Below are 141,640 nucleotides of genomic sequence, written 5' to 3'. Positions count from 1 at the left end.
TTAGAATATTAAAATATTAAAACATAAAAATGGGATTAAATATAAAAATAGGAAATTAGAAAATAGAAATCAATATGAAATTAGGAAATGAGAAAATAGGAATAAATATAAAAATAGAAAAATGCAAAGGAAAATATTTTAAAAAATCAAAATAAAAATACAAAAATATAACATTAAAAATTAAAATTAAAATATAAAAAGTATAAAATTAAAGCTATGAAAGCATAAAAATTAAAAATATAAAAATATAAAATTTTAAAAATAGAATGGAATATAAAAATATAAAATTAAAAAATAAAATTGAATATGAGAGTAGGAAATCTAAAAATGAAAATAAATAGAAAAATGGAAAAATAGAAAATTAAAAGAGAGAATTAAAGGTAGAAATATAAAATCAACAATAGAATTGGATATGAAAGTAGGAAATTTAAAAATTGAAATTAATATGAAAACAGAAAATTAAAAATCGAATTAAATATAAAACAGGAAATTAAAGGGTCGAGGTAAATATAAAAAAATTGGAATTGGAACAAAATAGAAAATAAAAAATAGAAAACAGAAAATAGAAGGAAATGGAAAATTTAAACCAAGAATCGAATATAAAAAGTCAAATTTAAAAATAGAATTCAATAGAGAAATGTCAAATAGAAAACAGAAATAAATATAAAACCAGAAAATTTAGAAGTAGAATGAAATGTAAAAATAGGAAATTAAAAATGGCAATGAAGATAAAATTAGGAAATTAAAAATTAAAATGAAATATAAGAATAAGAAATATAAAAATAGAAATAAAAATTAAAGGAGAAAATTCAAACTAGAAATAGATGTAAAAATAGGAAATTAAAAATTCAGTTAAATGTAAACACAGGAAATTCAAAATCGAATGAAATATAAAATAGGAAATGCAAAGGTCGAGGGAAATACAAAAAATAAAATTTAAAATCGGAACAAAATAGAAAAACAGAAAATTGGAAATGGAAATATATAAAAAAACTAGAAAATTAAAATCTGGAATGCAATGGAAACAGGAAATGAAGAACAGAACTAAAATTAAAAATGTCAAATTTAAAAAGAGAATGAAATATAAAAATATCAAATTGGAAAATGACGAGAAAAAGAGGAAATTTAAAAATAGAATTGAGTGTAAGAAAAAGGAAATTTAAAATTCGGCCAAAAGATAAGAATAGGAAATTAGAAATGGAATGAAATAGAAAAATAGAAAATTAAAAATAGAATGAAATAGAAAATAGAAAATTAAAAATTGAAATAGAAAAATAGAAAATTAAAAATGGAATGAAATAGAAAAATAGAAAATGAAAAATAGAATGAAATATAAAAATAGGAAATTGAAATAGAAAAATAGAAAATGAAAAATTGAAATATAAAAATAGGAAATTAAAAAATGGAATGAAATAGAAAAATAGAAAATGAAAAATTGAAATATAAAAATAGGAAATTAAAAAATGGAATGAAATAGAAAAATAGAAAATTAAAACTTGAAATAGAAAAATAGAAAATTAAAAAATAGAATGAAATAGAAAAATAGGAAATTAAAAATTGAAATAGAAAAATAGAAAATTAAAAAATAGAATGAAATAGAAAAATAGGAAATTAAAAAATAAAGCTAGAAATATCACATTGATTAATTAATTAGAATCAAGTATAAAAATAGGAAATTAAAACGAGAACTAAATATTAAAACATGACCTTTAAAACCAGAACGAAGTGTAAAAACTGAAATTAAAAATAGAACGAAAGAAGAAATTAAAAACCGGAACCAAAGGTGAAAATGGGAAATTTAAAAAAGGAATAAATACAAAAATAGGAAATTAAAAAAAGGAATAAATATCAAAATAGGAAATTTAAAAAAAGGAATAAATATCAAAATAGGAAATTAAAAAAAGGAATAAATATCAAAATAGGAAATTTAAAAAAGGAATAAATATCAAAATAGGAAATTAAAAAAAGGAATAAATATCAAAATAGGAAATTAGAACCCGAACAAATCATAAAAATAGGAAATAAAAGTAGAAATAAATCGCCAAATAAAACAATTAAAAGCGGAATTAAATATTCGAAAATAGAAATAAACATAAAACCAAAACGAAAGCGGAATATAAAAATGAAATTAAATACCTCGATTATGCGTGAAAAATAATTGGTTGGTTAATTAGAAGGAATATTACCGTGTTGATTAATTAATTACATCACGATTCACCAATATTAATTGCTATTATTAGAAAGGATTCTAACGAATTAATTCTATTTCTAGTCAAATTTACATAATGATGTATTTCTGTTTACAGCATTTTTCTGGAAGGACATCGTTAATGCTAACGATAATTAGAAGGCTGTCAAATATTAATTAATAATTAATAATATTGGTATTGATATTAATATTAATATTGGTGTTGATATTGGTATTTTGGTATTGATATTGATATTGGTATTTATATTGATATTAATATTGATATTAATATTGGTATTGATATTGATATTTATAGTAATATTGATATTGATATCGATATTTATATTTATATTAATATTGGTATTGATATTGATATTAATATTGATACTGATATTGATATTAATATTGGTATTGATATTGATATTTATAGTAATATTGATATTGATATCGATATTGATATTTATATTAATATTGGTATTGGTATTGATATTGACATCGATATGATATTTATATTAATATTGGCATTGATATTGATATTAATATTGATATTTATATTAATATTGGTATTATTGATATTTATATTAATATTGGTATTGATATTGATATTGACATTGATACTTATATTAATATTGGTATTGATATTTATATTAATATTGGTATTGATATTGATATTTATATTAATATTGGTATTGATATTGACATTGATATTGATAATGATATTGATATTGATATTCATCTTGATATTGATATTGATATTAATATTGGTATTGATATTGATATGTCTATTAATGGTATTGATATTGATATTAATATTAGTTAATGCTGATATTAGTATTCATCTCGATATTAATATTAATATTAATGTTAATTAAACAGGTTTCATTATCACCCACATTAATTCTATTCCTATTATTCGACGTAAGGAAATAAAAACGAATCAAAATTAAATGGATCCAGGGATCCGATCCGAGCGTCCTTCCCATCCCTGCTCCCAGCCCATCCCACGAGATGGCACCATCCCCTAAAAAAGGGCGGAAAATCCCTCCCCATCCCTAATTCTCTTCCCTCTCCTTATTTCCCGGGAAAAACAATGTCAATCCCTCCATGAGGGGATTTTTGGGAATGTTTCAACCGGGGAAATTTTGTTCCCGTCGTTGTCAGCCAGAAGGTTTCGCAGCACCTGGAGGCAAATTCCTTGGAAAAGAATTCCTTGTCCAATCCGTCCGTGTCTTTTTCCTTAATTCCCGCTCTGGGATTGGATTCTTGGATTGTCCAGCCCGGCCTTGGACAATTCCAGGGATCCAGGGGAGCCACAGCTGCTCTGGGAATTCCAGCCCAGCTGCCAGGGAAATCCCACTCCCATTCCCAGCAAGTGCCCTGGAATTCCTGATTTCCCACTCCCATTCCCAGTTAAATCCGTGTTTGCATTCCCAGTAACTCACCCAGATTCCCTCATTTCCCATTCCCAGTATCTCCCCCAGAATTCCATGTTTCCCACTCCCATTCCCAGTGATCACCCAGATTCCCACGTTTCCCATTCCCAGTTACATCCTTGTTTCCCGCTCCCATTCCCAGTGATCACCCACATTCCCACGTTTCCCATTCCCAGTTACATCCTTGTTTCCCACTCCCATTCCCAGTGATCACCCACATTCCCACGTTTCCCACTCCCATTCCCAGCTAAATCCTTGTTTCCCTCTCCATTCCCAGTGACCAACCCAAATCCTTGCTTCCCTCTCTCCCGTTCCCACTAACTCGCCCAGATTCCCATGTTTCTCTCTCCCATTCCCAGTTAAATCCGTGTTTTTCTCTCTCCATTCCCAGTAACTCACCCAAATCCTCATCTCCCACTCCTGTTCCCAGTAACTCACCCAGATTCCCTTTTTTCCTGCTCCCATTCCCAGTTATCACCCAGATTCCCTCATTTCCCATTCCCTTTCCCGGTTATCACCCAGAATTCCTTATTTCCCACTCTCATTCCCAATGACCAACCCAAATCCTTGTTTCCCGCTCCCATTCCCAGTTATCACCCAGATTCCCACGTTTCCATTCCCATTCCCAGTATCTCCCCCAGAATTCCTTGTTTCCCATTCCCAGTTATCACACAGATTCCCACGTTTCCCACTCCCCTTCCCATTCCCAGTTACATCCTTGTTTCCCACTCCCATTCCCAGTTATCACCCAGATTCCTTCATTCCCCATTCCCAGTATCTCCCCCAGAGTTCCATGTTTCCCATTCCCAGTTATCACCCAGATTCCCTCATTCCCCATTCCCAGTATCCCCCCAGAATTCCATGTTTCCCATTCCCAGTTACCACCCACATTCCCTCATTTCCCATTCCCAGTATCTCCCCCAGAATTCCATGTTTCCCATTCCCAGTTACCACCCTCATTCCCCACTCCCATTCCCAGTTATCACCCACATTCCCTCATTCCCCATTCCCAGTATCCACCCAGAATTCCATGTTTCCCATTCCCAGTTACCACCCAGATTCCCTCATTTCCCATTCCCAGTATCTCCCCCAGAATTCCATGTTTCCCATTCCCAGTTACATCCTTGTTTCCCATTCCCATTCCCAGTTACCACCCAGATTCCCTCATTTCCCATTCCCAGTATCTCCCCCAGAATTCCATGTTTCCCATTCCCAGTTATCACCCAGATTCCCTCATTTCCCATTCCCAGTATCCCCCCCAGAATTCCATGTTTCCCATTCCCAGTTACCACCCACATTCCCTCATTCCCCATTCCCATTCCCAGTTACCACCCACATTCCCTCATTCCCCATTCCCAGTATCCCCCCCAGAATTCCATGTTTCCCATTCCCAGTTATCACCCTCTGCTGCATCTTCAAGTGCCGCATTCCGCGCACCCGGAAGGAGATCGAGGCTCGCTACGCCCAGCGCCAGGCGGCCAAAAACTACGCCGACAAACTGGACACGGTGCCGCCCCTCAACGAGCTCACCGACATTCCTGGAGGTAATTCCCACTTTTTTTTTTTTGGGAATGTGCCAGCGCAAAGTTCCTCCCGTGGTGCCACCGCCGAGATCCGCCCTCCCAGTGAGGAACGCGGGCAGCGCACGAGGATACTGGGATAAGATCCTTCGGCTAAGAGGGAAATTTTCTGTCGGTTTGAGTCGGAGTCGTTCCTTCGTTCCCAAATTCAGGTTGGAAAAGCCCCTCAAATTCATCAAATCCTATTTCCGGCCAAATCCCACTAAAAAATGCTGGGAAATTCCACATCTCCTGGGGTTTGGAGCCTTCCGGGGAGGGCGATTCCAGCACTTCCCTGGGATCCCTGGATTCCCGATCCTTAATCACTCTTCCAATTCGGAATCCTTTTTTCCCCTGACATCCAATCTGAACCTTTCCTGGGAAAACTTGAGGCCATATCCCATATTCCCATCCATTTCCGACCTTCAGCCTCCTGTCAGGGAGTTGGAGAGTGAAAATTCCGTATTTCGAATTCCCAGAGGGAATTAAGATTCATTTAAGGGCCAGCCCTTGGGTTGGGGGATACCAAGGACGCAAAGAGGAGTGGTTGGAATTCCACATTCCCGCTTTTTCCCGCTGGGATGGCCAGGAGGGTTTCTATCCGGCTCTCCGCTGCTCTCACTCTCCTTTCCTGATTCCATAGGCTCTCCCGAAAATCTCCTCACTCTCTCTGGCCATGTCCAGTCCAGAGCTCTCCACTCCCTGCCTGTCCTGAAGGAAGAGGATGAGATGGTTCTCCAAGGAAATTAGGGATTGATTCCCGGCTGCCTGTGGCTTCTCTTTCCCAAGGGGATCCATCGACCCTTGGAGTTTCTGCTTCTCCATCCCTGGATTTTTCTCCTGTTTCCTCAACACCTTTTTATGGCTTTTTTTTCCCCCCTCTTTCCTGTGTCTCTCCAAGCTGTAATTCCATAAAAACGGTGTTTCCTTAATTCGGGATGTGCTGCTTCAATCCATGGGGGAAGAGGCAGATCCTAACCTTGTAGGAATTTAGGAATTCCTTGGAGAAATGTCGTCCTACACCAGCCAAAGGCAGAATTAGGAACTGAACAACGGGAATTAGCACAAATCCCGGGATTTCGGGGGTGTCCTGATACCTGGCCCTAAACTGGGGATTCCCAGGCCTCCCTCTGGAGCTGAACCCAAATTCCAGGAATGAATCCTTGTCCTTCCACTTCATCCTAATCCTTACATCCTTCACATCCAACTACTTTAAATTCCAAGGTCATCCAAAGGTTTGGAGAATCCAATCCCACCTCTCGGAGCAATCCCACGTGGAAAACGCCCACATTCCGGCAGGAAATCCAAGGATTCTTTGATTTGCTTCCCAAAAAACCCCAAATTCTGACTCCTAAGGATCAGTCGATCCCAGAGGATTTGAAGGATCACAGCTGTGGATAACAGAATTCCCAATCCATTCATTTGCTGTTGGATCCTCATCCCTCTGGAAAACCAAGAAATTAAGGATAAGAATATCCCGAAAAGACAGAAAGGGAATTCGGTTTCACCCCAGAATAAATTTGGATCTCCTGGAAAAATCCTTTCCATCCCACACATATCCATGGGCTCCATCCAAAGGTGGGATATTGGTGCGGATTTAATCATCCCACTGGAAATCAGGGATGAATTTCCACAATTTATCCCTAAGAAATGCGTTTCTTTGGAAGCGCTTTCACCCCGAGGAATATCCCGACTTCCTTTTGTCCAGTTAAATTTGGATCACCCACGGAGAATTCCGGAATTCTGCTGCTGCTCTTTGGTGGTGGCTCAGGAAAAGCTGTTCCTGGGAATTCCCGACCCTCTGGGATTTGGAAAATCCCCAAATCTGCCCAAATTTCCTGGAAGGAATTGATATTGGGATGGGAATCATCTCTTCCCAAGCCTGTTTTCCATATTTATGGATACGAATGTGGCAGCACGGATTTTCCAGACTTTATCCCTTTATCCATGGCGGGGAACAAAAAGATTCCAGTTTTTTCCATGGGAGGGGAGGTGCTGAAGCGGAAAAGGTAAATTGGGCCTTAAAAATTCCTGGGAATCTCCACGCTGGGAATTCCAAAGGATTCGCTCAGCTGAGGGCACCTGGAGCTGACAAAGCTTTGTGTGACAGAATTCCCAGGTTTTCCCTCTGGAGATGCCTCCAGATCCCAAAAAATCTTCCCAGTGCGATTTAGGCATTCCAAAGGGAAGTGTGGAAACCTTTGGGATCCATCTCCGTGCTGGAATTTTTGTTGGTACACCTGGAAATTTCAATGTGACCAAAATTCCTGGATTTCCCCTCTGGAGATCCATCCCAATCCCAAAAAACCGTCCCAGTTTGATTTAGGCATTCCAGTGGGAAGTGTGGAAACCTTTGGGATCCATCTCCGTGCTGGAATTTTTGTCTGGGCTCCTGGAGTTGACAAAAGCTCCACGTGACCAAATTCCTGGATTTTCCCTCTGGAAATGCATCCAGATCCCAAAAAATCTTCCCAGTGCGATTTAGGCATTCCAAAGGGAAGTGTGGAAACCTTTGGGATCCATCTCCGTGCTGGAATTTTTGTTGGTACACCTGGAAATTTCAATGTGACCAAAATTCCTGGATTTCCCCTCTGAAGATCCATCCCAATCCCAAAAAATCTTCCCAGTGTGATTTAGGCATTCCGAAGGGAATTGTGGAAACCTTTGGGATCCATCTCCGTGCTGGAATTTTTGTTGGTACACCTGGAAATTTCAATGTGACCAAAATTCCTGGATTTCCCCTCTGGAGATCCATCCCAATCCCAAAAAACCGTCCCAGTTTGATTTAGGCATTCCAGTGGGAAGTGTCGAAACCTTTGGGATCCATCTCCGTGCTGGAATTTTTGTCTGGGCTCCTGGAAAGCTCCATGTGACCAAAATTCCAGGTTTCCCCTCTGGAGATCCATCCCAATCCCAAAAAGTCTTCCCAGTGCGATTTAGGCATTCCAGTGGGAAGTGTGGAAACCTTTGGGATCCGTCTCCATGCTGGAATTTTTGTCTGGACACCTGGAGTTGACAAAAGCTCCACGTGACCAAATTCCTGGATTTTCCCTCTGGAGATGCCTCCAGATCCCAAAAAATCTTCCCAGTGCGATTGAGGCATTCCGAAGGGAAGTGTGGAAACCTTTGGGATCCATCTCCGTGTTGGAATTTTTGTTGGTACACCTGGAAATTTCAATGTGACCAAAATTCCTGGATTTCCCCTCTGAAGATCCATCCCAATCCCAAAAAATCTTCCCAGTGTGATTTAGGCATTCCGAAGGGAATTGTGGAAACCTTTGGGATCCATCTCCCTGCTGGAATTTTTGTCTGGACACCTGGAGTTGACAAAAGATCCATGTGACCAAATTCCCAGGTTTTCCCTCTGGAAATGCATCCAGATCCCAAAAAATCTTCCTAGAGTGATTGAGGCATTCCAAAGGGAATTGTGGAAACCTTTGGGATCCGTCTCCATGCTGGAATTTTTGTTGGTACACCTGGAAAGTTTCAACGTGACCAAAATTCCTGGATTTCCCCTCTGGAGATCCATCCCAATCCCAAAAAGTCTTCCCAGTGTGATTTAGGCATTCCAGTGGGAAGTGTGGAAACCTTTGGGATCCATCTCCGTGCTGGAATTTTTGTCTGGAGTCCTGGAGTTGACAGAAGCTCAGTGGGAACAAATTCCTGGATTTTCCCTCTGGAGATGCCTCCAGATCCCAAAAAACCGTCCCAGTGCGATTGAGGCATTCCGAAGGGAATTGTGGAAACCTTCGGGATCCACCTCCGTGCTGGAATTTTTGTCTGGATGCCTGGAGCTGACAAAATCACGGCTCATGGACTTATTCCAATGTTGGAATTCTCCCAGTTCTTGGCATTATTTTTCCCAGTTTCACCTTGGCTTTGAGGGAATATTTCCATTCCTAAAAGCTCTCCATGGAATTCTTGGAATGTCACAAGGGACAAATCCCCCTGGGAATAAATAAAGGGATTTTAGGGCTCGGGGATTCAAATGGGATTTAAAAACGGATCCCTTCCTGTTCCGTTCCCAGTTTGTGGGAGAAGGAAAAGTGGGATTTGGGCTGGAGATGTCCTGGCTGGATCCAGGGCCTTGGAGATCTCCAAGCATTCCACACTGAGGCTGCTCCAGCTGATTTTTTGGGAATTCACCTGCTTCCCGCCATATTTTTCCAGGGAGCATCAAAGGGGTGGGTTTGGGGTTTTTTTAACTCTTCCCTCTTTTTTTTTTTTGTTTTTTGGAATGGGATGTCAAGGATTCCCCCGGGATTCTAAGGAATGCTCGGTCTCGTTCTATTCCCGTTTTTAGGGAGAAATAAAAGGCCATTCCCAAAGAAAAAGGATGGAATTTTATTGGAATGTCCACACCGAAGGCATCTTTTAGGGAAATGTAAAAAATTCGAGTTTCATGGAATTGTGGGGTCATGGAATGGGTTGGGATGGAAGGATCTGAAGGATCATCCCATTCCATGGGCAGGGATCTCCCGCTATCCCAGGCCTTGGGCACTCCCAGGGATCCAGGGGTGGCCCCAGCTGCTCTGGGAATTCCAGCCCAGCCGGGAATTCCTTCCCAAGATCCCATCCAGCCCTACTCCCCTTCAGTTTAAATCCATTCCCTGTTTTCCTGGCACTCCAGGCCTTTGCCCAAATCCCTCTCCCTTTCCAGAAAAGGCAAAAAGATGGAAAACTTCCCCCTTTTTCCCTGGATTCTGGAAATCTTTCTCCTCTGCTGCTCTGGAGCAAAGGGAAAACTTTCCATGGAATGGGATCCGTGTGGGAGTGTCCAGTTCTGCTCGGGATGAGAGTTCAGGGCATCGATCCCTGATTTCGGGAGCACTCGGGAGAAACGGAACCGCTTCCGGTGGGAGAGAAATCGGGAAAACGAGGAAAAGTTTTGTGCTGCGGAATTTCCTTCTCAATTAATGGATCGGGAGGGAATTTAGGGATCAGCCCATTCCATGGGCAGGGGGAAATTCCATATCCTGGGCTGCTCCAAGCCCCAATGTCCAACCTGGCCTTGGGCACTGCCAGGGATCCAGGGGAATCCACAGTTTCTTTGGGAATCGGTGCCAGGGCTTTCCCACCTTTCGAATAAAGATTATCCCAAAACCCTCTCCAAAAAAAAACCTTCCTTGGGATGGGAAAATCTCCAGTAGGAATATTTCCCCTTTGTCCCAGCTTTCCAGCAGGGAGCAGGAATTCTGACAATTCCTGGGTAATTTCAATCCACATTAATCCCTTTTCCTGGTTTTTTTTTTGGTTTTCCATCCTTGGAAGCAGCTCAGGTTGCGGAAGAGAAAAAAGAGGAAGAAGTTCCCACGGTATCCGGAAAAGTGGACAAAGCTCAGGGAAAGAAGGATGGATCCAAAGATTCCAAGAAGAAGGATGGGGAGAAGGAGCAGAAGGAAGGGAAGGAGGGAGCCAAAAAAAAAGACGGAGAAAAGGCGGAAAAAGGAGAAAAAGGAGGGAAAGAGGGAAAAGGAGGAAAAGGAGAAAAAGGGGAAAAGGGAAAGGACACAAGCGACAAGAAACAAGGGAAAAAGGGGGAAAAAGAAGGAGAAGCTGGAAAATCTGGAGGCGCCAAAACCAATGGAAAAGCTGCTGGGAATTCCAAAGCTCCGGCGAAAAAGAAGTGACCGCCCGAAAGGACAGCACTGGAATATTTTTTGGGAATGCTCCGGCAAATCGCTGTGGGAGGAGCACTTGGAGCAGGAAGTGCTTTTCCAAATATTCCATGGAATGCTGCTGGACGCATGGATTTCTTCCCATTGGGAGATGGAGCCCCTGGGATTCGGCTCTCCAAAGAAAAAGCGGGATATTCGGTCGGATAAGGAATAAATATCCGGTGGGAATGGGATAGAACCGAACGGGAAGCTGGAGTGGGAATGGGGACTTTGGATAAATGTGGGAATGCACAGGGACGAGGATCCAAAGTAACAGGAGAACGGGATTCATCCCAAATTTCTTCTTCCTGAGGACCTGGAGAAGTTGGATAAAGATTCCCTGGCACTCAGCACCGTCTCTTTGGGAATTTTAGGGATTATAAGGATTATAGGGATTTTAGGGATTATATAAATCCTGGGAAAATCCCAATGGACGGAGTTCTCCAAGGCCTGGCTCCTGTGGATTCCAAGAGATTGGAGTTTTCCCTCCTTCTCCCGTGCCTCTTTCCCTGGATTGCTGCAGGAAATTCCGTCTTTTCCGGGAGATTTATCCACATTTTCCCTATTTTTTGCTGAGGAAAGCCAGGTCTGAGAGGCGGAATTCCGCTCCGCTTCCATGGGGCTGTTATTCCCTCACTTCCCGGGAATTCCTGACGAGTGGTTTTATCGGGAGCAGCGTTTTTCCGGGTGTTTTGGAAATATTCCAGCAATTTATTCCTTAACATTTCCAGCCGGGGGAGATTTAACTCCAAAGCTTTTTGGGGATAGCGTGAAAAATCTTGGGATAATTAAAACTCGGGATATCCATCGGTATGGAATTGTCTGCTCCATAGGGGGAATTCCCTCCAATCCTTTATCCCCAGGAATGGGATTTATTTGGGATTGAATGGATTTTATTCCGACTGGTTTTCCTGCTGTTTTTCCAACCCAGATTTATCACTGCCAAGACATTTCCCACTTTTCCCACTTTTCCCACTTTTCCTTCTCCCAGTTTTCCTTTCCCTTCTCTCCCACCCAAATTATCCTGGTGGGAAATGAGCCTGGAAAAACGAAGGGAATTTTCTGTCCGAATGACATCACTCAGCTCCAAAAAGTCCTAAAATTCCAGAGCTCCCGAAAAGGTGGAAAACTTAAGGAGAGAGGTTGGGAATGATGTCCAGCACCACGGGAATGTTTGGGAAGAGCACGATCCAGGGAAATCAGGGCTGGGAATTCTGCCCTTGGACACAGAGGAGCCCTAAATCTCCATCCTTGGAATGGCACCGATGGATAAGTGGGAATACGGACCCAGACATCGGATTCATTTGGAATTTCAATCCCAATCCCAATTTTTCCAGGCCCTGTTTAATCAGGAATCACAACAATAAAGGATTTTGCCGTTGGATTCGGGCCTTGCTCCCTGGGATCTGCCGGATCCATGGGAATTTTGGGAAGAGATATTTATGCCCTAAAAAACTCCAGGATGGAATCCAGCTGGGATTTGGGCAGGAAAACTGGGATTGCCTGTCCTGCAGCTGGAATCCTGATGGAGAGCCATCAATCCCGCTGGAAATTTGGGATGTTGGCTCCGTTCGGAGAGGGAAGAGGAGCAGATTCATTCCCGATCCAAAGGTTTCCAGGAGGAAAATCCGCTCCTTTTCTTTGCCCTGAAATTCCAACCTCCATCCCTATCCCATTAAAAACAATCCCAATCCCAAATAAAATATCCATAGGGATTGGGACAGCCTTTGGAATGCGCCTCAATCCCTTTTTTCCAAGCAAACATTCCAAATCCTACGGATCAGATCCCAGGGATTTATGGGAATGTTTTCCTGATTAAGAAAAAAAAAAAAAGGGGGGGATATTCCATAAAAAAGAAATCCATTTATCCTTTGGGAATAAAGCGTGGATCAGGTTGGGTTTGGAATTATCAGGGTGGGGGTGGAAAGCCGGGAATGCATCCCTTGGATTCCAGAATGCATCCCTGGGATCTGGGAATGCATCCCTGGCATCAGGGAATTCATTCCTGGAGATTCCAGGGAACATCCTGCCCCAAAAATTTATCCCAATTCCTGAAGTGGGAACAGAGGGAATAATTCCCAGCCCCAATCCGGTGTTTTCCCTGTTCCAGTGGGATCTGGAAGTCAGGAAGTGTCAGAAAGGTGGAAAATTCCATCCCGGAGCAATTCCAGAACTTCCAGAGCTGCTTTTCCACCAGCAGATGGAGAAATTGCCTTGGGAAATCCACAGCTGGAGCATGGCAGAAGGAATTTTTCATGGAGAATCGGATTTATTTCCACGGATTTAGGTGGAAGTGGAATTCCAGAGGCCAAAAGCAGGATTTGATTCCCAGATCTCCAGGGAATAATGACAGGATCTCCCATTTCCTTGGATTGAGGTGATGCTGTTCCCTGGAGAGGTGGGAGGAGGAAAAACCACCAGGACCAGGAATAAATTCCGGGATCTCCGCATATTCCATAAATTCCCACTAGAGGGGGTCTTTTCTGGGATATGAGATCCAGTTTGACGGAATTTGGGCTGGGAATTAAGGCTGGATTTGGGAAATCTTCCAGCTAAAGCTGTTCCCGGTGTTGGTTTGTCCAGATCTTCTCCCAGGATTGTTTTTCCATGGAGAATAGAAGGAAATTTGGGATTAATTCATCACTGATGGAAGAGATTCCGAAAGATCCTTTCTTTTTTTTTTTTTTTTTTTGGAGAAATCAGCCTAAAAAGTTGATCCCAAGGGATTTCCAGGAATCTGGAAGAGCAGAGGAGGTGGAAAACTGGAGATTGGAATTCCATCCCCGCTTTCTTTGGGAAAGGATCCCGTGCAAAAGTTGCCTGTGGAATTTTCCTCATGGATTTTTAGGATTCGGGAAAAGCCGGGAAGAACTCACCAGGAGACACCAAGGTGCATCCATGGCTGGGAAATCCCAGGATATCTCCAAAGGGTCAAACCCTCTGGAGGAATTCCGGCTGCTCCAGAGGCTCTCAAGGAAAAACGTGGAATTTTTTTCCCTCTCTTCCTTCCAAGTTGTGTTCCGCTTGGAATTTCATAACACGGATCCAAAGGTTGGAAAAGTTTCGGCTCTCATTTTGGAGACAGAGCCAAGAAAAATTGGGATCAGCTACTTAAATCCATGGAAAACCAACCCTGGGATCTGGGAGATTCCCGCTTCCTCCAGGGGAGTGGAATTCTGGGAAGCAGAGCTGTTAAAACTTTGGGATTTTCCCTTTTCCAGCGGCCAAAAAAATGAAAGGATAAACTTCCCAACGTTTTCCTGGATTGGAGATGGAGCTTCTGATCCGTAGGTCAGGCTGGGATTTCTATTCCTGACGTTTTCCAGAGGTTGGGATTTGCAGCCTTAAAAAAGGGGGAATTTTGGCAAATAAAAAGCTGGAAAATTCGCCTTTCCCGATTTTTTTCCTTCTTTTTTTGGGCAGGGCGATGGGGATGGAGGGAGGGGGTGGTGCCTTCTGCAGAAAGCCTGGAAATCCTCCTGGAGATGAATTCCAAGAATCCCCGAGGTGCCTTAGAGATGCCTGGGACAATAACAGGGAGATAAGGGGAGCTCTCCATGATCCCGGATTTCTCCTGGCGTTTCTCCTGGCATTTTCCATGGCATTTTCCATGGCCTTCCCCTCCTTTCCAGGATTTTATGATCCTAAACTTTTCCGACTGGAAAAAATCCAGCTTTTCCTGCAGATCAGGAAGTGTCTGCCAAGGGGACAAAGCCACTCTGCGGAATGTCACAAGCCAGGCGAGAGCCGCATTCCCTTCCAAGGGTTCTCTAGGGATTTGATCCCAAATAATAGCGGGAAGACCTCCCCGAATGTCCTGATCTTCTCGTCCCATAAAACTGCCTGTCAGGCAGCCGGGATATTCCCGGGAGGTCACGGACACAATGGGAATTCTCGGATTTAAAGCCCAATAAAAATTCAGATTCGCATTCCGAATGCGCCGGGGAGGAAACCGGGACGTGCCGGAGGAGCTCGGGAAGGGAATAAGGAAAACGAGGCGGGAAAAATTGGGAAGCTGCTTTTTATGGAATGGTTTGGGATGGGAAGGAACTTAAGGATCATCCCATTCCAGGGGCAGGGACGCCTCCCACGATCCCAAGTGGATCCAAGCTCCATCCAGCCTGGCCTTGGGCACTGCCAGGGATCCAGGGGCAGCCCCAGCTGCTCTGGCAATTCCAGCCCAGCCCCTCCCCACCCTCCCAGCCAGCAATTCCCAATTCCCAATCTCCCATCCAGCCCTGCCCTCTGGCACTGGGAAGCCATTCCCTGTGTCCTGTCCCTCCAGGCCTTGTCCCCAGTCCCTCTGCAGCTCTCCTGGAGCCCCTTTAGGCCCTGCAAGGGGCTCGGAGCTCTCCCTGTGTCCTTCCCTTCTCCAGGGGAACATTCCCAGCTGTCCCAGCCTGTCGATATTCCCAACATTCCCAGCTGGATCAGCCATTTATCCAAAACAACCCTTTGGGAAACGGGAACTTGTCAGGAGCAGGTGTTGAACTCTTTGTTCGAAGCCCGAGATTGCAGCTCTGCTTTTCCTGATCCCACTGCGGAGAAACAGCTGGATAAGGAAGCCGAGGTGGAGCTGAGCAGGCGAACGGAAACATTCCCAAATCCGATGGAAAATTCTTCCTGGGATTGCTATTCCTGATGATCTGTGTTTCCCAGGAAAGAGTTTTCCCAGCAGTTATGGGCAGGAATTACGGAATTCTGGACCCGCTTGGGTTGGAAGGACCTTAAAGCTCATCCAGTTCCAACCCCGTGCCATGGCCGGGGATGTTTTCCACCAATCCCGGATGCTCAGAAAACCGGGATGCACCTCCCTGGAATCTCTCCTTCTCCAGCTCATCCCAGATTTTCCCAGCTCTTCCAAAGGAGAAAATAAGAAGGGGGAAAGTGCCTTAAACCCTTCCATTAAAACCCCAAACCCACAACCCATTCCCCCCCACCTTCCTTCATCTCCCATCCCAAAAAATTCCCGTTCCAGCCAGGCCGGGATTTGTACCCTCCCCAGCAGTTCCATCCCTGCCCCATCCCGCAGAAAAAGCCGGGAATGACAGGATTCCTCTTTATTCCCATACACACGGGGCATTGATCCCAGGCTCTGTTTTATGGGATGAGGAGGGGGGAAAATAGGATGGGAACAGGATGGGGGAGACCAGGAGGGAATTCCATTTATAAAGTCAAGCCCTGTTCGGGTGGAAATCAAAATTCCTGGGTTTTTTTTTCCCTGTCTATTAAACTCCCTGTCCTTTTACAGGAAGTCTTAATAAATTCCCATGGGATCTTTCAAATGGAATTCTCCAAAACCATAATTCCCCCATGGAAGCGTCAGCCTCGGGATCCACCACAGCGGGAGAGCCCGGAGCCAGGGAATGTTTGGAAGCCTGTAAAAATCTCCTCGTTAAGTTGGAATTCTCAATGCTTTGCCTATGGAGAAAGCGCTCCAGGAGCTATTCCCGATCTCCAGAGCAGAGGGAAAAGATGGATTCCCGAGCTTGGGATGGAGGGAGTGCAGCCCTTGGAATGAGGGAGAGAAAGCAGCAAGGAAAGACCCTCACAGACCTTCTGCTCCTGGGATTTCTGTCTCCAAGGATCCCTCCTTTTTCCTGGAGCTCCTTTGGTCCCCACAGGGAGTTTTCCATGTGTGAGCGGGGGGGAAGAGGCCTTGGAATGCTGGAATTGGGTCAGGAAGGCAACGTCCCGGTGGGATTCTGATCTGGGATACAGCAAGGCGGGAACAAACATGGGAAGGCTGGGAAGGGATGAACCCAGAAAGAGGAAGAGTCTGGGGAATGAACAAGGGAAAATCCAGAGGGATGGGAATGGGAATGGGAATGGGGATGGGGAGAGGGAGAGGGAGAGGGAGAGGGAGAGGGAGAGGGAGAGGAATGGGAATAGGGATGGGAATGGGAATAGGGATGGGAATGGGAATGGGGAGAGGAAGAGGGAGAGGGAGAGGGAGAGGGAGAGGGAGAGGGAGAGGGAGAGGGAGAGGGAGAGGGAGAGGGAGAGGGAGAGAGTAGGGATTGGAATAGGGATAGGGATAGGGATAGGGATAGGATTCAGGATAAGGATAGGGATAGGGATAGGGATAGGATTAGGATTGGGACTAGGGATAGAGATAGAGATAGGGATAGGGATAGGGATAGGCTGTCCAAAAGCCTCCAAAATCCCGTATCCCTTCAGGATTATCCCTTTCCTTACCCCTTCAGCCTGGAGAACAAAGGGAAACCTCGGAGCCCCTTGCAGGGCCGAAAGGGGCTCCAGGAGAGCTGCAGAGGGACTGGGGACAAGGCCTGGAGAGACAGGAGCCAGGGAATGGCTTCCCAGTGCCAGAGGGCAGGGATGGGTGGGAGATTGGGAATTGGGAATTGCTGGCTGGGAGGGTGGGGAGGGGCTGGGCTGGAATTGCCAGAGCAGCTGGGGCTGCCCCTGGATCCCTGGCAGTGCCCAAGGCCAGGCTGGACATTGGGGCTGGGAGCAGCCTGGGACAGTGGGAGGTGGGAATGGGATGAGCTTTAAGCCCCTTCCATCCCAAACCATTCCAGGATTCTGGGATTCAGCCCCTGAGCAGAAGCTTTTCCTAATCCTCCATCCCAATCCAAGCTGATTTTTTTCCTCCGAGTTTTTCCTCCGGGTCGCTCCGTTCCTTTCCCGTCATTAATTATTAACCCATCATTAAACATGAATCCATTCTTAATCCCCAGCTGCTCTGGGAATTCCATTCCAGCCCCTCCCCCCCCTCCCAGCCAGGAATTCCTTCCCAAGATCCCATCCATCCCTGTTCTCCTTCAGCTTAAATCCAATCCTTTCCAGGGAGTCTGGAACCGTGAATGCCCTAACTCCGGAATTCTCCGATTTTCTTACATTTCCCAGCCTGGAGGAATTTTTGGGAAGCCAAAACCTCCCAGACCACGGATCCCCTTTGCGTGGTTTAACATCCCAAAATATTTCAGGCATAAAATTCCTCTTTTTTTTTTTTGCCTTGTGTCCCGATCCCAAGCAACAGAAGGAAGTTCACACTTCCCACTGTTTCCATCCACATGGAAAACTCTCCCTCCTTTCCCCGGGATCAGTTGTTCCAAGTTTGGCATCAGCCTCGCCTGGGGTTGGTGGCACCCACAGGACTCATTCCATGATTCCTCTCCATCATTTATTAAAGGACAAGGAAAATTCCCATCCTTCCCAAGCCCGTTATTCCACAGGCCCAACCTTTCCCTTCTTTCTCCTTCCAAAGAGGCTTTCCCAGCAAAAGGATTGAGAGGAAAACTGGGATTTGCAGCTATGGAAAAGGTTTGACTGAACAATGATGCTCAAGGGTGGCTCTTCCTTCCCAAGACCTCGAAAGGAGAGTTGGGAAATACGGATTCCCACTTCCAGGGACACGGAAGGCTTTAAAAATCTGGGAAAAGGGGATTGTAGCGGGATAATTCCATGATTTCCCATTAGAGGGCATCTCTGCCCTTCCTGCAGAGCATCCCGAGGCTGGAGCCCAGGTTCCTCGAACCCTCAGTCCCTTCCTGCTCCTCTGACAACCTTCTGGAAAAGATGGAATTTTTTCCCTGCCACACTTTCCCTCGGAGCAGGGAATGTCCCGGGCAGGGGTTTTTTTTGGGAAAACCAGACATTTCAGGGGGTTTGTTGGATTTTTAACCCTTCCTGGGTCTTTTATGATCCGTTATCCAAACCACAGCGGGGATTCAGTTCAGCAGGAGCTCCTCAAAGCTCGGGAAACCCATCCCAAGGAAAAGAGGGATTGCATCCATCCTTGTCCCAAAAAAACATGACTCAAGTTGTTGCTGTTGGTTTGGCTCCAGTTTGGGAATTTGGGGAATTTTTTGTTGTTTCTTTTTTATTCCTCGGGTGTTTTGTCGCCCAGGAATTCGGATCATTCCCAATGGAATTTTTTCTTTTCCCAGCCTCCTGTCTCCCCTCCCATTTTTGGGAATTCTCACTCACACTGGGTTTGGGCAGAGGTTGCAGCCCCCACTTGGGAAGGGACCAAGACACTGAGAATTCCCAATAAAACCAATTTTCCTCCAGGACTGATCCCATTCCCACCCTCACAATCCCACAGCTGGATCAAACCTTTGTTTCCCTCAGAAATTCCCATTCCTGCTGACAGAAATTCAGGAAAATGAGAGCTGGGATTTTGCTGGTGGAGACATTCAGTGGAAGAATTGGAAATGCTGGGAATATTGACAGGCTAGGAGAGCTGGGAATGTTCCCCTGGAAAAGGGAAGGATCCAGGGAAGACTTAGAGCTGGAGAGGGACTTGGGATTGGAGGGACAGGAGCCAGGGAATGGCTTCCCAGTGCCAGAGGGCAGGGCTGGATGGGAGATTGGGAATTGGGAATTGCTGGCTGGGAGGGTGGGGAGGGGCTGGGCTGGAATTGCCAGAGCAGCTGGGGCTGCCCCTGGATCCCTGGAAGTGTCCAGGGGTTTGGAGAAACTTGGGATAATGGGAGGTGGGAATGGGATGATCCTTAAGATCCCTTCCAATCCAAATTCTGGAATTCCAGGATTGTGCACTTGTTTTACACAGAGGGCACCAAACGAATTCCGACGGAGTCAAAGAGTGCTGGGACACGGAGTCTTCCCAAGAAACTCCGAGGAAAACCACTTGGATCTCCCTCAAAATGGATCTCCAGCTCCTGCTGGATTCATCCCACTGGCAGACTTCTTGATAGGCTTCCCTTTCCCGGAGCCACAGACATGGAGTATCAGGGCAAGGAAAAGCAGAGGGATTCCAAGGAAACAGCTCTGGCTCCCAGCAAGGAAAGTGGGAAGAGTGAAAGGATCATCCCAGATGACAAAGTTGAACTTCCCAACTTTCTGGGATGAGTCTGGAGCGGGGAAACGCAAGGAATGTTCATTCTCCTGCCCCCTGGAGGCTTTAAAGCTCCTGGAGGGCATTTTGCTCTTCCCAATCCCATGGAAGTGGAAAACTGTGGCTGCTCCTGGTGGCTGGGAAGCTGCAGGAACACCGGGAGGTTTTCCTTAAAATCCCTGGGTTCACTCCAAGCTCGGTCAAATTATTCATAGGAATTTTTATTGTGGCTTTTCCTGCCTTTTGGCAGGAATCATATCCCGAACTAAACGTTGGGAATCACCTCCACCAAATCCCATCCTGCCAGGAGCACAGGAGCTGGGAGATTGGATTTCCCTTGGAAAAGCAGGAAAGGGAAAGCTTTGCCAGGAATGATTCCCCCAGGACAAAAGGATGTGGAGCTCGAGGCGTTGTGCCAGCTCCGCTTGGTGAGGAGAAAATGTGGGATTGGTTGGAGCTGAAGGCCCAGGGTGCCTCAGGTGGCCTTGAAATCCCGTGGGAAATCCCAAATCCAACATTTCGGCCCCGCCGCACTGGCAGGAAATGATGCTTTCTGGAATAACGGGGTCATATCGAACCAGGGCTCTCCTTCTAGGATATTCTGGGAAGGATTTCCCTGCCTCTCTGGAATTCCAGCTGGCAGGAGGGGGCTCTGGAAGGGTGGGGGCTGTTTTCCTATAATCCACGTACAAACGGAGCAGGAAAACGGGAATAAAGGCAGGGAATGCAACCGAGCTTGGTGAGGGTGCACCAGGCAAGGCTTGGAAGCCCCAGGTTTCTCTGAGCATTCCTTTGACCTCCAGATTCCCACTGGATTGGTTTTGTCCCATCCTCAATAGCCGTGTTATCCATCGTAAAAAATGAGGAAGATCATGGATCTCAACCTCCGTGCTCTGGGAGCATCTTCCCCCTCAATTCCATCTTTAATCCAGCTCCAAGGACCTGTAGGACCCTCTGGTGTCCCCGTCCCAATCCAGGCTCCACTCCATCCATTCTCTGCCTCGACAATATCCGTAAAACTCGCAGAAAGCGGGATGAGCTCCAGCCCATCCCCTTTTATCCATCCCTGGCAGGAACTCCCAAAATCCCTGTGTTTCAGGGAAAAGCTGGATCAGCAGCTCTGGCTGGATTTAGGAGCTGTGGGGAGCTGCCTCCCAATTATCCCTCACACCAATCCCAAAGTCTTGCCAGGTGGGAATGTTGTTTCACCCCAATAGATTCCATTTTCCCAAGCTCTCCTAACAGGATTCATGCTGAGCTTGGAGATCCCGGGAAAATCAGTGTTGGACATTTGAATGAACCGGAAGCCTCCACAGGATTCTTGATGATATTATTATTATTATTATTATTATTATTATTATTATTATTATTATTACTATTATTACTGGAATTTTACAGGCTGACAGATCCCATTTCCTTCATTGTTTTCCAAGGAATTTTCTCTCCTGTCAGGACAGGCCAAGGCAGGACAAGCTGGATTTCCCAGGATGGGCTTGACCAAAGCAGGACCAGACTCAGTGTCCCGTTTTAAGCCCAGCTCATCATTTTAATCAAGAACAACTCCAGGGTTTCTCTGTAATCCATGGCAAGCTCCATCCCGTGAGAATTCCATGCAATCCTCATGCTGGATCATCCTTGGAGCCTGTCTCTTCCCTGGAAGGTGCCACATCTGCCCACAGCTGGTTCCTCACTGCACCGATTATTTTGAGCCAGGCAAGAATAAGCAGGAGCCCAGCCCATTCCAGCCAGGCAGGATCCATGGATTTATTGCCACATCCCATAAAACCAGGCCGTGAAATCCCATCTGTCACCGAGGGAATGAGCAGCTCCTTGTTCGGCACCTCCTGGCCACATTCCAGCGGCAGGACAAGGAACCATTGTAACCACTCCGAGGTTATCCAGCTCCAATTCCCACCTTCCTTGTTCCCAGCTTCTCCTTTCATTCCGTTTCCACACTGTTGGAATGTCCTTGGTGCAGGAGAATCCAACAGAAAAGGAGGTTTGGTCACTTCTTGTTTTTCCGGAGGGAATCTGCCCATTTTTTGTGGATTTCTGCTGGAAAATCGGAGTAACTGGGCTTGGAAGGCACCTCTGGATCTGCTTGGATCCATCGTTGTCTCCCAATCCTTTGCTTCCAGTGACCTCTCCATCGGAATTTGGGATCTGACTGAATTCCCATCTCTTTTTGGAGTTAAAAAATACAAGCACTGCCCAATCTGACAGGTTGTGGAGGGAAAACTCCACATCCACTAAAAAGACCTGGAATATATCCAGGATGAAAGGAATTCTGTCTCTATAGCAGCACCATGAAAGGAAAAACAGGGAAATTGGGATCCCAAGTGGCTGAGTTTGATCCCCATTTTGTCTCCTCTCCATCCCTCAGGAAATCCAAGGAAGTTTACCTGGAATTTCCGGAGTGCAGGTTGCACTTAGGGTTGTCTGGAAGTAGGAAAATTGATGCCTTATCCTGCTGCTGATTTTCCACCTGGATTCCCCACAGCCTGGAATATGGTGGGGTGGGATCTGCTCTTGGGATCCTCTGGAGCAGCAGGATCCAGGTCTTGCTCCAAGTCCCATCCCTGTGCCAGAGCTGGTGTCACTTTGGCACTCACAGACCCCGGGATGGGGGAAGAACCTGGAGCTGCTGGAGGAGTTGGAGGAAAACTGCAGCTTCCAGCCTTTATCTTGGAAAAAAGGAAAATGTCTGGATATTCAGCATCAATCAGTGGCTTTTGGGGGTGAAATCCCAGATGTTTCGTCACCTCGCAGAATTCCAGGATGCTTTGGAATGGAAAGGAAATTAAGGATTATCACATTCCAACCCCTGCCATGGGCAGGGACACCTCCCACTGTCCCAGGCTGCTCCAGCCTGGCCTTGGGCACTGCCAGGGATCCAGGGGCAGCCCCAGCTGCTCTGGCAATTCCAGCCCAGCCCCTCCCCACCCTCCCAGCCAGCAATTCCCAATTCCCAATCTCCCATCCAGCCCTGCCCTCTGGCACTGGGAAGCCATTCCCTGTGTCCTGTCCCTCCAGGCCTTGTCCCCAGTCCCTCTCCAGCTCTCCTGGAGCCCCTTTAGGCCCTGCCAGGGGCTCGGAGCTCTCCCTGTGTCCTTCCCCTCTCCAGGGGAACATTCCCAGCTCTCCCAGCCTGGCTCCAGCCCTTGGAACATCTCCATGGATTCCTCTGGACTCTCTCCAGGAGCTCCACATCCTCCTGATGTCGGATCCAGGGCTGGAGCAGCTCTGCAGGTGGGGAATCACCTGAGTGGGGCCGAGGGGCAGAATCCCATCCCTCATCCGGTGTCCCACCCTTGGGATCAGCTTTGAGCCAGGCGGGGTCTCTGGCCAGGGCACGTCCAGCCCCTCATCCATGAACATCCCAAATCCTTCTACTCATCCAGGGCTCTCCATCCATTCTCCATCCAGCCCGTGTTTGTGCTTGGGATTGCTCCGGCCTGGATCCAGGACCTTGCCCTCATTGGACCTCATGAGGTCCCTCACAATGAGATTCCTCGATTCCCATTTTAACAGGCGCAGTCTCGTGCATGTATCCGTGTATTATTCCTGAAAATCAGGAATCATTCCTGCAAATCGGGAGAAACTCCCCTGAAATCTGTGACACTCCCAGACAAACCAGGATCAGGGCTCCTTGCTGGCATTTGTGCCGAGGGTTTTTCCCTCCAACCTCCTTCAATGCTCTCTTGTCCACTTCCCTTTTCAATTTAGCCCCCAAATCCTCATTTCCTTTCCCATTTTTCCCTCTGGGCATTCCCAGGGGCAGGATCTGCAGCAGGAGCTGCAGGATTAACCCACTCCGGGTTGGACTCTGGACAAAGAGGCTGCACAAGCTCCGGGAGAGAGCCTGGACAGAGATCTTAGATTCAAAGCATTCCCTGGCTCCCTCGGACACGGGGAAGGTCTCCTCTGTCGGAGAGTTTTTCCCTGTGGCTTCCAGCACACACATAATTTTTGGGAACGAGGCCCCAGGGCCCTGCTGGAGCAGGGAACTGTTTTGATTGTAACAGGCTTTGATTCAGAGCAGCCAGAAATTATTTATTTTCCTTCAGCTTCCCTCCCCACCCCCCCCCCTCCGCATTCCCAGTCGGGATTGAGGAGCTCTGTTTGCCCGGGGGCTCCTCGGTACCTGGGATGAGCAGAGGGATTCTGCTGGAGCAGGACATCAAACCTTGGATCTCAAATTCTCCCAGGTTTTCCCTATTCCTGCAACTGATGCCGGCAGGAAGGAATGGGAAGCCCAGGGAAGTCGATCCCTTTGCAGTCTCCCTGCCAGGAGCGATTCCCTCTGCGCTCCCTGCAGGAATGACGCGCCTGAGGAATTCCTCGTGGTCCTGACGTTCTTGCTGTCAATCGGCGGAAGGCGAGCAAAGCTCTTCCCTCTTCCTCAGTTTCCAGAGTATTTTGGGCCAAAAATGTGCCCAAGGAGATGCTCCCGTGGCTGGAGGAACTGTCGGCAGCATCCCAGCTCTTGGATTGGGATCATTGAGGTCCCATTGCTGCCACCTCTCCCTCCCTGCAGGACCCCAGGCCTTGGCTGGATAATGGGATTTCCGCCCATGGCAGAGGGGTTGGGAGTAGATGACCCTTAAGGTGCCTTCCAACCCCAACCATTCCACGATTTTGTGATTCCATGATTGTGTTTAATTAGGTCCAACTTTAATGTGGTCTCTCTTGGGGACCACTGATGATTCCATAAAAGGTTGAGGGAATTTTCGGAGCTTTGCAAAGCGACCGCTCGTCATTTAATGCTCCCAAAAGATTGGAGGTGGATCCTGAAGTTACCAAAAGCATTTTGAGGTCCGTGTTTGGGAACCATGACCACCAATTCCTTGGCTTGATGCTCCAGCTGAGGTGGAGCTCTGGAAAATTCCTGGACAGCAGATAAGAGGTGGAGATAAGGAAGAAGGTGATGGAACACCAGCACAGGGTGCCCAGAGCATCCCTGAATCCCTGCAAGTGCCCAAGGCCAGGTTGGACATTGGGGCTTGGAGCAGCCTGGGATGGTGGAAGGTGTCCCTGCCCATGGAATGGGATGATCCTTAAGTTCCTTCCCACCCAAACCATTCCATGATTCAGAGTTTTTCCTGCTCCCCATGGAATTTGTGGCTGATTTTCCCGTGACTGCAGCACAGTGAAGCGACCAGGGACGGATTTGATTGCTGGCCCAGATTTTTGGGAATATCAGAACCAAAGCTCTGGAGCTCTGCTTGGATTGACCTCCAGCAGGAAGTGACAGGGATCTCATCCCAACACTGGGACAAATGCCTGGGACCGGGACAACCCTGGGACTGCCTGGATATTTCCCATTTTACACAAACACCGGGAATTTTCTGTCCAAATGTAATTGCATAAAACACTGTATTCCCAAAATCCCCTTTCCCCTTCCAAATCCTTTCCGGGATACATTTTTTGGGTCCATTTTCCATGGGTCCCTTTTGGAGCTGTCACTTCCATGGCTCACCCTGTGCTCCCTTGGATGGACCCTGACTCGATGATGTCATCAGAGATGGATTGCGGCCTCTTCCCTGGACGAGACTCTGGAATTCCCAGCTGGAATGACAATGACAAAAAGCCAAACCAGCCCAATCTGATCTTTCTTGTCCTTGAGGGAAAAAACAGCTCCCAGGATTTGGGAAGTCCTTCCCACCAGGAGTTCAGGCTGATCCAGGTAATTCCTGTTTTCCCCTTAAAGCAACACGGCTCCGATGTCTCGGCAGAAATTTTGGAGTGAAAGAATCCAATATTTCAACTTCTCCTCCTGCCGAGACAGGAACGAACGCGGCAAGGAGTGAATTTGGCCATCGGGATTTCCGTGGCCATCACTCAACAGCTCAGGGACACCAGTCTGGGAGGCACCAACCCTCCCTCAGCCCAGTTTGCCAACTGGGAGAGGACTTGGAGGGGATCCTGAGACAACCAGAACTGGGACCTCTCACCCCATCCCCACATCACCTCCATCCTGGAATGTCTGAGGAGCAGGAGATGATCCCCAGCATTCCATCCTCCCATCAGCTCCACGCTCCTAAAAGCAGCAAAATCCCATTCACAAATTCTTTTATTTCTGCTTTTCTCCGCGGGATTCCTTCCAGAACATCGTAAATGCCTCTAAAATTTGGGATCCTTTCAAATCCAGGCAGGATCTGGGCTCTGCACATGGTTTCCCTGGTTGGCAGAGAATTTTCAGGGTGAATGGAGAAGGCTCCAAAGGCAAACAAAACCTTGGCTGAGTTTTGGTGACTGGAAAAGGAACAATTGATTTCCGGAGCTGTCAGGGCAGTGGTTTTTTGGTGGGATGGCGAGAACTGAATGGATCAGAGCCGGGAATAAGAGGTGTATTTTAGATTCAGGAATCGGGGTTTTGGGAAGAAGGAACTGACCTCCTGGCGTCCTCTCTGTCCTCTGGGGCTCTGTTTTCCCATTGTCCCGTGTATTTGAAGGGATGCTCGGCCGAGAAGTTCTCCAGGATCCCAAAGCCTTGGCGCACGTTGTCCTTGAAGTAGCCCTTGTAGACCGTGTCATTCCCATACCTGCAGGAAGAGGGATGGAATTCCAGGCTGGGAATATCTGACAGCTACTCCTGGAGCAGGAAGCCAGGAAAATGAGGAGATCAGGCTGCTCCATCCCTAAAGATTCCCGATATTTGTCTGAGAGCGCTGGATTTGATCCTTGTGCACTCAAGGAATGGGCGTCGCCCAAACCGGACATTCCACAGCTTCCCAAATTTTCCAAGGACACAACGCATGGGCTTGGAATTGTCCTGGGAGAGGCCACTCATCCCATTCCGTGGTTGTTTTGGCCACCCCTCCTCTCACCAAATCGCAGAACGCATCCCTGAAAAACCACTGTGGATCCATTTCTCTTCCCATTGAGACTGTGGCTGGCATTCCTGGATGATTTATCCGCACACTTCTATGGATCACACGTTGGGAGTTAATTTGGGCTTGCGACAGCTGCTTAAAACTCATCCGTTTGGAAAAAATTCCTGCTGCCAGATGAATAAAACCAAGCAGATCTCTGCTTCTTGTAACGTTCGGGGTGACGGGGACTCTCATGAGCTTCAAATGGGTTCTTTTTTCTGATTCTGATCCAACTTTTGGGTTGTTCTTTTCTTGGGTTTCATTGGTGGACACCCAACTGCCGGAAATCAGAGGTCTTGAGTGGGATGGGTGCATTTATAGAACCCTGGAATGGTTTGGATGGGAAGGAACGTAAGGATCATCCCATTCCATCCATGGGCAGGGACACCTCCCACTATCCCAGGCTGCTCCCAGCCCCAATGTCCAGCCTGGCCTTGGGCACTGCCAGGGATCCAGGGGCAGCCCCAGCTGCTCTGGCAATTCCAGCCCAGCCCCTCCCCACCCTCCCAGCCAGCAATTCCCAATTCCCAATATCCCATGAAAACCTCACCTCTTTCAGTTTAAATGACCTTGGCTGATTAGATAGTGAAGAAAACACAAAATTCACATCCCAGTTGTTGTATCTTCCAAAAATACGCTGTTATCCAAAAAGGGAGATGCTGGGAAGACTGGAACATCACCCCTGGACAAATTATTCCTCAGGACAACTCCAATGAGGCAACGAGACCTCACCTGTTCTCCCTCTCTGGATCTTCACAAATTCCAAGGAATTCTCCCAACCCCTCAGGGAAAGGCCGTGTGAGACATCAGAGCTTCTCCTCCCTGTCCTGTGCCTCTGCCACCGGCTCTGCTTCCCAGCTGGCACCACTTGGAGCCAGGAAAATGCAGGATTGGTTTCCGGAAAGATGAGTCTGAGCAGCTCCTTGACGCAGCTGGGAGCAGATGTTGGGAGCCGAGGAGCTCTGGCACGGCTCTAATTCCATAAGGAACACATGGATGAGGGAGAAGCAGACCTGATCGGAACTCTTTGAAGCTGGGATGAAACATTCCTCTTTGGAAAGATGCTGGAATATTTCAGCTTGTTGCTTAGACCCTCTCTCTTTGCTTCCCTCCCAATTTTTTTCTGGTTTCCAGCTGAGATTTCACTTGTGAAGTTTTTGGGTGGAAGCAAAAGCCAATTTTGGTTGAAACAGATAAAGTTCCGATATTTTTATTCCATGGATCTGTGTGGAAGGGGAGAGAAACACTCCCGGTCGAAAGTTTTCCTGATTTTTGTGTAATAAAAGGAATTACCTTGCTGATTAAAGCTTGCCCTGGGCTGTATTTCTGGATCCTGGAATGTATTTCTGGATTATCATGGAATGACACAACCAATAAAAAATCAACAGAAATTTGTGCCTGCTTTGAGTTAAAAACGTTTTTTTTTTTCCTAGGAATGGTGGAATTCTTGGACAAAGTCAACCATTCCCTGGAAGGCAAAGGAATGACAACTCCCAGGCTGTGTGGGCTTTTCCTACTCCGTGCCTCAGCTGAGGGGTCTCTCCCGTGCTCCACATCTTCCTTTGGGCTGCTCCACGGATCCAACAAAGCTTGGAATTCCTGGCTGTGCTGGATCAGTGCCGTTCAACGTGACAACCCCTCACCCTAAAATAAATTCTTGATTCCGTAATGTTTCTACTCAACGCTCTCCTGAGCCATCCGGGGTCAGGGCGTTGATTCCGTTTGTCCCCGGCTTTATCTTGGCCACGAACTGGGTTTGCAAATAAAGGATCAGCCAGAAGGAATTCGGGGGATGTGACGTTTTTCCTCTGCTTTCCTGTGGGGATGGAGCATCTTGTGAGTTGGAATAACACAAATTCTTCTCCTTCTTCATCTGGATCCTCCTGGTGCTGCTTCTGAGGTCGTTACGGGCGGCTGAAGCAAATCCAGGGAAGGGAATGGAGCTGGGAAGGGGCTGGAGAATTCCTGAGGGAGCTGGGAAAGGGGCTCAGGCTGGAGCAAAGGAGGCTCAGGGGGGACCTTGTGGCTCTGCACAAGTCCCTGACAGGAGGGGGCAGCCGGGGGGGTCGGGCTCTGCTCGCAGGGAACAGGGACAGGAGCAGAGGGAATGACCAGGGGAGGCTCAGGGTGGATATTGGGAACATTCCCAAATGGGACATCCAGGAGAGCTGCAGAGGGACTGGGGACAAGGCCTGGAGGGACAGGAGCCAGGGAATGGCTTCCCAGTGCCAGAGGGCAGGGCTGGATGGGAGATTGGGAATTGGGAATTGCTGGCTGGGAGGGTGGGGAGGGGCTGGGCTGGAATTGCCAGAGCAGCTGGGGGCTGCCCCTGGATCCCTGGCAGTGCCCAAGGCCAGGCTGGACATTGGGGCTGGGAGCAGCCTGGGACAGTGGGAGGTGTCCCTGCCCATGGCAGGGGTGGCACTGGATGATCCTTAAGGTCCCTTCTAATCCAAGCTATTCCATGATAACATTCCTGGAAGGGGGATGTCAAGGTGTTGCTTGGATCCAGAAGTTATCCCCCCAGGACCGAATATCCAGGGCGCTTTATTCTCTGGAATGAAGGATGTTGGATTCCAATCCAAGCTAAAACTGGGGACAGTAAAATGAAATCCCCATGGATACCTGTGGGGTGCTATCTCTGGTCAGATCCAAAGGTTTGTGCTCCACGAAAAGTGTTTTCCATGCAATATTTCCCTCCTTTCCCTGAACAGGATTCCCAGGGCAGTGGTGGAACTCCATTCCTGTAGGGATTTAAATCCATGTGGATGCGGCACTTGGGGACATGCTTTAGTGGTGGCCCCAGTGCTGGGGAGTGGTTGGAGTCCATGATCTCGGAGGGTTTTCCCAACCTCAGCAATTCCATGAATCCCTGATTTAGCACATCCAGAGCAGCCAGTTGCCCTCGGAATGTTCTCCTGACCGCTGTGTGAACCCTCTGCTCTCCTGAAGGTTCCTGACCTCGCTCCGGTGGGTGTGGAATGGTTGGGATGAATCCAGAGCCAGGAGGGGTGAGGATGTCACCAGCACCGTTTGTCTCCCTATCCGGAATGAGCGGAATTCTCCACAAACACCGAGGGAAAGGGAGAGCAGCCAGCAATTCCCAGCCTTTGTTTCCTCTCCTTGCCTCGGCTCCTCTCCCTCATCCCACACATCCAGGGACAGGACCTTCATCCCACCCTCTGGCAAAGAGGGATCCCAGACTATGGAGCTTGACACGGATCTTCTCATGAGCTCATCTTTCCTCGTGTGCTGGATCCCGGGAGTCTCCAGGCACTGGAATCCCAGCCGAGGGAAGGAGGGAGGCAGCTCCTGGAATCTGCTTCATCCCACATCATTCCTACTGGAATGGGGGGACATCCAGGATCTCCCTGATGAGGGGACACCGGACGTGACTCCGGCTGGGTGTGTCCGAGGTGGCACTCGGGGAGTCTGAGGTGATTCTATCCCTGCTGAGGGTCTGGAAAATGGGAACAGGGATGGAGGGACTTCCCCACCTTCGGAAGAGCAGGGAATGTGGGAGGTGAGCAGGGCTGGTAAACACAGCATTCCGATCCCCACCCTTCCCGGGAAAACACAAAATCAAGGATTAATAGCAAACAGACAATCCAGCTGTCTGTGGCTCTCTGGTTACGAGGTGATTCCTGCTCCAGATGGTCCAGACAATCCCCGGGAATTGTTCTTAAACCTGCTAAAAATGAGGGAATTGGCGCAAGGATGAAGCGCCACCATTTTACTGGAGTTTAGGTTTGATTTCCAAGATTCCTGGGGAAGGGAGAAGTCTTGTGCAGCAGGTGGGGAACCTAGAATTCCCAACGGGAGAAGCAGGAGAGCCAAGAATTCCTGGACCAAGGGCTGGATGCGGGATGGTGCTGGAGCATCCCTTTCAGGTGGGTGCGTTCCAAGGGGCCCTCACCAGAAAAAACATGGAAAACCCAAAGACTCTCCAAGAATTAATGCCTTGAACCCACGGAGACTGGGAAAAATCCAGTTCCCAGGAACAGATGGGATGATTTCACGTGGAATCTTTGCTTCCATGGGATAGGGAACATCCCATGTTGGAAAAGCTCCTTCCCTCCCTGGGATGTCTTAGGTGTGCTCTGCCCTGACTCTTCCGTGGTTTTTTGGGGCCTGTTTTTCCAGGATCAGCTCTCCCATCCCTTCCTTTGACTTTTGTTCCCCAAAAAGCTGTTTGTCCACTTGTTTGGGTTTGCTCAGAAGATCCCATGGGCTCTTCCCGTTGGAATCGTTCAATGTTGGGAGCTGTAAAAATATTTATGGCTCCTACATCCCGCGCCTGGAAGGAATTCCCACTGCCAGGAGGCTGGATTGCTTCCAAGTGGTGATCCAAGTGTTCTGGTGGCCTCCATCAAGTTCTGGAAAACACCTCCCTAAGGGCCACCAGATCAAAAAAAAGAGTGGAATTTCCGTGATATTCCTACCCTGGCCAATGGAGGAATGGTGCCGGGAAATCCATGGGAGCAAACAGCTGATCCTAAGGACAAGGCTGGGATCCAAGGGGAGGCAGAAACGGAATTTGGAGGCAGAGCCCCGCAGGAGAACATTTAGGCTGGAAATGAGCCAACTCCATGAAGAGGGGACAGGAAAAATCTACAACTTTTAGGGAATGTTTCTTATGGAAGAGAACGTGGACTCTGACCAAAAACATCTTCTCAGGAAGAACCTGGACACAAAACTCCGGAATTTGACATGTAATGGGGACGAGGGTGGGGAGGCCCTGGCACAGATTCCCGGAGAAGCTGTGGCTACTCCATCCCTGGAAGTGTCCAAGGCCATCTTGGACAGGGCTTGGAGCACCCTGGAAGGGGCTGGCATGGGATGATCCTTAAAACCCATCCCACCCAAACCATTCCAGGGCTCCAGGATTAAAAGGTCACAGTGAGGTAGAAAACCCTCAAATTGCAGCAATCTGAACTTGGGGCAACAAAAAAGTTCAAATCCAAATATTTTTCCTGCAATATTTTCCCGATCCTGGCAGGACAGAGCCTTAATCCTTAATTGGCTGCTAGGATTTAATGGAAAATCCCTGGAATTTCATCAGAGTCTAAAAATCCCAGATCCCTCGGAGCAAGGGCAGGGCTGATGGGGTGGGGTGAATAATTCCAGACAAAATGGGATAAATGCTGGATAATTCCCTGAAGTGGCAATAAAAAAATCCCTCTGTGGCTCGGAGTCCAGTTCTCCTCATTATTTCCTGGATAACAGGTGGGCTGGGAGATGTTTGGATGCTCTCTCTGACAGGTTGTCCATGAGGAAAGAGATTAAATCTTCTGGATAAATTGTCCAGAGTTCCTTGGCTGGGGATATCCATCTTTTCCGGATAAAGGATCATCGGGAATGGTGGATATTTATCACTGACACTGTGACCCGAGCTTTATTTCCAGATCTGTTCGGAGATGACGGGGAAGCATTCCAAGGATCCTTCAAGCTGGAATTAAAGCCGGGATTATTGTCCCAAACTGGTCACCTTGGACGGTCCAGCTCCCTCTGCGCTGCCCCAAAGTGACCACAGGGACTGGAAAGGGGAGTGGTCATTCCATGGGGGAAGCTGGAAGTGGGGAGATGGACCCAGACAGGCTTGGGGGAGATCCAGGGATAGGATATCCCAACATCATCCCGGTGTCCGTGGGCTTGGAGAGGGATGAGGAGAAGGAGCTGCTGGGCAGCCCGAGGATTTCCCGGCATTGCACAGCGACGTTAGCACAGGCTGGTGATTAGCTGGGTATGTTAATGAGCCTCTGAATGTCTTCATTAATATCTGAATATGCAAACGAATCTCTGCATATGTTAATGAACCTTTGAGGTTGTGGCTGTGCCGTCTCTGATGAGGATTCGGAGCCTCCTCCAGGTGCAATTTCCCACTTCTGCTTTCCCTGGCTTCAAATCCCATCTCATCCCCCTCATCCCGAGGCTTCCCCATTCCCGTGCCTCAGGATACAGCCTGGAATCCCAGAACAAGGAACTCTCCAGTGCCAGTCCCTCCCCAGACCGGTGTCCCGTTGGGTGGCAGCCCCCCAGTCCCTGCTCCCGAGGCCGGGATGCAATCCAAGCCCAGAGGGGGCTGCCTGTTTTCCAGAGAATCCCTGGGAAACTCTGTTATTCTCCCTCCAGCCTTTCTTCCCTTTTTTTTGCCCCCCTCGGTTTCAATTATTTCCCTCTGTGAGCGAGGGAACAACATTCCTACGGAATGGGGGCCTGAGAGCCTGCAGAGCTGAAGGGGACGGAGCAGAGCCTGAAAATCCTTGTGGGTGGTTTCCAGGCGGAGCGAAATGAAGGGAAAGGGAATTTCGGGATGTCGCCTCTCCCTCCATGGCACTCCTGGCTGTCCCAGGATGTGACACTGAAGGCGGATCCCTAAACCGACTGTCAGAGCTGCCGGGGCGAGGCCGGGCTCCTCTCGCTTCCCGGCTGGATTGAGAAGCAGGGATGGCTCCTGGCTGGAAGACATGGAGCAAAGGGAAGGATGAGCAAATAAATCCAGGGAGTAACGGGATAAGCAGGGAAAGGCGCGGGATGGATGGAGCTGGATGGGTTGGAAGAGGTTTTAGCGGATGCTGATGTTCCTCTTGGAGGAACAGGAGCTGGGCCATGGGATCAGCTGGAATTTGGGCACGGCAGGAGCAAGGTCCAGCTTGGACTCGAAGGTGTGAACAGATAAGAAACAAACCAGGATGTGCCATTCCAAGTGTGGAGAGTTCCCAGCGCCACGCGACTGCAGAAATCCTGGAAAACTCTAAATTTCAGGCCAAATTCACCAGTACTTCCCACAAGGAGTGCCTGTGCAGAACAGGGAGCAGGGAACAGCATGGGAAAGAGGGAATTCCAGCCCCCTGGCTCTGCAGGAGCTGTGATTTTCCATCCCTGCATTAAGCCATCCATCCCTACCAAGGGAGAATTCATCGCTCGGATAAGATGGGATGGAGCTGCCCGTGGAAACTTGGAGAGTCACGGAACCATGGAATCTCCTGAGCTGACCCACAGGGATCATCCAGTGCAGCTCCTGCCCTGCACAGACATCCCACCGGTCCCAGCCCATGCCTGAGGAGCTCCTGGAGCTCTGGAATTTGGGATATTGCTGAGGTTTGGAGCTCCAGGGACACGTGTGAGGGAGAGGCTGCAGAGCTGCGATCCGAGGGGAGCTTTGGCTTCCTGATCCCATGGCCTGGGGGAAAGGAGCCTGTTTTCCCTGGAATTCTGGGTGGGGTGTGCTGGTGCTTCCCTCCTCCTTGAAGAAGTCGTGTGAGCTGCACCAGTGCCTGTTCCTGATCCTAATCATTGCCACCGCTGGAATAAATCCCATCCAGGCGGAACATAAATCCAGCTGCCACGTGTGTGTTCGCCACAGAGGCTTCAACAGCTTCCTGCAGGCCCCGCTTCCCCAAAGCTTGGCAGCTTTTCTGCCCATCAGATCCTGTGTCCTACGGGAGGGACCACCCAGCAGCTCCTCTCCCATTGTTCCACTTGGATCCAATGTGGGAGGGGCTGGAGCTGCAGGTAAATCCCACCCGATTCCAGCCTGGAGGAGAGAGAGCTCCGAGCCCCTTGCAGGGCCGAAAGGGGCTCCAGGAGAGCTGCAGAGGGACTGGGGACAAGGCCTGGAGTGACAGGAGCCAGGGAATGGCTTCCCAGTGCCAGAGGGCAGGGCTGGATGGGAGACTGGGAATTGGGAATTGCTGGCTGGGAGGGTGGGGAGGGGCTGGGCTGGAATTGCCAGAGCAGCTGGGGCTGCCCCTGGATCCCTGGCAGTGCCCAAGGCCAGGCTGGACATTGGGGCTGGGAGCAGCCTGGGATAGTGGGAGGTGTCCCTGCCCATGGCAGGGGGTGGCACTGGATGATCCTTAAGGTTCTTTCCAACCCAAACCATTCTGGAATTCTGTGATCTGACAATGGAGGAGCCCCAGTGGCTGCTGGGCAGTTCCAGTGAGGGATCTCTTATGGATGCTGCACTAAATCCAGGCATTGGTAAAATATCCTGGCTTTGAAGGATATTTAAATATCAAATGAAGCAGCTGCACGAGACAAGGGCAGAGGGATCATGGATCATGGAAGCTGGAAAAAACTCCAGGAAGGAGGTCTGGAATCCAAGCTGCTGCTCACTGCAGCTCAGAGGGCAGAGCAGCTCAGGGCTTTCCAGTGGGAAAACCTCCAGGAGTGGAGACCTCCCAACCCCTCTGGACACCCTTTCCCAGTGTCTCAGTGTCCTAATTGTCCAAACAACATCCCAGGATAGAAAAACATCCCTGACAGGGAGGGGCAGCCAAGCTGGAATTCCCAATCCTTAATATTTTAACTGACAAGCGAAAAATACTCACAAATCCTAAGGAAGAGAAGATTCCCTCAGGGAAAAGTGGACTCGTGAGCCTGGTTGGACCAGACACCCTGATCCTCACAGAAGGAAATTCCCAAACTTCCTGCATCCAAAGCTAATCCTGCCTTGATAAAGCAGCAGAGCTGAATAATCCCGGGATATTCCAGAGTGACCGGCGCACCTTGACACAATCCCAACGCATCCTGGAGCCTGGCAATCCCAAATTTCCAGCTCCAGCCGCCGTTGGAAGGGCTCTGATTTCCCATCCCCAGCCGGCACAGAGGGTCCCGGCAGCTTTCCACTCCCGTGTCTCCCAGAAGCATTGAAGAGGATCCAGCAGGGAGGAAAAACCATTCCCAGTTCTCCCAGCTGCCACTGACAGCGCCGGGAGAGTCTGGAGCAGAACACGAGGCTCCTTTTCTTCAATATCCCCCCTGGATTTTGACAGTTTCATTGGAGCTGCTTGGAATCGTTCTCCTTTCCCAGGAAATCCGACTGGGCCCTCCCTGGTTCTGTGTCAGGGATTGGTTTTTGCAGGGATGGGAGATTTTGGAGCAGCACCGGAAGGACGAAACCAGATTTTGTGCTCAATCCCAGGGGTGTGGAGCTCCTCGTGTGCCCATGGGCTCTCCAACTTTTCCGTGGAAAGATTTTCCAGATCTGAGCTGAAGCACTAACGATGCTGGAGGAGAGGATCAGCGCACCCCGGAAATTGCTGGACGTGGTGAAACTGCTGCTCCCCAGGGAGACCCAGAAACGGGAAAACTGGAATTGCTGGACTTGCATTCCCATTAATTTTAAAGGAATTAATGCAGGGATTGGGAAGACTCTGAATGAGGCAGGGGGGAGCAGGATTTATCCCATTTTAGAGCAAACAGGCATAACCAGACCCCTGGAATTCGATTTAATAGGCAGTGAGGGGTCTCTTGATTGCAGAATTCCAGGGATCACTCCTGGTGTCCATACAAAGGTAGCAGGAGTTAATTTAAGGTTCCCAGAGGGAGTTTAAATATCCATATGGGCCTGGAAAATATGGAATTTATCCGGCTTTTTTATCAGGAGCTGGAGGATGAAGAGGACATGGAAAGGACAGGGGGTGAGGGGTTAAATTAAAGAAGGAAGATTTAATTGGAGAGAAGGAAGGAGGGTTTCCGATGAGCGTGGTAAAACAGTGGAACAGATTTCCCAGAGAAATCGCGGTTGTCCCATCCCTGGAAGTGTCCAAGGCCAGGTTGGACTGGGCTTGGAGCACCCTGGGATAATGGAAGGTGTCCCTGCCCATGGCACTGGATGAGCTTTGAGGTCTTTTCCAACCCAAACCATTCCAGGATTCTTTTTTGCAGCCTTCCAGGACCTGAAGGGAGCTACAAGAAAGATGGAGAGGGATTTCTTCCAAGAACCTGGAGGGACAGGAGCCAGGGAATGGCTTCCCAGTGCCAGAGGGCAGGGCTGGATGGGAGATTGGGAATTGGGAATTGCTGGCTGGGAGGGTGGGGAGGGGCTGGGCTGGAATTGCCAGAGCAGCTGGGGCTGCCCCTGGATCCCTGGCAGTGCCCAAGGCCAGGCTGGATGGAATTCTGAGCAACCTGCGATAGAGGAAGTTGTCCCTGCCCATGGATTTTCCCTCACTCCCAAAACCTGGCCACACCAATCCAACACAGGTTCTTGGGATGGAAATTGTGGGAATTGTGAATTAAATTCCAATCCCACCAGGATTCCCCACGGAAGTTCTGCTCTGTCCCAGCTCGGGGTCTCTGTGCTGCCCTGGGCTGGATCTCCACCTCCAAGATTCCAGAAGAAGTCCAGGAAGGATTTTCCCAGGCACCTTGCTGCCCCGGTTGTGTCTGTGCCCACGTCTCCATTCCAGGCTCTTCCCACGGATGGAGAATAAATCCAGAAGCGACAACATCCAGCCTGGGCACCCTCTGGAATGGGTGGGACCTTCTCCAGAGGCTTCGTGCAGCTTGGGAAGCAGATCCTTGGGAATTTCCAAGGCAGGGATGAAGCAATGGGACTTGAAAGGGATTGTAGGAGCTCCAGGGAACGTCCTCATGCTGCAGCTCCTAAATCTCGTTAATTGTGGTACTAATTAAGGGCTGGGTTATTAAATTATCTCTGCACTCTGGGAAGAAAACAAACAAAGGAATTCTGTGGAGCCTTTAAATCTGGATTCCCGAAATGTGTGTCCCATCTGGCCGGGAAACTGGGAGCCCTCGGCTGGGAACAGCCCTTCGGCTGTGTTCCGTGTGGGGATGGATGTCGGGAGCAGGGTATTCCCAAGGGAATCCCACAAAAACAGCCCCTTCCAGAGGCACTTCCAGGGTGCTGCCATCACCAGCTGGAGATCTGAGAGGCAGCTGGATCTGGATCCATGGATGGATATTCCTGGGAAGGCTGAAGTGCCCCTTTTGTGCAGTGTATCCCAGAAATATCGCTTGGGAGCAGGGAGCGTTAAAACCAGGGATAAAGGGGGGAAATCCCGCTCTGGAACAGGGAATGAGGTGGTTTCAATGCTCCAATGCATGAGACGATTCCCAACTGGCTGCCCTCGCTCCATCCTTAAATATTTTAGGAGCCAGGCAGTGGAATTTAGGGGTTTGCAAGAGCTGGTGCACGTGGAAGAGGGATGACGGATTTGGGAAGAGGGAAAAGTGCAAGGCAGGGCTTTGAAAAGGGAGAGAAAGACAAAGGAAGGAATTCCTGAGGGGTCAACTATGGAAAACTGCTGGGGAAAAGGATTGGAAGGGGTAATTCCATTTTTCGGGATCCCCAACCCCACAGATTTGCTGCCAGGTGAGCTGGAAAAGGGATTTATGGAAAAGAACAAGGGGTCCTGGTGGAAAAGGAGGCGATTATGGATCGGCACTGTCCAGTTTGGGGCTTCCCAGTGCAGGAAAACCATGGAAATACTGGAGGGAGCCCAGTGAAGGGATTCCAGGATGGCTGGAGGCTGGAGCAGTGGATATTGGCGGGATCTGGAATTGTTCTTCCTGGAGAGGACGCGGGATAGAGGTGTTGGTTCCTAACGTTGACCTGATGATCCAGAGGCAGATCCAGACTCTTCTGGGAAGGATACGGATGGGGATCCGTGGGTTCAAGTTGCAGGAAGGAAGATTCAGATCAGACGTGGGGAAAATATTTTACACCAATCGTGGTCAAATCCTGGAAAAAGCCTGGAGAGTTTTCCCGGGTCTCCTTTCCTGGGGATATCCAACCCTCAGCTCCAAAGTCCTGCTCTGATTTGGGCCAAGCTTGGACCAGAGGCATCCACAGATCCCTCCCAGCCTTTCTTACTCCCCAAATCCAAGGAATTCAGCTCCACAGAGCCCTGGAAAAGGAGGATTTGTTAGGCTCAGCCTTTAAGTCATTGCATGTGGAGAAGCCGAGCTGTGGAATTCCCACAGCGAATCCCAAAATAAAGCCCAGCTGGAGAATAAGGCACAGGAGATTTTCCAGCTGACCCAGGTCAGGATTCCCACAGGAACTGCAGGACTGTGGATACTCCAAGAGGCTCAAGAATGTCCCAATCCTGGAGGTTTTCCCAGCAGGAATCGCAGCTCGGGGATGTGGAGCAAACCAGGATTAGCCAAAAATCCCAAATCTGGCTCCTGACAGTCAAGAGGCACTTGACCAAAAGGCTGGAAAAGCTCGGATTCCTGGTGGTTTATTTCCATTAAAACTCCTTCATTTTATTACTGAGCTGGTCCAGCTGGGTGCCAGCTTCCCTCATTCCTCATGGGAATGTCTTTTCCAGGCTCTGCTCCTCATCCCTGGGATAAAAGAATTGCGGATTATGTGGAAGAGGCCCAATTCCTGCAAGATCCGTGGTTTATAACTCAATTAATTGACTTAATAAAGCCAATTATGGGGGGAAAGAACCACGACAGGACAACAAAACAACCTCGAGTTTCTCCGAGCCTTCAGGAGTAGAACTGTAAAATATTTGGAATTTTTTTCCAAGAAAACCTCTCTGCCATGGCCGGGTTTTAACCCTAAAAATTCCATTTTAGCTGCCCTTCAGAGGGGATTTTCACCAGAGCTGCATCAGCCTGGAGCGATTCCAGGAGCTGTTGGATTAATGGGCACTGAGCTGATGAATCCTGGGGATTCAGGGACAGGCGGCTGAGGAGAAAAATCCAGGGAAAATTATGGGAACGTGGTTCAGGCTGGAGAAATCGAGTCCAGGCTTCCGGTGGGATTAAATTTGTGGGGGACAGTTGTGTTTGTGGTGGGAATTCAAATGATTTCCGAGGTTTGTAGCTCAGCGTGACCGAGATCCAAACACCTCAGACCTCGAGGAGAAGGATCTGGAGCTGCTGGAGGATGAAAAACAGGATTTGGTGTGCCCTGGGCTGATCCCGAGGGTGGGACACAGGATTAGGGATGGGAATCTCCCCTCCTGCCCCACTCAGGTGATTCCCCACCTGCAGAGCTGCTCCAGCCCTGGATCCGACATCAGGAGGATGTGGAGCTTCTGGAGAGAGCCCAGAGGAATCCATGGAGCTGCTCCAAGAGTGGGAGCTGCTCTGGAGCCAGGCTGGGAGAGCTGGGAATGTTCCCCTGGAGAAGGGAAGGACACAGGGAGAGCTCCGAGCCCCTTGCAGGGCCCAAAGGGGCTCCAGGAGAGCTGCAGAGGGACTGGGGACAAGGATGGAGCTGTTCCCGGTGTTCCCAAGCTCCAGGAGGGTTTGGACAACGCTCCCAGGCAGGTGGGATTGTTGGAGCCAGGGGTTGGATGATCCTTGTGGGTCCTTCCAACTCAGGACATTCCCTGATTTTTCTGGTCAAGGTTCCAAGCCCTCCCTTCCTAAATCCCAGGTGAAATTCCTCCGGCTCTTCATTGTCCCTCTCCCCCAGCCAACGCTCCCTAAAAGCTGAGCTGCTCCTTTCCCAGTCTGGATGTTCTGTTCTCCTAAAATATCCCACAAAACCAAACCGGGAGCGGGGTTGTGACCTCGTTCCCTTCATTTCGGAGCCGTTTGCTCCCAAAAAACAGCCCCTGGTTGTTTGCTTGTTTGTTTGTTGGAATACTTGGAGGGAATTTTCTGTCTGTTTTCTTTTCCAGGGGGGTGGGAATTCCAAAAGCCTCCACAGAGCCTCCTTTAAAACCCGCCCAGGAATTCCCTCCCACCTTCCCACCCCCAATGGCACAGAAATAGGGAAATAAATAAATCTGTGAATCCATTCCCTGCGGAGCTTGTTCAGTGCCTCTGGGGGCAGAACCTTGTCCTGAGATCCAAACAAGACTCCAAAAATTCCAAAGCTCCCTGACCACTGCGGGCTTGGCCAAGGACTCTCCTTGATGTCCCACGGCTCCGAGTCGGATCAATCCGGATCCTTGGCTGCTGCTGGGAGCACTGGGAGGTCCCATCCCACCCTGGGAGTTGTGTTGTGGACAAAGAGAGGCCATGGAACCACCGAGGCTGGAAAAGATCTCGGAGATCACGGAGTCCAACCATTCCCAGCACTGCCAAGGCCACCACGGATCCGTGTCCCCAAGTGCCACATCCACAGGGATTTGAGTCCCCCCCGGGGTCTGGGAGTGCCCGGCTCTGCCAGGCTGGACACGGAGCTCCTTGGCCAAAACTGGGAAGTGGCAAAGGGGCACAAGGCAGGTTTGGGAGTGTCCCCGCAGGGTCAGGGCTGGGAATGCTCCCAGGAATCCCGAGCCAGGAATGAAATGTCCTGAACTCTTGGAGCAGAGCACGTGCTGGGCTCAGTGTGTGCCGAGTGGAGCTGGGGCCACTGCCCGAAACCACAGGAGCTCTGTGGGAAAGCCGAGCGGCTTTTCCTGCCTCTAATTCCTCACAGCCGACCCCAGCTCGCGCTGCAGCTCCGCAGCCATTCCCGCTGGATTCGAGGACAATGCTGCTCTTAAGGAGCAGGAGGCGCGATTCCAGGATCAGCAGTGACCTCCTCGCCCGTGTTTTTGTGTCTCCAAGGACGGGGTTTGGACTTTTTGTCCTCTTCAGAAGAACACGCTGGGCTGAGGGTTTCTTTTATTTCTGTTTTCACGGAATGGCGTCGGTTTGGCCGGGGAAAAGCAGGAGGGGAGTGACAGGAGCTGTAAACAGGGGAGGAGCTGGTGTTCCATCCTTTCTGTGGAGAACACCGGGAAAAGGAGGCGGAGAGAACAAGGAGAGAGCCAGAGGTGCCCAGGAGGGAGGACTGGAGTGTGCTGGGATCCAGGCTGGATGGAGCTGGAAAGATCTTCCCCGTTTAAATTAGAGCCGAGCTTGAGTGGGCCTGGCTTTGGTGAGGAGCCCTGGAAAGGGATCTGGAAAATCCAGGCAGTGAGAAAAGGGGGGGAAAAGGTGGGAAAGAACACTTTTCCCACTTTCCCAGGAGTGAAGGCTCCTGAGCACTGGCTAACCTGACCTTCCCAACGCCAGCAGTGGATCCAGAGCCAAGGATCCATGGCTGGCTCCCTAAAAGTGGATGTGGGATGAAATTCCATGAATGGCAGAGCTGAGGGAGCAGCAGAGGCCCTACTGGGAGGCCCTGTTTGGATCATGGAATCATCCCAGAATGGTTTGAGGCCCTGGGTTCCCAGAGCAGCTGGGGCTGCCGCTGGATCCCTGGAAGTGTCCAAGGCCAGGTTGGACATTGGGGCTTGGAGCAGCCTGGGATAGTGGGAAGTGTCCCTGCCCATGGGAATGGGATGGACTTTGGGGTCCTTCCCAACAGCAAAATTTCAGGATTCTCCGATTCCCACCCTGAATTACTCTCTGGAGAGGTTTCACGACTGCCTCACAAGATCTGTTCACCTCAATACGTTATTTTAGCACTCCATGGGAAATGGCGATCCCCGTGGATTGTTCATCCCAAGGGGATTTAAAGGAGAGGAATTCTTTTCCCCGGATTAACAACGCTCTGCTTCCCAAATGGAAACCGCCGATCCAGGGGGATGCTTAGGGCATCATCCAAGGGGAGGAATTTCAGCTGTGAGGGTGAGATTTGGAAGGGGTAAAAACGGAAAACTGAGGGAGGTGAAATTCCAAAGGGGCCCTCACAGTTCCCTCCATCTTCCTGCCCTTTTTCCCTGTCCTGGGTGGGTTTTGAGCTGGCGGTTGGACTTTTTGGGATGTGCATGGAGAAGTGGGAGAGATTTTCCTCGATGTGGTTTCCTTTCGCGCGGGGAGTTCTGGGCGAGTCCCAAAGCCCACATGGAAAGGGAGCAGTGAAAATCCACGAAAAGGCACAAACTCCGCTCTCCTCGTTATTCCATGGAAGAGAATTCCCAGCCTGGGGCACGGTTTTGTCACTGTAATTACTCGGTGAGTGCATTAGAGCCCTGCTCTTCCTCGGGAGTCATTCCCCTTTGTCTGGATGCTCTTTTTTCATGGATCCAGAGCTGGCTGCTGGTCTTACATCCCAAGACTCCCGCTGGGCGCTCCGTGCCGGGGGTGGAACAAATGTTTTTGGGAAGCGCTGCTGCTTTTCCAGCCTCTGGCAGCGTCTCCAGAAGGAACTGGCAGGAAAGCAGCACATCGAGAGCTGAGGGGGATTAAACTTGAGCTCAGGCCAAGGTCTGAGTCTAGTTAATCTCCTGATTAAACCAGGGAACGTGCCTGGGGGGCTCCATGGAATTTGTCGCCATGGAAGGGGCCCAGGAAAGCCAAATTTAGGAGGAGAGGAAATTCATGGATTTGCAGAGCCAGGAGCCCTTGGAGTGAGGGCTTATCCATGGAAAAACTGGTGGTTATAAGGATCACATTCCTAATTAAAATCCCTGGGTTGTCACCGGTGCTGCAGGAGCTCAGCATTCCTGGGAAAAGGGGTGTCTTTTTGCCCTGGTTTCCCTGTTTTCCCTGGTTTCACAGCTCGTGGGGAGAACAGGAGGGATCCTGACTCTGCCCGGAGCTTCAGGACAGGGAAAAAAGGACAATTGTTCCACTGAGAAATAACCTTTTCCTGCTGGGAAGAACAAACTGTGAGGGGAACAGATGGGCTGTCCTGGAGCCGGGATGTAAATCCATGGATATCAATCCAGGGATATCAATCCATGGATATCAATCCAGGGATATCGATATGATACACTCAGAGAGAGGCTGGAGAGGGATGGAGATCCCAAATCAACCTGGCACCCTCTGGCTCTAAGGAAGGCAGGAGAAATTCTGAATTCGGAATGTCTGAAGGGAAAATTCAAGCCCAGGATGAATCCCAGGATTCATCCCAGTGGGAGAGCAACCAGCACGGAAAAACAGCCCCTTTTCCTTTGCTGCCCGATGAAGGAATTGTGGCAGATGGGGAATTCAGGGACATCTCCCTGGGATCTCCCCTCCTGTGGAGTAATGAAAATTCAGGAGCTGTAGACAAAGGAAAGGGAATCTCTTCCCATCCCCACTCCCTGGCTTCCCTTGGAATATTATCCCCAGGAGCTCAGCGGGGTTTGCTTAATGATACAGACAAATTACCATTAATTGGCTTTTAATTGGCTCAGAATCTTTTCTATTTTCCGAAGGCTCCACAGGTGCCCGGAATCCTGGAATTCCTTCTCTTTTTTTTTTTTTTTTTTTTGGCCGGGATAGGTTTCAGAATGGAAGGGAATTAGAATTTTCCCTCTTTTGGGAATAATTGGAGTGTTATTCCTGGCTGGGATCAGCTGGGATGTTCTTGAGCTTCCTGCAGGAGGCCTGAACCTGCTCCACTCTTCCAGAGTTTTGCCATGAAAATCCGAAATTCTGGATCAAAAGAGGCGTCACACAAGGCAACATCACACCATCCCAGAATAATTCGGGTTGGAAGGGATCTTAAGGATCATCCCAGGGGCAGGGACACCTCCCACTGTCCCAGGCTGCTCCCAGCCCCAATGTCCAGCCTGGCCTTGGGCACTGCCAGGGATCCAGGGGCAGCCCCAGCTGCTCTGGCAATTCCAGCCCAGCCCCTCCCCACCCTCCCAGCCAGCAATTCCCAATTCCCAATCTCCCATCCAGCCCTGCCCTCTGGCACTGGGAAGCCATTCCCTGGCTCCTGTCCCTCCATCCTTGTCCCCAGTCCCTCTGCAGCTCTCCTGGAGCCCCTTTAGGCCCTGCAAGGGGCTCGGAGCTCTCCCTGTGTCCTTCCCTTCTCCAGGGGAACATTCCCAGCTCTCCCAGCCTGGCTCCAGAGCAGCTCCCACTCTCGGAGCAGCTCCGTGGGATCCTCTGGATCTGCTCCAACAGATCCATGTCCTTCTGGAGCTGGAGATGTGGTGATTCCCACCCTTCTGCTGGGGCCAGGTTGGCTCCTGGTCTCTCAACTGGGGTTCTTCCCTTGGTGGTGGCACCAGGAATCTCCCAGGTTTTCAGGGAACAAAGGCTCTTTAACCTCTGTTCCCACCAAGGGAATTTTCCAGGGTTCAGTTCCTGCCTGGGAAGAGAGAACAAAATAAACATGGATTGGGTTTAGTTCTCCTGTTGAAGGTATCCAGGTGGGAATAAGAGCAGTTGGTTCTCCCATAAATACCTTGGGAATGATGAGGAGAAAGGGAATTTGGGGAATGCCGTCAGTAACGTTTTCCAGGGAAAATTTAGGAGCGCAAAGCAACAATTTCCGTAGGATTTTACATGGATTTAGGCCTTAACCCACTTCCAGGTTCTTGGAAAACCTGGATCCAACCCTGTGGATTGGGCTGGATATAAACACGGCAAGGACAGGGAAATGCACAAAGGGAAGTGTTCAGAGCTGGTTGGAATTTTCGAGTGTCCAAAGCCCTGAAAACAAAGATCAAGCCTCCTCACTTTGCTCCAGAGAGAGATTCCATGGAATCTCCTGAAATCCAGAGGATGGAAAAGCCTCTTCCGACCTGCGCAGGGCTGATGGGGCTGGAGATGTATTAAACGCATGGAATTTCCCAGGGAAAAGGGCTTTATCGAGGAAACGAATCATTGCAGGCGGCATAAAGGGATCAGGGATGTTTGGAGAAGGGAGATGCCCATGGAATTGGATTCGATCCAGAGGATAATCCAGTCAAAGCAGAAAAATGAAGTTGTTTATCACCTGCTGTAGAAGAGTTGTGTGGGCAGAGAATAAAAACCAGTTTTGTCTCAATGATAAGATTCTCCAAAGAGCCACTCATGGATTTGTGGGATTTAAAGGAAAAGGGATAAATAAATCCCCAAATTTGACCTCAGTGACGTCACCGTCCTTCAGTGTCCCCCTCATGTCTCCATTGTGTTGGGTTTGGGGACAATAAATCTCCTGGAAGAGAATCCAGTCTGGTTAAAATCTGGGAGTCCATTCCAGAGCTGACATTCCCAGAATTTCAGTGATATAGAGGCACGGAGACCTTGATGCCAAACTTAAAGGAATAATGAAAAATAAAAATAAAAATTAAAAATTAAAATAAAAATAAAAATAAAATATGAATATAAATAAAAATAATATTAAAATAAAAATAAAAATAAAAATAATTTTAAAATAAAAATAAAATAAAAATAAAATAAAAATAAAATACAAATACAAATACAAATAATAAAAATAAAAATAAAAATAAAAATAAAAATAAAAATAAAAATAAATTTTTTTTTTTTTTTTTTACAGTGTTCCAAGAAGTCATTGGAAACCAACCTTTATTGGGAATCATCCTGGATTTTAAGCACGTTCCAGTTTTGACTGGAAGAATCCCAAGTCCTTTTTCCTGAACAAATCCTTTTTTGCAATTTTTCCATCTTGCCAAACCCCGTCATGTTTTGGGATCCTCCCTGAGCATTCCCACTTTTCAAGACCTTGGATGCACATGGGGATTTATGGAAGTGCCGTTCCCCCAATCCCACACCAAGAGCAGAGAAGGTGTTGGAGGGAGGATGAAGGGACAAGGCAGGATGGAGCTAAATCCAAAAGAAGGAAAAACTTCCAGCCACCACCGGAATTCAAATGGGATTGAGGGAAAGAGGGATTTTCGGCATTCCTTAGGCAGCATTCCAACTGCTTCACGTTGGATTTTTTTTGCCTGAAACTCAAGCCCCCGTTCCCCACATCCCGCAGATGTTTTTGTCAAGGAAAATGACTCAGAATGCACCAAAGTTGTTTTTCCTTAGGATCCGGCGGCGTCCCGCCGGCAGATAGGAGCTGGCAAAGGGAATGTGCGCAATAACAAACAACAAGAATTGTTTTGGATCGGATGGATCCCTCGGGATTGGTCTCGTGTCTTCTTTCCCTTCGGCTTTTCCTTGCCAGACACTCCCTCAAATAACTCTCGCTGCCCTTCGAGCCTTGCTGGTTCCCGTCAATTTACCGCAGCTTTTCCAAGGGGATTTTCCTCTCGGGATTCTGCCTCGGGAGCGCTGTGGTTGTTCCCAGAGAAGGCAGATTTCCTACAAAATCCAAATGAAATTCCCACTCCTCAAGGGCCTTCTCTGGGAGCCTGTGGCAGGGCCTCCCCACCCTCCCAGGGAAGGATTCCTTCCCAGTATCCCATCTAACCCTACTCCCTTTCCATTTGAAGCCATTCCCTGCGTCCTGTCCCTCCCTCCCTTGGAATTTGTCTCTCCATCTTTCCTGCAGCTCCTTCAGACCCTGGAAGGCCACAGTGAGGTCACCCCAGAGCTTCTCTTCTCCAGGCTGAACATTCCCAACTCTCCCAGCCTTTCCTCATAGGAGAGGTTCTCCATCCCTTTCATATCCTTCCCAAACTCGTAGGAGCTGGGAATGAGCAGCCTTTTAAAAGAGAGTTCCAGGTTCAACAGAGCCTTTCCAAATCACAATTCCAGGCTCCTCCTTTCCCACGGTGCTTTCGCTGCTTTGCCATCTCCCGAATGGGATAGAATATATCCGAGGAATATTGCACGGGCTCCTTGGATGCCAGAACTCAGGGATAGACTCCGGATGGACTCATGGAATGGCCTGGTTGGCTCCCATCCTGCTGCATCCACGGCCTCAATTTACCCCTGGCTGCAGCCCCTTATCCCTCCCACACAAACCAGCTCGGAACGTGCTTTGTGATCCACCTGCCGCTCCAGGGAAATCATTCCCCATCCCTGCATCCAGCAGAATTCCTCCAGGAAGCCCGCGCAGTGCCGCATGTGGAACGCAGCTGTTTGTCAGCGCTTTGGCACCCATCAATCCTTCCCTTCTCCAAGGGCTGTTGATTCCAAACAGACATGGCTCGGATTAAATTTCGTTCTCTTGCTCAAAGTTTGGCTGCTCGGATGTTCCCTCTTTTCCAGGAGCAGATGAAGGCACTTCAGCGGAGCTGATATTACTTGTTAATCCTTGCGGCATTCCGTGGAGCAAAGAGAAATGGAAAATGTTTTCCAAAGGTTTTGTTCTTCGAGAGAGAACTGCAGAGGTTTGGAGCTGCTGCTTCCTCAGCCGGCCACAAACTGAGATCCGTGTTTCTCAGGAGGAAAATTATCCACGGTTTATGTCCAGCCTGGCCTTGGACACTTCCCGGGATCCAGGGGCAGCCACAGCTTCTCTGGGAATTCCATCCCAGCCCCTCCCCACCTTCATCTTAAACTTGTCTTCCTTTTATCCAGTCTGAATCTTCCCTTACTTAGTTTAAAACCCTTCTCCCAGTCCTGGCCTCAGTGGATCACAGCATGGATCACTCCAGCCCCACTTCCATGACCCAACCATGTGGAAAACAATTTCTTGGATGACTCAGTTCCGTAAATCTGAGCCTTCCCCTCATCTCACGTTAAGACTGAGCCTTTCCCCCATCGTTCCCCTTAACTTTCCCTGGATAAAAGGCTGCACAGCCTCTCCCTGAGCGTGGTCCTAAATCCCGGCTGGAGAACGCAGCAGAAAACTGAGGAATGAACAGAAAAGAGCGGGAAAAGCTGAAGTGGCCAAATGTCCCTTTTGTCCCTCCCACAGCACAGAGCCCTCCAGCCCTGCTGGCCCAACGTGGCTCCGGTGGCTATTTTGAAGGATGCTCCCCTGTCACCTGATCCCCTCCCGGGATTGGTGGCACCTCGTCCCATCCACGTGCAGAGAGATTCCCTGGAGCTCTGCCCTGCCGAGGGAGGAGGCTGGAACAGGGCACGAGCAGATGCTGCTCCTCCTGTGAGCGTGAAATTCAATCACAGGGAAATCGGGGGAGACCTCCATGGAATGTCATTCCCACTGCTCTGGCTGCCCAGCACCATCAAACCCTCCTTGGAATTCACTCCTCCTGCAGCCCTTCCCTTCTGGTTTAGTCATTCCGGAATAAAATGGCTCCAGAATCCACATGAGGCCCAAATTAGTGATGAATTTTATTTCACATGAGAGCGGGGCCCTTCTACATCCAGGTTGGAAGGGCCTGGAGCATCTTGGGATAGTGGAAGGTGTTGCTTCCCATGGCAGGAGTTGGAATGGGGTGATCCTTAAAGTCCCTTCTAACCCAAACCATTCTGGGATTCTCTGACTGGAGGAGCTAAACCAAGCTTAAGGGTAAGGATATCAGCAGTGGAATTGCCTCTCCAGAACTCCTGGAAGCACAGACGGGAGCTGACCAGGATTGTGCCCCGTGCTCCTGAAAATCACAAGCCTAAGGAGGTTTTTGAAGCCACCCAGCGTGAGATTTTCCCGAAGGATTTCCAGAGAAACTCTCTCCCATCTTTCTGTCTCCTTAACGATCTGGAGGAGCCCACAGAGCCGCTTCCTCATGAACCCAGAGGAATAATTCACCCACATCCATCCAAGAGTTCCCAGAAGGATTTTTTTGAGGTTCCGAGTCCGAGAGACAGGAAAAGACACGGGAGAAAGATTCCATGAGAATCAATAAAGGTTTCTTTTTATTGGAATTCCCTTTTACATACACCTGTGGTTTGCCTTTTCCCGCTCGTTACTTTGGTCCATGCAGAAAGCAGAAGTGGAGGAATGTAAACCAAATTCCTGCCTGGAGACACACACCCAGCGATGCCCCTGGAATCACACTTTTATCCCGTAGTTTTTCGGGGTTTGTCCCTCTTCTGGAGGGGAACAAGGTCTTAAATCCCACTTCGGTGGTGGAGAGGGAAAAACACCGCCCTGCTCCTCTCCCTCCTGCTCCGAGTGGAGCCAATATCCTGGAAAAAGCCCTTTTTCCAAAGCCCAGACCCCATGATTTGCGGTGACCACCGGGGCTGGGTCACCCTGAAGCTGCTGAGATAAAGCAAAGAGGTTTAACAGCAGCTTTGTCTCCTCATGGATCCCGACGGGAAGAGATCGGCAAAGGATTTGGGATATGGGATGGGTTTGGTGCTTGGCTGTGCCTGTCCTTCCTCTCCTCCCCCCACCAGCTCCACCTCATCCAACCTGACCTTCCAAATACCCCACCTTGAACAACAAATGGCTCCTTGTCCAAGACCAGGTTGGCCAGGGCTTGGAGAACCTGGGATAGTGGAAGATTCCCTGCCCATGGAACCAGAACTGGATGGTTTTAAAGCTCCTTTCCAACCTAAACCATCCCAGAATTCCCTGACTCCTCCTTTCCTGCAGCTCTCATGGAAGGATTAATTTAGACAGAGAACGAGGTAAAAGCTTGGCCTGGCAAGAGGAGCTCAGGTCTATATTTAGGCTGGCTCATGTCTCATAAAGCTCTGCTTTAAATCAATGCTGCTTGTCGTAGTTTTGTCTCCTCTTCTCCTCTTGGGCCACCCTTCAGTTAAGCTGAGCTTAAGCTGCCTTTCCAGTGGATTTTGTATCCCTGTTTCAGGGGATGCAACTCCAGGCATTTTGGAATCCTGGTGCACACTGATCCCTCCGTGCCAAACCTTTTAATTCCAGGTATTTCCAGCCAAGTGTCTCCAACATCCAAAATCCTCACATGGGGAAGATGATACCAATAGAAAATGGAGAATATTAGGAGAGGGAGCTGCCCCTCAGACCTTCTCCTACCTCTGGATGTCAGTGGTCCTGCTGGATTCCGGATCTAAAGGATAGGCACACCCTGAAATCCCAGTGCCAAGTAAGGTTTTGGGAACAGGGAATTCATTGGAATCATTCCCCTTTTCCTCTTCAGAATTTATGGGTGAAACTCACTCCATGGACATCAACAGACACTTCGGTGGTGATTTTCCTGGGATCAGGATTTCATCCCAAACTGTGCCCGCACCGCTGGTTTTGTGCACCCCGTCATTAGCCCGGAATCATCAACCCTCAGTCTGACGAAATAATTAAATTCCATCGAATTCCTTCATTAATGTGCCAGGAAAACCATTGCTCCGGTCGAAGGGAGAAGTTACTCTGTGGGACCCAGGAGAAACGGGTCAGAATTCCGTGTTCTCAAGCTGAGTTTGTTCTAATTTACCCCTTTTTCCGGTGAAAAAAGAGGGAAAAGTGGCAATGAGGATGAAAAGGAAGTTGTACTGATTTTGTCACACACCCCCATTTGCTCTCTTTAGACTCACCCAATTAGGAGACTCCCCCTAATTAGGCACTAATTTGCTTCTGTCAGATCTGTGCTGGCCGGGGGTTCTGCCTGGAAAAAAGCTGGATTTATAGGAGTTCCTAATTAATTACTCTTGATTATCTGGGTGAGTTTTCCAGACCTTTTCCTTTCATTCCTGGCCTCTGCCAATCCCTCAGCTGATTTCCAGCCCGGGAAAGTGCCTGGAAATGCCTCCGTGGGGGCAGATTTTGTCATGTGCCACAGGTGCAAAGGCAGCTCAAAGGACAAGTGTTTCCAAAAAGAAACTTGGGATCAGGGAATGGCTGGGATTGGAAAAGCCCAACTGGATCATCGACTCCAACCAGAAAGCACCGACCCAGAGCTGGATGCAGAAACCACTTGAGCAGATGAGAAGGCGAAGCTCAAATGAAACAAGACTATTTCATGAAGTATCAGCTCTAATCCCAAACCCCTGGACACGGTGGAAAGAATCCTGGGAACTCTGGAACACTGAGTCCAGACCCTTGAGGAAAATCTGAGTTCATCTGGGGGATAAAATGCTGTGCCAAATCTGGAAATCCTCCCCTGCTCCGTGGGAAAGATTTCAGAGGAACCTGAGTTAGTATTTCTTTCAATGCTCCCCCAGGATCGTCTTTCCCCCACTTGACTCCCAGATCCTGGCAAAATGTTGATATTACCGAGAACTTGGTGTGCCCTGGGGCTGCTGGAAACCTGGAAAACAGTGGGAAAACTTGGAGGATCTGAGTTCACATGGAAGGAGAAGGAGAAGGAGAAGGAGAAGGAGAAGGAGAAGGAGAAGGAGAAGGAGAAGGAGAAGGAGAAGGAGAAGGAGAAGATCGATGGGGTTGTTTTATGTGGGCGTCCTGTGATTTCATTCCAGCACCAGGCCTGGTCTGTAACTCCCAGGAAACCATTTCTGGAGCTGGATTTGGAAGCTGGATTTGGAAGCTGGATTTGAAGTCCATTCTGTAAACTGGACACGAGTCCTGAGCTGTGTTTTAGCTCCGGAGCTGTTTCGCCTTTTCACTGCTCTGAGTTACCCCAGTTCCCTTCAGCCGAGCAGCTCCTGCCCCGTGCCAAGGAATATCAAATCCACACCGGAGCTGCTTCCAGCTGTCCTGCCCTGGAGCCCAGCTCGGAACATCTCTAGCCACTCCTCGGAGAGGTTTTATCCAGCACAGAGAACTGGGAGAAGCCAGAATTCCAGACACTGCCCAGAGCCCAGCAGAGCACTCAGCAGGACCCCAGAAAATAAACAAAAATAGCTGAAGATTTCTATTTTATTGTTTGAAATCCTCCTGGAGTGGGGCACAAACACAAGTGTTTTCCCTGCTCTCTGTGCCCTTTTCCCATAAATCCACCAAGATTTAGGATTACTTGGGAGTCACCTTCCACCTCTGGATACCTGAACTCTGCCCCAGGTGTGATGGGTACAGTGAGACCCAAGTGACCCACGGAAGTCACGTTCCCATCCCAAAGCTCTGGACTGGTTTGGGAACTGCTGATTGAGATTGGCTTCTAAGCATAAGCGCTCCCCTCCAGCCGAATTCACACCCAGATAAAACGGGAAATGAAATGCTGAATTAAGCTATTTAAAGAAGTTTTGGGGGTTGTTTTGGAGGGGCAGTTTGGAAAAAAGAACTGAAGTGTGGGAAAAGACTCCCAGGAGAAAATCCCTGCTCCAAACCCTCCCAAACCTCCTACAGAGCAAAGAGCAGCCGGTGACAATGTCTGTCAGCACTGAGGGAATAAAGACCAGGATTAGGAGATGTATCCACGTCTGTTAGAAGCCCTGACAGCAAAGTAATTTGGAGTTAATCACTGAACGAAGCACATCCACAGGATTTCTGTCTCAGCAAAGTTCGTGTGATGTCTCTGAGCTTTGAATGGCCAAGGAGGACCTGGAAACAACAAGGAGGACATGGATACACCAAGGAAGACTTGGAAACACCAAGGAGGACGTGGGAACACCAAGGAAGATATGAAACACCAAGGAGGACCTGGGAACACCAAGGAGGATGTGGGAACACCAAGGAGGACCTGGGAACACCAAAGAGGACACAGAAACACCAAGGAGGACCTGGGAACACCAAGGAGGATGTGGGAACACCAAGGAGGACACAGAAACACCAAGGAGGACCTGGGAACACCAAGGAGGACCTGGGAACACCAAGGAGGACATGGAAACAGCAAGGAGGACATGGAAACACCAAGGAGGACACAGAAACAGCAAGGAGGACCTGGATACACCAAGGAGGATGTGGGAGCACCAAGGAGGACCTGGGAACACCAAGGAGGACATGGAAACACCAAGGAGGACCTGGGAACACCAAGGAGGACATGGAAACACCAAGGAGGACATGGAAACACCAAGGAGGACATGGAAACACCAAGGAGGACACAGAAACACCAAGGAGGACCTGGGAACACCAAGGAGGATGTGGGAACACCAAGGAGGACACAGAAACACCAAGGAGGACCTGGGAACACCAAGGAGGACATGGAAACACCAAGGAGGACCTGGGAACACCAAGGAGGACATGGAAACACCAAGGAGGACATGGAAACAGCAAGGAGGACATGGAAACAGCAAGGAGGACACAGAAACACCAAGGAGGACCTGGGAACACCAAGGAGGACCTGGAAACACCAAGGAGGACATGGAAACACCAAGGAGGACATGGAAACACCAAGGAGGACCTGGGAACACCAAGGAGGACCTGGGAACACCAAGAAGGACTTGGGAACACCAAGGAGGACATGGAAACAGCAAGGAGGACACGGATACACCAAGGAGGACATGGAAACACCAAGGAGGACGTGGGAACACCAAAGAGGACACAGAAACACCAAGGAGGACCTGGGAACACCAAGGAGGACCTGGGAACACCAAGAAGGACTTGGGAACACCAAGGAGGACATGGAAACAGCAAGGAGGACACGGATACACCAAGGAGGACATGGAAACACCAAGGAGGACGTGGGAACACCAAAGAGGACACAGAAACACCAAGGAGGACCTGGGAACACCAAAGAGGACATGGAAACACCAAGGAGGACATGGAAACACCAAGGAGGACCTGGAAACACCAAAGAGGACACAGAAACACCAAGGAGGACCTGGGAACACCAAGGAGGACCTGGAAACAGCAAGGAGGACCTGGGAACATCTAGGAGGACACGGAGACACCAAGCTGGACGTGTGAATAGAAGAACCCAAGCTATAAATGAGGTTTCTTACCTTTTGGAAACATCAGAAGCTGAGATTAAAAACCCTTTCAGCCACCGAGTTTGTCAAGACAACAAACAGGAACAAAAGCTTTGGAGATCTTCCCTCTCTGTGGATTTTCATGGTTTAAAGAGTGGAACATTCTTCCCAGCGCTGTGGATGTTCCGTGACCTCCAGCTGATTGCCCATGAACATAAACAAAGACAATCCCTGGCTGAAAAACCAGATTTTGGGAGATCTTTGGCTCCAGAACACGACAAGAAGGAGCAGAGTTGAGGAATGATGAGGGGTAGGACAAGACATGATCTCATCTGAACCAGGACCAAGGAGAACGGAGGAGGCAGGAAAACATTTGTCTGCACTTCTCCAGGAGAAGCAGGAATGGCAAAACTGCTGCCAGAAGTCATCCCAAAGGAATTAAAGGAAGATTAAACAGCTGTTAAATCCCAAAAAAGAGCGGGATCATGGAGCAAGGACTCACGAGGAGAACTCTGCTGCTGTGGATGGGAATAGAAGAGGAACGATAGAGGAACCGGCCGGGGTGAGATTCCCTGGCAAAGCCCAACATCTCCACGGCTCTGGAGAAGAGGACACGGATCCACAAGATTCCAGGGAGATTCCATGTGAGCCAGTCAGCCGGGACACTGCCGAGCGCAGCTTGGCTTGGAGAAGTGAGAGGGTCCATAGGACTCCGGAGTATTGCCAGATGTTTTCTAGGATGAGAGGAAAACGGGCACAGACCTGACACAAAGGAGGAGGGAAAACCAGGAGGAAAGAGGGAACAGCTCCTTTGGATCCTTGCCTCCTCCTTGAACTCGGGAAAGTTTCGTTGCCTGTTTTCCAAGCTGGATGGGGCATGGAGCAACCTGGGATAGCGGAATGTGTGCCTGCCCATGGAATGGGATGGGCTTTAAGGTCCTTTCCAACCCAACCCGTTCCGGGATGATTCCATGCTAACGACTCCATGCTAACAATTCCGAGCTGTGTCTGCTGCACCCCAGCTCCCATCTGCTCCCTCCGCGCCACGACCCCGTGTTGGATCTGAGCCAGGATGGGCACAAGCCCTGTCATTCCTGCAGGATTTGCAGGGAGCAGTGGATGAATCCTGGACAAACAAATCCTCCCCTCCCCAGTTTTTGTTTCCTGTGGCCTTCGGGGCTGTGTTTCCATAGGAAAACCCCACAGGAGAGGATCTGTCATCCCAGGTGGACTCAGACCTTCGGAGGGGGATGAACTGGCGTTGGGGAATGTCCTCAGCTCCTGGCAACGGAGGAAGGGATGAGGAGCCTGCTCCGAATCCAAAGGCTCTGGCTAAGCTCCAACAGGACCATTCCATTCGTCCTTCCAGGGAAAATCCCAACCAGAATTTGGGGCTGCTTCTCTCTTTCCAGACATCCCAGCTCTGATTCTTCCTCACTAAAATCCTGGAGGGATGACCCTGGGTATCCAGCAGATCCTGATCCATGCACTCGATCAAGAGCTTGGGATCAGCCCAGGAGTGATGGGAACACACTCTGACAAACAGATCCCGCTGGGCCTTAGTGGCAGTTTTCCCTCTGTTTTGGCGTCATCATTATCCCAATTTTTGCAGGGATGTTGCTCATGCACAGAAGCATCCAGGAAAGAAATAAATCCATTTCTAATCTGCAATTCAAAGGATTTTAAAAAATATTTCTTCCCCCTGCACAACCCTCGTGATTTTTTTATCTACATTTGACTACAGCTTTGATTTATTTAAATCCTAAATAATCCAGTGTTTGACTCATTTCAGTGAGAGCCACATTTTATGAGGGAGGTTGTGTTTGTTTATAAATAAATTTATGGCTTTTGCCGATTCCTTGAATTTCTGAGGGATTGTCAAGAGTTCTCAATCTTGAGTAATAAACACAAGCAAATAATGAGTCACTGCTTGGGGGTTTTTTGGTATTTTTGCTTTGTTCCAGCAGTGAAATGATAACTCAGAAATGTCTTTGAGCCAGAAAATCGGGAGGGGCAGAAGAAGAGAGCAGGAAAATGGATTAATCTTCATAAATTTGATATTTTGGTAACTCTCATTTGGTGGGAAATGGTTTTGATGAGATTTGATTTCTTTTGATGATGCGAAACAAGAAAAGAACATCACAAATAAATATTGGCTGCCAAAGATTTCTGTTCAGGACGAGAGGGAACGGCCTCAGGCTGGGCCAGGGGAGGCTCAGGGTGGACAGCAGCAGGAATTTCTCCATGGAAAGGGAGGTCAGGCCTTGGAACTGCCCAGGGAGATTTGGAGCGCCCATCCCTGGAGGTGCCCAAGGAATTCCTGGATGTGGCACTCAGAGCTCTGGTGGGGATCGGGCAGAGATTGGACTCAGTGATCCTGGAGGGCTTTTCTGACCTCTTCAGGGATTCTATGACCTGCAGCTGCTGGAGAGGAGCTCCAGCTCCTGACAGAACCTCACAGCCACCACGTGCCCCACCAGGTCCGAATCCAAACCTCAGAGATGCCCAAGGGAGGAGATTTTCCCACTGGGCTTTGGTGAGGCCCTGATCTCTTTGGTTAAAGGTGTGGGATACAAAGTCAGGATCCCACCTGCTCCTCCTGACTTCCTTCAGAGTTCGGGGAAGTTAATCCTTAATCAGCCCTCAGAAGAGCAGCTGCTTGCTGCTGGTGGAGTCTTTCTCCTCATTAGGGTTGGATTAGTTATCCAGAGAAACTGTGCACACTCCGTCCCTGGAGGTGTCCAAGGCCAGTTTGGATGGAGCTTGGAGCACCCTGGGATAGTGGGAGGTGTCCCTGCCCATGGCAGGGGGTGGAACGAGGTGCCCTTTAAGGTCCCTTCCCACCCAAACCATTCCAGGATTCCATGACCCTGTGGAACAGGACATTCAGAGGGCAGAGTGAGGAACAATTCCCAGTTTTAAGAAAAGGCTGAAGGCGCTTTGCAGGAGCGCCCGCAGAAAGGGAGGGCCGAGTTATCCACCTTGGGAACCGATTTCAGCCACAAACCCTCCCCCGGGATCTGCCAACTCCATACCCTTGGTGGTTCCCTCTCCACCACCCCCTCTGGAAGAACAGGAAGGTCGCACATTCCGATAGCCGCGCTTCCCACCCTAAAATTGCACCAATTCCTGCCTTGCTCCTGGGACTCAGGGAAAGGAGAGGAGAATCCCTGCCTGCACCCATGAGCTGTTAACCCTCCCCACCCCAGAGCAGCATTTTGCCAAGGAATGAGAATTCCCAAGGGAAGAAGGGCACGGGATTGGTTGTACCCAACGCGACCTTTCGCCAACGGGTCGCGGGGCCTTTCCCAACCCCGTGTGTGTCACCAGGCAGATCCACAGGCAGAGAACAAACCAACCCCAAGCCGCTGACCCCCAGGGTGGCTTGTCCCCCCCCAGGACGATGGCACCGCACCCTCCCTGCACGACTCTTGCTTTCCCGGGGGACACTCCCGTCCTCATCGGCTGCCCACGCGCTCCAAGGGATGCAAGGACCACGTGGGGCTTCGCAGCCCTCCCTGGCGAGCTCCCAGGATCTCTGGTGTCCAGCAGGCCTGGAGAGCTCTGGCTTTGTTGTCACCAGGAAAACGTGGATCACGGAATTCAGGGATGGGATCACCCGCTGGCCACGTTGGCGGCTCACTTTTTTTTTCCCCCCCAAATAACTTAATCTCTCATTCCACAGAACAGAGAAACTGCATGGAAACCCTTGGAATCCGCTGCGTGGCCTGATGGTCTTTTCCCACTAAATGCTCTCCAGGAACCTTTTCCATCCTTCGGCTGAATTCTTTATCTCCTCCTGCCTTTACATCACTGTCTCTCTCTCCTCTTCCACAAGGACCGTGGGTCTGTCTCCGTCGTAAAGCCCGGAGCCATTCAGGTATTCCTCGTCTTTATTGTACTGCTCCGGGCCGGAGGAAGGCATGGAATTCTCCGAAATGGAGCCATTTTTCACATAACCCGGCAAATTCCGGTGGCCGTTGAGGGTCCCTGGAATCAGTCTCGTGTTGAGGTGGAGGGCGAGCGCCCCTCTCGTGGCTACATTTGTGATGCTGGTGTGGGAAACCATTGGTCCATAACTGTAGGTTGTGCTCCCACTCCGGGCTTTCCTTTTAAAGTCAAGTGCTAAAGTCCACCTGCTCCATGACTTCTTTATTTCTGCTTGGACCTGAGGGAACAAAAGGGGGGGGGGGGGGGAGGGAAAACATGAGTGGGAGAAGAGAAATTCCAGAAAAATGTGGTATCCCTAGACGGAATGGGCGGGAAACTCTGTGGGGACCTGGAATTTCAGGGTCTTGGTGGGTCCTTTCCAACTCAGGAGATTCTGTGATTCCAGGGAATTGGAAAGAACAATGAATTCACATTAAATCTGCCCTTTCCAGATGAAATATTGGACACGGGGAAGTTTGAGTGGCTGAAAACATCTGGATGGAAAGGTGGGATAGCTCTATCCAAGGGTTAAGGGATGGACAGCAGCACATCCAGGAGGGAATCGTCTCAACGTCCCATGAAAATCAAGTGTGAGTGGGACAACCACCTTGAGAGGCACCTGAATCCCAAGAAATTTCCCTAGAATGGGAATTTTAGGGGTCTAAAGTAAAGGTTGCTAAAGTTAGGATGAGATCCATTCCCCTTAGATTTTATCCTGGTTTTATGCGCAGAACATAAACAGAGATTTTGTAGTTTTATTTCCCCTTAAAATCCATAAATTTAGGTCATAAATTCCCCTTAAAATTCACAGATTTAGGTCACAAATTCCCCTTAAAAATCCATAAATTCCCCTTAAAATCCATAATTTTTACTTTATGCCTGTCCATGGAAGTTCTTCCCTGGGGGTGCAGCCACTTTATTAATTAGCAGCAGTAGAGGGAATTAATGGAAATAAAGAAATTAAACTACATTATTCTGGGAGTAGGAATAAAGGTCAAAAGATCCTGGAAAAATCCAGAGTTTTTTGGTTAATCAGCGACTCTATCAATCCGTTTTTCTTAATTTGAAAGGAAGGAGCACTAAGCAGCACTTGTGCTGGGAAACCAAAAATTCCACTTTTTTTTCTCCATTTGCTGCTTCCAGTAGCTCATTTATCGGTGCCGTATTGACCTAGGGGTTTTCCACCAGGAAAAAAAAAAGGGGATTTGAATTTTTTATGCGGACTTGAATTTTTTATGCGGACTGGGAGATCTTGGACTGCAAAATAAGGTTGTTTGTTGTGGAAAAATGAGGATGTGCTGATGTGCATCCATCTGGGTGTGGAATTAACCCAAGAAAGGAGGGAATTAAGATGTTTGTGACTCACCTCTCCATTGCAAAAACAGTATATGATGGCAACAAAAAATCCCTGGAAGGAGGAGGAAACGACAAATTAATGGGAATTTGGGGAAATTTGGGTCTCTTTTCTGCCCAGCACCCCCAGGTTTCTCTGAGATCAGTGACACTCCAAACCTGCTGTGGAAAATGTGTGCGAGAAATCTGGGATTGTTCAGTGGGGCAGGAGAGGGAAACAGAGAAAATTCCCTGACGGACTCCTGGTGGACAAGGAGCTGTCCCGGAGCCAGCAGAGTGTCCTGGGGGACAAGAGGCCAATGGGATCCGGGAGTGCACTGGGAAGAGCATTTTTTGTGGGACACAGTGACCCCTTTTGTGTTGTGTTTTGCAAAGAGAAACCATTTGAGCCTAAAATATTTTCAAATCCCCCCGAGAACGAAATCTGGCGTCTTGTAAACCCAGCCCTGCACCCAAAAGCCTTGCACCCAACATTTCCCTCCTCTCCCCATTGAAATTCCCATGGCTTCCCAGAGTTCCAGTACCTGGAAAGAGTTGAACAGCATTTCATAGTGCATTTGAACTTGCCAAAGAATCCCTGACACGTCTGTGTATGGCATAGCCATGAAAACAATATAGTGAACGCCAAACAGAGGCATAAGGACGAGGGTAGATTTCAGCAGCTTCCTGCAGGGAAAAAAAAGGGATACAGCAGGAATTAGGGCATGGATGAACCTCCCCAACATCACCAACCTGGCCAGGTTTGTCACTGGGCACGAGCTGCTCGTGGTTTTCTCTCCTTGTTCCCCTTGGGTATCAGGTGTTTCCACAGGCGCCGTGGAATTCCACCTGGAATTCCAAGCTGTTGCGCCTCCTATGGGATGTGACACCAGCCAGGCCATGCCCCAGCGTGTGCCAGTCCAACCCTCAACGCGTCCCCCTGTGTGATGCTGGAGGTGACAACGCTGAGATGCATTTTCCAGCCTCGGACCAACTCCAAGGTTGGGTCAGGATCGCAGGTGGAAAGGAATGAAAGGAATGTGTGCTGCAATTGCAGCCCTCAGGTTCCAACAGCCACCAAACCCCCTCATCCCTAAAGGAGGCTTCTCCATCCTCAACCCACAGCAGCTGATCCTGCCTGAGCAGGAGGTTGGAGAATTGACTTCCAGAGGTCACTTCCAACCTCAACCACTCCGTTGAGGCAAGGCGGGAAAATCCACCCAGGACCAGTGGCTCCAGTGCAATGAGCAGGGCTGGAGGAGAGGGAAGGGAATTAGGAGTGGAATTACTCCCGATGTCCAGGGGAAGAGGACAGGGCAGAGGTGACCACTCTTAGGAGGTGTTTTGGGCCTCAGCATCACTTGGAAAAGCTCCTTTTTCAGGAAGGACTCCAGCTCAGCACAGGATCTGTGTTGGGAACTCCAAGGAGGCACCACAGCCCGGTGTACTTGGCTGGGCTGGCTGCAGAAGGAATCAGCTTTGCCTGGAAGTGACATTAATTGAGGGATTAAACCTTGTGCCAGGAGTTCCAGCAAGTCCCCGAGTGCAGCAGGGATCGGGAAGAACAGGAATCACTCCCAGAAAACCCCGGCACCGCCTCTTGTCCAGCGACTGCAAACCACCGAGGGAGCTTTAAAAGGAACAGGGCCCATCCAAACCATAATTAATGGCAAAGCTTCAGCCAGGGAGAAGTAAATAAATGGATAAATAAGAGCCCTGACAGGGCAGCGAGGAAAACTGGGAGGTGTTTTCCTGCTAAATCTCCCTCCTGCCTCAGACTTGTGTTTGGAGAGGGAGGTGGGAGCAATGAGCTCATGGTTTACATCCCGAATCATTGCCCTCTCCCCCCTTCCCAGGTGTCTTGTTGGGCAGTCCAGGAGATCCCAAGAAGCCTTGGGAGCTCTCAAGCAGCCGTGGTGTCCCAGCACTCCGATTTTTCCATCCTGTTTTTGAGCAGGCTACAAATAACCTGAATTATCAAGGGAGACGAGCTGGCAGAACAAAGGAAAACCAAACAAAAAACAGAACGAAATTGGAGTCTTTTTTTCCGTTCAGCCGAGGCACTGAAACACCAGCTCAAGGGCAGGTTTAACAAATAGGCCAAGCTTTACAAAGCACAGGAGGGAAAAAAATATAAGCAAATAAACTGATACAAGTTTTATGGCCTTCAACAGCACAAAGAAGGTTTTGTTTTTGCACTTTTGGTTCAAAAACCGGCTGAAGAGCTGGAATTCCTCCCTAACCTCCAGCAGGTTGGATTTGAAAGGCTTAGGAGAGGTTTAAATGGCTCTGATTCATCCTGCATCACCACACTCAGACAACAACAACCTTCTCACCTTATTTTAGGTGGCTCCAGTGTCACCCTGGGCTTTCTCCATAGCCAGAGGGGTGAACCGAGGACTTTGTCCCACCCCAGAAAAGCGGACAGGGCAGGTGACACTCACCTGTACTGTTGTCTCGAGTCGCACCTCCCTGCATTCGTCTCTCGGAGCTTGGTTGCGAGGACTCTGATAATATTGATAAAGAGAATAAAATTTACCTGCGAGGGAAAGAAAACAAACAACAAAGAAAGGAGAGCTGTTGAAAAGTGGCGAGAACGGTGGAGTCGTTCAGTTGATGCTTCCCCCAGGTGAGGCAGGGGCTGCGACGGCAGAGGAAGCTCCTCCTGCGGAAGGGATGAGCATCCCGGGAATGATCGCAGGGGTTTTAACCTTCAGGGAGGACATGGAATGGCTCACAAGGTGCGGGCATCTCACATGGAAACACCTGAGCCAGCCAGCCCAGCAGGCACCTGGAGAAGGCCAAAATGAAGTTTTATTTGTCTTCCACAGCCCAGCTGGGACTGAGATCCCCTCAGGATACCAGGAGTGCTCATAGGATGTCTTCCCACATTTCCACGTGCAACAGGAAAGAGGAACGAGCCAAATGCACCACGGGGAAGCCACAGAGTGGACCTAACTGGAGATGACAGCTCAAGAATGCAGAAGGGCAACAAAACTGCTGGAATTCTCCCAGATTTCTACCGCCAACTTCCTCTGGGAAGTGTTTAGGATGGAGCAGACAAGGACAATCAGGGAATATCATCGACTTCCTTTCAGGGAGACACATCTGTGAACCCAACTCGTGGCCAACTGCTCAAGAGAATTCCAGTGGTGCCTGACCACCTTGGAAAAGGCTGCCCTGGGAAGAGGTGGGATCCCCATCCCGGGACATGGTGGACTCCCGTGTGGATGTGGCACTTGGGGACAAGGGTTAGTGGTGACCATGGTGGTGCTGGGGGAATGGTTGGACTCGATGTGGGAGAACTTTTCCAACCTTCATGACTCCGTGATTCCGGTCGTGTCCTACAGGAACATGCTCACGCAGGAAAATGTAACGGCAACGCCTCATGGAGAGGAATTCCCATTGGAACCCTCATTGGGCAATTCCCATCTTTTTAGAGCTCTTTGGAGCTTGGTTTCCCTGGATTCCACCTTTTGCTGGCCCAGCCAAACCCATCCATGGGGTTATGGCAGGGGCAAGGGAAGAACCATCCTGTAACTGCACCGAGCAGCTCCATGGTCCCGGAAAATGCTGTTTCCTATGGATTCCTCTGGAGGCTCCAGCGCTTCAAGACACCAAATTACCCCACCACACACAGGCTTGGAATTTTAGGGAGGGACCATGGTGAACCTCAAGCTGGATAGTCCAGGAGACCTCCTTGGATTCATTTTGGTTGGAGCCAGAGCAGACCCAGGTTCCAGCGTTTCCATGACGGAGATCCCAGCACAACCAGTGGAGAGTGGTTCCAATGGTTAATTATCCTGCCTGGTAAAACCAGGAATTCCCTGAGCTGCTGAACCAGCAGGGCCTGGTTTGCCATGGCTTTGCCACCTGCGGTTGGATTCCTTCTCCTTTAACGAGGTGCAGGTTCATTTGGAACTATTCTGCATAATAAACCGGGAAAGGTCCTGTCACACCCTTTCCCTCACTGGGATAGGAGTGAAATTTCCCTCCCATATCCATTTCCCCGTTTTCATGAGGTTTGTGGGAATTTTACATCCCTGCAACCCCATTCCCCGTGCTCCATTTGGTTGAAATTTCCTGGCTGGCAGAGGAATTCTAAGGGAGGGGTGGATAGACCGACGGGCAGGGAAGCACAGAGCCTGGGGGCACTTAATTCCTTGGAAATCAATCTGGAAGGGAAAAACCGAGCAGGTTTTATGTCTCTATAGGAGCTTTTCCAGCTTTAAAGGCTCCAAAGTGGGATCTTGTTCTGCATTTGTCGGCAAAATTAAAGATTCCCCACTTTATCAAACCCAGGAGGGAAACTCTTCTGATTTCCCCAAACGTGCTAAATTTGAAAAGAAATCCAGACAAAGGAATCGCACCCAAATTAGCAGAAAGTGGAGGGATTTTAAACAGCTCAGCCTCCAAAATCTCATCCAGAAAATGCAGGACCTGGTCCAGCAACGTGGGAATGGCAGAAGCAGCCAAGCGAACAATATGAACCCACAGAAATTAAACAGACACAACCCACAGAATATTTTTGCATAATAAACAGCTGCATTTGCAAATTGCCAGGGCACAGGCGCAGCCTCCTGGAGAAACCTTATTTTTCCAAGGATGAGCCTCAATTGGGCTCTTTCTCCTCTGCTAATTGGCCTTCAAATGAAATGCGACGGGGTTGCTGGAATTCGTTTAATTGGACCTTCTGAACTTTCTTCTCCAGCCTCCGCTGTTCCATTCCCAAAGATGTGGTCTCAGTGATGTGTTTCTTCCAAGGAATTGCTGGGGCCAGGTGGAGAATTTCCAGCGAAAGGATGAAATCCAGCCCCCCCCCCCCCCCAAATCCCAAAAGTCTCACCTAACGGCACAGATGGGCACATCCACCTCAGAAAAATTCCTGCTCTTTGTGTGTCTGCTGCTCTTCTCACCCACACTGAGCATCTTCCAAGGCCTCCTGATTCGGGAGGCAGAGCCAGATTCCAAACTCTCCGGTCTGTGGAGAGATTCCTACCAAATCCACTCATGGATGAGCGGAAAGGGGGATGGGGTGGGATTTGTGGGAGTGGATGAGCTCTTTCACATGGATTCCATCAGGAGATGGAGAAGCCCAAGTAAATAGAGGCGGGGAGAAAGAGGGGAATTAATGGATTCATTGAAAGCAGGTTTAGCTAATTAGGACAGGGTTGACTGGTGCAGATAATTAAATCTTGTAAGGACCTCTCCAGCTTTGGAGAGCTTCTCCTGTGTTGGGATAATGTCACTTGGATCCTTTCTTTCCCTCCTGGCTCGGGGTTGGAATAATTCACCCTCAGTGACTGAAGATCCAATCAAAGCTGAGATGGTTTCATTTCCTTCCCACCTCTGAGGCTTTCCAAGCTTTTATCAGTTCAGAAAGAACGGGATGATCCCAAACCTTGCCTGGGAAACGCTTTGGTCCAGCTACAGAACCGAAATTCCATCTCTTCCCACTGGGGAGAACGTGCTACAAACCCTGGGAGCTTCCAGGATTGTCTGGGTTGGAAATATTGCCTTGAATGTTGGTTTCATTACTGATTTTAAGGTCTTATCCCTAAAAATGTGGGGTTTTTCTCTCCTTGGAGTGGCTCGGAAACCTTCAGCCACCAGAATTCCAGGTGGGACAAACATAAACCCCTCAAAGTGGATATGTAGGGATTTTTATAAGGCAGGATTTGGGTTAACAGGGAGTAGGAAATCCTGGATCAGCTCTTCCCAAGGGCCTCCCACCCCTCACTCACCCCATACTCACCACGATAGCTGCCAGGATGGGCACCTGAATAATCCACTTTAAATTGCCAGCACTCAAGTCCCAACACCTGAGGAGAGATGGACATCCCGTCAGGAAAGCATCGGAAGGGCAACGCTCCAGGGTTTCGTTGGGAAAAATCCCCCTGGACAGAGGAATTCCTCCAAAGCCTGGTCTAAGGACTTGGTCTAAGCCTGCCTGCACTCTGTGAGACTTTGGAATATCCCTTTCCCTGCTGTTCTACTGCTAAAAATGAGACTATTCCTACGGTTGGGATGGTTCTGCTCTCCGGAGGGTGAAGCTCTTTCCAGCTCTTCCCACACTCATCCAGACTTGTCCCTTCCAGGCAGGAACGGATCCTTTTCCACTTCTTCACTTCCTCACCAGAAAAAATCCCTGCATTTAAAGTGATCCAGGTTTCATGAACACGGGGGAGGCTGAACGGATGTAGGATCACAGAATCCTGGAATGGGTCGGGTTGGAAGGGACATTAAAGATGATTTCATTCCAAATCCTTGCCATGGGAGAGAGGTTGCTCCAAGCCCCGTCCAACTGGATTTGGGATGGGGCAGCCACAGTTTCTCTGGCACCCTGTGCCAGGACCTCCTCACCCTCACAGGGAAGAATTTTTCCCACTATCCCATCCATCCCCACCCTCTGGCAGTGGGAAGCCATTGCTTGTGTCCTGTCCCTCCAGTTCCTGATGAATAATCCCTCTCCAGCTTCCCTGTAGGCCTCTTCAATCCTGGCTACGTCCCTGCTCACGGCAGGGGGTTGGATTAAATGACCTTTCAAGGTCCTTTCCAACTCGACCATTCCATGATTCCCCCTCGGAATAAGCCTGGGGCCAGGTGGTGTCTGACACACGGGGACAGTGCTGGGCTTCCACACCCGCTTCCCGGGCTTCCTTCACCCCTGTCCTTGAAGGGACACCCAGCCAAGCCCCATGAAATCTTTCTCTCCATCCACCTTCAGTCCTTATCCCAGTGAGGACTGGAAGTGCCAGTTGGTGACGTGAATATTGGGATGTTGGGATGTTGGGATCCAGTCCTCCTCTGCCAAGAAGGGACGGGCACTCTTTGCTCCCAGGAGTTTCCAGAAGCCATTGGAAAAGGTGACTCAGTGTTAATTATTCTGCTGGAATTCTCTCCAGCCATGGAGATGGGAATGCCACAGGCTTTTCCTTATCCCATCCAGGTAACCTGACATGGCAGCCGCAGTTTTCCCAGACCAGCTCCTCAGGGAAAGCGAGGCCTGAAAACCCTCGGTGCTCCCTGGAAACCTCTGTGAGGATGAGCCGGTGTCACAGATGTGTCACCCTTCAGTAGCTCTGCTGATCCGCCCATCCCACCCTGGAGCTGAAATCCCCTGTGGAAAGTAGTGTCTTCCCAGGGAATGCCATTTGGGAATGCCTGGGGACCCTCTGCTGGAGGATCCTGGGCGCACGGAAGCTGTTGTGTGGTCAAGCCTGTGAATTTTGGGGGAAAGACCAGGCTGGATGGGGCTTGGAGCAACCTGGGACAGTGGGAGGTGTCCCTGTCCATGGCAGGGGTGGAACGGGATGAGCTTTAAGGTCTCTTCCAACCCAAACCTTGCTGGGATTGTAAAATCCATGGAGGAGTTACAGCTTCACCATCCCCCCACACCAAACTTCTCCAAGTGTGCTGCAGCTGCTGTGTCCCAAATTCATTCCCACTCATTCTGGATTTTAAGGATCCCTGTCTTGTCCCTGCCCAGCTGTGACACCGTCCCTTTATCCCCAGGGATAACAACTGCAGCTATTCCCAGTCATTGAATCCCGAAAAACGAAAGGAAAAATTATCCTTCCCTTCCATCCACCACCCTCCTCCAAAAGTGAATGACGTCAGAGTAGAATTCCAGCTTTGCCTGGTTCTTTTTCCCTTTGAATTCACCCACAAATCCCAGAAAAACGTTGCAGATAAAAGGGAGAGAAGCAAACCCAGGGGGACTTACTCTGTGTCGGCCAGAGTGGCTCTGACGCTGGCCCACACTGTGACAAACACAGCAGGGAGTCCTGCAAGAGAACACAGGTGACACGGGGTCAGTGGGGATCCGAGGGCTCTGGCACCAAAATTCCAGGTGGAGTGGGTTGGGGGAAAGGGGAAGGAGCAGTTTTTAATAATCCAGGCATAACCAAGGCTTGGAAAGGCTGAGCTTTCACATCTAGGAACGGAACGATCCCATTTGGAGTGCTCATGACACGGACACTGAGGGGCTGGAGTGTGTCCAGGGAAGGGAACGGAGCTGGGAAGGGGCTGGAGAATTCCTGAGGGAGCTGGGAAAGGGGCTCAGGCTGGAGCAAAGGAGGCTCAGGGGGGACCTTGTGGCTCTGCACAAGTCCCTGACAGGAGGGGGCAGCCGGGGGGGTCGGGCTCTGCTCGCAGGGAACGGGGACAGGAGGAGAGGGAATGACCAGGGGAGGCTCAGGGTGGATATTGGGAAAATTCCTCCTGGAAAGGGCTGTCCGGCCCTGGCACAGCTGCCCAGGGCAGGGGTGGAGTCCCCATTGCTGGAGGGATTTACCAGCCCTGTGGATGTGGCACCTGGGGACGTGGGGCAGGGGTGGCCTCGGCAGGGCTGGGGATGGTTGGACTCGATGATCTCTGAGGCCTGAGAGTGCTGGAACCTGAGAGACTGAAACTGGGCCTGGCCAACTCATCCCATGGGAAGCAGAGAACTCTGCTCTGGAGCGAGGCTGGGAGAGCTGGGAATGTTCCCCTGGAGAAGGGAAGGACACAGGGAGAGCTCCGAGCCCCTTGCAGGGCCTAAAGGGGCTCCAGGAGAGCTGCAGAGGGACTGGGGACAAGGCCTGGAGGGACAGGAGCCAGGGAATGGCTTCCCAGTGCCGGAGGGCAGGGCTGGATGGGAGATTGGGAATTGGGAATTGCTGGCTGGGAGGGTGGGGAGGGGCTGGGCTGGAATTGCCAGAGCAGCTGGGGCTGCCCCTGGATCCCTGGCAGTGCCCAAGGCCAGGCTGGACATTGGGGCTGGGAGCAGCCTGGGACAGTGGGAGGTGTCCCTGCCCATGGAATGGGGTGGGAATGGGATGATCCTTAAGACTGCTTCCAACCCAAACCATTCCCTGATTCCGTGATTCCAGTGGTTTTATGCAGTACACCTTTCCCAAGATACTTCCTTCCTTCCTTCACATCAAGGAAAAGTGGATCAGGAGTCAGGCTCAGGCCGTTTCTCCCAGAAAATCCCTGGATGGATTGGAAGCTCTGTTAAATGCAAGAGAGCTGCTGCACGAAGCAGAGACAGGCTAAAATTTAGGATTATGCTTCCAAAATATCCAGCCAAAGGTTCATTCCCAAATAAACCATCCTGATTTCAGCACAGCTACCCCAGGCCATCATCTTTTCCCTGTGAAACGTGGAAAAAAATCTCCCCAATATCCAAATGCAACCCTGTATTTATTTTTTTAGGGTCCAGTTATTTGTACAACCGAGTCCCCTACTGGCTTCCCTTAAAAAGCAGGATCCAATCCACAGTAGCTTCCACAAATTCGGGAAGAATGACCCCTTTCAGGTGGAAAAAAAAATTATTAAAAAATAAATAAAGGCGACATTTATCAGCGGGGACTGTGAAGAGGCTGTTCCCAGTCTAAGCTCACTGGGGCTCGGGGATAAGCCCAGGCTTAACTTTCAGCATGCACTTAAGTCTCATTAGGGTGCTTAAAGGTTTTCCTGACCACGGGGTGTGGAGCAGGGGCGGCTGTGTCCCAGTCCCCAGGACAACGGGGCCCTTATCCGGGCCGGGAGCTGGGAATGCCGGGGTAATCTAAGAAAGCATAAATAATTAAACACAGAGCCTCACTCAGGCCCAGCGCTCCTACAAAGCCACATTTGTAAGGAATTCATCCCGCTCCACAATTCCCTGGGCTGCTGGCACTGGGAAGAAAATCCTTGACCTGTAGCACTGGGAACTTGGAGCGAGGGAAGTGAGGGCTCCATCGGGGAAGGTGCTGATTCCTTCAGGCAGGCTCTTTCCTCCTCCCTGGTATCCATGTGCCCATGGAAAGGAGGGCAGGCTCTGGAATATCAGCAAAGGTTGAAATGGATTGGATTTTTCGGTGCTGTTCCAGTTTATATCCACTGAGGAACTGCCATGCCGAAAGGCTGGCAGTGAAATACTGGATATTCCCACTACCGCGAAGCTCCAAATCTGAAGGATGGATTTTTTGGGATTTGGACGTATTTGACAGGAATTTGTTCCTCTCTCGCCTGTCCTGAGCTCCAGAGGAGACACAATTCCCACTCTTACTAATCCTGTGCCAAGTTTGAGCTCCCAAGCAACAATAAAATACCCAGGGGAAAAGAGTTATCCCTAAAAATCCCAATGTGTACAGGGATGGATGGATGATGGATGTGGGATGGATGGATGGATGGATGGATGGATGGATGGATGGATGGATGGATGGGGGATGGATGATGGATGGATGGATGGATGGATGGATGGATGATGGATGGATGGATGGATGGGGGATGGATGGAGGGATGGATGGATGGATGGATGGATGGATGGATGGATGGGGGATGGATGGATGGGGGATGGATGGAGGGATGGATGGATTAATGGACAGACGGATGGATGGATGGATGGATGGATTAATGGATGGATGATGGATGGATGACGGATGGATGGATGGATGGATGGATTGATTAATGGATGGATGGATGGATGGATGGATGGATTAATGGACAGATGGATGGATGGATGGATTAATGGATGGATGGATTCATGGATGGGTGGATGGATGGATTAATGGATGGATGGATTCATGGATTGGTGGATGGATGGATTAATGGACAGACGGATGGATGGATGGATGGATGGATGGATGGATTAATGGATGCATGGATGGATGCATGGACGGATGGATGGATGGATGGATGGATGGATGGATGGATGGAGGGATGGATGGATGGATTAATGGATGCATGGATGGATGCATGGACGGATGGATGGATGGATGGATGGATGGATGGATGGAGGGATGGATGGATGCATGGATGGATGGATGGATGACAGATGGATGGATGGATGGATGGAGGGATGGATGGATTAATGGATGGATGGATTCATGGATTGGTGGATGGATGGATTAATGGACAGACGGATGGATGGATGGATGGATGGATGGAGGGATGGATGATGGATGGATGACGGATGGATGGATGGATGGATGGAGGGATGGATGGAGGATGGAGGGATGGATGGATGGATTAATGGATGGATGGATGGATGCATGGACGGATGGATGGATGGATGGATGGATGGATGGATGGAGGGATGGATGGATGGATTAATGGATGCATGGATGGATGCATGGACGGATGGATGGATGGATGGATGGATGGACGGACGGATGGATGCATGGATCTCCTCCCCGCTGCCTCCGGCCCAGCCCCGCCATGCTGCAAGCGACCTTTACAGAATCCACATTGTATGCGCTGTGCATTTCCAGCCACACACACAGTGTGTACAATGCAGGTGCTATAAAGTCAGGAATCTCCCCAGCAGCTGGAAAACGGGAAAGAGCCGCTGGCCACTCCACCCCTCGGGGGCTTTTCCCGTGTCCGTGCCTCCCAGCATTTGGAAAAATGAGTTGCATGCATGCGGAGTGAGGCAGCAACTGCTGGAAGGGAGTTTAGGAATAAAGACCTTGTGTAGGTGTGGGAATTCGAGTCTCAATTCCCTGGGATTTAAAAGCCGCTCTGAGGAACAATGCCTGTGTTTTATGAGTCCCTGCGCGTCCCGTTTCCCTGATATAAAATGGGAATAATAATTATAATACTTTTAAGGCCTCTGGTCCTGCTTGGTACAAATTTTTCCGGGAAGGATGATTCCTGCTTAGATAAACACGCAGGGCTCCCCATCATGGATTTTTGGAGCACCTCCCACCATCCTTTTTATCTTTTCCAGGTGTCCCTGCAATCCCCAATTTGCTGAAACCCAGGGCAGCCCAGCCGCATGTGTGGGAATTAACGTGGTGTGAAGGAAAAATGCCAATGGAACCAGCTTGGGTTTCCTGGCTATTGGTCATGGTTCCTAAACTTCCTTCAGAAAACAGCTGCAGGGAGCTGGGAGTCTCCCGAGGGATTTATTGTTGCCCATAATGTCATTATTTATTTATTTTGGGTGAGTGCTGGCACGGGATGAGTTCCCTTCCGTCAGCAGGGTCTCCCTTGGAAGAAGGGAATTGAGGGCTTTGATGGAGCTTGTGCCAGTGAGGATGTGGATTGAAAACACCGGACAGAAATCCATGGAGCTAACATCAAAGAATTGCTCTTCGTCCTGCTTTTCCCAGAAATAAGATGCTGTAGGGTGATTTTTCGCTCCCTGTTTCCACCTTGGAGATTTCCAGGCAGGACAAATCCAGCACCGATTATTGCCAGGATATCCCAGTTTTGGGGGCAAACTTGTCTTTTCTGTGAATAGTTATCCATCCCTGACTCCCTGTCACTCACTGCTGCGGTGTGGGCAGCATCCAGTGCCCACTGCAGGGAACTGGAATTTTTCCACTGTCTCCAGTGGCTCCTGGATTGGTTTGCCCTTTCCAGTGCCCAAAAATTATCCAAACAATCCGCCTGTGCGGGTGCCTGTGTGGACATTATCATCCCAATCCAAACAAAGCGATCCCAACTGCCACCGGAGGGATCCTGTGTTCTCATTCCAGAGGAATTTCCATGGAGCAGCCTCAGGCTCCTGGGAGCCCAGGGATGCTGGCTGTTGTGACAGGTGTGACTCCAGCCCTGTGGTCGCTCCGATAAAATGATTATTCCCTGGCAGCACTCGGGTGAATTAACGAGAGCAATCCCTGCCTGTCCCGCTGTTTTCCTTTGGTTTTGCTTGTTAAACACATGGCATTATTTTCCAGCTGCTTCCCTCTCTTCCCGAATTCCCTCCAGGGAATTGCTTCTTTAAGTCTGCTCTGAGCAGCTTAATGTCATTTTTTTGAGAGGCGATTTTTGCAGAGCTTGAAGGTTTGGAAGAAGATGAGTTTATTTCTCTTTCTTTAATTTAATTTCTTTGGGGTTTGGTTCATTCGCTTTAGCAGAGAGGTGCCATCCAAAGCCCTCTCTGTCCCTCAGCAGCTGAGATAAGAAATGCCAAATCCCCAAAATAGACTCCCAAAATTATCTGGGTTACGAGGGACCTTAAATCCCATCTCATTCCACCTCCTGCCAAAGGGCAGGGACAACTTCCACTATCCCAGGTTGCTCCAAGCCCCGTCAACTATCTCTTAATTTATTGATTTTCCCAAAATTTTTCCAGCTGTGCAGGACGAGGCTTTTCCTGAGAGATGGATTCCCACTTTGGGATATTTCTGTATTTACACTTCCCATCTTTATCATCCATCAGCACCAGCAGTTTCTGACCTGTGGAGCAGCTGAACAGGAGGCTTGGAAGGAACTTCTTCCTCATATCCCATTTGGGAAGGAGAAAGGCCGGAAAGAGCCCTGTCCTGGAGTATTGAATCCCAAAAATCTGCAGTCCTTCCTAAACTCAGTTCTGTGTTCCCTGCCTTGCTCCGAGCTCCACTGTTAGAGAGAGCCACCAGCTTTTTTCCATAAAAATCACATCCTGGAATGGGGAATGGGGTGGTGCCCACATGAACCTTGTCCTAAAATGCAGTCAGGATGTGGCCAGGTGGATTTGGGGTCTGGAATCTGGGAAGTGGTGCTGGGCCAGGTAACCACAGGCCCCCTGGATGGGTTTTCCTGCTGTAATTCCTGTTTAAACCCACACCCCATTATCCTTCCTTACATCCTCAAGGATCATCGGAAACATTCCCTGTTCTCCTCCCAACCCCCAGACTCCGAGACAACCATGGGCAGTTGTTTTATTGTCCCAGCACCTCGTAACTCCCGGGAAGCCAAAATTAAAGCCAGGAGTGAACAGAAATCCCATTCTCCTCCGAAATGTGCGTGCCCGCAACGTCTTCTCCTAATGAGCCCCTTCCCTGCGCCCACATCCCGCCCCTTTCTCATTACTCAGGGAAAAGATGCCCAAGTTGAAAGAAAAGGAAAATAAAAAAGCCTTCCCCACAAATTGCAGGTTTCCAGCAGGGTTCCAAGGCTCAGGAGACCTCAAGGATTTTAAGCAGCTGAGGTTTGAGGGAGGAAATCAGAGCTCGGGGCTCTCATTGGGAGCAGATGCTCCAAACCTCCCACAGATTTCTGCCCCTCCAGCTCAGCGCTGGTTTCTCAGCAGGAGGTCCTGGGGAGTGATGGGGATAACTCCCTAAAACCGGCTGCCTCACCCCAAATTTAGCCCTCGCTTTTCCTGCCCTGGGAGGGTGGCAAGATGTGGGGGTGGTGAGGCACCGCCAGAGATTTGGGGCTGCCCCTGGATCCCTGCAAATTCCCAAGGCCGGGTTGGACGGGGCTTGGAGCAGCCTGGGACACTGGGAGGTGTCCCTGCCCCTGGCAGGGTGGGGACTGGATGGGCTTTAAGGTCCCTTCCAACCCAACGCATCCTGGGATTCCCTGGATCTTTGTGCTGCCTCTCCAAGCCTGAGCTAATCCTTCTGGAGACTCTGGAAGTGCCACAGTGTAATCACCACCATTCAGGAATGATAAAGGCTTCCCAGGATGGAAAACCTGTCCTTGCGAGCGTCCCACAATGCTCATCCTGCCTCCATGCCCTCTCCCATATTTCCGTTCATCCACAGTTTCCTTCAAGAACCACCTCCAAGAGGCTCTTCCAGGTGATCCCTGAGGAGCAGCCGTGACTTACCCCAGCCAAATAATGTGAATCCCCAAAGATATTTCTTCTCTGAGAAAAATGCCATGAAGATGAGGCTGTGGAGATAGAGCCCTTCCACCAGGATCCAGTAGTAATTGGTTGCCAGGAAGTAGAGGAAGAAGGTGACGGCCACTTTACAGCCCACCTGCAGCGACCACAGAAGGACAGAGAAGGAACACGGGGTGAAATTCTCGTGCTGCACAAACAAGGCGAGGCGGGGTGGGAAAACAAGGCTCAGGAAGGAAAAAATTTAATCAGAAGATTTCCTTGCAGGGTTTTTAAAAGGAAAATCTGTGGGAGAACAGGAGAGATGAAGAGTTGGGAAAGAACTCCTGAGCCAAAGGGGATTTTTCCAACAGCAGGTGAGTTGGGAGGAGGAGGAGAAGAGATGATGGTCTGATCCTGCTCTCTCCCAGCCCGGTGATGAGGGGCTCACACACTTCCTGGGGCAGTTGTGTTCCACCTTTTCCCTGTTTTTCATCTTTCCCTGTGTTTCATCTTTCCCTGTGTTTCATCTTTCCCTGTGTTTCATCTTTTCCCTGTGTTTCCTGCTCATGTTGGAGGCCAAAGGGCTTTGGCCAAGTTGTCCTGGTCTGGGTGTCCTGCCGAAGTCACAACACCTGGAATTATAACTCCTTCCTCAGCTCGTGGAGAGACCAAGGTGGGATGAAGTCACCCCATCCTGACATGGATGTCCAAGCCGGGATCCTCCAGGTCAGTCCTCAACAAAGACATCCCAGATGGTTCCTGCTGCCTTTGGAGCCAGGTGTTCCAAGAGCAAACAGCACCCGGAGGTTTTCCCCCTGGAAATGTCAAGGTGTTTCCAGAGCAGACCTGAGCTGCAAGGGGGGAGATCTGGGAGAGACTTCCAGGACATCCTGGTGTTAAATGGGCTCCTAAGCTGAGCTCTCGCTCCACACTGAGCTGAAATCCTTTGGGTTTTGGGAGCCAAACCCCGACTGTGACCCAACACTCCCTTGGGACAGAGTGGGACAAAGGCACCCTTCTTCCCAATTTCTCAGCTCCAGAGTAGAGAAAGGCTGCAAAATACTGGGATTGATCCGTACAAAGACACCTCTTGTCAGTGTGGATATCCTTGGAGTCAGGGAAGGTGGATTTCCCAGGAATTCTGGGACTACCTTGGCAGTGGTACATCTTTGTGCTGCCCTTTCCTTTGATTAATACAAAGGACTGACAGAAAATTCCAATAATACCTTGGAAATAAAAAGAGAATTTTTTTTATCCTGGCACAGCTCTTATGCTAATTTTTTGTCAATCAATATACACATCTATACCTATATTTGCATATTGATAAGATATGCACACATGGCACTCATTTTCTTTCATCGACAGAGCTAAATGGATTAATTAATGGATTAATTAAAAATCCCCATAAATTCAATAATATTTTTTGTATTTATAAAAAGTCCCCATTTAGGCTTGATAATATTTTCTATATTTATTTTTTGTCTTTATTGCCTCATGCGGGGAACACGAGGCAATAATTGCAAAGTTCCCTCTTCATTCGGAAACAAAAGAAATCCAGTAATTGTCGCCTTCGTCGCTTGTTTGCCTTGCAATTCCAAAGAGTGGGAAACGCCATTAAATGCTAATATCCAAAGAATGCCATAGATTATCCTAATTATTCCTTATAATGAGCCCGGCATGAGGAGAAACTCCAAACAATGCAGTGAAACATTCTGTGTTCTTTCCAAAAAAAAAAAAAGAGTGTTGGGAGTGTGTTGAGTGAGACTCCGTAAATTAATGACACAGATCTCCGGGATGGGAAGGGAACACAATGACAAAGTTCCACTTGGGACACTCGGATGCACAGTGGGATATTCCCAAATCCTCTGATTTTTCGCAGGGTGTTGCTGGTCCCTGGTTGTAGCACAAGCTGGGAAACACTTGAGAAGACAAACAAATCCACAGGCGGGAAGTTTATCCCAGAATCCCTGAGGTTGGAAAAGACCTCCAAAACCATCAAGTCCAAGCTCTGTCCGATCCCCAGCAGAGCACTGAGTGCCACCTCCAGGAATTCCTTGGACACCTCCAGGGATGGGGACTCCAAACCCCCCTGGGCAGCTCCAAGGCCTGATCCTCCTTTCCATGGAGAAATTCCTGCTGCTGTCCACCCTGAGCCTCCCCTGGTCATTCCCTCTCCTCCTGTCCCTGTTCCCTGCGAGCAGAGCCCGACCCCCCCGGCTGCCCCCTCCTGTCAGGGACTTGTGGGGAGTGAGAAGGTGCCACACCCAGGATTCCATGGGAAATCCGTGATGGGACCTATGACAAGGAGAGCCGAGAGCTTCAGGATGCGGGAAGCATGAGGATGGGCTTCCTCCCCCCAAGCACATGGACAATGCAGATATGGCCATCAGAGATTTCCACACAGTGAAAAGCCCATGGAATTTTGGAGAAGAGTCTGAGTGACCTCCCTTCCATTTTTATTTTGGGATGTTGACTCGTCTGCCTGGGTTGGCTGGACTGACTGAACCGACCGTAAATGGAACCTGAGGTTCAGGCTGGACTTAGGAGGAATTTCTCCATGGAAAGGGCGATCAGGCCTTGGAAGGGGCTGCCCAGGGAGGCTTGGCGTCCCCAACCCTGGAGGTGTCCAAGGAATTCCTGGGTGTGACACTCGGTGCTCTGGGCTGGGGACAATGTGGGGATCGGGCACCCACCAACCATTCCAAGGTTGGCTGACCTTGGAATTCTTTTCCAACCTCAGTGATTCTGTCCGAGGTCCCTCTCACAGACACCTCCTTTTTGCAGATGAGCCCCACCGTTTCCCATGACACCTCATCATCCCTCCATTTTCCCTTCCAAAATGTCTTTTTTCCATATGGGAGTGAGAAAAGTTGTGCATTCCCCATCCCTGGAAGTGTTGTGAGCCAAGCTGGATGCGCCTTGTGCTGGGATGGTCAGAAGTGTTTCCACAGCCAGAAATTCCGGGGAGTATCGGGGGAATGTAGATGGGAATCAAGCTGTCAACCTTGACTGCCGTGGGAAGAGCTTTTCCTTAGCTCAGGAATTGGGCAATCCCTCTGAAACTGTGGGAATGGGAAAAGATGGGAGGGGGCTGTGAAAGGTGTGTAGGGTGGAAAACTCCCCGAAAGAGGGAAAGTGTTGAACAGAGAGGACAAAGACATGAAATCCTGGGAAAACACTGCTCTGGGAATACTCACAAACTGCGACTTATCCGCTGGAGGTGCTTCCGTGATGGATTTCAAGTCCTCCTCAGAGATCCGCTCCATCTCCTCCAGGGCTGACCCGGAGTACAGGACCGCGTCCTTCACGAAGATGCTGACGGCTCTCAGCATGAAGGACACAAACAGGTGCATGTGGATGTAGTTCCTAGTGCAGTGCAAACGTCTGGAAGAGGAGAAAAAAAAGGATTGGGAAGCTTAGTCCAACTGTTGGATGGAGTCATGGCCACCTCTGGCTCCAGAGAGCCCCAGCTGCTCCCGCCGGCACCGTGTCCCCATGGGGAGCAGAGTGAGGGTCACTGCTCCCTGTGCTCCCGGGGGGTTGGGAAATGGATTAATACCTGCTCCAGGCGCTTCAGGTAATCATGGAATCATGGAATGGTTTGGGTTGGATGGGACCCTAAAGCCCATCCAGTGCCACCCCTGCCACAGGCGGTGGACACAGATCGTGGACACCTCCCACTATCCCAGGAGCTCCAAGCCCCAATGTCCAGCCTGGCCTTGGACACTGCCAGGGATCCAGGGGCAGCCCCAGCTGCTCTGGGCACCCTGTGCCAGGGCCTCCCCACCCTTCCAGCCAGGAATTCCTTCCTAAAATCCGCTTTAACCCTGCCCTCTGGCAGTGGGAAGCCATTCCCGCTCTCCTATCCACACTTGCCCTTGGATTCCAGAGGCTCCAGAACTTTTGGCCAGTGGAAACCTCACAGAGCTTCCTGTAAACCGTTAATTTTTGTGTCCAGCCCAATTTAGGAGCAACTCCAGCAGTAACTCCGGTGTGGTGGGCTGTTCTCCCTGTTTCCTGCTGGAAACATTATCCTTTGTGGGCTCCACCCCAGCAATGGCAGCGGCGACCCCACAAATCCTGGTTGTAAAGCGCTTTAAGGTCCTTTTTGGGGGAAAAGCTGTTTTGGGGCTGGTCAGAGGTGAATGGATCAGAGACAGGAACGAGAGGTATATTTTAGGATCAGGAATCAGGATTTCGGGGAAGAAGGAATTGACCTCTTGGGATCCTCTCTGTCCTCTGGAGCTCTGTTGCCATGCCGGGATTTACGAATGGATTTACGAATGGATTTACATCCTCTTAAATCGCAATAATCTGCACTAATTAAAAGCCGTGTTTTCATCCCTTTCAGAGGATGTTATGATAACAACCCCACTTGTTCTCTGCGCTTTTAGAATCCAAATCACACCAAGTGGAACTGATGAGGTTTAAATGAAGATTGGCTTTGTTCCCCGCATTTAAAGGGAGTCAGTGAATCTCTGCATTAGCAAGGATAAAATCTGGCTTGATCCCTGCTGCTGCTCTGATCCTTGGGATAAAGATGCTCCAGCACAGGTGCTCTGGGCTGGAAATGAAGTGCTCCGAGTACGTGGATAAAGAAAAACCAGGAATTCTCCTATGTACGTGGACATGGAATATTTTAACAACCTTGCCAGTGTCCAGTGGGAAATGAAACGGAGGGGAAAGGTTGGGAGAACTGGAGTGTGCTGGAGGGACGGGGTCTGCATTCCCCTTTGGATTGGGCGTGTCATGGATTTGGGATTTGCTATCCAGGCAAACCCCCAACACCTTTTGCTGTCTGCAGAGAGCTCTGAGCACTTCCAGAGCCCAAAGACACACATTTTATTCCCAGTGTCCCATGCCCAGGGCTTGGCTCGAGCTTCCCAAATCCCTCTGCAGAAATCACAGGGCTGTTCTGGCCCCCTCAGCTCTTGTCCAGGTCCTGCTGGTTTTTTAGGAGAAGACACGAGCAGACATTGAAGGGAAGCAAATCTGGGGCTCAGGGTTTGGGGTCACCCTGCTCTATCAGCTCACCAGATAGAACATTCCCAAAGGACAAATTCCTGGATATGGGTGACACCTTTCATCCCTCCCATCCAACTCTCTCTATGCCAGCAAGAATCCCAGAATCCCAGAACGGTTTGGGCTGGAAGGAACCTTAAGGATCATCCCATTCCAACCCCAACACCTTCCACTATCCCAGGTTTCTCCAAGCCCTGTCCAACCTGGCCTTGGACACTTCCAGGGATGGAAGAGGCAACGTTGGATCTAAGGAATGGATAATGAGGGTTCAAAGTGGTGTTTAGGGGTGTAAATCCCTTGGCGGGGATGGTGGGAAGGGAGGGGACACAAACAGAGTCAGGAGGGTCATTTTTGGATCCCTGGGAGCAGCAGCAGCACGGGGAGATTGGATGAACTATCCTGGAACTTTTCCATCCCTTTCAACTGGTTTATCCTTCACGAGCATTCGGATTTAGAGTGGAATTTCCCTCAGGAAACCTTATTTATCTGCAAATCAGCCATCCAAAGCTAAGCCGGTCACCTGCAGGGACAACAGGGACAGAAAACCCTGGACAGTCTTCCAAGGGATTCCTGGAGACGCCCCTCTTCCCGTTTGCTGCAAAGAGGGCCTGGAAAGCTCCACTTGAGGGAAGCAGAAGGAATTCCAACACCCCACCCACCGTCCCCCAGGAAGTTTGCCCTAAGTGACCCTAAACACAGCCCAAATCACAGGCGCCACCGCCACTGGTGGCTTCCTGAACTGCGCCACCCCAATTTCATCCTTCCGGAAAAACCGGAGGCTTTTCCAGTGTCGCTTAGGTAAAAACAGAGCCGCCTACCTGAAGTATCCCAGGATAAGGACAGCAACTGTGAGGGATCCCAGGGAGATGGAGTATCCAACAGTATAAATCAAATAGAGGCGATCAAAGACCTCCTGCAGCAGAAACGATGGAGAAAACAGCGTCACATTGGGAACGCGGCCCTACTGCACCATCACACAACCCTGGCAGCGCACAGAGCCCAGATCCTCAGGGAATCCCGTCCTTTTGGCAGCTTGGGAAGTGGGGTGTGTGTTCCCTGAGGTGGGGAGATGGGATTTCCCCCAGGGATTCATGATGGAGTTGGGTTCATCCCCTACCTGGGAGTTTCGCGGTATTTTCATCCCAAAGGAACCCAAAAGCACTTTACAAGCCCTCAGCCCAGCCCAAGGATCACTTGGGAATTTTTGCCTGGACGAAATGCCTGCTGAGCTGGGAATTTTGCAAGGGATTCATGATGGAGTTGGGTTCATCCCATACCTGGGAGTTTCACGGTATTGTCATCCCAAAGGAACCCAAAAGCGCTTTACAAACTCTTGGCCCAATCACTTGGGAATTTTTACCAGGACAAAATGCCTGCTGAGCTGGGAATTTTGCTGGAATTGTACAATTTAGCCATTGCTGGATAACTGATGTCCAGCCTGGGGGAGTGCAACTCATCCCAGAAAACATGGGAAGGAAATGCTTTGGCTATGGGATATGAGGAAAAAATCACCTGCATTTATTTTTCCCTTTTTTTAATCCAAATCAGCCTCTGCCTGTGGTTATCCAATCCAGACACGACCTGAGCTTGCCAAAATCCCATTGGAAAAGCTCCTGTAACAGGAGAATTCCTAATAATTAATCCTTCGGGAGGCTTTAGGTTGCTATTTTCTAAAGTTGGCCTTGAAACCCTGAGGTTTCCATTAAATATCGGGATATTTTCCTTAATCCCGCCGGGACACGCAGCTGAACTCAGGGATTCCTGGAAAGGGTTAAAATGCCTGCCCCTCATCCCAGCCTGTCCTGCCTTTCCCAGCCTGAAATTAGAAACAAATCCCAAAAAACCCAACCAATCCAGCATCTTTCTCCTCATTCCCTCCTCTCCCTCGCCCCGCCCACGGGGCTGCAATAACATCGGGAATGCTGGGCTCTGAATGACAGCTCTGATTGGGATTTGAGGCTTGGAACGCTGGCCTGGAATGCCAAACCTCAGCCCTATTACATCAGAATCCGCAGATTTGGGAATGTTTCTCTGCGGTTTGCACTGGAGGAGCGAAGCCCTTGCCAACATTAATTTACCGAGTGTGTCTGTGCGTATTTATGTGATATTTTTATAGATTTTTATAGATCTGTCTGTGGAGGCAGCGGGCCCCGAAAAGCCAAGAAGAGGAGATTTCAAAGCTTCCAGGGAAAAACAGCCTGGCGTGACTTTCCTGCTGCCAAGCTGGAATCCTCTTGGAGCTGGAGAGCATTTGCTTCCATAGTAAAAAATAAAATATCATCGTAATAATAATAATGATAATAATAAATCTCGCTCCAAGGTTGGAATTCTCAGTAATCCAGAAGTTTGAGGCCTTAACAAAACATCCCTGAGCCCCATTCAGAAATTTCACCGGGAAGGTCCACATTCCCATGGGACAACACCACTGTTGTGGCGGGAATGGCCTCAGGAAGAGCCTCTGGATTGGCTGGCAGGAGGCTTTGGAAGGTTGATTGCTCTGATTGACCACAGGGCCTCTCTTTGAATGGAGGTCAAGCCCCAAGTGCCAAGACACAGAAAGCCTCTCCTGGTGTCCTCCTTGGAGAAGGAGGTGCCCCAAATCCTACCCGGAGTCTCTCTGGGAAGCTGTTGGGAAAGGTGATTTCTTGGATGGGGTGCTCAGATCCTTAGGGAAAGCCTTTGGAGCAAAAAATTGCTGTTCTCCACTTCTACTTCTCCCTCACCTGGAGCTTAGGACTGGTAATTCCCAAGAGGTTTTCCTCCCTGGATTTACCCAGGAGGGGAAAAAAGTCTCCAAAGGAATTCCAGGTCTCCCGAGGGAGGTCCCAGCTCCATGAAAACCACAATGAAGAATGAGGAAAGGTCCCCCAGGCAGGAAAATACTGAGTCATCTGCCAGCTGCAACAACCCTCTCCATGGTCTGAGGAGCATCCTTAGGGAGCTGAGGTGGACGGGAAGTTAAATAATTCCCAGAAAACCACAAAGGTCATGATGGCCAAGCCATGGACACAACCTGGAGCTCCATCACTCCAGGAAATTCCCACCTGAAGTCTCCTGGAAGTCCACCCTGAGGACGGACTGACCAACCCTGGTCATCCATTGCTGGAAGAGGCCAAACCTGGCCTTGCCATGAGATCCTGGTTTATACAGTGTGATAATTAAACTGACGTATTTTAATTTGATTTAATTATCATTTAATCCAAGTGTCCAAGGCTTTGAGCCACCTGGGCTGGTGGGAGGTGTCCCCTCCCATGGCACAGAGCTGGAACTGGAGGGACTTTAAGGTCTCTTCCAACCCCAACCAGTTCAGGATTCCATGATTCCATGAATTTGATTCCTGCAGGAACCCTCCACTCTTTCAACTGTTGCCACGCGTGCAAAAGGAAAAGGAAAACCAGACAGAGCAGGAGTTTTCTGGTGGCAAATCCCATCCTGAGTTCCATGGAGCTGTTCCCTGTATCCAAAGTTTTCCTTTCCTCCTTTTTATTCCGCTTTAGCAAGACACCGGCAACACTCGGGTTGTGAAGCTGGGAGGGATCCCGTGGTTTTTTGAGGAATGGGAAGGTTGGGATCAGCAGCACAGGAGGCTGGAAGGACCAATAAGGATTTTCCAGCTGGAATTTCTGCAAAGTTTCTCCAAGCTGCTGATTCAGATGTTGTTAAGGGCACGCTTGGAATCAGGGGTTTGCTGCTTTGAGTGATAAACAAAGCTGGAAAATCTCTGTCCTTGCTTTCCTCGTCTGTTTTTCTTTAGAGGAAAAGGGGACGAAATAAAAAGTTTAATGGGATAAAAGGAAACGCTAAATGGGATATTCACAAAATGGGATATTCGTAAAATGAGATATTCACCAAAGGCACGGAACAGGCACTGATTTCCAAAGCCTCAGGGAAACCCCTGAGTGTTGATGAGTTTTTCCTGCGGGGTTCGGTTCCCTTCATCCATAGAGATTCCAGGCTCTTAGATCCTCACGTGCTGGAGAGTGACTGGGATCAGCTCTCCCAAAAGACCCCCCAATTTAGCCTCAGACACCCCCATTTACTCCCAGACACCCCCATTTAGACATGCATGTCCATAAAAATCAGCTTTAAGTTCCCTTCCAACCCAAACCATTCCAGGATTCTCGGATTCTATTTCCAGGAGCGCACCAGACCAAATCCATAGGCGTGGAATGAGGATGGCACCTCGGGGTTGATTGAAATTACGAACAAAACATCTCTCGGATCGTTTTTTTATTCCTCCGCAGACTTTAAAACCTCTGCCCGTGTCCTGCTGCAAATGCCTGACACTTTGCTGGCATTCCTTGGTGGAATTCGGGACAAAACAATCCAAACCCGTTCCTGTGCCGTCACTTTGAGGCTCCACAAAGTTGTTTGCTTTTCCCAGGACCCCAGAGAGCTCCAGGATTGCTGCTTGGAACAATGGAGTTCAGATAAAGCAGCCCTGCAACACGCTGGGCCCTTCCCATTGTGTTCGGAAGGGGACGGATTCTCCAGGCCTCTCCGAATTCCCGGGAAGCCGTAAAATCCCCACGCTACAAACAAGCAGGAGCAGATGAAGACAGGATTGAGGTTGGATCTTAGGATGGCCCATCCTGCTGGTGGGTCCCAAGCTGAGCCAACCTCCCAAGTTGCTGGCTCCGACTCCCCTTTCCCAGGATTTCAGGAGATGGAGATCCCATTCACCCTTCAGCTCATCCTTGGAAACGGGATGGGTTTGACCTGCTTTAAAAATAGCCGTGTTTGGCATCCCTCTGGTTTTGGGGGAGATGGGAATGAGGGAGATTCCTGGGGTTTGACCCAAACATGCCATTGCTGCTGCCAGTGTTGGAAAAGGTGACCGGAAAAAGGATCCTGCTGCTATTGGCTGGATGTGTGGAAGAGAAGGGATCCACTGTCAGTGGTTCCATGGGATTTGAGGAGAAACAGCCTAAAAAGCTGCCAGAGGTTCATCACTTGTCATTTTTGCCTCATTTTATCCAAAGATTGAGGAGCTCCAGGAACACAGGTCACCCTCACTCCTGGTTTTAAGGGAATTTAAGGAACAAAGGAGAACGGCCAGGCCTAAAGTCCTTTTAATTCTGCTCCCTGTCTCCTCCATGGCCAGGAAGGGATGCTGAGGGAAGAGGGTGGGAACAGAACAAATCCACAATAAATATGATGTGGAGCTGCTGGAGAGAGTCCAGAGGAGGCCTCGGAGCTGCTCCCAGGGCTGGAGCCCCTCTGCTCTGGAGCCAGGCTGGGACAGCTGGGAATGTTCCCCTGGAGAAGGGAAGGACACAGGGAGAGCTCCGAGCCCCTTGCAGGGCCTAAAGGGGCTCCAGGAGAGCTGCAGAGGGACTGGGGACAAGGCCTGGAGGGACAGGACCCAGGGAATGGCTTTGAGCTGAAAGAAGTAGATTTAGATGAGATATTGGGAAGGAATTGCTGGCTGGGAGGGTGGGGAGGGGCTGGGCTGGAATTGCCAGAGCAGCTGGGGCTGCCCCTGGATCCCTGGAAGAGTCCAAGACCAGGTTGGATGGGCCTTGGAGCAGCCTGGGATGGTGGGAGGTGTCCCCATGCCATGAGGGACACGATCACCCAGTGCCACCCCTGCCACGGGCAGGGACACCTCCCACTATCCCAGGCTGCTCCAAATCCCATCCAGCCTGGCCTTGGACACTTCCAGCCGATTGTTCACTCCTGTTTGACGTTATCTGGAAAGAATTTGAGGAAACACTTCCCTGGATCGCCTCATCCTACCTGGCTAAGGGAGGAATCAGTCTCCAGGGCTGTCCATTCCCATCCTCCAGTGGCGATTTTCCCTGAGGAAGCCGCCCAGGAGCCGTCCCTCCCCGGGCAGTTACGAGCTGTTAATTCTCCGGCCTCTGATGGCTTTAACACACTTTGCTCTTTGCAGAGAGCCCTTTCCGAGCTGCTCTGTGTGAAACAATCCCCATTTATTCGGGGCAGGACACCAACTTGCTCTGGGGCCCTCTGTTCGCCGCTTTGGCCTATCTTAAAATTATCCCAGCGTGGCTGAAATGGGAAAAGTCCCCACCTAAACAAACAGCCCTGGACAGAGCTGTGTGCAGCACGTGGTGTTTATTTAGGCGTGGATCTCTCCGGCTATCTATAGGTACAGGCCTATTTCCAGAGATAGCCAGCAAATCCATGTATTTATAGCCACAGACAGTTGGGTTTTCTTTTTTCTAAAAGCCCGGTTTCTTAAAATTCCCTCTGGTTCCATCTGCTCGGAGGCAGCCACGAGCCCCTGGCAAAGCGTTGGGTAAATGCAGCTGTTGGTGGTGACGCAGAGATGCTGCTCCCCAGGGAGGGAAATAATAATAGAAAACAATCTCTCGCTCAAGACAACGGCTCTATGTGGCCAAATTCCCCCGTTCTGACATCTCTGGACATGTTTACTCCATGAAAAAAAAAGAAATCAAAGGAAGGTTTATTAATCCCAGGGCTGCAGGGCCCCTCTGAAGTGTGACAAGAGGCCTCCCGTGCTCTCTGTGAGTAAAGTCATCACCACACTGAGGGAAAAAGGGCATTTTTCCCTTCCTCTTTTATTTCCAGAGTGGTTTTCAGACCCTGAGGCCCAAGAGACCTGCAGTGGATGCACTTTATTTGTCACCAGAATTCAGCCACCTCTGTGACAAAATCAGGGGACCCCGTGACAATCACAGGATCACTGAGGTGAGGGCAGGCCTGGGCTGAGGAAGAGACCTCTTGTAAATACAAGGCTAATAATAATAATAATAATATTGATATAAAGATTATTAAATAGATGTTCTTGAAAATCTACTCCATGAAAAAACAAAATCAAAGGAAGGTTTATTAATCCCAGGGCTGCAGGGCCCCTCTGAAGTGTGACAAGAGGCCTCCCGTGCTCTCTGTGAGTAAAGTCATCACCACACTGAGGGAAAAAGGGCATTTTTCCCTTCCTCTTTTATTTCCAGAGTGGTTTTCAGACCCTGAGGCCCAAGAGACCTGCAGTGGATGCACTTTATTTGTCACCAGAATTCAGCCACCTCTGTGACAAAATCAGGGGACCCCGTGACAATCACAGGATCACTGAGGTGAGGGCAGGCCTGGGCTGAGGAAGAGACCTCTTGTAAATACAAGGCTAATAATAATAATAATAATATTGATATAAAGATTATTAAATAGATGTTCTTGAAAATCTACTCCATGAAAAAACAAAATCAAAGGAAGGTTTATTAATCCCAGGGCTGCAGGGCCCCTCTGAAGTGTGACAAGAGGCCTCCCGTGCTCTCTGTGAGTAAAGTCATCACCACACTGAGGGAAAAAGGGCATTTTTCCCTTCCTCTTTTATTTCCAGAGTGGTTTTCAGACCCCGAGGCCCAAGAGACCTGCAGTGGATGCACAGAGAGTGCTTCATTTGTCACAAAAATCCAGCCACCTCTGTGACAAACTCAGGGACCCCGTGACAATCACAGGATCACTGAGGTGAGGGCAGGCCTGATGAAGAGACCTCTTGCAAACATAAAGTTAAGAATTATAATAAAAATTAATAAATAGATGTCATTAAAAAGCATTTGTTGATCAAGATACGATTTCAAAGCGGGCAGAAGCATTCATTTTTCCTGTGTTCTTTGCACTGGGTGAACACCACTTCAGCAAGACCAGCCTGGTAATTCTACCTGAACAATGGTGGTGATTTAATTTGTCTTAATATTAAATATTATTCTATTCACCCTTGTAGCTACAACAGCAAGTTCCTGGCTAAAGATGCATCAGCCTTGGGGGCGCAGGATAAGGGGGATGGGTTATTAAAACAGCTCATTAAGGGAGAGCTCATGAGGAGCAGTAATTTTCCAAGAGGTTGATGCTAAAACTGAGGTGACACCTCCTGTAAATCTCTGTTGGGAAGTTCAGCCCCACTCAGGGGACACAGACAAAGTCAGGCACATCAACCCCACCACAGGAAATTCTGCTTTCAGCCTCTTTTTGTCACCCTGGAGGTGGAAATTCTCGATTTCTTCCTTGTGGTGGAAAAAAATGGGCAACTCTGTTCTTTTTTGTGCCCTTCCTCTACCAGTTCACCCTGAAAAATCCTAACTGTGGGAGGTGAAAAAGAAAGGATGTCCTTTCCCTAGGGGAAATCTTGCATTGGGGGACATCAGCTGGACAATTCCCACCCCAGGACACGGCTGAGGGTGGTGGGACAGAGGAGACAGTTTCAGAGAAGTCAAAAGTTTGTGCATTGATCAAGATGCTCGACAACTCCAACACCTGCTCCAGGACCTTCCCAGAAAACTCTGGGGCTGAAAGAGTTCTTTCCACTCTGAACTGGGGAAAGTCCCACCAGACTGGTTCGGGAAGGGAACATCCTCCAGCCCTTTGCTGGAGTGGCTGGAGCAGCACCCCGTTCACTCAACCTTCTGTTCCTCGTCCACGTGAGAGGAAACACTCAGATCCTCAAAGAACTCATTCCCTCCTTTCCCTCATTTCCTTATTTTCCTAAACCACTTCATTCAAGAGTTGCTTCACTCCAGAGGAGAAAACAGCAACCAAAAATAATAATAATAGAAAAAAAAAAATTTAAAAAAAACCTCCCCTACCCTGTGGTTAGGTTTAAAATTAAGAACATTGTCCCGAAGGGCCTCTGGATCATCCTCACGGAAGCCGTGGTTAGATCCTTATCTCCAGCTGCCTGGGATCATCCTGCCTGCAGCTGATCAGTCCCTAATGCCATGCCCGTATCCAAGGGGACTCTTCCAAGAACCACTGAAAACCAGAGGGTTTGGGTGAATTCTTTGGGAATTACAGGCGCGTGTGGGTGGGAACGTCATTCCCTGTGGGACAAGGAGGTCACATCCTCCCAGGTGACACCAGGGACAGCTTTGCTGTCACCTTAGCACGGAATTCCTTCCAGGAGACTCCCAGCATTCCCGAGCCCCAGGCTGGCTCACAGGGAGGAGGGAAATTTCTGCCAGCTGCTGTTTTGCCACTTTCCTGAACTTTTGTGAAAATATGGCTCGTGGATATTGTTTTTTCTGGGAGCACACCAGAGCCTCTCCATGTGCTTTGGATCCCTTTTCCAACTTTGGACTGGTGTCACTGTTTCCAAAATGTGTCTACACCAGAATTAATTCAAGATCATGGAATCCCACTCTGGTTGGGGTAGGAAGGGACCTTGAGGATCATCCCATTCCAACCCCCTGCCATGGACAGGGACACCTCCCACTGTCCCAGGCTGCTCCCAGCCCCAGTGTCCAGCCTGGCCTTGGGCACTGCCAGGGATCCAGGGGCAGCCCCAGCTGCTCTGGCAATTCCAGCCCAGCCCCTCCCCACCCTCCCAGCCAGCAATTCCCAATTCCCAATCTCCCATCCAGCCCTGCCCTCCGGCACTGGGAAGCCATTCCCTGGCTCCTGGCCCTCCAGGCCTTGTCCCCAGTCCCTCTGCAGCTCTCCTGGAGCCCCTTTAGGCCCTGCAAGGGGCTCGGAGCTCTCCCTGGAACCTTCTCCTCTCCAGTCTGGACACTGCCAGCTCTCCCAACCAGTTGCTCCTGGTTTGATTCCACAAGGGTTTGGACATCCCCTCCCACAGACAACCACACAAACATTGGAATTTTTGATAACAACCTGGCAGCGAAAGGATTTCCTGCTGTGGCAGAGGGAGCCTCAATGCCAAGGAACAACCTCCTACCACTTCTGAGCGTCCCCCAGACCGCTCCCATTTTCCCCAAGATCTCTTCGGGAATGGGATCATGGCAGCTGCAGGAAACTTTTCTGCCTTTGAGGACAATTTTCCAATCAACTCATTGCCCATCAAAGCACGATGTGGCTTTGGCAAGCTCAGGAAGAGTTTCCAAGAGGAGGAAGATGAGCTGGAGCTCATCTGGGGTTTTAAATGGGGTTAGCTGGGGATGAGGCCAGAAATTCCTGCTCCGTGCAGGAATGGGAATGCCTACCCTTTCCCTCGTCTCGTTGGTGAGGAACTTGGCGCATTCGCTGTAGTTGGCCCAGGTGCGGTTGTTGCCCGGGACCAGCTCCCAGCTCCCGTTCAGGTCACACCGGCGATAAGCGTGGCCTACGGAGAGAAAGGAGACACGGAATCAGCAGGGAAATGGGAGGAAATTCATCCCAGAGTGGATCCCTGGGGCCTCCTGCCTGCTTGGAAGCTCAGCTGCAAAAACCAGCTTCCATCCCCATATCAATCGATCAATTTTATCCGTTTTTTAGCTGAGAAACACCATGGAGCCTTTAATAAGTTGATCTTGGGGTTTTGGGCTTTCTTAGGGTTTAAGTTCAGATGTTGGGTCTGCAAATCAAGGAGAGAAGCCTTGGTTTTCAGAATTATCAGAATTATTCAGAATTATTAAGAATTGTTTTCAGAATTATCCTCAGAATTCCTTGCATCTCTCCCTATGGAAAAAAAAGAGAAAAGAAGGGTGGTTTATATAATTTTGCTCTTCGTTTCCAGGCTCAGGGGATGTCCAGGGGTATTTTTTTTACCCGTGCCCTCCTCATGGAGATTGGAGAAGGAAGGGAGAGCCAGGTTTCATCCTTGGATTTGGCTGGTAGAGGAGAATATCCCTGTTCAGATATCCGTGTGGGAATTGTGGCATCAGGTGTGCGTTAAAAGCCCCTCACAGAAAGCAGGGATTAATCCCATGGGTCCTGGGACTAGAGGGAGAGCTGATAGGGAGTGTGAGGAAACATGGAGAGGGATTTTTACTCTGGGCTGGAGGGACAGGAGCCAGGGAATGGCTTCCCAGTGCCAGAGGGCAGGGCTGGATGGGAGATTGGGAATTGGGAATTGCTGGCTGGGAGGGTGGGGAGGGGCTGGGCTGGAATTGCCAGAGCAGCTGGGGCTGCCCCTGGATCCCTGGCAGTGCCCAAGGCCAGGCTGGACATTGGGGCTGGGAGCAGCCTGGGACAGTGGGAGGTGTCCCTGCCCATGGCAGGGGTGGGAATGGGATGAGTTTTAAGGTCCTGTCCAACCCAACCTATTCCAGGATTCTCTGATTCCATCATCTAAGGGTCTCCATCGGGCTCCCACACTCCCTGATTTACCCAGTGGATATCAGTGAAGTGAGGAATCCAAGCCATGTTGGAATATTGAGGAAAAAAAGGGATGGATTGCACTAAGGGAGGTTTACGTTGGATATTGGGAAAATTCCTTCCTGGAAAGGGCTGTCCAGCCCTGGCACAGCTGCCCAGGGCAGGGGTGGAGCCCCCGTTCCTGGAGGGATTTACCAGCCCGATGTGGGGGACATGGTCAGGGGTGGCCTTGGCAGTGCTGGGGGGTCAATGGACTGATCTTGGAGGGCTTTTCCACCCTACATAATTCCAGGATTCTCTGACTCCTTGTTCCTCCTGGCCTTTGAGGTGAAGAACGAGAGGTCACCAGCCAGGAGTGAATCCCAGTTCCCAGTCCCTTATGGAATAGTCAGGACAGACTGTGAGCGGCCAGGATGCCCGGGAATGTCCTTCCTTGCTTTCTGAAAGCCCCAGCAGTGCTCTGCTCCAAGCAGAGAGTCTGAATTCCCTCCTTTTTCCCTCCTTGGGTGCTTGGAACATTCACTGAGGGGCCGAGTGTGCTCCGATCGATCGCTTCTAAAAACACCCTCAGACTTCCCGGCATCGCCAGCGAGCCAAGAAATGCGGAGCTTGAGGGAAAGGGAGATAAGGAGGAATTCCCACATTCTGCTCCCAGACTCCCACCAGGGCTCTGCACACAGAATTAACGGAGCCCTGAGGTGGAGAATTAAAACTGGAAGAATATTTTGGGGTTCTATTGCTACACAGAGCTTGTGGGATCCAATCAATCCAGATTTGGAAATCTCTGGGACTCACAACCTGTTGTAAGCAGGTAGCTGGTGCTTAGAACGTCCCAGTCTGTGTGGGAAATTCGTGATTCTGTGCGGGAAATGTGTCGTTATTTCAGCTCAAACGGAGCTTTTCTTCCATTAGCAATAAACGACGGCCGCTCCTTCCCTTCCTCTTCCCTGGTTTTACTCCTGCTCGGAAGGGAGGCACCGTGTGAGAAGAAAGGGAATTTTGGATTTCCTGGCTGTCGGGAATGTCCTGCGCCGGCCCTGGGGACCACACCCACCTTTGTGGTTGAAGTCGTAGATGTACTCGGGGCATGGCATGGCCACCACCTTGCCGGGCACGCCCTCGGGCCAGCACACGATGCCATCCCACTCCGGAAGGCAGAAGCCATCTGTGGGAGAGAACAGGGACAAAGAGGAGTCACTGCAGCTGCAGAGGTGACACCGAGGTCCCCCTGTTTGGAGAGGGCCCTCCGTGAAGAAGCCAACGCTGGCATTCCATTGGAGAAAGAAGTCCTGGGAATCATTGCCAATTCCTTCTTAGTGTTTGGCTCCAGAAGGTGCAAATTATCCCAAGTTTTGTTCCACAAGAACAAACTGTGTCCGGCTCTGGGTCCAACAGCACCAGGACCTGGAGCTGCTGGAGAGAGCCCAGAGGAATCCATGGAGCTGCTCCAGGGCTGGAGCCCCTCTGCTCTGGAGCCAGGCTGGGAGAGCTGGGAATGTTCCCCTGGAGAAGGGAAGGACACAGGGAGAGCTCCGAGCCCCTGGCAGGGCCTGAAGGGGCTCCAGGAGAGCTGCAGAGGGACTGGGGACAAGGCCTGGAGGGACAGGACCCAGGGAATGGCTTCCCCAGTGCCAGAGGGCAGGGCTGGATGGGAGATTGGGAATTGGGAATTGCTGGCTGGGAGGGTGGGGAGGGGCTGGGCTGGAATTGCCAGAGCAGCTGGGGCTGCCCCTGGATCCCTGGCAGTGCCCAAGGCCAGGCTGGACATTGGGGCTGGAGCAGCCTGGGACAGTGGGAGGTGTCCCTGCCCATGGCAGGGGTGGGAATGGGATGATCTCCCCACATCCAGCACCTGCTCTTGCCCTCGCTGCATTCCAGAAGTTTCCTTTCTGCCCATCTCCCCAGCCTGTCCAGGTCCCTCCAAAGGGCTCCACAATCCCCCAAGGCATTGCTTGCTCCCAGCTCTGTGTCCTCAGAGAACTCCTCGGCTTTCGGCTGGATAACTGCACCCAGCCATAAAATTCCAGCTGCAGTGGAATATTGGGAGTGAAATGCTAAGAGTGGTGGATCTGCCCCAAATCTGCTCCCAGAGCTGTGTCTGCCCTCAGCCAGGAGCTTATCAAGTGTCGGACACAGGAGTTACCCGGGAATCCAAAGGGACAGGAACCACCTGCCTTATCCACAAAATACTCCTCTAGGAACTAAATCCAAAGCAGGGCCAAGATCTCCACGTATCCCATGAAAATCAAAGCTTTGAACCACCCAGGAATCCACCCTTCCTCACCAATGCGCTTTCCCAAGATTAAAGGAAAACCAGGAATGCTTTAAAGCCCTTTGGCTGCTCCAGGGTCGGAGCCGACACCGATTTATTCAGCTTGGTGGGTTTTAGGACATGACAAACACTGAAAATCTCATTCAGCAGCTGATTTCTTATCTCTAATTTCGTGCGGATGAAAAGGACCCGACAAATCCCAGCCTTTCTTCGGAACATCAAGGGGGAGTGAGGGGAAGGAGCTAAAATTCCTCCACATCCACGTGATAAAAAAGAGGGGAAAAAAATATTGCATTTTCTCTGCCTGAAGTCCCGTTAGGAGAAGAAAAATACTGCATTTCCCATTCATGGAAACTGGGAAAACCCTTCCCTCTGACTCGTTCTTTGCAGGACAACTTACACTGGGAAAAAAAGGTTTGTTTATTTTTCGGTTCTCTGGAAGGTACAAAAGACAAAGGGAAAAAAAATAAAACCAACTAACACAGGGCCCCACAAAATTTGGCTCAGAACAAAATGTTGATGTCCTTGAGGTCTTTTCTGCAGACAAGAAAGTAAATAAAGATTTAATGGAGCCCTCAAAGTGCTCTTGCTTAAAATAAAACCAGTTCTTATGGCAAAATAAATCAATTTGGGTAAACATTAAAGGAAGCACAGTGGAGAAACAACTCTGAGCGAAAAATATTCCTCCAAAAGTGCTCCAAAATGAGAGAAAATCGCCCACTTTTCCAAAATCTTCACGATTTCCCAAGGGCAATTTCACTTTTAAGAGGTTTCATTTTGTATCACACCGAAATCTTCGGCCAGAAAATAAGAATTTTATCATTTTGTGGTGGGTGCATCCTCCTCGTGCTGGAAACGTGGAAAACTGGTAACAGACCCTGCAATTATTTATTTTTGGGTACTTTGAGCTGCCCAAAATCATCCCAAAAAGCTGAAGGGAACAGTGGTGGGACACCTCTGGAATGCTGCTTTGTGTGGGGACAATTTGGGGAGCCGAGAGCTGCCCTAGAAATATCTAAAAGGATGAGTTTTGCATTTAAAACTCTCCCTCTGCGTGGGAATGATTCGTGAAAGGATTCGGTCTCTGGAACTGAGCCATTAAAGCTGATAAGAATCCCGCGGGACTCAAAATTCGGGAAGTGTCCGAGCTTCCCAACAAAATCATCCGTCGCTGTTACCAACACCTGAACCACCCCAGAGAGATCTCCTCCCCCTCCTCTCCATCTCCACATCATCTCTGGCCTCTCTCACCCCGCTCCTTGCTTGGAAAAGCCATTCCAGGTGAATTTGGAGGAGGGATAAAACATCTCAGTGATCGTTTCCTTCCTGGAATTGCCCGGTGATGGATGAGTTAAAGGAAGGGCAGGTGGATATTTGGGAGCTGCTACCTGGAAACCCCCCTAAAAGTCAGGATAACACGGCTGTTTCCTGGAAATTCTGGGAGCCACGGGGGGAGGAGAGAGGATTTGGGTCAGGAGCAGGGATTACAGGTAGGGAAACCTGGTGAGGAACATCCACAGGTCAAGCCAGGTGCCTCTGGAGCTCCTGGAATGATTTGAGGAGCTCCTACCCTGACTGAAGCACTTGGAAAACGTTTTTCAAATGGAAATACGGACTGATGTCAGGAGCAGCCACACTTTGGGATTGTTGGATCCACATCCCTGGGGTTTAACACAGCCAAAAGCTGTTTGTCCCCTCAGTGTCCCAGAGAAGATCCCCTCCATCCGCCTCTTCCTCCTATTCTGAATCCCTCCAATCCTCCTATCCCAAAACCCTCCATCCTCCTGTCCTATCCCGAATCCCTCCGTTCCTCCCATCTACGGAGACCTCCTGGGAGGACAAGGAGGGATGCATTTAAACCACAGGAGGGTTCATTCCAACGAATTCCAAGGAAGAAATTTTTTATAATGAGGCTGGTAAAGCACTGGAACAGCTTTTCCAGAGAATTTGTGGATGCCCCATCCCTGGAAGTGTCCAAGGCCAGCTTGGAGCAACCTGGGACAGTGGGCGCTCTCCCTGCCCTTGGAAAGGGGTGGGACTGGATAATCTCTAAGGCTCCTCCCAAGCCCAACCATTCCATGAATCTCTGATAAAACAGGAAGGGAAAAGCCCATCTATCCCATTGCGCTGGAATCCAAACAAGCCATTCCCTTCTGTTTGTTTGCTCAAAGATCTCCTCCAAACATTTTTTTCCTTAATTTATAAAAACATGCACAGTAATCACAACTTGGCCTCTCCCTTTGTTTTCCTTTTCTCCCGGTCATTTCTCCAAGGAGATCCACAATGAATTCCAAGAAGAAAACTGAAAACTGGGCAAGTTTGGCCCATTAAAAATAAGCCAGTTCCTCCTGAGACACTGGTAACAATATTCCAGAGCACGGAGAATTCCAAAGGATCCAATTCTTTGGAAAAGCCGATGGAAAAGCTCTTGGAATTTTGGTGAAAACGAGTTCAAGGGTTCCACTGTGCTGTTTGGATCAATCCAGGTGGTTCAGGACAGGGAACTGGAAAAGTCAACCATTGCTTTCCTTGGAAGAAATAGTAGGATTCACGGATAATGGAAGTCCAAAGGAATCCATAAACTCTAAAGAAAACAAGGAAATCTCACACATATCCCATATCCCAAAGTGTTTTGGGAGTGTATCCGTCGTCCAGGCAATGCCAGAGGGATGATCCTTTTTATCCCTGAGGGATTTGCCTGTGGGTGAACTCCTCCAAATTCAGAGCTGCGTATCTCCCGGATGGGGACAGGGAAAGCGGGAATGGCACTGGAATTCCTCATGTTTTGAGGACATCATCGACCACTTCAGTGCTGCAGAAATGAGCCTTGAAGGGAAACATGGGATCCTTGCAGGATCCCCCTGGCTCTTGTCCACCAGGACATCTCTTGGATCTCTCCTTCACCCTTGAAGGTTGGAATCTCAGGGCATGGAAGTTGCAGTCATTCCAACATGGGAACAAGCAGAAACTCTCTTGGATGACATTCCTGAAGAAATGAGTCCTGAAGAGAAGCATGGCATCCCTCCAGGATCCCATTGGCTCCTGTCCCAGGCTCAGGGACAGCTCCTTATCCACCAGGACATCTCTTGGATCTCTCCTTCCCCCTTGAAGGCTGGGATCTCAGGGAATGGAATTTGCTGTCATTCCAAGACGGGAGCAAGCAAAAACTCTCTTGGATGTCACTGCTACAGGATTTCCCTTTGGAAGGCAGGAAGGCCAATCCCAGAATCCTTTGGAAGGGGCTGTCCCAAATGCCTCCCTCATTTTGCTCCTTGTTTTCACTCCCAGCCCCCCCCCTCAGCCAAGCCAGAATCCCAGAGGTTGCTTTGGTGGAAGAGAGAAAAGAAGGAGCAAATTTGGGATAACCCCCCTCAGGGTGCACGGAGAGTTTTTCCCTCCTTCCCGCTCCTATCCCATCCCCCTTTTCCCTTCCTTTCCTGCTCCTTTCCTTCCCCCCTAGCCTCAATTCCCATTTCAGCCGGAATGGGACACTTTGCATGTGGAGAACACGTTCAAACCATCTGCGAGGCTCCTTGGCAGCTGCACAAATGCAAACACGGGCTCGAGGTGTTTATCCAGGGGCACGGAATATAAATCAGCCCAGCTCATTCCGGCACCCGGGAGACCACAGTTGGAATACGCTGTGTGATTGTGGTCACTCCATTACGGGAAGGACATTTGGGGCATTGGAAGCAGGCGGGGAGGAATGACCAAAAAAAATGAGGCAGCATTTTGGGATAGGAAGGGGGAGGAATCGTTTTGGGATGGGAAGAGGGGGGAAATCTTTTTGGGATAGGAAGGGGGAGGAATCGTTTTGGGATGGGAAGAGGGGGGAAATCTTTTTGGGAGGAATTGTTTTGGGATAGGAAGGGGGAGGAATGGGGCCTTGGAGGGGCAGGAATTGAGTTCGGGGGTTTGCAGATGGATTTCAAACCTGGTTGTGAGGGCAGGGGGTGGATGAGGGGCTGCATTTGGGGACGTATGGATCTGTAGGGGGTGTGGCTGGAGGAAGGGGTGAGGGATACGGTTGTTTGGATAGCATGGAAGGAGGTGATCCAACAGAATCAGGCTGGAAGGGACCACAGTGGGCACCTGGTGCCACCTCCCTGCTCCAGCAGGGCCATCCCAGAGCTCAGGGCATGGGATTACATCCTGACAGCTCTGGAATATCCCCGTGAGGAGACCCCACAGCCCCTCTGGTCTCTGCTCAGGGCTGGGCCCTGCCCAGGGCAGCAGTTCTGCCTCCTGTGCAGGTGGAACTCCCTGCGATCAGGCCCTGCCCGTGGCTCTGGTGCCGCTGCTGGGCCCCGGAGCAGAGCCCGGGCCCTGCCCTGAGCCCTCCCTGCAGCCAGGGACACCCAGGGCTGAGGGCCCCTCTCAGCTGGGGCTCCTCTCGAGGCTGAGCAGCCCCGGCTCCCTCAGCCTGTCCTGATTCCATCCTAAAAGCTCTCCTCATCCATGATTCCATGCTCGAAGCTCTCCTGGTCCATGTTGAGCCCCCCAGTTGGTGTCCACTGGGGCAGTGACAGCTTTTCCAGGACAAAACTGTGCTGGAAGGGATGGTTTGGGGTTTTTGTGGAATTTGGGGCACATCTGCACTGTTGATCCACAAGGCCAGGGAGACGCTCCAAGCCCTTCCTCATCTCCACTGGACCCACTCCTGAAGTTCCATGGCCATGGATGGAGGCGGCTTCTGCCCGTCACCGCTCAAAGACCTTTGCTGGTCTTCACCCCGGTGTTTATTGGGAGAACACCCCTTCCACACTCAGCCCCGGAGGCACTGGGCATTGGAGGGGACACGGGGGCCAGGAGCTGTTCCAAGTCACAGCCTGTCTCGGCTCAGCCCAGTCACAAGGCCAGAAGCGTCACCAGACAATTCCTGGCATGACCCAGCTCCGGAGGCACCTTCCTGACCTCACCAGCTGGTTCCAGACACTGCCCATCCCCCCCCCCCCCCCCAGCCCTGCATTCCCAACCCAGGAGCAGAAACACAACCTCCCCCATCCCATCGGAACCCCCTGACCTGCCACTGCTGGCACATCCCATTCTTTCCTCATTCCAGCACATCCAGTCCTTCCAAAGCCCTCCAGCCTCCCTCGGAGAGGGGGTAATATCACTCATACCAATTAAAATAAGGTCGATAATTAGCATTAGAGTTCAGCCACCCTTTGGAGTGTTTCCCACCCTTTCCCTGTGTTCCTTCACAAATCTAAACCATGGACCAGCTGTGCCTCTCATAATTCCCAAGATCGATTCCTCCCATGTGTTCCAAGACCTATTTGTCTGCTCTGTGGATATTCCTCAATAGGACTGGGAATTCTTGGCCCATAAAACTTTGCGGGTAGAGGCCACATCCCATTTTCAGCTCCTTCAAGTCCGTCATGGTTCATATCCATGCCTCTGAACTCCCTCACACTCCAGAGGAACACTCTGGTCCATGATTCCATCCTGAAAGCTCTCCTGGTCCATAATTCCATCCTGAAAGCTCTCCTGGTCCATGATTCCATCCTAAAAGCTCTCCTGGTCCATAATTCCATCCTGAAAGCTCTCCTCATCCATGATTCCATGCTCAGAGCTCTCCTGGTCCATGTTGACCCCCCAGTTGGTGTCCACTGGGGCAGTGACAGCTTTTCCAGGACAAAACTGTGCTGGGAATATGTTCACAAGGGATGGTTTGGGGTTTTTGTGGAATTTGGGGCACATCTGCACTGTTGAGCCACAAGGATGGAGAACAGAAACTGGGAGAAGATGGAAATAGCTGGAGAGAATATGGATTTATAGAGGGCTGGGGTGTTTAGGGCTCTGGATGCCTTTGTCTCCATTAATTTCTGAGGTTCCTGAGGCTTCTCCCAGCCTCTGGAAGCTCCTGGCATCAGGGAATGGTGCTGGAGCCTCTGGAGAGGAAACCAGGAGCAGATTTTGGGGTTCCTCAGGCCCAGGGAGAGCCTGGAATCGGGTCTAGGTCCTTTAGGGACAATGAAGCCAAACTGGGATGCACAACCCAGGTAAACAGACCCAGATTCCCAACTAAAAATAACACCTTTCCTGGGAAAATAAGTTTATTTATTAAAAAAACAACCCAATTTGGAGCTGCAACACCTCGGGCTCAGAGAAAGAGTTGCCCATGGCCTTTGCTAATGACAGGGTTGTGCAAAAATCCCGCTTCTTTCCCCACAAAACGTCCCATCTCCTTTTCCAAACCAGGGAAAGACAAGCTTTTAATTCATGGATTAAAAAAAAAAAATCAGGCCTGATGGCTCTGGGCTGGGAATTTCACTTCATCCCCTTCCAGGTTTAACTTTGGGGTGGCATCAGCTGCCCACCAGGGCTGGGATGGAATATTTGTGTAGGGAGAAGAGAAATGTTCGGGTTTCCTGTTCTTTCCCAAAGGCTTTCATCTGGAGACTAAATTTAAGGGAAAAAAGGGGAGGGGAAAGAAAAGAGAAAAGGAGGAAACCAAATGCTTGTGGGGGAAGGGGTTTGGGGTTTTTTTGGTTTCAATTTTTGGGTCTCCAGCCCTCAGTGCCTCAGCCAAAGGTGGAGATGACGCACGAATCCTGATGGGGCTCTTTGGAAGCTCCTGGAGCGGCTCAGGCTCCGCTGCCCACGGCACAGATCCACGTGGGAGCCACATGGATCAGGAGCCAGGGCTCAGGGACACCTGGGAGGTGGCCAGAGCCATCCCAGGAGGAGAGCAGGGAGCTCATCCTCCCGTAAAGCAGAATTTTAACCTTTCTAGAGAGAAAAAAAAGGAAATTTGGAGCTTGTACACGTAAACAGCGGCTGAAGAAAGTTTGGAATTTTAGATGGTTTTAACCTTTTTGCCCCCTAAGACTTTGGAATATCAGCCCTGCCAGCCAGGACATGTTCCCACTCTCCGGAATGGGGTCAAAGACTCTTTTCCTATGACCCCAGCGGTGAGGAGTTTCCCTGGAGAGATCCCCCTCGAGTCCCAAGTTGCTCCTTGTTGCCTTGGGTCAGGAATTTTAAGTAGGAACTTTCTCCTTTCCCAAACATCTGACACCCCCGGGCTGGCAGCAGGGTTGGGCCTGGATTGGAGCTGCTCCAGGATGATCCCAGAGGGATTCTGGCTCTGCAGGCAGATCCCTTCCAGCAGAGCTGAACTTGGATCTTTTCCTTCACCACAAACTTCTTAAGAAAAGCTGGAGAAATCCCACCCTTGGATAACTGTGGGATGTGTTTTCCTTAGGATCTCCCCAAATTTCTGCCTCATCGTGGGCCTGTCCTTTTTCCTTCTTTAGAATGACAAACCCAGCATGGATTTGACCATGGGAAACCAGTGGAAAAACCGCCCAGGATTTATTTTGCTCCAAACCAACCCTACTTTGCCTCATGCACTTTTCCTTTTAAATCCTGTCTGCAAATAGGAGCTGGAGCGTCATAACTGGGGAGATCGTTGTCCTTCTCTGGTTTTTCTTTGGGATCTGCAGTGAGGGAAGAGGTAGCGGGATGAGATCCTCCCTCTGGATGAGGAGGCCACGGATCTGCATGTCCCTGATCCCAAAACAGACACTGAGTCCCAATTTCCGGATTATCCAAGGAGGAAAGGGCTGGACCCAACCACTTTCCCTGTGTCCAAGGACATCTGAAATCCCAAAATCTGTGGATGGCAGCTCCTCTGGAAAGTGGGAAGGACTTTTCCAAATTGGAAAACCCTCTGTTGGGACCACAAACTCCCTAGACCATCTCAGGGACAGTCTGGGTTCCCTGCCTTGTTTGGAAATTCCTAGGGGGAATTTCTGGGCTGCCAAATCCTAAAAAAACATTCCTTGGGAAAGGTTGAGGGGGAATTCATTCTGCCTTTAGATAAGTGCCAATTAATTGGATCCAATTCCCCTCTGCTAATGAAGGTTTGAAGTCTCCAAAACCTTGGAATCCAGGTGATTCCTCCTCTTGGACCATTTGGGATTGGATTTGCCGTAGGGGATGGAGCAGGGAGCCTGAGGAGCTCAGAGCAGCTTTTTCCAGAGGCAGGAGTTGTGTCCATGGGATTAAACCACCACGGGTTGGAATTTTTCTCTTCCAGCCCCAGAGCCAGGTCTCACACCAGCACCAAATCCCTGGGATTTGCTTCCTTTGCTCTGTCCACGGGGAATGAGCCCAAAACCTGGCTGTCAATCACATCCCTGTCCCTGCCCACCACGAAGGGGGATCGATCCCAAATGCTGCCTCAAACCTGGAAAAGGGGCGCTGGAGCAGGCCCAGGTGGGCAGGGAGACAGCAGCAGGAAATGCCTTTGCACATGTGCTCATTAACGAGGTGTTAATTGGGCACGGGGTGAGGGGACGGAGGAGCCGAAGAGGATGTGGCTTGAGGTTTTCTGATGGAAAACAGGAGGCTTGGAATCAAAGGAAAGCTGGGATTTCACAGCCCCTTGCTGGCCTTTCCAAAGGCACCAGGTGGCAAAGCTGGATTTGGGGACAATTCCCTCTGTCTCCCGGTTTTCCCACAGCACTCCCTGAGGGAAGAGAGAGCTGAGCTGCAGGAACATTGTGGGTTGTCCCATTTTTCCGTGGGTTGTCCCGTTTTCCCGGGAAATCGAGGGAAGTGGGATGGGACACCCACCCTGAGGGGTGCAGGGTCCCTCAGCTCTCCAGGAACGAACACTTGGGAATGTGAGGAAAGGAGCCGGCGGGGGGTGAGGACTTTGCTCCCTGCATGAGAGAGTTCCCTCCTTCCTCCTCCCTCCAGCCCCACAGCTGGGAAGGATTTTCCAGCCCAAAATAGAAAGGAAGGGGAAGGAAGAGGCTCAGCTGAGCCTGGGCCCTTCCGAGGAGAGAGAGCGCGGAAGGAGAAAGGTCTTGGAGCGATGTTTTGTTTCCCTGATCACTGCTGCAAAGGAATTTTGGGATTTGGAATTGTGGCTCTCCTCTGGAACAAGTCCAGAGGATCCCACGGAGCTGCTCCCAGGGCTGGAGCCCCTCTGGAGCCAGGCTGGGAGAGCTGGGAATGTTCACCTGGAGAAGGGAAGGACACAGGGAGAGCTCCGAGCCCCTGGCAGGGCCTAAAGGGGCTCCAGGAGAGCTGCAGAGGGACTGGGGACAAGGCCTGGAGGGACAGGAGCCAGGGAATGGCTTCCCAGTGCCAGAGGGCAGGGCTGGATGGGAGATTGGGAATTGGGAATTGCTGGCTGGGAGGGTGGGGAGGGGCTGGGCTGGAATTGCCAGAGCAGCTGGGGCTGCCCCTGGATCCCTGGCAGTGCCCAAGGCCAGGCTGGACATTGGGGCTGGGAGCAGCCTGGGACAGTGGGAGGTGTCCCTGCCCGTGGGATGGGATCTTTAAGGTCCCTTCCATCCCAAACCATTCTGGAACTCTGTGATCCCAAGAAAGCTGGTGGTTGATGCTCTCTCCTGCGAGATCAGGGCTGTAACTCCACAGCTTCCTCATCCTCCTGAACCCTCGGCATTTGGAATCCTGGAGCAGAACAAGTCTGGGACAACTTCGCTTTCCAACCCCTCGCGCTGGAACCTCCTCTCCATGGCCTATCCTGAAAAACCAACGCTTTGGGGTCCTCCAGCTGCCTCCCTGCTCCGAGCTCTGCGAGTGGGGCTGAGGGAAGGGCTGGGGGTGGAGCAGGGATGGATCCAGCTCCAGCCCGGAATTTGGGAACACTCACCGTGCACCTTGGGCACCTTGGCTTTGAGGTGGCGCTCGCACTTGGCCTTGGCCTTCAGCAGGAGGAAGATCTGCTCCTCCTTGGTGATGACATCGTCGGCATCCACCTGCAAGGAGGGGACAGAGAGGTGAAATTCCAGTTCCAAACCCTCCTGTGCATCCATGATTTCCTCAGCCTCGCCCTGGGAATCCCGGTTTGCTCTGCAGTTGTGTCCCAAGGAGCTCTGTGGAATTATCATCCATGGATGTGGCGACGGAAGCACGGGCTGGGAGTGCTCCTGTCGCACACATTCGCACGTGGAAGCGGGAATTCTGGGATGGAGAATCCCGGATTGCAGGGATGAGGCTGCACGGGGGAAATTCTGGGATGGAGCATCCTGGATTGCAGGGATGAGGCTGATAATCCAGGAGGAAAACATTCCTAGTAACTAATTTATGTCAAGGACTCCTCTCCTCTTAGGAATTACAACCTCCCTTGCTGCTTCCTCCTCGGCACGGAGGTTCCATCCACAGGCATCAGGCTCCATAAAATCCTGCCTGAATCCCAGGAATGTGTGGAGGGGCCTGCCCCAGGCAGGGCTGGGAGCTGACAGCGTCTCCCACCCTCTGCTCCAGGGAGAGCTCCGAGCCCCTTGCAGGGCCCAAAGGGGCTCCAGGAGAGCTGCAGAGGGACTGGGGACAAGGCCTGGAGGGACAGGACTGGAAAACGGGATTCGGGTGGGATATTGGGAAGGAATTGCTGGCTGGGAGGGTGGGGAGGGGCTGGGCTGGAATTCCCAGAGCAGCTGGGGCTGCCCCTGGATCGCTGGAAGTGCCCAAGGCCAGGCTGGAGCAGCCTGGGATAGTGGGAGGTGTCCCTGCCCATGGCAGGGTGGGAATGGGATGATCCTTTGGATCCCTTCCAACCCAACCCAGCTATTCCATGATTTCCCTGCACTCCCCAAGACATCCCTACCCCGAACCCAGGTTCCTTCCCTCCTTTCAAGCTCATTCCCTTTGCCAAGCCGGTAACAGGAACCAGCTGAGGGCCAATTAACTCCCGACAAAAACTCCCTCCGAAAGACATAACGAGGGTTAATGAATCCCAGCTCCCAAATAAACCGGGATGCGAGTTCCCAGCGGGCTCCCAGGGAGAGGAACTGGGGGCAATGGACTTGCAGCTGTGGAGTTCAATCTGATAAGGGGCTGGGAGTCAAACAGGAGTTGGGTTTTCGTGTCCTTGGAACAAATCCAGGCTCGAAACCCTTCACACGCGGGAGTCGCTTCCAAACCGCGTCCACGTTAATGGGAACAACTCCAGCCCTTCCCAGATGTTTGGCCTGTCCGCATTTAAGGCACCATCCCTCGTTTCAGCTTGGATTGGGAACAGAAAAGCTCGGGGTCAGCTCCTGCTGGCGTTCGGATCTGTACAAAGCCGGAGCGATTCCGCCAAAGCTGGAGGAGTTAGGCTGGATTTAGAGGGATGGGACCTCAGGAATTCCGAGCGATTCATCCCAAGCACGCTCAGCCCTCGGCTCCTCTGGCTGTGCTTGGAGGGATGCACAGAAAACCCATTTCAGTTCCCAGAAATAAAAGGGAAAAATCTCCAAGTGCTGGGCCTGGAGCTGGGCAGGGGCAGAGCTCCGAGCTCAGCTCAGGTTTAATTTCCTAAACCTGCCTGATCCTTAAAAAAACTCCACCAAAACCAACCCCACACTCCCTCCTCTCCTCCCAAAAAATGGTCTAAAGGATAAAAAAATCCATTTAGGGCCTGACTTTGTGAGTTTCCCCTCGGCCAAAGGGGTTGAAATGTGAACGCGAATAAGTTTATAAATTTATGGATTAAAACAGAGATTTTCACTAAATCCTGGGATTTGAAGACATCAGTTCTCAAAAGCTGTTAGGAAAACGACGGAATGGTGCTGGATAAATCCCATTAAACATCCAGGCTGGGAGCTGGGGGTCTGGAATTTGTCATTCCCTCTGTCCCAACTCCTCGTGGGGACATTTCAGTGCCTCCATGGGGCTGAAAGATCCCCAGGGACTGAGGATTATCCAACCCTGGAATCCTCAGATTTGGGATCAAGGGACAGCAGGTGGGACAGCACAAACACCCAGAGCTGGAAAACCCGGAGCACCTCTGGAGCTTCCAGCTGCTGGAGGAATTTTAATTCCCTGACACCACATTTTCCTGATTTTCCTCGGATTTTCCTGCCCTGGATCTCCTGATTGGAATGCAGAGCTTCCCTGCTCCTCCTCCCAGCCTGGCTGTCCAAGGTTAAAGGAATCCACGGGAATGTTTTCCTCGCGATGCCTTCCTGATCCAAGGCACATTTGGCTCTGGCTGGGCAAAGCTTTCCCTTGGAAAAACAATCCCAACACCTGATCCCAAAACATGCCAGGGGGCGGCCTTGCTAAAACCATTAGGGATCATTTGTGCCGATCTTTGGGAATCTGGAGATTCCCAGGCACCAAAAGAAGTGGCTTCACCTCCAGGAGTGCCCTTCAGTGGGGCTGAAGGATTTGGGAATGAGTGGGAAGTGCTGGGAGTGAAGCAGCCGCTGCTTTGGGGGGGATTTGGATCCCTTGGGATGGAAGGAAAACAGGGATGGAGGTGCCAGGATGAGACGTCCATAGGATATGGAGAAAGGAGGGAAATTCATCCCTAATTTGCAGGATTTTAGACTCAAAAAGAACAAGGACTAAAAAAAATCCCAACAAATCCCACCAGGAGATCCAAACCAGGATCAGACAAATGAGCAAAGCCCAAATCCAGCAGGAGCTGGGAAAATCCGGACTCTGGATGCACATTCCAGGGCCAGGAATGTCCTAAACTGCTGCTGACCCCTCAAGTGTCACCTCCTGGAACTGGGCTAGGATGGAAAATTGGCCCAAAAGGGATAATTTCATCAATATCCATGGATTTCCTCTCTTTTTAAGGCCACAGACCCCCTGTGCCACGCTGAGAATCCCAAAATCCACATTAATATCCAGGATTTCCTCCAGTCCAGCACCGTTTATTCCAGGAATTCCCTGCACTTGCTGCTCAGGACAATGAAAAAAGGAAATAAAAGGAATTTTTCATCCCAGTGAATCCCAGAGCCAAAAACTCCTCAAGATTCCCATCTATAACATTTCCCATTCCACTGATTTTTTTTCCAATTCCCACGAGCCTTCGCCTTTTTATCCCCCCAAAAAAATCTCTCATCCTGAAGAACACCTTTAACCAAGAGAAAGGAATAAATATAAGGATCTATTTTTCCCAGTACTCCCTGCCTTGAGAGAAAACTGGGAATATCCAGGATGGGATTCACCAAGCTGAGCTATTCCGTCAGAGCTCCTCTTACAGTCTCTACCTGCCCAGAGCAGCTGGAATTTATTCCATCCTCAAACCAACACCTGGAATAACTTGGATCAGCCTTTTTGGGTTGGTTTTTTTTTTTCCCATTAATTGGCCACTCAGGAGCCCTGGAAGGATTTTTGAGGAGGAGTTTTTGCCGATGGGAATTGTGGGAGCAAGAGGAGCATCCAAGGGAAGGCAGAAACTGTCCCAGACATGTCCAGCTCCCAAATCCAGCTGTTTTGGAGGAAGAGGTCGAGGTTATCCTGTCCCTGAAGACTTAATCCCTCTAAAAATCCCTCTAAAAGCTGCCAGCAAATCCCTTTAAATCAGCTTTCCCTAAATTTCCTCTGCAGAAATTCCTGCGCTGAGTTTCTTGGCGTTCAGTTTTTCCAAGGAATAGCTTTATCCCGAGGGATGCGGGAGCCCGGGGGCTTCACAGGCGCAGCTTTTCCCTTCATTCCTGCAATCCCACCCCAGAGCACCTGGAAGGGATGGAGGCTCCTCCCTGCGCTTCCCAGTTTTCCAATCAAATCCCACCTGCTCCTCTTGCTCAATCATCCCCTCCCCTCTTCCCAGTGCTGGGTTTTGCTGGAAAATAAAAGTTACTCTTGGGGAAAAGGTCTGGGAATGTCGCTTTTCCCTCCGTGTCCGGAGAAAGCAGAAATGCCAAAGGGAAGGGGACACAACGACTTTATCCCGAGGCTGTAAAATTCTTTTGGATCCCTTTTTCCTCCCTTTCCTTGCCCCTCCAGAGCCCGCGGGGTAGGATGAGGATGTCCTCTGGAATTTCCATTCCCTGGCCGATGTCCCAGCCACGAAAGCAAACCCCAAACGTCCCCGGTGAGGTCCCGCTCATCCTCGTTTATGGGCCCCATTTTCGGGAAGAACGAGGTCCTTTCTGTGCCGCTTCCCTGGCAGCAGCTCAAAAAGCAGCTCCAGGCAAACGGATTTGTTGGGATTGAGGGCAAGGAATGCCGGGATCTGCTGGGAGAGCACCGGGTAGTAGCTGGGAAGGTGAAAGGGAAAATGATTCTGGAATGGTTTGGGATGGAATGGACCTTAAGGATCATCCCATTCCAACCCCTGGGCAGGGACATTTTCCACCATCCCAGGGTGCTCCAAGCCCTGTCCAGCCTGGCCTTGGACACTTCCAAGGATTGAGAATCCACAGTTTGCAGTCAGCACCAGCCATTTATCCAGGAGAACTGAGATTTACGGTGCCTTTCCAGGAACAGGAATTTAGGGAGAACATTTGTCTCTCCCAAAGGATTTCCCACTTTCCACCCCTGGGGCAAACGAGGTGGGACCCAAGAGCTGAGCTATGGAAAAATCAACTTCCGACAGGGATGTCCTTCCCAGGGGTCAGAGCATGGAGCTGGTGCAGAGGGATCAGCAGGGATCGGAATTCTGTTCCTGGATCACAAACAACACCCCTCGCATTCCGCGCTTCAGGAATGATTAATCCCAAGCCAATTGTCTCCGATATTCCCATGAATCCCATCCTGTTCTCCCCTCTGGTCTGGAGAAGGCCTGGCCTAGCTGGAGACATCCCCACTTCTCCATAACTTCCATGAAACGAGCCAAGCCTAACTCAGCTACGCTCGAGATCAAGGACTAGACCTAGACCAAGGCAGGATTAAATTTAAGCTGGACAAGCGGATCTGTGAGAAATTCTGAGAAATTTGGGATTGCTCCCGGTGCTTCCATGGCAGCTGAAGGTAATTCCTGACTCCCGTGGCTTGGAGACTCCAGCTTTCCCATGGGCAAATTATCCAAAGGTTCTACTGAATTCCCAAAACAGCTGCTCCGGATCATGCTGGAATTGATTCCTTTTTTCCCCTTTTTTTTTTTCCATTTCCCTGGTTTTTCGTCCTTCAAAAACACCAACTCCTCACCTTCCAGCAGCCCTGACCAGGAATCAACACAGGATCACTCCGTGGCCTCAGGCAGCTCAGGAATTTGGGGAGAGAGGCAAAATCTTGGCACAACTTCCCTGCTGCAGCTCGGAGTCCTGGGATACCACAAACCCTTCAGGTCAGGATAACCTGCTCCTTTCCCTGGAGCATTTGCTCCAACATCCAGCTGCACCCTCATCCCAGCAATTCCCTTGTCCAGAGGCACAGACCTGGAGCAGCCCTCCCTTCTTCCATCCAGAGAAATCTAGCTGGAAGCAAAACTCCCCCTTCCCATCCTTGATGGCCCTAAAGGGGCTTGGGGGATGCTCCCGAGATATTTCTGCCGGAATGGTCAATCCCACATCCCTCCCCGCTGCCCCAGCAGGGATTTGGGATTGACTCCTGCCAGCCCACGGCTGCTGGTGGGATTGGACCGCAGGGAGACGCGGAATCCGTGCCCTGGGAACGCTGTGCCAAGGCCGTGGAACACTGTGGGCTCCAGGCCACATTCCCGCTGCTCCGTGTGTGCCAGGAGCCACGGCTGGGAGCGGGGAAACCCCGGAGAGCTCCCAGTGCCAACAGCTGCTCCCTCGGGATCATCCTCGGATCATCTGCGTGGGACACGCTGGGCAGCACGGCCAGGACTGAGGGCACGGCCCAGGAGACACCGGGGACGGCAGGGACGCATTCCAGCATGGATTGGGCAGGGAATTGTGCCTCAGGATGGGAGCTGCCGTGGTGGGGGTGGGCCTGTGCCCATCCATTGACGCCAATGAGCTCCATATCCCGGAAATTTGGCTGTCGGGGCAGGAAAAGAAGGATTTGGGGTGGGAGGGGTCACCTCCAGGGCTGGATGTCACCCAGGCAAGGCTGGTGTCATACGGGCGGTTCCCTGGCCAAGGTCGGGAAGGATCCCGGTTATGGATCTTATCCAGGGCAGGAATCCCAGCCACGTGCAGGGAATCCCATTTGGGAAAGGTGCTGCGGGTTCGTGTTGGAGAATCCAAACATCCGGCACCAGCATGGAATGGTTTGGGTCGGAAGGGACCTTATGGATCATCCAGTGCCACCTCAGGGACAATTCCCACTAGTCCGGGATGCTCCAAGCCCCGTCCAACCTGGCCTTGGCCACTTCCTGTCTCTTCAGATTCCCAGCCTGACTCCAGCTCCTGGTTTCCATCCATCTCTTGGAACAACAGATGCCTCAGTCTGGTCAGTCCCTGAAGGTTTCTTATTTTTGCCTCCCTGTTGGATTTGCTTGGAAAATCCCCTGGATGTTTCCCTGTGAGACTCAAGGCTGCAGGTGGTGACGCCTTTGCTCCATGAGTCAGCGCTCTCCCGATCCATCAGGGACCCAAATTCCGGGGCACGCTGCTGTCCCAGACTATCCATAAACACAAGGAAAGCCAGGCTGAGACAGATCTCCATGGAAAGCATGGAATAAAGGAGTGGGGTGAGGGAGATTATTAGAGGAAATAACACATCCTACTGCTGAATCATGGAATCAGGGAATGGTTTGGGTTGGAAAGGACCTGAAGGATCATCCAACATCACCCCATTCCGTGGGCAGGGACACCTCCCACTATCCCAGGCTGCTCCAAGCCCCAGTGTCCAACTTGGCCTTGGACACTTCCAGGGATCCAGGAGCAGCCCCAGCTTCTCTGGGAATTCCATTCCAGTCCCTCACCACCCCCACAGCCAGGAATTCCTTCCCAATATCCCATCTAACCCTTCCTCTATCCCTTCCACACTTGTCTTCCCAGTTGTAACTGTGTTTGGAATCGTATCAAAAATATCAGACAAGTCCAAATGGCCCAAAGCCTTTTTAAAGTCCCGTTTTGGGAGGATCCAGCTGATCCGTGCACGTCCCACTGGAACTGGGCACCTCGGGTTGCGTCTGTGCCGGCCCAGATCTGCTAAAAATATCTGGGATTTGTATTCCTGCTGGGATGAGTGATGGCTGGGGGACCCCTCTGGCTCTGGAGCAGCACCCAGACCCATGGGCTGCCCCATTCCTTCCCTCCAGATTATCCCTGGATATGGGATGAGCCCCATCCCTGCTCTGCTGCTGGGCTGGGGCCACACGCCGCTGGAGGCGAGAGGAGTTTAATCCCGAATGAAATCCCAAATGAAATCCCAAGCGGATCCCAGCAGGGTTCGCTTTGTTGGAGCCGGCGGTGCCTGCAGTGCCAGGAGTGATTTATCTCCTCCTAAGCCAGACACGTAAACAGCGCCATGAATCATTCCCTAAATCATTCCCTAAAAGTGCCTCTTTTCCCTGGGAGGCCGTAAAGGGAGCCCGGGATGAGCTCACAGGGAGCGGCTCCGCCACCCAACGGGGCTCGCTCGCCTTCCTGCCGCTCCTCGGCACCCTCTCCACGGGTCGTTCCCAGAACTGCTCTTCCCAGTTCCCTGGCTTTTCCCTGGTAACTCAGGCTTTATAAAGCCAACAGCCCGGCTTAGGCAGGGACAGATGTTCCTGATAAGCCACGGCCTCCTTAAAAGTGTTGCAACCGAGTTTTGCTTCCAAGTGCTCCCTGCCGGAGCCAGAGCTCTGCGGTGGGAATCATGGATCACCTGGCGGGAGCTGGGATTTATTTCCTGCTGCTGCTGCTTTCCCTAAAAAAGCCACTCATTAATCACCAAGTGATGGGGACCCCCCACCTGAGATTCCATCACCTTTTCCAGGACTAAGGATGTGCTGATCCCTCCGGCACAGCCAAAATTCCCGGCTACCCGTGACCTTTTCAGCACGGACAAAGGCAGATCCTCATGATTTATGGGAAGGAAAAAAAACCCCAACAACAACCCCGCACTAAAAATATCTGCCTGTATTTCACCGTCCCAGCTGAAAGCTTTTCCAGAAATTCCCTTTGGGTTCCAAGACAAGGCCCATCCACAAGCCCGTAAAACAAGCAATGAGTTTTTGTCTGGACGAAAACAGGGGTTTTTTGGGATGAGGTTGGCGCAGGGATTCCGACAGCCACTGCTCACATCCTGCTTTGGAGGCTCCACCTGGCTGTCAACAAGAAACAGAGGGAAAAGAATTCCATAGGAATCATGGGGATGTCGGGGGGCTGGGGGAAGGTGAGACCCGAGCTGGACTCATGGGATGCCCCATCCCTGGAAGTGTCCAAGGATGAGGCTTGGGATGGTGGAAGGTTCCCTGCCCATGGGGTTGGGAATGGTCTTTAAGGTCCCTTCCAACTCCAACCAGTCTGGAATTCTGTGACTCTGGGATCAGGATGACATGGAAATACTGGGAAAGGAAACCCGAGCCAGGCAGGTGCCTCCTGCGCTGCTCCCCTGCAGGTGAACCGGGATTTTCCATCAGAAAACAAGAGAAGGAAAACTCTGGAAATCAGAGGGGAAAGGAATAAGTTTTTCTGGCTCTGGAAATCTCCCAGCTCTGCCATCAGGGAATATTCGTAATTGTGACTATTCCGATTGGGAATTTTGGGCACAGCTGTGAAGATGCTGCCAGGAGCTCTGCCTGTGTGCTGGAAAAGGCCATTCCCTATTTTTTTTTTTTTTTTTTTTTTTTTTTTTTTTTGGGAAACAGGATGCATTGAAGTTGTCCCGACCAGCCCAAGCCCTTGCTCTCCCTGGGCTGGGTTTAAGTGCCAATTCCCTGAGCTGAGCCTTCCCAGCCATTCCCAGGGGACCACTCCACTTTTTTGGGGTCACCTCATTCCCTAGGAGACCCTCCCTGCCCTGCCCATCCACAACATCCCGTGATCCCGACTTCCCACCTCTATCCGTGTTGTTCGGACTTTAGGCCAGACTATCCCAGCTCCGACACCAAAGCTGGGCTTTCCTGGTCATTGCTGAGCTTGGTTCATCCCACTTTTCTCAGACATCAGGGATACCCTGACAATGGGATTTCTCCCCGGGTTCATTCCATCATTGGGAGGAGAATCCTTCCAGCCGCATCCCACCAGAGATCCAGAGGTGTCCCTCAATCCCTTGGTCATTCCCAGGACAAACTGACCCTGATTTAGTCACCCCAGTCCCGGCTGAAGCTGGACTGGCTGTCACACATCAGGGAATCATGGAATAGGTTGGGATGGAAAGGACCTTAAGGATCATCCAATTCCATCCCTGCCATGGACAAGGACGCCTCCCACTATCCCAGGGCGCTCCAAACCTGGCCTTGGGCACTGCCAGGGATCCAGGGGCAGCCACAGCTTCTCTGGCAATTCCAGCCCAGCCCCTCCCCACCCTCCCAGCCAGCAATTCTTTCCCCAAATCCAATCTCAATCCACCCTCCTTCAGCTTAAAACCAAAGGGAAAAAGGACATTTAAGCCTCACATTCCCAGGTCTGATTCGGAGTTATCCAAACCCAACAAATCCGGAGCGCATAGAACCCCAACATCCATTGGCATGTTCCCTTTGTGCTCCTCATCCTGGAGCTGGCAAAAGCAGGGCTGCATTTCTTTCCAGCCCTCAGTGCTATTTTCCAAACCCTACCACAGCGGGAATGACGCAAATTCTCCCAGCATCCCCAGCCCCTCCGAGACACGGCAAAAAGACCTGGAATTTCGGCCGGTGGAAATCGAGCCGCCCCGCTGACGTCAGCTGGGGAAGGATCCCTTACCGAGAGCCCGCTCGAGAATCCCACAGCCACAGTCCGGGGTTTGTACCCAGGAATATCGCGACGGATCCGGCTCCCAGCACGTGCGGATATCACGTTACTGGTGCCCCAGTTAGAAACGCTCGGAGCGGCACTGGGAATTTCGGGGCACACCCAGGCCCGTGACTTTGGGATGATGGATTTACTCCTGTCTGGGCCTTAAATTTAGCACAGACTCCTCTGCAGCCGAAAAAGAAAAAAATAGATTGGATGCCTCCCGAAAAAGAGATGGGGATCTCATCCGCGAGAAATGGGCTTTGTGCTGGAATAACGGCGGGAATTCCGTCTGGAGGTTTTGTGTCTCGGAATAGCCCGTGCCAACAGATCCGTGCGTAAACAATGGATGCAGGGAATTCCAGTTTATCTCCAAGCTGGACTCTGGGTGCCTCTCTGGGTAATAAAGCCCAGCGCAAGTTGGAACTTGAAGCTCTCAAGGTCCCCAACGATTCCGTTTCTCTCCCCTCACTCCTGGGGGATTTTCCAGACTCTGACCGGGTTTAAAGTCAGATGGATTCCAAGTTTTCCAAAATATTCCAAGATTTTGGGAAGTTGGAGTTGCAAGGGAAGATCACGGAATGGTCAGGGTTGGAAAGGACCTTGAGGATTGGAAAGGACCATTTCCAACCCCAGATGTGCACAGGGATCCAGGGGCAGCCACAGATTCTCTGGGAATTCCAGCCCAGCCCCTCCCCACCCTCCCAGCCAGCAATTCCCAATTCCCAAGATCCCAATTCAAATCTCCCCTTTTTCAGTTTAAAGCTGCTGCTCCTTGTCCTGTCCCTGCAGGAGGATCCCTCCTGGATCAGCTCCAGGACCATTCCCAAGGCTCTCCCCAGGCTTCGCTCCCTCCACATCCCCCAGTTCATCCCAGGATCCAGGAGCTGGATCCCGCAGGAGATGCTTCTCTGGAGATCCCGGGATGGGAGCAGCTCTGATCCCACCTGCGCTCCCGCTCCCTTTGGAGAAGGGCCCATTCCCGCACAGCAGAGGGATGCGGGAATTTTCCGGGATGCGGGAATTTTCCCGGCTGCAGCCAACTCAGCGGGAAGCTGCGAGACATTTGCTGCCATCTACGGCCAATCCCAAATAGTGCAAAAGCCGGGAAAGACCCGGCTCCGGCTCCAGGGTGGATTTTCCTGGGCTGGGAATGGGGAAGCAGGGAGGAGCTGTCTCCAAAGACTTCCTAGGAATCCTTTCGCATGGAAAACTTCCATCCCAGGATCCCCAGGCCACTCAGAGCACGCCAGGAACAGGGATAAAATGCAGGGAGGAGAGAGGAGCTTCCCGGGATAATCTGGGATAACTGGGAATGACGCTGCGCAACTGCTCCAGAGGGGACACGCCCGAAAGGCTTTGGAAAATATTCCTGCCCTTTCCTCTTCCTTCTCTTTTCCCGTTTCCCTGTTTCTCCAGAGCAGATGCCTGGAAAACTTCCAGTTCTGATGCTGTTTCACCGGCATTTCCCTGGGAATTTGTATCCCCCCAATCCTGGCCCAAATTCCGGGAGCAAGTGCCGCATGAGCACCAGGGATTTGGGATGGGAGCACCGGGATTTGGGATGGGAGCACTGAATATTCAGGATGTGAGCACTGGGGATTTGGGATGGGAGCACCGGGATTTGGGATATGAGCACCGGGATTTGGGATGGGAACGCCCAGGATTTGGGATGGGAACACAGAATATTTGGGATATGAGCACCGGGGATTTGGGATGTGAGCACCGGGATTTGGGATATGAGCACCGGGGATTTGGGATGGGAGCACAGGGATTTGGGATGTGAGCACTGGGATTTGGGAGCGGCGCAGGGAGCAGGCGGTGCTTCCCTCCCTCCCTCCCTCCCGGCGAGGCAGGAGCGAATTCCCGTGTGGAATTCCCGGGAATCCCGAGCGCTGCTCTTTGTTCTGGCAGGATCCCGAGGCTGTGGAGCCGCAGCTGCTTCCCTGCCAGGCTCATCTTCCCGAGCTCTGGATCGGGGATCCCCCTCTGGATGCTCCCAGGAGCTGCCTCCTCCCCCTTTCCCCAGCTCCCGGCAAAGCTGAACCTTTCCAGGAGAAGGCCAGGAACAGGGATTTGCATTCCTGGGAAAGCTCAGCAGGACTGGGACACCGCTTTGGGGACAGCCCCGGGCCGGTCCCTTTTCCTGCCTTTTCCCTCTCCAAATCCAGGTCCCTGGGAGCCTCTGATATCCGGGAGAATCCTGTGGGAAACACAGAACTCCGTGTCCAGCTGGGACACTCGGGTGTGGGGTTGCTCTGTTTAATCCCAGAAATCCAAGAAACCAGAATGGGATTGGGTGCCAGGATGAGCTCCAGAGCCCCAGGGAAATGTCCCATCCTTCCAGCTTCCATGGAAAAGGCTGGATCAAGGATCAGCTGTGAGGAGAGACCAGCTCCTCCACAGGACCCCTGAGCCCTCTTCCCATGGAAAATTCCCACATATTCCCACTCCTCCTGTGGGAATTTTGGCATGTCCGGCCTCACACCATGGCTGGGATGTTTCCCTGTATCCCAAATTGTAGTGAAGCCAAAGGAAGGTTTGTGGATTCCCTCTCCCTGCTCCCGAGTTATCCCGAGTTATCCTGAGTTATCCCAGGTTTTTAGCTCAGCTCGCTTCTTTATTCCAAGGGAAAAGAATTTGGGATGTTGAGTCCAGGAATTCAAACAGAGCTTGGGCACAGCTCTGAAGGCTCATCCCTGATCCACCAGGATGTTCCCAGATCCCGCATGCAATTCCAAACACAGCAATTCCTTTGGGAAAAGCCATGGATGCCCAAGCTCCCCCTGGCAAATCCAGGAATCAGCTTCCTCCATCTCATCCCACCAGCCTGTCCTGATGATTCCAGCTCTGCAGGAGCTCTGGGAAAGCTGGAAAACTCCTGGATGCAAAACCCCAGGGATGCCAAAAGTTTACGGGAAAAGTTTCAGAAACAAACACCCGAAAAATCCCCGAATTCCGTGGGAAAAGCCTTGGGCGGGAAATCGCTGAACTTTGCTTCGGATTTGGAAAGGAAGTTTTCCAATATCCTTGACCTGGGATTTGCTTCCAAAGCCCTCGGCCACCTACAGAGAGGAGTTTTCCCTCTCTGGAGAGGCAGAGCAGGAATATTTGGAATATTTCATGGAGCAGGGCTGGGAATTGTGGCGTTTTCCCAGTGTTTTGGGGGCTGCTTCTCTGAAAACTGTGGGATTTCTTTCTTCCCTGAGAGAGTGAAGCGTTGGGAAAGCTGCCCAGGGAAATGATGGAATTCCTGTCCCTGGAAGAGTTCAACAAAAACATGGATGTGCTGCCTGGGGTTGTGGGTTGGTGGTGGGCCTGGAAGTGCCGGGATCATGATTGGACTCCAGGATCCAAGAGGACTTCTCCAACATTAAGAATTCCCAGGGAGGACCTGGGCAGGTCCTGTTTGGGATCTGGGAAGATTTTGTGGGGAGCCAGAGGAGAGAAATTATTGGGAATAAGGACAGCTCCGCTCAGGAAGGTTTAAAAGCCGGATATTCATAGAATATTTATTATTCCCACCGTTCTGGGAATTAGAATTCCCACCTGCCTCTTTCCAGCTTTTTGCCTCTTTGAGGTGCTTTGCCCTAAGGGAGAAATCAGCCAGAGAAGGGAAGGAAATGGAATTAAAAATGGATTGGCTCTGGCTCCTGGGAGCTGCAGGAAAAGCAGCATGCCGACATTTCCGGGGTAGAACGGCGGGAAGCAGAAATAATATCCATTAAAAAGAGGGAGAGAGGAGCGGGAGCATTAGTTGGGTGGAAAACGTCCCTTGGTTGCACTTTCCATGGATTTATTTCAGGGAGATGGAGCACAGGATTATCCCGATCCGTAACTGGGGATATTCCCAAAAAATGCCGGTGACCGAAGGAGAAGAACTGGCACCAGTTTGGAGGGGGCTGCATCTCCCTCTGGAGATTCCTATTCGGGACATTCCAGATTTATTCCAGTGGGAATGGCCCAGAGTTATCAGGAAATCTCAGCTTTTGGGGCTCTGGAATTGCAGCACCTTTAGAGGGCCGGCAGATCCATGGGGATGTCTGGAAAATATGGATCAACCACCTGGAAATCAGCTCCAGAGTCCAAGGACACAGATTTCCTCACAGAATTCCCTGATTTCCTCACGGAATTCCCAGATTTCCTCATGGAATTTCCAGAATTCCTCTTGGAATTTCCAGAATTCCTCAGGAAAATGAGCACCAACGGAGGCTGAGCCAGGTCCCTGCTCTGTCCACGCTCCCAATTCCCACATTCCTGTGCTCTGCTGGGACATTATGGAATCAACTCTGCACATCCCCATGGATGTCTGGAAAATATGGATCCAGCACCTAGAAATGAAGTCCAGACTCAGAGGACACAGATTTCCTCATGGAATTCCCAGATTTCCTCATGGAATTTCCAGAATTCCTTCACCTGCCCAGGTCCCTGCTGTGTCCATGCTCCCAATTCCCACATTCCCGTGCTCTGCTGGGACATTATGGAATCAACTCTGCACATCCCCATGGATGTCTGGAAAACATGGAATAACCACCTGGAAATCCGCTCCAGAGTCTGAGGACACAGATTTCCTCACAGAATTCCCAGAATTCCTCTTGGAATTGCCAGAATTCCTCATGGAAAACGAGCCCAAGCGGAGGCTGAGCCAGGCTCCTGCTGTGTCCCTGCTCCCACGTTCCCGCGCTCTCCACGACGTTATGGAATCCCAGGATCGTTTCTGTGGGATGATCCCGTAGGATCACGGAGTCCAGCACTGCCAAGGCCACCACCCCAAATCCCACATCCGCACTTTTAAATCCTGCTGGGATCAGGATTCCACCGCTTCCATGGACAGCCTGTGCCAGACCTGGAGATTCCTTTCGGGAAAAACTTTTCCTTATTATCCAATCTCCACCTGCCCTGGCACAACTTGAGGATGTTCCCTGTTATCCTGCCCCCGTTCCCTGGGAACAGAGCCTGACCGTTCCTACCTGGAAAAGCAGAAAGCGAAGCAGATCTGAACATCCATAAAATCCCAGAAATATGGAAAACGCTGGGAATATTCCGGGGAAAGTTTTGCCTGGCCTGCATTAAGCGCTTTGCAGGGCTCCAGTGATGCAAAGCAGCTGGAGCTCGGTCATTCCCGTGAAAAACCATCTGGGATGAGCCAAGCCTCACACGTGCGGCTGGGAATATCGGGAATGTGCTCCAGGGATCGCACCCTCCTCGGGTCACTGAGGGGTGTCCTCCAGATCCTTGGAATGCTGGAAGTGTCTGGCAGCTCCGGGCTGGGAATTTGCAATCCCGTGGAGCCAAGGCAGCTCCAGAGAGGGCAATTCCATGGTTAGAACTCCGGGAGTTACAAAACAAAGGGAAAGGAGCCCGGCCGCAGGGAAGCGCTCTTGTTCCGCTTGGGAAAGGGAGGATTTGTTGACAGCCCCAGGATCTCCTTCCAGCCAGGAACACTCAGAGAATCCCACAAAACATCTCAGTCCAGGAGATCCTTTATCCAGCACTTCCCCGGTGTCAGGGGTTGTCCTTGTGGGATGGAGACATCAGCTCATTCCCCCCCCCAGTCATCGCCAGCCTCTGGAAAACATCCCGGGATTTATCCAGGACAGGCTGTTTGTGCCCTGCTCTCCTTCCTCGCAGCACAGGGAATTGTTTGGGAGATCCTGATCGCTTTTCCTTAGAATCCCAGAATTATTTAGGTGGGAAAAGCCCTTTGAGATCGAGTCCAGCACTGCCAAGGCCATTCCCGTCCCCAAGCGCCACATCCACATGGATTTAAATCCCGCCAGGAAAGGGCACTCCAGAACTGCCCTGGGCAGCTGGGCCAGGGCTGGACAACCAATTCCAGGGAGGAATATTCCCAATATCCCACCTGAACCTTCCCTGGAGTCCCTGTTCCCTGGGGGCAGATCCCGATTCCCCCCAGCTGCCCCCTCCGGTCAGGAGTTGTGGAGATCCAGATGGTCCCCCCTGAGCCTCCTTTGCTCCAGGAAAATCCTTCATCCTCCTTTTTTTGGGAAGTTTCTTTCGGGCAGGAAGGTAAAACTGGGCTGGGGGGGTTTGGGATAATCCTGGCACTGCTGAGCTGTTGGAAGCACGGATCCCGTTTTCCTAATTAAACCCAGAATCAGCTCTGCTTTAATTGCTCTGATGAGGTTCTGGAGCTGAGCCCCTCTGGGATAACCAATCCCTCTCTTCCCAACATTCCAGCCCCACCATCCCAGGAATCTTCTGGCTTTTGACCCAGTTTCCTTCCCGGAAATCTGAGGTCATCCCAGCCAATCCCTGAGGGATTGAGGAAGGGGTTTTTCCCTCTCCCCTTGATGTGTTGGGAACTGGGATCATGTGGCCCCTTGATCTCCTCCAGCCCAGACATCTCCCTGTCTCCCCTCTCCCTTCTCCCGGATCATGGATCGTGAGATCCCGGTGCTCCAGGTCCACCTCAGGACACAGCCTTGGCCTCAAGGATTCAATGGCAGCCACAGAATCCCGGGATTCTCCGAGTCTGCACCAACGGGAAAGATTTCCCCGAGGCGCCGGATGGAAGGGAGGGACCAAGGTCTGGCCTTGGAATCCAGGTGGAAAAACCAAAGGATGTGGGATTTTCCAGCCTCCAGGTTCTCAGGGAGGTTTAAAGGTAACTTCTGGAGGGGTTTCTCCAACCATTCTTCCCTACCTCTGGTCCTGAAGCGATTTATGGGAAAGAAATCCAGGCATGGCATGTGCATTCGGATATTAAACCACGGCCCAGGGGAGGGATGTTTGTTCCAAAGGAAACCAGGGAATGCTCCTCCTAAATGTTCCCCAGGTTCACAGGGTTTTCCATGGGAAATAAGGAGAACCAGGAGACAGTTTGGGATAAAACAAACCCAAACCCAGCCCAAACCCAGCTTCTCCTGCTCAGCTGGCTGGGAATGTGAAAAAATATCTGGGAGAATTCAGGTGCAGGGAGAGAGGGAAAATGGGAATTTTAGGGATATTTGATCCAAAGGCAACTGGAAGCTGCTCCTCATGAATATTCCCCGGGTTCACAGCTTTTCCATGGGAAATATGGAGAACCAGGAGAAAATCTGGAACAAAACAAACCCAAACCCAGCTTCTCCTGCTCAGCCTGAAACAACCTCCAGGAGCACTCCGGTGCAGGGAGAGAGGGAAAATGGGAATTTTACGATATTTGATCCAAAGGGAACCGGGGGCTGCCCCTCGTGAATATTCCCCGGGTTCACAGGGTTTTCTGTGGGAGCTAAGGAGAGCCAGAAGACATTTTGGAGACAATTTGGGACAAAACAAACCCAAACCCAGCCCAAACCCAGCTTCTCCTGCTCGGCCTGGATCAATATCCAGGAGCACTCCGGCGCAGCGGGAAAGGGAATTTTCGAGCAGCTGCAGAAGCCACGGCACTGCCGGGCCCGGTTCCTGTCCTAATGATCCCTCAAATCCATTAACTGGGATTCCTTTTCCGCCTCCCTCCCATCCCGGCCCATTTGCAGCGCAGACAAGGCGGGAGCAGAAAGCTTCCCTGGCCCGGCTCCATCCAGAGCAGGGACACAGAGTTATCCCAAGGGAATTCCAGCCTCATCCTTGTTTTTCCCTCAGATTCCCACTGTGTCTGTGCTGCTGGCAAAGCCCTTGGAGCAGGACTGGCATTCCCGAGTGGCACATCCCCATGGATGTTCAATCCCCCTGGGAATTGGGGCTCCACCCTGTGCCAGGGCAGGATCCAGGCTGGATTCCTTTCCATGAGGAATATTCCCAATGTTCAACCTGAACCTCCCCTGGCACAGCTTGAGGCTGTTCCTCTTCTTCCATTGCTGATTTCTTGGGAGAAGGGAACAAGCCGGACCTGGCCACAGCCAATTTTAGGGAATTGTGGGAAGTGAGGAGGATTCGGCACTTGGATCTCAGAGTGTCCCTGAATTCCGCACCTCTGGATCCACGGAGGATCCTTCCCAGCTGGAAATCATCCCTGTCCTGAACCGAGCCGCTCAATCCCCACAAACCCACACAAAACACCTGTCCTGGGAGGAACTCCTGGCTCAGGGCCCAGAAATTGGCTGGGAAGTTGTTCTGGGAAGAATTCCCTCAGATCTCTGGGAGAACCTGGATGTTTCCAAAGCCAAGCCGAAAGAAGGAAGTTGGAGAAAGGAGGGAAGAGCCAAAAAAAAAGGGAAGGAGCTGCTCACAGGTACCCCAGGGCCTGGAATAACGAGCAGGGATGGAGCATCCAAAGGTACATCCAGCCCAGGCTGTTTCCGTGGACTCAAGGAAAAGCAGGAATGAGCAGCAGGAAGCACAAAATCCCACGGGATGAGAGCTCTGAAACGCCGAAGGAAAACCTCAATAACTGATAAAAGTTGGATAAAGGGAGATGGAATGTTCTCATCCTGGGGGGCAGCTCCTGCTGTTCCCGTGCCATGATCCATAAGCGATCCCAAATTTCCTCCAGAACCGGAGTCATCACTGGGATTTGGAACTAAAGGCCGGAGGTTTCAGTTCTTGGGGGTCTGAAGGGAATATTGGAGGTGGATTTTTGAACGGATGGTAGATCCCAACCTTTATCCATCTTTTCTTTTTGGGACATGTGGACCTCGTCTCATGACCAGTGTCTGTTAATGAGGGATTTGGGAATTTTTATCCATCTTTCCCAAATCTCTTTGCGTCCAGTGGAGCCAAACCCAGGGAGGGACAGCCTGAGCCAGGTTTCGTTGGCGCTTCCCAATGTTTCTGAGGATATTCCTGGAGTTCACGCCGGGATTGTACCAACCACTCTCCGGCATTCCATGAAAATGCAAGGAGATGGCAGGGATGTGCCATGATTTTCCCAGAAATCCCTGCTTGAGTGGGTGTTTTCCTTCTGGTTTTTAAATTTCATTTACAACCAGATAAATCCCTGGATTCTGGACAGGTTTTTTTCCCACTTTGGACATTTGATCTCATGGAATCATCAAGGTTGGAAAAGACCCCGTTAAATTTGGAGCCTGATATTTGGGAGAGCAAGGAAGGATAAAATTCCCAGCCTTTCTGCGGTGTCGGAGGGATTTTTATTGGTATAAAAATGGAATTACTGCACGTTTGGAGCGGGAATTGGAACCGTCCGGAAATCTTGGAGCAAATTCCACCAAATCCGGAGCTGTCCCAGCTCAGTCAACAGAGAGAGACAGACCCTGCTTGTGAGGGGGCTGCTCCCTGTCCAGGGGCTCTCCTGCTCCCCGGCCACAGACGGGAAAATCCCGGCTCCCGCTTTTCCAGAGGCTGTTGGGAGCGAGGTGTCGAGTGCTACTTGATGCTTCCTGCTGGTCCCGAGCCAGCTCTGCCTTCCCTGGGAAGGTTTCTTGGACACCCTGGGTGCCTCCGGATGACTCCGGGAAGGCCGAGGGATGAATGGAGCCTTCAGTGGCTCCATGGGAAGAGCTGGATCCCTCTCCAGGAGCTCCATGGACAAATTCCCGCCACAGAGCCCAGGAGAGACCTGGGCATCCCAAGGAATCTCCTTCCCAGGGGATGAACCTGGAGCAAGGCACGAGGGAGTCTCTGCCTGGAAGAAGTTCCAGCCAAGAGGAAACAGGAGCAAGCGGAGGAGAAAGCAGCTTCCCAATTATCCTAATTGTCCTAATTGTCCTAATGCTGGGAGATGCTCACACAGCTCCTTAGAATATCTGAGCTCGCTTTGTCCAGGGAGGTCTCTGCATTCCCTCAAGAGCTCTGAGAGAGAACAGGGATGGATGGGATAGTGGGAAGGAATTCCTGGCTGGGCTGGAATTGCCAGAGCAGCTGGGGCTGCCCCTGGATCCCTGGCAGTGCCCAAGGCCAGGCTGGACATTGGGGCTGGGAGCAGCCTGGGACAGTGGGAGGTGTCCCTGCCTTTGGGAATGGGATGAGCTTTGAGGTCCCTTCCAACCCAAACCATTCCAGGATTTTCCAATTCCTTTCTCCTGAAGTTCTGACCGGGAATGTTCCCTTTTAGTCCCATCCAGGACGCATTTTTGGAATCTTTTTTAATTTAGGTCTGGCCCAAACTGCAGCTTTTGCTCTTTCCAAAGGGCCGTTTCCCAAATCTGACCAGGAAAACTCTGACATCCAAATCCCCCCCGTCAGGAACACCACAAATGCAACAAAACCCAAACCGCGCCCAGAACACCAAACAAATCCAGCTCATTCCTGAGGCATTTCCAGGAGAATCCCAATTCCTGTGCACACAAATCCCCACAGGAATTAAAATACGGATTTTGGGAATCTTTTCCATTTGCTCTGGCACTTCCCCACAGTGACCAACGGGGTAAGGTGGGAAAAAAACAGCAAAAGAGCTTTAAATTCCAGGAATTCCCCCCAAAATCTTTGACTATCTCCTTAGTGGACTGCTTCCAGAGGAGGAATTGCTGAGGGATACACAGGAAGGAGATTAATGGGATTTTCTTCCTCCTTTTCCCCTTTAAGGACACGGGGAATGTCGGGACTGTGGGTTCTCATTCCTTTCTCTGCTGTGTTTTAGGAGTGGTTTTCTTCGGAGTCATTGATGGAGGGATACAAAATTCCCAACTCAAATTTCTGGAGATGAATTCTGGAGTGCCAGAATGAGGGGACAAAGAGGGAAACAAATCAAGGCAAAGGCTCAGCAGGCAGGTTAAAAACAGGGAGTCGTCTCCTCCCGGAATTCTGGAGCAGAGCCAGGAAATCCATGGAAAGGGCTCCTTCCTTCTTTCCTTCTTTCCTTCTTTCCTTCTTTCCTTCCTTCTTTCCTTCCTTCCTTCCTTCCTTCCTTCCTTCCTTCCTTCCTTCCTTCCCTTCCCCTTTCCTCCTTTCCTCCTTTCCTTTCCTTTCCTTTCCTTTCCTTTCCTTTCCTTTCCTTTCCTTTCCTTTCCTTTCCTTTCCTTTCCTTTTTTCCCTTTTCCCATCTCTTTCCCATCCCTTCCCGGCTTGATTCCCCCTGGAAGGCCGCAGCTCCTCTCCAGGAGCAGTGTGGTGTTCTGGCTCCAGCAATCCCTCAAACCACAAGTATCCAACCCATTCCCGATCCCTGGAATGCTGTTAATGTCCCGATTCACAGCCCCACCGCAGAGCCAGGACACCGCCGCCTCCCGTCCTCTCCTCTCTCCCTGCAGACCCCTCGCTCTCCCTTTTCTTGGGAAGGGCAGTTCTGTTCCCAAAAAAACAGGCGGGAGCTGCCAGCAGTGGCCAGGAGCGGAAGATGGGATGGGATGGGATGGGATGGGATCAATGGGATGGGATGGGATCAATGGGATGGGATGGGATGGGATGGGATGGGATCAATGGGATCAGTGGGATCAATGGGATCAATGGGATGGGATTAGGATGGGGATGGGATCAATGGGATGGGATGGGATTAGGATGGGATTAGGATGGGGATGGGATGGGATGGGGATTGGGATGCTCGGACAACAAGGGCGGCTCTGTGGGGGCACAGGAGCCCACAGGGAATGCTCCACATGCTCCTGCTCCAGCGGGCACATCCAGGATATCCCTCATATCCCAGCTCCCAACAAGCAGCTCCAGGATCCCCCTCATCTCCTGAATCCAACCCTCAGCTCCGGCATTCCCTCATCTCCTCAATCCAACCCTCAGCTCTGACATTCCTTCATCTCCTCAATCCAACCCTCAGCTCCGACATTCCCTCATCTCCTCAATCCGACCCTCAGCTCCGGCATTCCCTCATCTCCTGAATCCAACCCTCAGCTCCGGCATTCCCTCATCTCCTCAATCCAACCCTCAGCTCCGGCATTCCCTCATCTCCTCAATCCAACCCTCAGCTCCGGACATTCCTTATCTCCTCAATCCAAAACACTCAGCTCCGCATTCCCTCATCTTCCTCAATCCCAACCCTCACAGCTCGACATTCCCTCATCTCCTCAATCCAACCCTCAGCTCCGACATTTCCTTCATCTCCTCAATCCAAACTCTCAAGCTCCGGCATTCCCTCATTCCTCAATCCAAACCCTCAAGCTCCGGAATTCCCTCATCACCGCAATCCAACCCTCAGCTCCGGCATTCCCTTCATCTCCTCAATCCAACCCTCAAGCTCCGGCATTCCCTCATCTCCTCACTCCAGCCAGTCAATTCCGCATTCCCTCATCTCCTCCTCCCCCAGGCAGGTCCGGAATTCTCTCCTCTCCTCATTGCTGGGAATGAAGGCAGAGTGCTGGGAGAGGCGGCGCTGCGTCTCCTGGAGCCTGGGGGGAAGCCCCAAAGCAGATAAGGCAGAGAGAGGAGAAAAGCTGGGATTGGCTTTGAATGAATGGGAAGGAGGAGGAAAATCCCAGGAGTGAAAAAACCCAGCTGTGACCATCGGGAGAAGCCAAATCCAGCACCCCAAATAAATCCAAGCCTGGAGCATATTGCAGTGTGTATCCCATGCTTATTCTGCAGGAATAGCGACATTCCTGTGCTCCAGGGATCCAGGGGGTGGTGGCCAATCCTTGGGATCCTCACCATGGATGTTCCCTCAGTGACCAAGGGCTCTCCTGCAGATTAGGCCCAGACTCAAAGGGAGTTCCCAGATCCAGCAATCCCGGCCTTCCTGGGCGGAGCAGAGCCAGAGAAATTCCAGCAATTTTCCTCAGAGCTAAGGAATATCCCGCTCCACGTCCGCTCCCAGCCCCGTTCCTGGGTTTAGTGCAGGGACGGGCCCAGGGATCTCCTGGGATGCTGCAATCCCCGGAGTCCTCACAGCCACGTGGATAAATCCCGGCAATGAGGTGATTAAATCATGGAATTACGGGATAATCTGCGTTGGAAGGGACATTGAAAGGCCACCTTATCCATCCCCTCTGGAATGAGCAGGGACATCCTCAGCCACAGGGCCTTAGTGGCCCTCAAAGTGGCAGAGATTCCCAAAATCCCACAAATCGCAGTTCAGGGATCATTTGTCCCCTTCTAGGTGGGAATTCCCAATATCTGCTGGCATCACAGGAGGGATGGGAGGGATGAGGGATTCACCTCCGTGGGAGCAGGAATAGGAAAACTGGGAAGTGGAAGGACATGGGAATGTCCCTGCTCCCGCCTCTGCTCAGCCATCCAGCGGGTGACAGCTGGGTCACCCTGGGGCTTTGTTGTCCTTATCAGAGCCCTTATCAGAGCCCTTATCAGTGTCCAGGTGCTGAGTCAGGGGAGCCGGCAGCGCCTGCATTATCCCACATGGAGATTCTCCCTGTGATCCCATTCCCTGGCACAGCCCCAGCTCCTCCCCTGGATCCCAAACAAGGGAATTCTGCTGCTTTTCCACCACCTGAGCTCCGTCTCCTCCCCTTTTCCAGCAGCCTGAGTCAGCTCCGGCTGGCAGCACAGAAAATTGGGAATACACAGCACAGCGCTCTGATTTCCTGCTTCCAAACCTCCGAAATCCATGGGAAAAGTGCCTAAAATTCAATTTATTGATCACAAGGACTTTACCAATGATGCTGAGGGACAGCATCGGGACAATTTTGGGGAGCAGAGAAGGAAAAAATTCATTTCCCGAACAATCTGCTTTAAATACCGAGACTAAATCTGCCCAAAGCTCAGAGATGGCTTGGAAGCCCCTAAAAACAGCCCCAAATCCACAACGGGATCCAGCCCTGTCCTGGGGTTTGGAAAATCCACACTTCCAGTGTGTCCATCCTCCTTCCCACCGGCACCAGGGCCAGGAGCAGGAGGGGCATTCCCGCCTCGCTGAGCCCCCGAACTGCTCTGCTGAAATCATTCCAAGGTTTTCATTGCCCAGGGAGGGGAGGCACCAATGGAGCTGCTGGAATCATCAGGGTTGGAGATGCGGCTGGAAAACTGGGATCTCTCCGTTTGGAGAAGGCTCTCCCTTCCCAGAAAACTCACTCCATTTGCAGAATCCCTTCCCACCAACTCTCTCCATTTGGAGAATCCTCTCTGTTCCCATCCAATTCGGACCTCTCCATTTGGAGAACTCTCCCTTCCCATCAAACTTTCTCCGTGTGGAGAATTCTCTCTGTTCCCATCCAACTCAGATCTCTCCCATTTGGAGAATCCCTTCCCATCCAACCCTCTCCATTTGGAGAATTCTCTCTGTTCCCATCCATCTTGGATCTCTCCCATTTGGAGAATCCCTTCCCTTCCCATCCAACTCTCTCCATCTGGAGAATCCTCTCCGTTCCCATCACCCTCTCTCCACTGAGAGAATGCTCTCCTTTCCCATTGCTCCGGAATGATTCCGAGCCATGCAGGGACACCCTTGCACTCCCTTGGATACACAAACACATCCCAGTTTTGCACCCAATTCCATGGGTTTGTACGGCCGAGGGAAAAACACCCCGAGGCCCCCCCAGTCCTGGCCCTATCCTGCCTTATCCCAGTCCAGTGGCTATCCTGGATAAACAGTCCTGGGAAATCAGCACGAGGGAAAATCAGCCATGTCTGTGTTATCCTGGAATGGTTTGGGCTGGAAGGGACCTTAAAATGGGAATAATTTGATGGGATCATCCCATTCCTACCCCTGCCATGGGCAGGGACAATTCCCACTATCCCAGGCTGCTCCAAGCCCTGTCCAGCCTGGCCTTGGACAGTCCCAGGGATCCCAGCTGCTCTGGGAATTCCCTCCCAGCCAGGAATTCCTTCCTGATATCACATCCATCCCTCACCTTTTCCACTACAAAAGCCACTATATGTCCATATATAAAGACCCTGGAAGTCCCACCTCCATCGGCTCCCTCCCACTTTTATTTTCGGGATCATTTCCTGTGTTTTCATCGAGCGGAGTCGGATTGCAACCCACAAAATAAAAGCTCCTTGTAATGGATATTGATCCAAGTCTCGGAATAAACCCGGGACAAGGAGGTCTCGTCCTTGCTCAAAGCCACTTCAGCTCGGATTCCTCCGTGTCCAAGAGGAAACATGGATTGGGATGCAGGAACGGAGAAAGAAGTCAAGGTGACATTGAGGTGAGCCAGAGGGTCGGGCAATAAAAGCGGGATAGATGGAAAGAAGGTGGAAATCAATCCCGATTTTTCAGTGAATTTGGGAATTTGCTTTGTGTCTTTGAAAAACAAAAGACACCCGAATAGTGGGATGAGCTTTAAGGTCCCTTCCAAGCCAATCCATCCTGGAATTCTGGGATTCTATGGAAGCCAGTTAGGCCCTAGGCTCTTTGATAGGCATTGCCTAAGGAGCTTTAATGCAGAAAATGAATTAATTAGTTAATTAATGACTCCATGGTTTCCTAATCCTGAGCATTCCCTGGAGCCCCAGGCCCAGCTGTATCCCTAAATTAAGTGTGTTCCAGACCATTCCCAGGTTTTGGGGTTATGGAAAATGAAATATCATGGGCTGGGTGGGGGTGAAGCTGAGGATGATCCGGAGCCAGCTTTTCCTTCAGGAAAATTCCATGTGCCCACACAGATCAGGCAGGATTCAGCTCCGTGTCCATTCCCAAAATGGTGATTCTTTGTCCCCAGAATTGTGACAGAAGGGTCAAAGGCAGGGACAGAAATGATGGAGCGGGGCCTCATCCCGATGGGACACGGGAATGGTGAAGGGAATGGGAACAAAACCAGGCTCAAAGGGAGTTCCCAGATCCAGCAATCCCGGCCTTCCTGGGCGGAGCAGAGCCAGAGAAATTCCAGCAATTTTCCTCAGAGCTAAGGAATATCCCGCTCCACGTCTGCTCCCAGCCCCGTTCCTGGGTTTAGTGCAGGGACGGGCCCAGGGATCTCCTGGGATGCTGCAATCCCCGGAGTCCTCACAGCCACGTGGATAAATCCCGGCAATGAGGTGATTAAATCATGGAATTACGGGATAATCTGCATTGGAAGGGACATTGAAAGGCCACCTTATCCATCCCCTCTGGAATGAGCAGGGACATCCTCAGCCACAGGGCCTTAGTGGCCCTCAAAGTGGCAGAGATTCCCAAAATCCCACAAATCGCAGTTCACGGATCATTTGTCCCCTTCTAGGTGGGAATTCCCAATATCTGCTGCTCCTCACAAAGCGCTCATCCCTAAATCCATGCAAAGCACGAGCTGAGTTTGGGGTCTTTGGTTAGAACCCAGAAAAAAATGAAATAAAAAAACCCCAAAAACCCCGAATCCCATTTGAGTCCTGAGGCAAAATTCAGGGAAGGGACGAGGAGGTTTCCTAAGGACACCCAAACATCCAATCCTGCCTTTCCAGATCCAGCTGGGGCTGCCTCTCCTGAGGAACACCCGGGAATTCTCGGAGGGAGGGGGATGGAGGCTGGAGCCGAGATAACATCGGGAGCCCGGATCAGCACCGGGGCTGGAAACCAGATAAGGAGCCTGGGCTGCTGAGCCAGCAATTCCTGACCCCTTCCCTGCCCCAGTCACGGATCCTGGAATCTTTTCCCAGAGGCCAGAATTCCCTTTGGATGAGTTTTTCTGGCAGAAGTTTGAACCCTCAGATTTGTGGCAGGATCCCATCAATCCAGAATATTCCTGGCTTGAAAATCGACTATCTGGGATTGAATCCCTCCGAAGGAAAAGGAAAACCCTAAAACACGGAGCCCTCTAATCCCAGGCAAGAGCCAGCCTGGCCTCGGCGGGAATAAAGGGATTCATGCCAAGCCAGGGCCATTCCCAGTTTGGGAATTTCTTCCCAAGGCCCAGGATCATGGATCTGATAAAGTCTAAACTTTAAGCCAGGCTGAGCCTGTCGAGCTCTTCCTTTAGGTCCTTAAAGGAGCAGCTTTTCCTTGATTTTTTTTTCATTTTCATTTTAATCGGAATTGTTCCTGATTTCCCTTCCAGCAGGAGCTGAGCGGAAGCACAAAACCCTCTTGGCCCGCCCTTTTCCGGAGAAACAGCGCATCCCAAAGAATGGGGGATCCCTGCCGGCTTCTCCCTTTGATCCACAGGGGGTTTGGAGGGATCGGGACTCTGAAGGATCCCGGTGACATCCATGGGCTCAGAGAGTCCGGCTTTATCCCGGTGTGGGATGAGGATGGAGCAGCTCAGCTCAGCGAGGAGGGTTTAAGTCGAGAGCATCCCTAGCGGAGCTTTGCTATTCCCTCCTCCCAGTTTTTAGGCACAGAGAAATCCTGGGATTGCAGGGTTTAGCCGGAGCCAAAGCTCTGCCATGGACTCCACGGAAAAGGATCATAAAATTACAGAATTCCAGAATGATTTGGGTTGGAGGGACCTTGAATCTCATCCTGCCATGGCCAGGGCTGCTCCCACCATTCCAGGTTGCTCCAAGCCCCATCCAACGGCCTTGGACATTCCCGGCCCTGTATCCCGGTATCCCAGGACAGGTTTCCCGCTCACCCCACAGCCATAAAATCTGGGATTTCAGGGTGACCAGAGCGGCCTTGGTGTCCCAAATCCATCTGCAAACAGGGCCTGATTCCAGCGGGATTGGCTCGAGGAGCTGCATTTTCCAAAGGATGGGAATCCTCCAGCGGGACAATCCCGGGAAGATCTCAGGGATGTCGCTCCCATCCTCACCTTCCAAAGGGACGCGGGGTGTCCTCAGTGGCTCCCGCTGTCCCCGCCTGGGGAATCCCTGCAGGCACAGCCACGCTCCAGCCGGGATAATCCCGCTGATCCCAAAAAACCGCTCCGGGCTATTTCTGGGAACGCGCCAACCAAACAACAACTGCGGGACCCAGCCCCGGCTCTCACCTCCTGCAGCCCCGACCCCTCCGTGGGCTCAGCTCTGCTCCCGCTTTTCCTCTTCCCAATTTTCCTGCCTGCTGTGGCCTGAGCTGCCAGACCGGGCTCTCCCCGGCCATGGGCTTTGTTGGCTTTCCCTTCGCCTCTGGAAAGGTTCGGATCCAGGGAGATTGGCTGCTCCAGAGTCCGGTCACAGCGGGAATATCCCTCAGAAATCCGGGAGCAGGGATGGGCTCCTTCCCAAGGGTGTGCCCAGGAAAGGGCATTTCCCGATGTTTGGGGCCTGTCCCGGTTCAATGAACTTGGGATCTGTGGGATTTCTGTACAGGACCAGTTTCTATTTTTATTTTTTATTTTTATTTTTTAATTATTATTTATTATTGTTGTTATTATTTTATTATTTATTATTTTATTATTAGTAATTTTTATCTTATTTTTATTTAATTTTTACTTTTAAATTTCTTTCTGTTTGTCGTTTTAGTTTTATTTATTTTTCTTTTAATTTTTTTTATTATTTTTTAATTCTTTTCATTTCTTTTTATTATTTTTACTTTTATTCTTTTCATTCTTTTCATTTTCATTTTTATTCCTATTCTTTTTATCCTGAGTTATATTCCGAGGACGAATATTATCCTCCCTTCCCTCCATCCAACTTCAAACCATTCCCTTTTCCCCATCCATGGAGATCTGCGGGATTGATCCGAGCAACAAGGAACGAGCCTAAGAGGAAAACCCCATCCAGCACCTCCTTAATCCGAATTTCCCCAACAGCGTGGAATTCCGGACTGGTTTGCCTTGGAAGGGACCTCGAGGATCATCCCATTCCAACCCCAACACCTCCCACTATCCCAGGCTGCTCCAAGCCCCATCCAAGCCGCCCATGGGCATTCCAGGGATCCAGGGCTGGATGCAGCTCCCTGAGGAATTTTCTCCAGGTCCCTGTGCAGAAAGGATTCCCAGTCCCCCCAAAGATCGGGGTTGGAATCTTTGAGAGCGTCACAAAACCAGAGGGAAGTTCAGCATCACCCAAACGACCTGAGCGGGGCCAGGGCTGGAATTCCAGGCAGCAAAAAGTGGGAATGGTCCCATCTCCCACCCGTTCCCTCCCCACATGGATCTGCTTCCCTCCTCCCTGAGCTCAGCTGGCTCAGCCTGGGAGCTGCTTCCCAAAATTGGGACATTCTGCTCCCAAGCCCTGCAGGAGGCTGCTGTACTATTATCGTTGTTAATAATTAATTAATTGATTGATTTATTAGTCATTTTCCTCCTGTGACAGCCGGGCTGGGATTTTCTCGGCTGAGCAAGAGAAGGGAAAAAAGGGAAAGCAAAAAGCTCTGGAGGAGCCAACCTTGGAGATTTCCATTCCATGAATCCCAGGATTAGGTTGGAAAGACCTTTCAGATCCCAAAATCCAACCATTTATGACCCGGGGAGGATTTTCCTCCGCCAGCACCTCCCAGATAAAATCAGCATTCCCACGTTTTCCCTTCTCCCGAGCTCTGCTGCTGTCGGATCCCACTTTTACAGCTCCTTTTGCCACAAATTCTCCCCAGAGCCATCCTCGCACAGCTCCCCTCCTTAGGCCGGTCTGAATTCCTTAATCCTGGGACTAAAGAGCCGAATCATCCCGAATTTCCACCCTCACCCTGCTGGATTCCGGGCACAGAGCGCTCGACCCACTGAAATTCCACCCGTTGTTCAGGCAGGTGTTCCTGGGCTATTCCAGGGAATTTCTACTCCGGGGAAACGCTGGGAAGGTTTCTCCGGATTGTCAGGAGAGCTGGAGCAAAGCCGAGCCTTTCCCAGGTCTTTCCCCCACCTCAGACATCCCTAAAAGCCCCGGACTGGGAAGCCGATCCCGCATGGATTTGAGCCACGGGGAGGGGGGCCTGGTTTTCCCCACTTTTCTCTCCTTCCCAGGGATTTTTCCCGGTGCTGGATTCCCCGCGGTGGGAACGCAGGGACACCCAGCCCGGCCGCTGCAGAGGAGGGATCCAGCTCCCAGTCCTGCCAATCCCGGCATATCCCAGGGCTGGGAACTGATTTCCCATCCCTGCTCAGCGCCATTCCCTCCCAAAGCGCCTCTGGAGCGATCCTTGCTGGAATAACGGGAATATCGGGAATGACGCCGCCGGATTCGGGACTCTCCGTGCTCTGCCCCATCCCAGCATCACTGCGGAGATCCCGGGAATCAGGGCCCGCATTCCCAAGACTCCTGGCTCAGCCGGGAATTGTGCCCTGGAGCGGGATCCTCCCGACTCCAAGCCCAGAGCTGAGCCCGGCTCTGCTCTGCCCGGGGGAAAACGCGGCACCACTTAAGCTCAGCCCAGAGCCCGAATTAAATCCCTGCATCCCCATCCTGCTGCTGTTCCCATGGATTTTTCCTTGTTGCTCCCGGGACAGGGACAAATTCCGGCAGCAAATCCCTCAGAGGCACTGAGCGAATATCAGAGATATTTATGAGCCTTCAATGAAGAACAACAAAATATTTCATAAGAAATAATAATCGAATATTTTATCACAAACGAAAATGAAGTGTTTTGTCATAAATAATGACGGGTTTTATAACAAATAATAACGTATTTTATAATAAATCCACCGAATCTTCTCCCTGCCGACCACCCTCAATCCCACTCCCGCTTCCCAAAGCCCCTTTAAAAATCAAATTCCTGGGAAAAGAAGCAACAACTCCAAGGAAAACCAGGCTCAAGGCAGTTCCTGGATGGGGGGTGGCAGGGGGTGGCCTTATCGCGCCTGAGGAGGGACACTCGGGATCCCTGCAGCTCCCGGATTGTCAGGATGGATTTAGGAACCCCCTGGAAATCCCTTCTGCTGTCGAGAGCGCTTGGAAAAGCAAGGGGGGTGTCTGAAATGGGAATTTAAGCCTGGCCTAACTAAACCGAGCAGGGTTTGGAGCAGCAGGAGCTGAAATCAGCAAAAATCCGAGTTGGGAAAGACCCACGGGATCAACAAATGCGCGTCCAGGAGGGGCTGCTGGAAAACTCCCGAGCTTTCCCAGCCTGTTTCCTGGATTTCTCAGCCCTCTGGGATTCTGGAAGAGCTGTTCCCAGTTTTTGCCCAGGTCCAGCTCGCCCTGAGCCGGCCCAGGGATGGAGTATCCGAAAGAAACCCCACTGGGAATTCGAGACAGCTGACACTGGATGCACTGGGAGAGGGGAGTGAGGAATGGGAATGGGAATGGGAATGGGAATGGGAATGGGAGGTGGAGCCTTGCCCGGCTTTTCTGCATCCTGAAATTCCCCCAGCTCCAGCCTGGTTGGTTTCCAATCCTGATTTTCCCAGCCCCAAAGCAGCAGGAATTGCAGGAATTCTGGAGCAGGTGCTGCAGGACCTGGATACGGCCCCAAAGCCAGGAGATGCTGATCCAGCCCTGGAATCTGGGAAAAACCTCATCCATCCCTGAAACGCCAACAGATCTCCAAGGGTTCCCCTGATTTCCCAATTTTCCTTGGATTTTAGGAGCTTTCTCCGTACGTTTCACATGGATGGACTGGACAGGGATAGTTTTCCAAGGGGCTGCTCCTTCCCATTTATCGAGGAGATGTTTCCCACTGAAAAAGTTGGAAAATCCCACCCCCCACCAGCCCTGCAGAAGATTCCAAACTCTCCCTACGAAATCCAGGGATAAGACCCAGGCTGGTGGATCCTGGAGGGTCAGGAAGGACCTGACTGGAGCCAGGATGATCCCAATCCGAATCCCAATCCCAATCCCACCTCTGTCTCCATCCCTCTGGGAGAGCAGATCCCACTTTCCATGAGGGTCCTGCTCCTTCCTGGGCTGGAAAACGCTGGGAAATGGGAGCAGGAGTGAGGATTCCAGGGATGGGGAAAGCCGGGAGAGCTCCTGTCACAGCAGAATTCCAGCACTGGCTCCATATCCAGAGCCTGATTCCCGAGGAAATGTCTCTTCCCTGCTTCCCGAGGGCTTTGGAGCTGCAGATCTTAAACCGTTCCCAGCATCGAGGCAGTTTGGATGGATTTATCCCGGTTTTCCAGCCTTGGAAAGCCTGGTGTGTGCAGGAAGGGGTGGGAAGTGCCAAGGAGCAAAGGGTTCCTACAGCTTCCCTGCTCTTCCCGAATTTAATTCCAGAGGGAAAGGCTCCGTTTCACTGGGACTGGGGAGATTGTCAGGATAAGGAGATTAATTGGGAATAGAATTGTCTTGGAGGGGGCGGAGAAGAAGGGAAGGGAAAAGGGGAAGGAAGAGGGAGAAGGCAATGGGAAGGGAAGAAGGGAAAAGGAAGGAGAAGAGGAAGGGAAAGGAAATGGGGGGAAAGGGAAGGGAAAGAGGAAGGGAAAGGGAAGAGCAAAAGTGAAGGGCAAGGAAAAGGAAGGAAGGGAAAGGAAAAAATGAAAGGAAAAGGGAAAATATGAACGGAAAAGGGAGGAAAATGAAAAGAAAAGGAATAGGGGGAAAGAGGGAAGAAAAAGAGAAAAATGAAAGAGAAATTTAAAAAAAAAATTTAAAAGCAGAAGAAAAATTTTAAAAGGGAGAAGAAAAGGGGAAAAAAGAGGGAAAAAGAAGGAAAGTTGTCCTTTCTCCATAGGCAGATCCCCAAATCCTCCCCAGGCGCTGTCCCGGATCCCTGTCAAACCTCACGCGCTCCCGGCCGGAGCTTTCCCAGCCATCCCAAGCCTTGGGAAGCACAGACATTTTCACTCCAGCGGCTGCAGCCCCCGGAACCCTCCTGCCCTCCCGATCCTCCAGCGGATCCCAAAAAGCCCGGACGGCTTTTTAATCCTTCGTCCCGTCCAGTATCCCTCCCGGCGGCAGGGAAAACCGGGAAAAGCGCGGCGGGGGCGGGGGGGGGAAGCGGGACTCACCAGCGCGTAGACGGAGCTGAGCACGGAGCAGCAGAGGATCAATCCCAGGCTGTGATACACCAGATATGATCCCATATCCAAGGGGCTGCTTCCAGCATCCAGCCTCGCGCCGGGCAGCGGGAGGAGGCGAGCTCGGAATTCCAGCGGCGCGGGTTTCTCCTTGTCCTTCCTGCCGTGCCCCCCAGCGCTGCGGGATCCGCGGGCTCGCTCGTGGGGCTGCCCAGTTTTCAGCCAGAAAGGCACATGACGAGGAATCCCGGCGCTTTTCCTCGTTTTCTCATGGCTGGAGTGGCGGGCAGCTCCCAAAATTCCGCCGCGGAGCCCATGGGAAGAGGCAGCGGAGCCGCTCAGCGCCGCAGCTCCCGGTGCCGCTGGATCATCTGGGAGCGGGCTGGGGAAATCACATCCATATGGGCCCGGGTGCGCCTCGGGATCCCGATTTTCTGCGGCTCCGGGAAGTTCAAATCATTTCTTTGTCAAACGCAAACACGGAGAGGCAGCGGGAGAGGGAGGGAAGGAGGGAAGGAGGGAGGGAAGGAGGGAGGGAGCAGGGAGAGGGCTGGAAGGGGTGGGAGATGCGAGAGGGAGGGAGGGGGAACTTTAACCCCCGCTTTATTTTTAGCCGCAGTAATTTTATCTTTTCGCTTTCCGAGGGGGAGAGGGGAAGGGGGGAAAAAAAAACAACCCCCAAACTCTCCCCTCGCCTCGTCCCTTTTATTTTTGGGATTTGGTTTGGTTTGGGAGGTTTTTTTGGGGGGTTTTGTGGTTTTTTGTACCTCGCCTTCTCGCTCCCGCACGCAAACAAATCCCAAAGTTCCAAAGAGCCCCAAAAGTTGGGAATATTTTCGCTCCGCGATCCCCCTCGGCCCAGCGGCGGCGCTCGGGGGGGGTTTTGCGTGGCTGTCCCGAGAGTTCGGTTCTGCCAGCCTGGAGAGGGAAGGGAATTCTCCCGTTTCGGGGAGAGATCGGGAATTTTTGGGCTTCTCTCTCCCTCCGTGCCTCCAAGGAGCCGCAGTTTGGAAAAGCCGATTGCAAACGTGGGGCTGAGAATTCCCTGCCCCTCCTTCCACCCCTTTCCCGTCCTTTATTTTAGGGGGTTTGGAGGTTTTTTGATTTCCCCCCCCCCTTTTTTGCCCTCACTCCGAAATTCCCTGAAATCCTCGGGATCTGGGGTTATTTTGATTTTGATTTGGGGAAATTTTTTGATTTTTTTTTTTTTTTTTAAATATTTTTGATTTTTTTATTTTTTTTTCCACCCACAGAGATCCCAGGATCCCTGAAAGCCGGGAAAAGGGGTTTGGCACTGCCGGGATTCACCCCCACCCCCACCCCGATCCCATCCCGCTGCTCCCCCCTTCTCCCAGCCTGGATTTCTCCAGCATTCCCAACTTACAGAGCCGGGATATCCCAGCTCAGCCGGGGGAGCTTTCATTCATAAAACTCCGCTGGGGGAAAAAAAAAAAAAAAAACAAACTAAAAAATTCCAACCCACCGGAGCGAGCTGGGGGGGGTTTATTTGGGAATTGCGGCGGGATCCAGCATTCCCTCCTCATTTTTCCATGCGGGGAGGAGCAGCGGGGCTGGGAAAGGGTTACAGACCCTGCCGGGGATGCACCACGCGGGCACCCAGCGGCGCCGGGCTCGGGGCTGACTCACTCGGCCTTAAAAATCGCACTCGGAGGGGGTTTGCCCTCCTTCTCCCTCCTCTTTTTCCCCCCTTTATCCCCCCTTTTCCTCGCGGATATTTAGGAGCCGAAGGGCAGCGAGGAGCGAAAAATTCCAACTCTCTCCTCTCTGAGGGAGCAGGCGGGAAAAACATCAACTTTCCTGGGTTATTTTTTGGAGCGCAGGGGGAAAAAAGAAGAAGCGAGAGAGAGAGAGAGAGAAAAAGAAACCCCAAACTCTCCGCTTGCTCGGGTTGGGTTTTTTTTTTTTTATTCCCGGTTTTTTTTCCCAGCTCCATGGCCGTGAATGGGAGCCTTGAGCTGGGTTTATGAAAGGCTCTTTCCAGGCGAAGGTAGAGCCGGGCTTCCTGAGAGAGGGAGAGAGGGAAGGGATGAAAAAGGGCCGCTCTTGATGGGATCGCCGCCTCCTCCTCTTCCTCCGCCTCCTGCTCCGCCTTTCCCGAGCCCTGGAATCCCAAAGGATCTCCCCGGCTGCGGGGGGAGCACGCAGGGATAACCCCCCCATTCCCGATTGGGATGGCAGCGGCTGCAGGCCCCCGGCTTGGGAATGAAGGGGTCAGGCCTGAATTTGTCCCATCCCACCCCCCCCCATCCCGTCCCATTCTATCCAATCCCATTCCATCCCATCCCGTCCCGTTCCATCCCATCCCATCCCATCCCATCCCATCCCATCTCATCCCATCAATCCCATCCCATCCCATTCCACCCCACCCCATCCCATCCCATCCCACCTCATCCCATCCCATCCCATCCCATCCCATCCCATCCCATCCCATCCCATCCCATCCCGTTGATCCCATCCCATCAATCCCATCCCATCAATCCCATCCCATCCCACTGATCCCATCCTATCAATCCCATCTCATCCCATCCACCCCGTCCCATCCTATTGACCCCATCCTATTGATCCCATCCCATCCCATTTATCCCATCCCACCCCATCTCATCCCATCCCATCAATCCCATCCCATCCCATCGATCCCATCCCATTGATCGCATCCCATCCCATCAATCCCATCCCATCCCACTGATCCCATCCCATCAATCCCACTTCCATCCCATCCCATTGATCCCATCCCATCCCATCCCATTGATCCGACCCCACCCCTGGAGAGAGGGATTGGGATGGAGGATGCTGCGGGACAGGGATTTCAGAGCACGGACCCCACACTCCTCCCTCCCCATTCCCATTGCAGCCGGATCCCAAATCTGCTTTTCCAGCAGCAATCCCAAAGTTTTTTATTCGGGAGGGCGAGGAAGGTTGAGAGGGTTTCTTTGGGAATTTCCGGGCAGGTATTCCCACCTCTGCCGGGGTTTTTGTGGGACCTGTCTGCTTTTCCCACTGAGGGGGGCCTGGGGTTGGGGAAATCCTTCCCAGGGATTCCCAGGATCTGGGTGGGTTTAGGGACGGAGCAAATCCGGACTCAGGGATCCCCAGGCCTTCGGAAAAGGAGGGGAAAAGTCCACTGCAGCATTCCAGGGGATCTTTCCTCGGAGAGGGGGGAAAAGCAGGGAAAATCTCATTTATAGGTTTATTGATATAAAAATGAGGATTTTATAGGGGCCTTTTCCAGGGATTCCACTGGCAGGAGGGGATGGGAATAAACCGGGATCTGGGATGGGAATAAACCGGGATCTGAGAAGCTTTGGGAATGGCCACATCCAGGTTTTGGTGCTCCAGCCGTATCCAGTCCCTTGTGGCCAGGGGCTGATCCAGGGATTTCCCTGATCTGATTTTATTTCTATTTATTTCCTTATTTTTAAGGAAAAAGGGATTTTAAATATTTCCTTATATTTTTATTATTTAGATACATGTGATTATTTGTCATTTATTTCTTCCTAATTTATTTCTTTCTAATTGATTTCCTTCCGATTGATTCGTTTCGAGTTGATTTACTTAAAATTTACATTTCTTTGGATCCTGCCGCAAATCAAAGGGATTCAAGGGATTAAAGGAGTTAACACCGAACTGCTGGAGCTGCACAAGGGAATTATTCCCAGTTTAACCCTGGAAAAAAGGGAATTTTCCCAGTTTAACCTCTCCACAAGAAGGGAATTTTTCCATTTAACCCTGGAAAAAAGGGAATCATTCCCCTCTTAACCCTTGCAAAAAAGGGAATTTTTCCCTGTTTAACCCTGGGACAAGAAGGGAATTTTTCCCAGTTTAACCCTTGCACAAGACTCGGAATAATTCCCAGTTTAATCCCTGCACAGGAAGGGAATTTGTCCCAGTTTAACCCTGGCATAAAAAGGGAATTTTTCCCAGTTTAACCCTGGAAAAAAGGGAATCATTCCCCTCTTAACCTTTGCAAAAAAGGGAATTTTTCCCTGTTTAACCCTGCGACAAGAAGGGAAATTTTCCCAGTTTAACCCTTGCACAAGACTGGGAATTTTTCCCAGTTTAACCCTGGAAAAAAAGGAATTTTCCCAGTTTAACCCTGGAAAAAAGGGAATTTTCCCAGTTTAATCCTTGCACAAGAAGGGAATTATTCCCAGTTTAACCCTGGCACCAGAAGCTCTCCTGGGAAATCTGACCCTGACATCAACGCCAAGAAATTCCGGATCCCTTTTATCCACAAAAATACCCACACCTCAGGATCCTCAGATCCAAAGTCCTCCCCTGCCAGATCCAACAGCCAGGGAATGATTAATTTTTCCCAGCCTGTTTCCTCCTGGGAATATGGGAATTGCAGGGCCTGGAGCGACTCTTTGGCGGGATGAGCTTCAAATCCGGTCCGGCGAAGTGGATTTTTCCAGGTGGCAGCTGGAATCCTTTTCCCAAACACTCCGAGCCGGGGAGGACGGACAATTCCCATCCCCTCTCAGACAGATCCATGGGAATTAGGGTTGGATTCCCAGCTCAGCATCATTCCCGTGGATTTCTGCCAGTGCTGGAGATGACCTCAGATCCAGAGGAAGGATCCCCTTGGATGCCTCCCGACCTGCCTCATTCCCGGTGCTTTGGGAAGAGCAGGAATGCAGGCGCAGGCCTGGATGGGGGAGAGAGCTTCCCTATAATCCCAGGAAATCACATCCCAGTGCCAGAGGGGCCATGTGAGCGTCTCCACATCCACATGATCCAAAAAAACCTCTCCAGCTTTTCCCCACATCAAAGGATCACGAGGCGCAGGAATTCCAGCCTTGCCCTTGGAAGCTTTTCCTGGGAAACTGAAATGTATTCCAGGAGCAGCCCCACTGCTGGAATTCGGGATGGAGCAGGTGCTCCAGGACAAGGATTTTGTCATCTCCCATCATCCCAACGCTGCTTCCAAGAGGAATTTTTCCCTCTCTGCAGCCTTTGGAGAGAGAAGAGAATTCTTTGGCTCATCCTGGATTTGTTTGGGATGAGGCAGCCGAGTGTGGGAGGAATTCCTTGGAATTCTTCCTGCTGAAGAGCTCCGTTCTCTGCCCCAGCCTTGAATCCCTCTCAAAGGGAATTCGGACACTTCTGTTTCGCTTCCCTTCCCGATCGTATCCACAAGCGGGGATTGAAGGAACCGGGAAGGAATGTGGGATAAACGGAGCCTTTGTAACGTTGTTATTTTAAGGAGCGCCTCGGGAATGGAAGGGCTTGGAATGTTGCTCCAGCAGCTTCAGCTGAACCTTTCCAAAGGTTTGGATCCTTCCACTGTTGGAAATCAGCATCTTGGGTGGAAAAAAAAAAAAAAATGGGATCATCCGTTTAAACTGCTGCATTTGGGGCCAGGAATGGGCACTTTGGGGAATCAGCTCCAGATTGGAGGGAATTTTTATGCAGTTTAAGGATCAAATTCTCCTTTCCCTGGATTTTTTAGTGTATTCCCAGCTGGGGGAACAGTTCCCTCCTGCGGAAGCTGGAATTCCCATTCTGGAGAAAAAAATCTTCTGTCCTCTCTCTCCTGGTCACTAAAGTGAAAAAGGGCAGGGCTGGATGGGATCTTGGGAAGGGATATCGGGAATTGGGAATTGCTGGCTGGGAGGGTGGGGAGGGGCTGGGCTGGAATTGCCAGAGCAGCTGGGGCTGCCCCTGGATCCCTGGCAGTGCCCAAGGCCAGGCTGGACATTGGGGCTTGGAGCAGCCTGGGACAGTGGGAGGTGTCCCTGCCCACGGCAGGGGTGGGAATGGGATGATCCTCAAGGTCCATCCCAAACTTTCTGGAATTCCATGGTGTCAAACTTCCAGGGATGGAAAATTCCATCCGCACCCTCCTTCCCTCGGCTCACAGCTCCAACCGTTGGGAAATCACCCAAAATGTGGGAAAAACTTCTCCTTTCTTTGTTGTCCTTTCCTTGCTGGTCCTCGCTCTGCGTTTCTCCAGCATTCCGCACTCTGGGAACAGGAATTCCCTGCAAACGAGGGGCAGGATGAGGGAAATTCCCAGTGAATCCTCCTGGAGAACCGGAGCGAGAATCTGAACTCCTAAAGCTCTTCCCAGAGTTAGATTTCATTCCCAGCATTTTTGTTGTCTGGATTGGAAGAAGAGGGAGATGAGGAATGTGGGGTTGAGGTCATGGATCATGGTCTGGAATCATGGAATGGGTTGAGTGGGAAGGGACCTTAAGGATCATCCCATTCCATGGGCAGGGACACCTCCCACTGTCCCAGGCTGCTCCAAGCCCCAATGTCCGGCCTGGCCTTGGGCACTGCCAGGGAAGTTTTTCTCCCAGTGGATCATTCCTTCCTTCCTTCTTCGGTTTCCCAGCTCCATCTTCCAAAACAGTTGGACTTGATCCATTCATTGGGAGAATTTATCCAATTGATCGGGAATTTGCTGCCCCAAACCAGCACCGTGAGCTGCGAGGTTTTACCCTTCCCCGTTGCTCCCGTCCCTGCTGCTCGTCCCAGTTTGTCCATTCCAGGGATTTCTCCTCTCCCTCATTTCCCACCCTGACTCAAAAAGGAGCGTCTGGAGCTTCCACATTTTTCTCCAGATGGAAAAAGCCTTTTTCTCCTCTTTTGGAAGTTATTTCCCCTTCCCCCCTCCCCTGCCTCGATATCTCCAGGCTCACTCAAATTGTCCTCTTTTCCCTTTTCCCAAGCTCCGGCAAAATCCACAGAAAAACTCCAGAGGCGAGCGGGAAAACCCCTCAGAAACTGCCGGGGAGAAAAACAATTTGGGAAAGCTCTGCAGGAGCCGAGCGCCAGCCCGGGATGAGGGAACGGGAGAAACTCAGGTTAGGGGATTGTCTCTGGAGCGAGGTTGATCCCAAAGGAGCCTTTTCATGGCTGCCAGGGAATCAGGCATGGAAAAAAAGTGGGATCATCCCAGAGCTCAAACAGCTGGAAAAGTCTGGAGATAGCCAGGAGTCGGACTCCAAACTTCTTCGGGAATCTGGGAATGGGTGTTTTGTGGGATGAGCTGGTTTTTCCCATTCCAACAGCACCAAACGCAGTCCTGGGAGCTGCCAGGACCTTGCACACTCTGGTTGTGTCCAGTTGTGAGAAATCCCGATTTTTGGATGAGCAATCCCGATTTTTTGATGAGGATTCCCAATTTTCCGATGAGTAATCCCCATGTTTTTGGATGAGCAATCCTGATTTTTTGATGAGGATTCCCGATTTTTGGATGAGCAATCCCCATGTTTTTGGATGAGCAATCCCGATGTTTTTGGATGAGCAATCCCGATTTTTTGATGAGGATTCCCGATTTTTAGATGAGCAATCCCCATGTTTTTGGATGAGCAATCTCGATTTTTTGATAAGGATTCCCGATTTTTGGATGAGCAATCCCCATGTTTTTGGATGAGGAATCCCGATTTTTTTAATCACAGACACGAGGCTGAGCTCCCAGAGCACAGCAGGGGCTGGGAATGCTCTGATCCAGGAGGAAAAGCGGGATACAAGCGGCTGGAATCCCCTCCTCCCCAGCCGCTGACTCCGATAAGGGCCCGATGAGGAACGGGGCTGTTTTTTACCGTTTGAGCTCGGAACCTGTTCCCTGGCATCATAAACCGGGATTTACCACCTGGGCCTCGTAAAGCCGGGTTTATCCGTTGGGCAGCACCTGAGGCCTCTCCCGAGCCACCTCCGGGGGAGTTTTCCCGGGAGTTCACAGTCCATCGGAGCTCCGATAAGCGTCCAAAGGTGACGGCCTCCAACCTGCTGGGGCCACCGGAGGGGGGGACAAGGTCCCTTTGTGGGGCCTCTGCTCGGGCTGGAGCGGTGAACGGCACCTCTCATCCCATTCCCAAACATTCCAGGAGGATCCACAACCTTCATCCCGACAGATCCGCGTCCCCGTCCTGGAAAAATCAGCCCCCGTGTAGGGCATTTTTGGGTTGTTGGGTTCCATCGTGGCTTGACACCTCGGGGAAGGCTTTCCAAGCTGGAAAAGAGGGCTTGGAAAAGAATCCATGAAAATCATGGAAAACGCCACCAGGAAATGGGGATTTGATGCTTTTCCCAATAAAAATGTGGAGCACAGCACTGAAAATTCCAGGAGAGCAAAGGGAAAAAAAAGGAGGTGGCTCCTCCCAGGCGGGTGCTGGAGCTGAGGAACTCCTCGGTGGGATTTTGTCTGTGTGGATTCCAGCTGGGATTAGACAAGGAAAAAACCATTCCAGGCATTTAAAACCTGGTGAAATGTCTGTGCCCTGGGAGGTCCCTGAGTTCAGAGTT

At 50.7% G+C, this 141,640-nt stretch overlaps 3 protein-coding genes across 15 annotated transcripts in view; 1 reads left to right on the top strand and 2 right to left on the bottom strand.

Annotated features, from left to right (window-relative positions):
• The window catches only part of TMIE (transmembrane inner ear), a 32,307-nt gene extending 6,897 nt beyond the window's left edge, over positions 1-25,410 (top strand). The window contains exons 3-5 of the mRNA XM_039549337.1: positions 5,016-5,165; positions 10,455-10,618; positions 25,372-25,410. Of these exons, the coding sequence (XP_039405271.1) occupies positions 5,016-5,165; positions 10,455-10,618; positions 25,372-25,410 (353 nt within the window). The remainder of the gene's footprint in view (positions 1-5,015; positions 5,166-10,454; positions 10,619-25,371) is intronic.
• Positions 25,411-48,540: 23,130 nt separating this feature from the next.
• LOC109144023 (keratin-associated protein 16-1) lies at positions 48,541-55,631 on the bottom strand. Of its 13 annotated transcripts, none has more exons than XM_039548339.1 (3): positions 52,627-55,631; positions 52,447-52,586; positions 48,541-52,406 (listed from the first exon to the last, which is right to left on the bottom strand). In XM_039548339.1, exons 1-3 carry the CDS (start codon positions 53,334-53,336, stop codon positions 51,985-51,987), a joined length of 1,272 nt encoding a protein of 423 aa, XP_039404273.1. In that variant the 5' UTR covers positions 53,337-55,631; the 3' UTR covers positions 48,541-51,984. The 13 variants fall into 13 exon arrangements, with proteins under 13 accessions (XP_039404273.1, XP_039404276.1, XP_039404274.1 ...); XM_039548342.1 differs by having other exon boundaries at positions 48,541-52,306; XM_039548340.1 differs by having other exon boundaries at positions 52,447-55,631.
• A 1,012-nt stretch (positions 55,632-56,643) lies between these two features.
• On the bottom strand, positions 56,644-133,900 carry PTH1R (parathyroid hormone 1 receptor). The gene is made up of 13 exons (XM_039548332.1): positions 133,358-133,900; positions 101,093-101,198; positions 90,238-90,348; positions 88,091-88,209; positions 78,989-79,083; positions 76,346-76,532; positions 73,152-73,305; positions 66,363-66,423; positions 64,392-64,458; positions 61,081-61,175; positions 59,182-59,323; positions 58,671-58,712; positions 56,644-57,542 (listed from the first exon to the last, which is right to left on the bottom strand). The coding sequence occupies exons 1-13, from the start codon at positions 133,430-133,432 to the stop codon at positions 57,180-57,182; spliced, it is 1,617 nt and encodes a 538-aa protein (XP_039404266.1). The 5' UTR covers positions 133,433-133,900; the 3' UTR covers positions 56,644-57,179.
• Positions 133,901-141,640: the final 7,740 nt, after the last annotated feature.

The sequence above is a fragment of the Corvus cornix genome, chromosome 2 (genome assembly GCF_000738735.6).
Source record: "Corvus cornix cornix isolate S_Up_H32 chromosome 2, ASM73873v5, whole genome shotgun sequence".
Lineage (NCBI taxonomy): Eukaryota > Metazoa > Chordata > Aves > Passeriformes > Corvidae > Corvus > Corvus cornix.
The sequence above is the reverse complement of the archived record's forward strand: the minus strand, read 5'-3'. Positions and strand labels throughout refer to the sequence as shown.

Excerpts from the sequence above, each read along its gene's own strand:
- LOC109144023 (XM_039548339.1), bottom strand. The coding sequence starts at position 53,336 with ATGTTCCCAGGTCCTCCTTGCTGTTTCCAGGTCCTCCTTGGTGTTCCC. Across the intron at positions 52,587-52,626 it reads GTCCTCCTTGGTGTTTCTGT|GTCCTCCTTGGTGTTTCTGT; the intron begins GTCCTCCTTGGT and ends TGGTGTTCCCAG. Across the intron at positions 52,407-52,446 it reads GTCCTCCTTGGTGTTCCCAG|GTCCTCCTTGCTGTTTCTGT; the intron begins GTCCTCCTTGGT and ends TGGTGTATCCAG.
- PTH1R (XM_039548332.1), bottom strand. The coding sequence starts at position 133,432 with ATGGGATCATATCTGGTGTATCACAGCCTGGGATTGATCCTCTGCTGC. Across the intron at positions 64,459-66,362 it reads GCCACTCTGGCCGACACAGA|GTGTTGGGACTTGAGTGCTG; the intron begins GTAAGTCCCCCT and ends ATCTCTCCTCAG. Across the intron at positions 59,324-61,080 it reads GACTCGAGACAACAGTACAG|GAAGCTGCTGAAATCTACCC; the intron begins GTGAGTGTCACC and ends TTTTCCCTGCAG.